At 40.3% G+C, this 107,175-nt stretch overlaps 1 protein-coding gene across 4 annotated transcripts; it reads left to right on the top strand.

The window, feature by feature from the left end:
• The first annotated feature begins 371 nt into the window (after window positions 1-371).
• ATXN10 (ataxin 10) lies at window positions 372-99,323 on the top strand. Of its 4 annotated transcripts, none has more exons than XM_032106480.1 (11): window positions 372-488; window positions 6,667-6,858; window positions 8,326-8,408; window positions 26,067-26,163; window positions 27,053-27,217; window positions 40,357-40,437; window positions 47,167-47,332; window positions 51,036-51,144; window positions 52,897-53,066; window positions 81,636-81,699; window positions 98,523-99,323. In XM_032106480.1, exons 1-11 carry the CDS (start codon window positions 400-402, stop codon window positions 98,708-98,710), a joined length of 1,404 nt encoding a protein of 467 aa, XP_031962371.1. In that variant the 5' UTR covers window positions 372-399; the 3' UTR covers window positions 98,711-99,323. The 4 variants fall into 4 exon arrangements, with proteins under 4 accessions (XP_031962371.1, XP_031962374.1, XP_031962373.1 ...); XM_032106483.1 differs by lacking the exon at window positions 98,523-99,323 and adding an exon at window positions 66,779-66,827 and having other exon boundaries at window positions 81,636-81,685; XM_032106481.1 differs by lacking the exon at window positions 372-488 and adding an exon at window positions 3,333-3,473.
• Window positions 99,324-107,175: the final 7,852 nt, after the last annotated feature.

Genomic DNA, 107,175 nt, shown 5'->3' on the forward strand with positions numbered 1-107,175 from the left:
GGGACCTTAGCAATCATCTAGTTTCACACCCCTGCCACAGGCTAGGAGATCTTTATATATATTAAGCATGAAATAATTATTCCTATAATTTATGTATTTTTATTTTTTTTTGGTATTTGTTTTGTTTAGAGGCGGGAATCTCGAAGAGCACACAGGGCGAGGTGTGGGGTGGGCAGCAGCAGCTGCGTGAGGGCAGCCGGCGCCGCGGTGAGCTTCCAAAGGGGAAAATGGAGGGAAGGGAGAGGCAAGGGACCAGCAAGGAAAAAGCTAGGGAAATCCATCAGATCTCGCAACCGGAGCGGCCATTTTGCCGCCGGCCCGACACAGCCCCTCCCGCTCGGCGGGGCGGCCCCGCCGCCATTTCCGCGCGGCGGGGGCGGAGCGGGGCCGGGGCGGGCGATGGCGGCGCCGGGAGCGGAAGCGCTGCCCGTGGCCCGCCTGGAGAGCGTGCGGGTGCTGTCGGGTCTGTTTCGGGAGGCGCAGCCGAGGTAGTGGGGAGGAGGGAGCGGCGGTGCTGGCGGATGATGGGCAGGGTTCGCTTCGGCTCCCAGCGCGGTCCTGCCCTTCGTGGAGTCGGCTGCGGGCTGGGAAAGGGGCTCTCAGTATCCCGAGAGGGGCGTGGATGAAGTCTTTGCTGGGGAGCTTCTGCACCCCGAGCCTTCTCCTGGGGCTATGCGTGTGTGAGGGGGGATCTGTCCGTTCTCCTGTCCTGCCCCGCCCCAGGGGGTCCATGAGGAGCTGCAGTGTGCTCAGTCCCTGTGCTTGTAGCACGGAGGAAAGATGTTCGTCTCTTAGTCGTGGGTGGCATTAAATAGCCTATAGATACAGAATGGCTTGGGTTGCAGGGACATTAAAGCTCATCCCATCCCACCCTTGCTGTGGGCAAGAGTACGTACCTTCCACTAGACCAGGCTGCCCCAAGCCCCGTCCAGCCTGGCCTTGGACACTTCCAGGCAGCCACAGCTTCTCTGGGCAACCTGTGCCACGGCCTCCCCACCCTCACAGGGAAAAATTTTTTCCTAACATCCAATCGAAACCTACTCTATCAGGTTGAAGCCGTTCCCCCTTGTTTTGTCACTTCAGGCCTGTGTAGATAATCTCCATCTTCCTTGTAGGCTCCCTTCAGGTACTGGAAGGCAGTAGTTAGGTCAGCCTTATTCTCTAGGCTGAGCAATCCCAAGTGTCTCAGCATTTCCCCGTAGCAGAGCTGCTCCATCCGTCTGATCAACTTGGTGCCTCCTCTGAAATCTCTCCAACAGCTCTAGTCCTTCCTGTGCTGGGCTCCCCGGGCTGGAGGCAGCTCTGCAGGTGGGCTCTCAGCAGAGCAGGGCAGAGGGGCAGAACCCCCCTCCCCTGCTGCCCACGCTGGGGGCTCAGCCCAGCACGGGGGGGTTCTGGGTCCCAGCACACACAGCCAGGGCATGTCCAGCTCTCACCACCAGCACCCCCAAGTCCTTCTCCCAGGGCTGCTCCATCTGCTCACCCCCAGCCTGGATTGATCCCAGGGGCTGTCCCAACCCAGGTGGCCTCACGAGCACTTGGTCTTGAACCTCATGGGCTTCCCATGGGCCATTTCTGGGGCTTGTGGTGCCTTTCTGGGCAGACATATTAGGTGGGATGTAGCTGTGGGAGTAGCTGCTCAGGGAGAAAAAGCCATGGAAGCCCTGCAGGGCGTGCAGAAGTGGGTAAGATGTGCCTGTGCGAGGCCCTGCTGGGCAGCAGTCTCATTCCCATGTGAGGCCAAAGCTTTGCGATGAGGGTGGTGGCTGTGGGCCTTGGGGACAGAGGGCATGTACTGTGTGGCAGGATGGGCTGCGCTGGCTTCACTGGGAGGAAAGGTTGGATGCCCCTCAGTAGGTTTAAGATAAGTAAAGACAGAATGGGGCTACTGGAGAAACAGGGGGCTGGTATGGAGCATTGCAGTGCCTGTAAGATCAGGGAGACCTCTGCGATACCACACAGCACTGTTGGCTTTGGCAGAGGCTGGGCTTGCAGAGGTTCAGCTGGGAGACTGGGGTTAGAGGAATGGGTTTTGCCCTTCCTGGAAGGAGGGAGAAGGCACAGCTTGGTGGGAAGCTTGTGCTTACTCCTAACAGTAGTTGTTTGAAGGTCTTGACCTGAGAATGAAGAAATCAGACTTAAGCTTGGTGTAAAATTCTGCTGGTGTTTTGTTTTGATTGTGTAAATTCACAGTGCGGTTTTGTTTTTAAATCCACATTTAAAAGTTGGGGGCGAGGAGGGAAGATGTACCTACAAATATTTTTTTGTGATCTCTGTGGGTGCAGGAGACCCAGGAGACCTTCTGGTGTTCATCTCGGTTCCCTGGAAAGAAGGGAGCACCTGTACAAATTCTGGGCTTACAGGCTGTTGCTTTCTCTGCCTTGCTTTCTCTGCCTTGCTACCTGAAACTTCTGCCACTGTGTTTGAAAGAGGAGTAGATATTCCCCAAAACAGCCAAGTTTTGTGGGTACAGGTGGGCTGAAAGAGAGACACTGTAGTTGTCCTTCCAGAAGCACAAAGCTGTAGCATTACCTTACATCCCATAGGATGTGGCAAAATGGGTCTAGGAGCAGCTCTGGCAAAAAATTGGCTAGCTCCGGCAAATCCTGTCGTTGGTGCTGTTGAATCACAAAAACACAACCCCAATGGATGTTTTGAGTTTGAAGTTGTGATATTTAGTGACAATTCTTTTGTTATTACAGGACTGTTCAGTGTTTGTGGAAACAAAATACATTAAAAATGTGAGTTCTGGTGTTCTGTAACTCAGAAAGAAATAAAGTGAGGCAACAATGCCCCTACTATGAGACCGTGATGTGGAATTTGGGAGACTTGCATGTGTGATATAATTTGAGGCTTCCAGTGCTTTTAATTGATGTCTTTATGCTTCCTTTTCTAAGCTACAAAAAGAAGAAAATTGTTTTATTCTGCTCCTGGGAATGTTGTGAGGATAAGTACTTTAAAGGCTTTTTTAGGAACTCTGCTTACAGGACTGGAGTTGTGCAAGTACCTAAGACTTAGAGTGGAAATACAGAATTGTAAATTTGTGGATTGTTTGCATAGTTGCTGAGCAATTTCATGATTTTTTGGAGCCCTGGTCTTTTGAACAGGAGTTCATTACTATTTTTAACTTTGTGTTCATTACAGTGGTATCTTGTAGAGTTTCTGTTTTTAACAATTAAACAGGTCTTACAAGGAGTGACAGTAATCCTTTTGGCATGGGTACAGGAATTCTGACTGTTTGTTTTGACTTAGTAAGAAATTGTGCATGTCTTTCTTGTCCAAGACCTGGGCTGCTGTACCCTTTGCCTCTGCTTCCTTTTGTGTTCCTGCAGAACTTGATGTGGAAATGAAGGACAGGTAACAATAACAAATTGTGGAGCTGCTGTGTTAGGCAACTAGACACAGGAAACAGGAGTTTGTGGAATATCCACAAAGCAGTTCTGGATGGATTTCAAGGCCTGTTACAATGCAAGGTATTCTTTTAATCTAAAATCGACTTAGCAGGCTCTTACGTAGTTTTGTAAATTAAAAATTTTATGGAAGGAAAATGTTTTCCATTTCAAAAATACATTTTAAATATTTGTAGCTGCTACTTTTGTCTTTATGTGAATCTTTGTTGTACTGCTGGAAAAAGATTATTTTTTAAAAACTGTTTGTAAGCATTGCTGTGGAACAGTTATCTGAAGTCAGTCTTGACTGGTTTCTTAACATCAGCTAAATATTTTCTGCCATTCTTGCTAATTTGAGGATATTTTATTCATAAAGACAGTTTTCAATAAAATTCCATTACAGTACACACTCAAATTGCAGTGCTATTGGAATGCTTAGGTACAAGAGTCACATGTAAGTTTTCTTGGAACAGAATCCTGCTTTATCAAACAATGTTTAAGCCAGTCTTTGTTCATTTGGAATATCTTCTGCTTGCTCACTTAGGCTTTGAGATTCGATTTCTGCCTGGAATGATCTGGCTTGAGCATTCTGGATTTTCTTTCATAGTGTTCAAGAGATAGATTTGGTTTTGGTCTCTCCTGAGTGATGTGAAAAAATCCACATCTCCTTCCACATTTACAGTGAGGACAGACATTTCCTTGTGTACCCCAGACTTGCTCCATTAGAACACAAGGTTTTCATCTTTGTATTTTACTGGAAATGTCTGCACTCTTATTTTTTTCTTACTTTCAATCTAATTTTAAAAGAAAAATTGTCACAGCAGCTCAGCATGCTTCTGATCCAGTGTCTGACTAAAAGTTCTGTTCTGCTGCATAGCTCTGCCAGGAGAGTGAAGCTTTTCCAGCACAAGAATAACTGTAAGGTGTCCTTTTACCTATGGAGTCACAAAAATGTGCACAAAAGTTCTGGCTTCTTTAATTTCTCTTTTACCAATTTAAATAAGGGGATGTTGAGCAGTAGTATGTCTTGCCCTGACCATTGGGTTCTGTATTTTGCAGTTGGGTCAGGAAATGACTGGTTTCATGGGGTAATCTGACAAAAGGCATAGGCTGATACGAAGGAAACTACAGTGGGCTCAGTGGTTGTATTTTAGAGTAACATCAGCGTTTAAGAACTCAGAACAGCTAATGGTTCTGCTCAATGTAGAAAGCACTCCCTGGCTGGGGGTACCTTACCAGACTGTAGCTCTTCTGACATTTAGAAAAACTTGTCTCTGGTGCATTTCCCATGGGGACTGTGGTACGTCAGCCACTGAGTGTTCTTTTGGCACATCATGAAGTGGCAGGAGCTGCACTGCTTCTTATAAGTTGAAGGTTCAAGTTCCATGAATATATTTTCTTCGGTCTTGAAACCAAAACCAAATTCCAAACTTTCTTTCTGGTTATGCAAGCTCCACTGTTTTCTTTATTTTATAACTGAGGGCCAGCTCTGCTTTTGGTCTTTGTTTTTTGTGCCTCTTTGGTATTTTCCCTTCAGTATTGCACCACTGTAAAATGTAGCTTCTTCCCCATAGCTTTCAGTGATGAAGTGGTGGGTTTTTTCATGTTTCAGTGTAGATGGAGAATGTGTAAATATACTGGTTTTGATCAACTGTGAGGTTGCAGAATAAAATACTTCCTAGAGATCTGAAACCTGATGTTGCAGCAATTTAGTGATGTTAGTGTACATTGTTGTAGCACTTACAGCACTCTCCCTTCTTTGTAAGTCTCCTCCACGCCCTAATAGATGTCGATATTGGAGGCACTGTACTGTCAGTAAGATGTAGCCTAGCATAAAAGTGTCACTATTGGAGCAACAAATCTGATAAGGGACTTAGAAAATGTAAACTGTGAGTAAAGACTATGAGAGTTTTGTTTAGTGTAGGAAAGAAAACATGGCAGGAGCAGAAGTGGGAAATAATGTCTCCAGACACATCTAAGGGTGTGCTTAGGGACAGGCTAGATTGGCAGCGTTTGGTTAATGTTGGGCTTGATGATCTTAAGGGTCTTTTCCAACCTCAGTGATTCTGTGGTTTGATTTATGGACATGATCACTTACGAAAGAGAATTTCTAGTTGTGCAAATATGTGGGCATTTGAGTGAGCAGCAGAATGCAGGTAATGCTATCACCCAGTAGTGGTTGATCAAGAGATTTTTTAATTTTCCTTTAGGAGGAGTTTTCTGTGTGAAAATTTTATTTAATGCTACTTTACATTTCCTCTCATCTCACTTTTTCTATTTGATCTTGAGTACATGACAAGTCTTTTTAAGGTTCAAGGAGGCTGCATGTGGATTTCCTTTTCCTGACCCTGGTCAGAAGTACTGGATGAGCAAATTTATTGAACTTCTCTGTAGCAATGCCATAAACACTCTCTGGTGTGGCTTCTCTCCACCAGCATGGGGTATCAGAACTGAGTTAGCAACATTTGTCATGTGTTGCCCTCATCTCTTTTGTGGACATAAAATCAGGGCAGATTGTAGACCAATAGCTGTAGTTTGGAAATGTTGTTTATCTCTGTGAGACAGATCATCTGTAGATGTGTGTGTCAGTCCTGGGGAGGCTGGTGAATCTTCATGGAGCAGCAGCACCAGCTGTCATTCAGTCATACGGATTTCTGCAGATGCTTACGTTTGGTGGTGCTGTTTTCCTTGGTCTGGGTGCTCCAGCAAGTGGCCTGGTACCTTCTCTGTTGGGTAGTTGTCTGCTGAGGTGGGACAGAGTTGGCTTTTTCCCTTGACTTTGATTCACACACTTCAGAGTGGTGCTCGTGCAGCCACCAGCTTTCTCCATGACCTTTGTCCCTCTGAGGAAATCTGCAGCAGGCTGGAGCTTCTGAGTCTTCTGAAACATCTAATGCTGGACATCTAAACCATGTTAATTAACTAAAACTATTCCTCTTAAAGCAGTATGCAGTGTCATGTATAAACCTGCCAGCTAGATGCATTAGGGAAAATTGTTTTCTTCCTTTTCATTAAAATTCTGGAGAGCTGTTGAAAAGTCATGAGGAATATTAAGGCAACATAACTCTCCTACAGCCCCTTTCCTGCAAAGGCTGTGAGGATTGTGTGATGTATTTTGTTCTTCCTACCTGGAAGACTATGAGTAGTTAAATACTTTGAATAGTTAAAGATTGCTGCAGAAACATCTTTGGGTTTACAATAAGAATTGTCAATGTCATAGGCTTTTTGGTAGCAGTGCCTTTTTATTTTTTCTTCACCACAAATTTATGTGTTTCAGAGAAACAGCAAAAGAAAGTGTATTTCGGGATGTCCTGGAAATCCTGACAAGCACCTCAAGTACCATTGAGCAGGCCTGTAAGGGTTCCTGTGGACTAGCAGATCTCGACACCTGCCTGCTGCTCATAGCAGAGTGCTTCAGATGTCTGAGGAATGCCTGTGTTGAGTGTGCCAAGAATCAACATGTCATGAGGTACAGTTATGATCCCTTTTAGCCCATACCAAAATACCACCTTCTGATGTTTGTGTGGTTTTAAAAAAGAGATTCTTATTTTACACTGCTGTGTTAGTAGATTTATTAACTGGCATTTCCTGCTTGATGCAATCACTTCAATTCAAATATGCAAGAAACAAAAACAGCTGACCTATTTGTAGGTCAGTTTGGGACTCTGCTCAGTAATAGAACAAAGTGTTTGGGTCCATAATATGAGTTGATTACACAAATGAAATAAGCCTATTGGAAGCCTGACTGTATAACTATCCTTTTTTTTCCTCTTTCTCTAATTTTTTTATAACATTATGAATAAGTAAATAGTCTTAGTAATCAGTTACAGGATTAGCATGTCTTTTAAGGTTTATTTAGATCTGTCTGGCTTTCCTGGCAGCACACAGCATGTAGAACTGTGCGTGTTAATCCTGATACATATATACAGGCAAGTTGAGCTTAAAGGATATTAAATCAATCTGGCTCCTTAAGTTATTTAGCCTCTCTGTTGTTTGGTTGTATCTGTTGCAACATTGAAGGGATACTTGTGATGCAATCTAGCTGTAGTTAGTGATGACCAGATAGTCTGGTTGATGTTTTTAAAAAACCCAACAAAATAGCAACAAACACTCTCCTTGCCCAGATGCCCCACGAGAACCCCAAACCAACCAACCAACCAACCAACAAAAAAACCCCCCAAAGACTTGTCACGAGGTGGTTACAGCAAAGAATTATTGGGGACTACAGTCTTAAAAATTGTCTTCTTGGGATTTGTCAAATTTGATTTATTAAACTAAATGTAATTTTGACATGGGACCAAGTCTTAGTTTCTGTGCTGGGGCAGAATTCTGTTAATGCCACAGAAATTGCAGTGCAAATCATTCTGAGAGTCTACCTATGATTCGATTCCTCTTCACTGGAGAAAGGATAAATGATTACTTGGCCTTCTCTGCTTCTCTCTGAGAGCTGTGTATGTTTCCCTTTGAGCTGGCCCTATTGTTTTTTTGGTGACTGTCACTAATTGCTTTGTTGGCATTGAAACTACTCCAAGTTTATTATGAAGTAAAATATATGACTCTTGTTCTGGATGCTTGACCTCCAGACAAAGCAAAGTTTTTACACAAATACAGCTGTTTAAATTACAGGAATAGCTTGCTAATATTTAATGTTTGATAGGAAGAATAGCAAAAAGGGAGGAAGGGGTACTTAGCTCTGAAGGTTCTGTGCCCAAAATTGGTAAAATGCAGGATGATGCAATAAACCTCTTTGATTTGCTTCTGATGGTCATAATGTGGCTACTGATAGGCAGGCAGTAACATAGGAGAAACTGATTTTTGTTTCAGAGGTCCTGAAGATGCTAAAGATTTCCTGTTAACTTTGAAAAGCCTTTTAAATTTTTTTGAGTGTATTTCTTATCAAGTGAATTATTATGGTTTTTTCCCAATTTAATAATAGGCACTTGGGTCTCATCTCTACCTCTGTCCATTTGATAAAGTTGCTTCATGGAATACAAATCAAAGAAGAATTGTTGCTGACTGGTAAGGTTGGGGATTTTGTTAAATGTATAGCCTGCACTGTATTTTTTTTACACGGGGGCAGTATGATGTCACTTTACTGATGCATTTGTTTTATAAATAAACTTAATTCTTTCTTGAATTGCAGTTAAGAATTGGCCCTCTCTTAGACTGCTAGGAAAAGGTCTCAGCCTCAAGTCTAGTTCAGCTGTATTTTCACTGAACTCTTCCTTGTCGATTGCTAAAGGAAAGATATGTGGAAACTCTTTAATATGAAGCAGGATATTTGGTTTTATGAAAGGAAAAGTTCCTATAGTACCTCCATTCAAAATACATTCTGCTGTTTACTCTTTTTATTTGATCTGCAAACATAATAAAATGAACCTCTTTTTTATTTTGATGATACTTAAAATAATTTATCTGATTCCAGGAAGAAAATTTTGGCTGTGACTTTTTAAAAATTATTTTTAGTTTTCATTTGTGTACCAGGGTTGCTGGCCAGCCAGGATGGTATCTGCCAAGAATTAAGTACTGATTTGAGTAGTGTTCATGTTTCCTTAACAGATGAGTTTTTCTTTTGATGCAGTGAAGAGAAAATGTGACTGTTACCTGTCCTCCCTAGTGGTAGTTATCGTTACTCATTTCACTGGATATTAAGGCATTTTCAATAATTCTCCTCACAATCTGTGTTTTCCAGTGTGTACGTGTGGGGTTTTACACAGTGGACTTCCAGTTGTGACTGTCTGTGGCTGCAGACAGTAAAGAATGTTTGTTTTCTTGTGCTTCTTTTATTTCTTTTCACTCCTGTTCCTCAGATGAGGTTTTTTACTGGGTTTCTGCAGCTGCTTTTCTGTCATTTTGTGGAAGCAGGTGGAATGACTGTCATACAGTAACTTACCCTCAAACACCTTTATGAAGCTGTGAGGGAGCAATGAAGTTCAGAAGACTGGTTTCCTTTTGCTGCTACATTTGGCTCAAAATGAAGCTCTGCAGGCATGTGAGGGTATTGTGCTTAAGCCAGGTTGACTCCTGGACCTGTTGCTGGAATCCTGCTGCCAGGGAAGGGTTGGTGATGCCAGCACAGCCCTTCAGTGTGGGAGGAGCCAAACTATAAGCTTTGTGGGTGGCAGAAAGAGGGCCTGGTCAGTGGCCGTAAAGAGGAGGAAGTGATGGCACACAGGGGTGACTTTCAAGCCATGTTACAGGAAGCACTGGGAAAGGTCATGGAGGGCAAGAGTGTCCTGCACCACAGTTGTGAACTGCTTTGCAGACCAGCAAGATAAAAGGAAAAGTGATGGGAGCCAAAATGTTGCTTCTCTCCAGCCTGTCACTGTCCCTGCTGGGGCCTTGGACAGCAGTGGGCTCAAAAAGCTGTACTGGGAAAATGGGCTTGCTACCTTCAGCCCACTCAAAGCATCAGGAATTGTGGTTTAAGAGTGCCACCTGCCAGAGGTGCTGCCCCATGCCTGCAGCAGAGGGAGCAGGATGTGCCTGTTGTTGGATACAGGCATGGCCTGTGGTCTCTGCTTTGGCTTCATGGCTGCTGGCCCATCCTTGCTGGGCTGTCACATGTGTGTGCTGTTCTCTGCTCATGGATTTGAAGAAGAAGAGGGAATGCTATTGAGCAAAAAGCAAAGGGGGTAAAACCCAGTAATTTGATTAATCTGCTTCAGGCAATTTTCCCTAGCCAGCGGATGGTGTAAAATCTCTGTTTATCAACATTGAACATAAGGGTGGCATTGACAAGACAGTTTTCAGGATTTCGGTAAAAGTTGTTTTGTGACTGTTACTCTACAAAGCCATTTAGTAAATACATCTGAGTTACAACCAAGATTTGCTGTATTGGCCCAGGATAGGTGGTTCATTTGATGCTGTAAGTAGCGTTGATCTCCTTGGGGAACCTCTGCAATGAGCATGGCTTATGTGTTCCACCTGTGTTAGTACAACAACAAAAAAATTGTAGACAAGCAAGTGTTGCTAATTCCTTGCTGAGTGATCTGATGAACTTTGTTCTAAGTGGAAATTAATGTAGTGCCTGGAGCACCAGTTCCTTCTGCAAGGTTTACCTCAGAAGTTAACAGTTAAATTTTACTGGATTATTGGTTGTACCAAAGCAAATTGCTAAATTGGACTTGGATAGCACTGTTGAAACAAAAAGAGACCCATGAAATTAGTAAATGGTACTGTGTTTATTAACTGTAACTGTTTCATGATTCTCCTCATGTTTCATACAGGAAATCAGGTCACAGGGCTAGAGTAGCATGTGTATTTTGTTCTTGCAGATAATTAGGTGTTAAGTGGAGTATTTCAAGTTGTTCATTTGAGTATGTATCATTTCCTCCCTCAAATGGCTGCTTGGATTGGATGATCCCTCTTGATGCCTGTGTATATTCTTAAGGTTTTTAAAGTACCTTCATGTTGCTTCCATAGCAACAAAGCACAAGGAAGAGGAGGTAATGCTGTACTGCAGACTGAACAGCACTAAATGTTTCAGATCATGTTCCTGTGAAAAATTCCCGAAGCAAATCATTGTAGGCTGAATAAACTTGAAGTTCCAACATTATCATATTTACAAAGACGAGATTGAAAATTCTTTCTGCAGACTGAAAAATTCATTTAACCTGGCTGTGGCATGTTTGCACTCTTATCCATTGGTAGCTGTTAAGGCTAGTAAGTGAGTGCTGTGGTAATTTTTGTAAGAAAGTTCAGTGTAGTACAATTTCAAATGGATAAAACCAGAAATGAAATAAAAGTATATATTTTTTGGCCACTGCTATGACCAGTGTGATGGTTAAGGGAGAGGGCATGATCAAAGCAACAAAAAAGGAGGTATTGTGCAAAGTGGTATGACTGAAAACTGTTGCTAATATTTATTTAAATAAATTCAGCCTCCTTTGTATCCTCTCTGCTAGGAGTAATACTTCAAAATAGTTGTCCAGGGGTTTTATACATGGTTAATTGGGTTCAGTTCAGTATATTTGCTGAAACAACTCTACTGCATGTTTTCACCATATATCACTTCTTTTTGTTAATGCTTTAAAAATGAGATAAATTCCTGTATGCTTGTAATACTTATCCCAGCCAGCTGTGGAAAAAGCTGTTGTTTTGAATATGTGATATGGCATCCAGACAATGGACCAGAATCCTTGAAGGAGAGTTAGAATGTTTGTCCTGAAATAGCTCTTTGAAACTTCAGGTAGGTTGAAAAATAGTTAATTCATACATATGGCATTCAGAGATTGTCCAATCCCACCTACAAGCCAGCTGTCCCTGTAATAATAGTCTCCTTTCTTTTTAATACTTGCATTAAAAAAACACTAACATTTTTAGTCCTTTCTTTTATGGTATTTCTAAAGTTAGCTGTTTGTCCCCACATTTCCTCCCTGCTTACTTCCCCTATTACTTTGAGTTGAATTCCATGGCCTAGTTTCATTTCCCATAATTGCTTACATAGTACATCTGTGGTAATCTAAGACATTCCTAAAACTAATCTTTCTTACAGCTAACCTGTCTTGAGCAATATGTATTTTGTACTGCTTGGAAAAGGGAACCTGCTCTGAGGAGTTGCATGAAGAAGCCAACAGTTGGATGACTGCTGTTGGGGGTTCATAGGATCACAGAGTCACTGAGGTTGGAAAAGACCTCCAAGACCATCAAGTCCAGCCTGTGACTGATCCCCACCTTGTCACCCAGACCAGAGCACTGAGTGCCACATCCAGTCCTTCCTTGGACACCTCCAGGGACAGGAACTTCACCACCTCCCTGGGCCATCCCTGGCATTGTCTGACCACATTTTCCATGAAGAAGTTCCTTCTGATGCCCAACCTGACCCTCCCGTGGCACAGCTTGAGGCCATTTCCTCTTGTCCTGTCCCTTGTTCCCTGTGAGCAGAGCCCTATGCCCCCCTGGCTGCCCCCTCCTGTCAGGGAGTTGTGGAGAGCCAGAAGGTCTCCCCTGAGCCTCCTTTTCTCCAGGCTGAGCCCTCCCAGCTCCCTCAGCTGCTATAGAATTTTTTGGTACAAAATGTTAAGAGCCTCTGTTCATGTCACAGGCACTGCTGGGGATCTCAGCCAAAATCCATGTCCAGGTGTGCTGCCTGTTAAAGCAAGGTTTGGGGTGTTCTCTGCTCATAATTCTACAAAGTCCAGAAACTTTGGATAAATTGTAGTGGATGATAACCTTGAATCCTTGAACAGGAATTTGACCTTGCTTCCAATTTTCTGCAAAATGTCCAGGTGTAGTTAAACAGCTACAGATACTCTCTTCAGAACAGAACTTAAAGCATTCCTTTAAAATCAGTGATGAAAGATGACTCTATGTAAATTTTTAATACTGCGCTTATTATAGTAACTTGAGCATTTTCTGGTAGGATGTTCAGCAACATGAATATCATATGTCTAACACCTGTTCATGCTTCCTTTCATGAGGGAGGATGTGTGGGAAAATGTGTGATGTCTTATTTTAAACGTTTTTCAAGTACTACAAATGCCATGTTCTTACAAGGCAGCCATAAAAAATGTTCCTTGCTTTGAGCTTCTTTTTGTCCCCCCTGCCCCTTTTTTCTCTGTTTCCCTCTCCTCTTCCCTCTTTCCATTTTTCTGTCTTCCTTTTCCCTCTCTCCCTTTTTCTCTTCATTTTTGTCTCTTCTTTTTTCTCTCCCTTTCTTCCTCTGTCCCCTTTTTATTCTGTCTTCTTTCTTTCCTCTCTTCTTTCTTTCCTCTGTCCTCCTTTTTTCTCTGTCCTATTTTTCTCCTCCTTTTTCTCCTCTCTCTTCCTATTTTCCTTTATCCTCCTTTTTTTCTCTCTCCTTTTCTGCCACTTTTATTTTCTCTCTCTTCTGTCCACCAGGATCATTTATCGTACCATGGGTTCAGCCTCAGTCGATGTTGTTGAACTACTCCAGCTGTTTTGGACTTGATCAGTTCTCATGCATATTTTTCTTTTAGCTAATGAAAAGCCAGTTGCTTTTGACCTATTGGTGCTTTATCAGTTGCTCATGGTCTGGGAAGAAAGTGCCTTGTGAAGTGTGTTTTAATTCATCAGTGTGGAAGAGACACACTCTGCAGAAGAGAGAGCAATTAGTACCCTTTGAATTCAGAATGCTGTATAAGTAAAAATATCACTCCTTCATAGACACTAAAAATAGATTTTAAAAATTGGGGTGTGCACATGCTTCGAAAATGAGATGTAAGGGACCTAGGCCTATCTATAGCTTCCAGAGATTGTTTCTTGCAAAAGCCAAATGGGATGGAAGCATTTCATCTTTGATTAAGTAAGAAGACAAAAGCTCCCCTGAGGTCTGAAGAACATCACACAGCTGAGCAAAGAAGGATACTTGATTTCTTTGTAAGCTTTTGAAGGTGAAGACATGCTGGGTTTCAAAAGCCACTGAATATAAGCTGTAGGAGCTCATGTAGTACTAGAAAATCATGTTGACATTTTTTTAGGAGAGATCCCTGAAATTAAATGGCAAGAGGAAATAAATTTCCACCAGCTACCTTGGGTACCTTCTCCCTTCTAAAAAGTCGTTAATTTAAAGTAATTTTCAAAGGTTTACAGAAGGAGATATGTAATCAAATGTTTTTGTTTTTCTGAAGAATAGCATGACTAAAACAGGGTTAAATTGTTGTGTTTGCAAAAGTCTTCCTGACTTTTGCAAAATGGTTAAATACCAGTGAAGTGGTTTCTACTTTTTCAAGAGGGTGTAGGGGAAACAAAACTTTCAGTTCCATCCTTGCTCAGTGAAAAAAACCAGGAGATGTTTCTTTGCTCTGACCTTTTCCATTTCTGCACTCAAAGATTGGCAGTTTGGAATTACAGTGGAAAATCAAGGCTGGCTAATTTTGAAGGTACAGAAGAGCAGGGGAAGGTGACGCTACCTGCTTAGCACACTGAGTTGGTTTTCCTGTATTCCTTCTTAAATGAGCAGCCATGTGTCCTTAACTGTTTACTGTTTCTTGTCAATATTTATTTATCTCCTTATTTCTTCTCTTTCCCTAGAAGGCAGCAGTCCCCTTAAAAAGACTGTTTTGACAGTAGGAAAATGAGCTAGGAGTAAACACTTGGACTTTTTGGAATGCATTGGAGTGGTACCTTTGCAGAACCAGTGAGTAGAAAAATCTGGGCATTTAAGGCTTAGTTTGAAAATCTGAGCATTAGAGGCTTATGTACTGGCATTACAGGTTAACTACTTTTCACCTGTTCTTGAAATTATTTGAAATGCCTGGTCATTCAGCAAGGTCTTTTAAATCAACAGGAAGGAGAAACAGAGTGGTCAGTTATGGAACCTAAATGTTCTTTAATGAATGCCAATATTGACCAAAGGAATCACTCTCATCTTTTGTGCTTCCCTTTTATCTCTTGTCCAGTATTTTTAATTCTTCTGTTTTATTCTTTTAAAAATTGCATTTTGCTTTCACTTTTTTGTAGGCTTTAATAATGTTGCCCTGAATAGTTTCATTTCCAAATTACTGCTAATGTTTTCTATATAAAAAATAAATATTTTAAAGCATGCTTGGGAAATGTGATGGAACACACATAGTAACTTTTTGCTAGACAGACATCATAGCAGAGCTCACCCAGTGCATTTGGGAAACCATTGCCAAGTTTTATTGTATATAAGCAGAGGTCTGTAACTGCCTGAACAAGTGTTTTCTAAGGCTTGTTTATATGGATTTGGAAAAAGGGTAATTTCTAAATTGTGTCCTGGAGACTCTCATACACAATGGCTACTAAATTTAAACGAACAGGATTAAGGAAGAAAAGTTAATCTTTCCTCTCTTCCTACATCAGTGCCCCATATATTTATCTGTGAAGGAGAAGGCATACTGTTTTGCTGGGGATCTTGGGGGTTTTGTGACCAAATACAGTAAATTACTGTGCTGCAGATTTTTTTGTACAAGTCATGTTACTTGCTGATCTATGTGGAATGAGTGAGTGGCTATAAAACATGAATCATTTTACCTGTCATACAGTCATCATGAACTCTTAATAGGTGACATTCTCAATTTAGGTTCACATTAGCTTTTCTTTTGAGGGAGAGGAAGAGGGAGAAAGCAGTTCCCACAGAGAGAGTGGACCTACAGTCCATGGGGTTAATTCCCAAAAAGCAGCATGAAAGGAACATGCCTCAGTTGCTTGGAAAAAAAGAGAATTTAAAAATCTGCACTCCCATTTATTTTTGTATTTGGGGTTTCCTTTTGCTTGCAGCTAGCATAATTAAAGCTACATGTGTATTACAGCTTAAATAAACCAGCTGCTAACTTAAACAGACTTTTTTTAGACATAGGAATAAAGGACAGCCCTGACCTTAAGAGTTGCCAGTTTCCATGTGTGATCTTTGCTTTGTCTGTTAGGATTTCTGTATGGGGGATTGGTGCCAATACTTTGCTGCCACTGTTAAAATAAAAACTATAATTACATTGTCAAAATAATATTTATAGTATTTTCGGGGAATAATTGTGGGAGTGTGACGAATATATTATACTCATCAAACTTTTATGTAAACATAAGCTTGAGTTTTTTATTTGAGTTATTGGTGTTGTTTTTGGCCTTTGTGTTTTTCCAATCTGTAAAAATAATATTGGGATTTTCATGGTCTCTAGCATTTGCAGAGTGTGTGCCCTAACGATCAGTTGATACACTATCTGGTAGGAGTAAACTGCTAGTTGCACTTGTATTGGGATTTTGGTTTCATGTTTCCATAGCTTAAGAAAGTCCTCTGTTTTTTTGAGTTTTGCTATCCCCTAATTATTATAGCTCAGAGCATTTTACAGCTTTACCAAACAGGAAAGTTTTAAGTAATTGGTTTGTTCTTTTGTACCGTTTGGTGGGTGGTTTTTTGTTGTTTTTGGTTTTTTTGTTGTTCTTCCTTTGTGTTTAGCTTTTTTTCTTTTTCTTTTTTTTTTAATGAATCTGAGTTCCTCTTAAAAGTGAGTGCAAGCATCTCCCAGAAATATCTATGGTAAGAAGCAATTGTGAGGTTTTCTAGCAATAGGCAGTTGTCCCTTGGCTAAAGGTTAAAGGTACAGGCAGAACTTGCTGCTGTGCAGTGGGAAGTTACCAGATGCACAGATTCTCCAGTCCTGCCCTATACTGCAGTTTAACAGTAACTGTACAACTGTTCTGTCTCTGCTGTGTTTTGGTGAATATTGCCACAGATTTTTAATGAACTGTCTTCAGAACACCTACAGCAAGGGTTCCAGCTGTGCAACTTCACGTTCCCAAAGGCTGTCAACCTGATGCAACCTGCTGTGGGCAAGAATGTTCTCTTGGTTCTCGTAGGTTGGTCCAAAATTCATTGAAGGCTGTGGAAAGACTCTGATTTGCTTGGGTCTTGGTTCGGGTCATTGTTCCAAGGCTTTGTGATTTGGCCTTTTTGCAGAAACTCCAAAATAGGGAGCCAACCTTTACACTGCTTCCAGCTGTCTACAGAAGGAAAAGAGCCAAATCTGGACCAAGAGCACTCAGACTGATGAGTTGTCCTGAGTTCGCAAATACAGACTTCTCTTTAGCTCTTGTGCATGTAGTACTGGCCCTGCCTGCAGTGATTAGCTCCCCGTTCCCTGGGAGTCCCACACTTTGGATCTTGTGCAGTGCGTACAGCCACAGTTCCCTGTGCCCTGCAGGTGTGGGGTATTTGTGTATATTTGTGTGAAACAGCAGGAACTGAGATTTTGAGTAAATGCCAGTGTTACCAGTGTTTTCAACCTGACGTGTCTGTGTAGTGTTGGCTATGACTTCTGGTATAAATATGGGAACTTGACACAGGCCTTAATTTCTTTTGTCAGTTTATAACACTTGGAGTGGAGTGGGATTTGAGAGAGTTTAAATCCACTGAAGAAGGGCATTGTAGGATCCATTGTAGGACCAGGGATTCTACTTAAATGCAACACTTTCTTATCTTAATGGCAAAAAAAAAATGGAAGAGGGGGTGGGGCTTCCAACTTCCAGCAGGGCTTGGATCTTCAGTATTACAGGCAACTGTAGTTGTAGGCTCTTGTGTCCACATATAGTAAGCTCCAGTTTGCTGTCTTTATCCCTTACTAGTCCCATGGAAGACTCTCCTCTCATTTTAAAATCTTTTCCTGACTCTGGTCTAAATGTTCTACTGTTGGAATGCAGTGATTTGTGGTAGTGGGGGTTTTTTTCCTACTGTGGGCTTGATTCTCTCCTTGAGTCTTGTTGCTTCTGCAGTAAAGGTCTGATTTAGAATCACAGAATGGCCTGGGTTGGAAGGGACATTAAAGATCATCTTGTTCAACCCCTTGCCATGGTTCCACTATACCAGGTTGCTCCAAGCCCCATCCAGCCTGGCCTTGGACACTTCCAGGGCTGAGGCAGCCACAGCTTCTCTGGGCAACCTGTGCAGGGAACAATTTCTCCCTAATATCTCATCTAACCCTGCCTTCTGGCAGTGGGAAGCCATTCCCCCTCATCCTGTCAGGCCAGGCCCTTGTAAATAGTCTCTGTTTAAGCTGTGCTGAATTATTTTATGGCCTGTGCATATATGAGTATAAAAGTGTTTTATTGCAGCAAGTTGTGGAGGTACAATTTGAATTACAGACCAGATCCTGCTGAATGAGGTTTGCCTGTCAGGTACTGATGGCATAGGTGGCATTGGAAGCAGACTTTGAAATAGTGATTAAAAAGCTGGTGCTTTCCAGCAGTTTGATACTTCTTGTATTGATGATCAAAACTGTCCTTCTCATGGCATTCATGGAAAGATGTTTTGATTGCTGTACTGGGAGGCAGAGGCAGTGACTGTTTCAGTGCCAGTTTAAATAATTTTGCTCCTTGTAGGAGAGAGAGTAACCTGAGGAAATGTCCCTAAGTCAGAACAATTAGTAGGTCAGTGGGCTGCCCTGTGGGCTCCCCTGGTCTTGTTGCTGGTACAGCTTCTAGACAGTGTGTAGAGCTGGTTTGTTTTTGTCCTGCTCCTGCAATTGGGAAGCTTTCTAGCATAGCCTGCCAAGATGTTGCTGATTTATGCCGCATGCATAGTGGTTTTATAATGTGGACTGATATCCACTTGGAGCACAAAGGAAATAGGAGTTTGCTGATGTCTATTTAATTAGAATGGTTTCTGGTTACTTTGGTTGAGGCTTGAAATGAACAGTAATGCCTGTATTTCTGTGGATCTCTAAATACAGTGTTCTGTAAGTCCTTTCCTTCCTTGCTTGCTCTTTAGTGTCCCCTACACTACCCCAGTGAATAATGTCAGCAAGATTCATAATGAGGCAGGTTTCCATTCTACACAAATATATGTGAATCAAACCTTGCAGAAACATCTCTAGATTTAAGATGGTTGCCATGTTTTTTGCAGCAGGGACATTAGGATCTCAAGATAAAGGTGGGAAGAATGGGGCAAACAAACCTTTTAACTGCAGAGAGCTTCCTAAAGACAGAGCATCATAAATTTAATGCAGGGAGAAGAAGCTTAACTTTTTTCACATGTGCTGAGAGGAAGAATCCCTTCTAAAGAGCCTCCCACAGAGGCCCAAGGGGTCTACAGTTTTTCCTCCAGGGAAAGTGAAGATGGCAGGGGGATGGAAAGAAGCTAGAGGAAGATCTGGGCAGAGGGAACAATGGGAGGCATCTGTTGCCTATTGGGATAAAAATCCAAGTGGTTATAATTATGTAGGAGTTCATCATGTCATGCTCTCAACCGTTTGATTATCACTGCTGTGGCACAGCTTCCAGACTCTCCTCTGGTGGAAAAGCGGGAGTTGTCTAACCATGGCTTTCCAGACCAAAAGCTACAAGACTTGTATTTCCTATCCTGCAGCATCCTTTTTTGCTAGCAGCTTTGGGCTTGGAGAGAAATGTGTCTCTCCTTTGCTTTTGTTGAGAGTTTTAGGGAATATTGCCAAGTTACGTGGGATTTGTGGAGGTAAGTTTGTGAGAGACATCAAGTTCTTCCCCTTTCTTCCATCCTCTGGGTATATACCACGTGTGGTACAAAAAGACATGGCAATGAGAAGAGGTAAGCTGCCTTTACAGGTATAAAGCTAAATGGTAAAATGGTAATGCCCAAAAAAAGGTTGATGATAAAACTGTTGCTGTACATTAATGTGGATATGCAAGTAAAGTGTAAGTTTCTTGTAATTCTGTGTTCCAAAAGGACTGTGGTCCATTTATTAGCCAGATACAGAATATAAATGGTACAAGGAAGTGGGGGGAAGTCTGGTACTCTTTCCACAGACTTACAGAAAAAGATGATTCAGCTTTTTTGAGGGAAAATATAAGCACTTCAGTGGAAATTTTGGGTTAAATCAAACAGCATGCTATCAAAAGTAATTGGAGAAATTTGTTCATAGTCTTGGTTAGTACTTTGCATGTTAATAATTTTCTTCTTTTTTTTTTTTTTCAGACCTGTACAAGGTATCATGTAGGAGGAGTGTGTCTCGCAGTCAGACACCAGTAATAATGCATAGTGGGTGGTCAAGTCCTCCTTATTTTTCTTGGTTTCCTGGCATGGTTTAAGCCCAGTTTGAGACTCCCCAGTACTTCAAACTTGCTCATTTCACTGCAGCAGGATCTTTAAAGAGACATTGCATTAGATTTAGGCTCAGCTTTTGGGCTGATTCAAGGACAAGATTTTACATCCTAATGTGTGCAGGAAGCTAATAAAGGCAGTTCCCAGGTCTGCAAGCACTTAAAAGTGTTTTACTTCACATAGGAGAGAAATCTCAGGCATGTGTTTTCGCTACTTGTGGGGATGTAACAGGAGGCCTGTTTCACATGCCTTTAGATTTTAATAGATAATTTGTTAAAGAAATGAGCGCAAGCCTCATTTATGTTTACTTTGTAAAAATTAAATGATGCAATTAAAATAACAGGAGATAAAGAAAATGGTTCTAATACTATATTTGATAAGCCTTATTAGCACTGTACGAATCAGAGTTGGCTTGAACCTGATCTCGTCAAAGGTCTGTCAAACGGAGTCTTTTCCTAGTAAATGCACAAGTAAGTTTTTCTTGAATCTCCCATTACGAGACCTCGTTGGAACTTAATTTGCATCAGAGGCTAGTTTGATGTGTGGTCTGATGGTTTCTTCCAGCTCCCTTCTAATTTATTTGTAACTCCACATTTTTAATAGCATGGCAAGAATTTTACTTGCCTTTAAGTCAAATTCTCCTTTTAAGTCAGAACAAAGTGTTGATATTTTGCCTAGACATTTATCTTCCAAGAACACAAGGGTTGTCCAATCAGTGCACGTAATGTTCTGTTAAAATTAGAGTTGGCACTTCTGAAGGGAAAGAAAAAAAAATTAAGAGCACGACTTTGTTTCTGAAGTGGAGGAGATGGAGGGGAGGGGGAGCAGAAACTTACTAAACACAACATTCTTGGTATTCCACAGATGGTAAAAATGGGTTACTAGTCTGCACTGCAGCAAGTGCAGTAAGACCAAGGTGGAAATATAATAGGTAGCTAGACATTAATTTTATTTACAGCAATAAAATACTAAGTACTATTTTAATAACGTTAAATGACAGAACCCATATATGTATTGTACATTCAATTTCAGTAGTCTAGACAGATTGTTTTCCAAGGAAAATACATTTTCATCAGTATTTGTGGTATGATTCATGGTGGTGAAGAGGCAAATAACTCTATGACTGGAAGTTGCTTTAACTTGCAGCCACAAGGAAACAAGTCAATGACCGGATGGTAGTGGTGGAAACTCAGTTTTTATACTAATAGAGGTCTACACCTTATGCTGAGTTGGAGGTTTTATTTTTCCAGGACTGGCAGTCTATCACAAAGCATTCTGCCGTTGTTTACAAACAGCCAGAGCTGCTCTCCCTGATGGCTCACAGCCCACAGTTTGGATTTGCAAAACTTGCAGGCAACTCTAAAAGTGTGCAGGCTCTCAGGAGCCTGGGACGTGGTCCCAGGACTTGTTAGGCTTTGTGTCTGCTCCAGTGCAGAGGGGGCACTCCAGCTCTGTTTTTCCTGCATATTACTGGTTAGACCATTAAGAGAGATACAAGTTTGTAAGCTTTATGTTTGCAGTCTGACAAGAGATGTACAGCTTTGTATGTGCTTTGGTTGGATCTATTTTATATCTCTGTTTGTTTTATAACTCCAATAAAGGCAGAGGCTTGTACTCAAAACTATCACTGTGTTGTCTGACCCAAATAAAAAGAATGGACATCTCTTAGGACTGTTTGAAGCCTCTGCATGTGCTGTCAAGGTTTTTTGAAGAGATTGTTGAGCACGTTTGTGGGCTCCTGTTCTAACCATGCGGAACAGAAGGAAACAAGGTATTGAATTTTAAATCCTAATGCGTAAAGTCTTGTCCTCAGAACTCCAGGGATTTTAATTTTCATCTCATACACAATCTCATTCTGCAAATGGCACTGTGTGACATGAAGTCTTTGTGGGGACTGGAGCATCTCTTACAAGGAAAGGCTGAGGAAGCTGGGCCTGTCCAGCCTCAGGAGGAGACACAGCTGAGAGGGTGTAGCGATTAAGTCACAGACCCAGAGCAGCAGGGAATCTGAATCGTTTATTCAAAGGAATGAGCTGGTTTTATACACTTTTCTAAGGCACAGTGTTTCCTTATATGGCAATCCTCACTACATGACCTATCCCATGTTGCCACATCAGCAACACACTTTCTAAATGTCCTTCCATGGGGTGATCACGCGCTGTTCACCCGTCTGTCAGCTGCCAGCAGGCTCCTCTCCATAGGGGTCTGCCGTGTGCCACCTCCTCCTCCCAGGGTCTGGTGGAGACAAGCTTCTCTGTGCCGCCATGTGCTCCTTTGTACTGCCATGTGCCTCTGCAGGCACATCCCACAGCCCGCAACCAAATTCTATCTTATCTCTCCCCACAAGAGGGGCCCTCATCCCTGTCTGTTCCTGTCTGCAGGGAGGGCTCCGAGCAGGGATCAGGCTCTGCTCCATGGGGCCCAGCCATGGCACAAGAGGAAGGGGCAGGAACTGATGCCCAGGAAGTTCCACCTGGACATGAGGCAGAACTTCTTCCCTGGGCAGTGCCCGAGCCCTGAACAGATTGTCCAGAGAGGGTGTGAAGTCTCCTCACTGGAGATATTCCAGACCCATCTGGATGCAATCTTATGCTGTGTGCTCTGGGATGGCCTTGCTGGAGCAGGGAGGTGGGATCAGATGAGCAGCTGTGGTCCTTTAGCCCATACAATGTAATTGTTAAATGAGATAATGTCAATATAATAATTAAGTGAAAAGCATGCACTAGAGCCTGGCTCAGTCATTCTGTAAAAATAAAGCCCTGAAAGGAACAAAGGGAGCCGTGAGTGAATTTAAAGCATCCACATACAGGGCCATCGAGTATCGTCTGCCTCACCTTTGTCATGGGTGGTCATGAGCGACGAAATGTTCAGTTTACATGTAGACAAACATTTCGGTACCAGAATTCATTAGGTAAAGAGTTGGTGTTTCTGCTTGTACCCTTTGCACTGTTGTATAAAGAAGTTATTTTGTAGAACCTAGAGAAGTCTCCTTAAGACGTTGCAGACTGGTTGTGAAAGCAGCATGTAGTCTGTGTATTTGCTATAGAATACCAGCTTTTTCAGGAACTATTGAAATCTTGGTGAGGGGAAATCTTTTCAGCTCCAGGGTTAATCTGTGTATCAGAAGTTACATCTTAGTACTTGCAATTTCACGGTGGTTGACCATCAGGTTAAAAATAGTCCTCTTGACCACATACTGAGTAACCTTTTTTTGAAGTAGAATTTAGGCATGCTGATAGCTACAGAATTGTTTAAGACAATTATTTTTAGCTTTGTGAAGGTTTGTACATTTACAAAGTGAAATTGTCTTTTGTTTTATTTTCCCCTCTTTTTTGTTTTCCTTTTCCCTGCCCCCTTTTCAGAAAGCACATGGCTTATGATTCAATTGCAAAATGGAAGTCTGTCTTCATCAGCTTCTACATTTTCTTGCTTTAGTTGTAAGGACGTGGAAAGGCCGTGGAGGGAAATTGCCTCAAATTGTGCCGGGGAAATTCAGATTAGATATCAGGGAAAATGTCTTCATGGAAAGGGTGGGCAAACATTGGAACGGGCTGCTCAGGGATGCAGTGGAGTCACCATCCCTGGAAGTGTTCACAAAAGGTGTGGATGTGGTACTTGAGAACATGGTTTAGTGGTAAAGATGATGGTGCTGGGTTGATGGTTGGACTTTATGATCTTACAGATCTTTTCCAAGCTTAGTAATTGTAGGGTTCTGTGATTTTATGATGAAGAAATTCTTAGAGATGAGAAAAGCAGTATCTGTATTGTACAGATTTCCAAGCATACTTCAATCATAAGTGGCATCATTCAAGTCCAATAGAGGTAAAACAAAAAAGAAAAATGTGGAAATTGAATGCTAAGTGAAGACTTCCATAGTTCAAAATGCAATACTTCCCTTTTATTGTAGTGTCTGCATTTTTTAACATACACATACCTCGCTGTGAATTAACGGCTCTAGTTGGATTTTTGGGGAGTTTCTTTTTTAAAGTACAAATACCTTAGTATAGATTTGCAGTGCTTGTATCAAAATTCCCTTGGTAGCTTGGTGCTAGGCTAGTACATTTTACCTAGAGTCATTTTTGGAGAGAAGCACTGCACGAGACATTTGTATATTCCACAGCCACCCCCTGTGGAGTTCTGGGGGAGATGTTTGGGTTTTTTAAACACAACCATACAGGTGCTGCTGTGCTGTCGTTCAGAGAACGTGCTGTGATGAGCTACTCTAGGTGTGGTGTGATGGCTTTTCACACCGTTCGTGCCTCTTCATCTATGCCTTTCTATCGGTGATGGCTGGATATGGTGTGTGACCTGGACACTGGGCTTTGCTCAGCTGCCTCAGGTGCTCAGGAGATGTGATTCTATGAACAGAAATGAATTGCTGAGACTCATCATGTGAGATTACTTGTATGGCAAAATGTTGCATTATCAAGACATCCTCGTTCTCTCCTTAGTTGGGAATAGATGCAATAGCTTTTGTGTTACAGATTATCCACTTGCCCATATATTGATTTGTGTCCTCTAATTGAAAGAAAATGTTAACTCTTACTGGTTAAGAACAAGCACTTAGTGATGAAACCGGTTTTTTTCCATGGGTGCATCCATAGAATTGTCACCTTTTCCTGTATCTTCCTTGCTTGTTCAGGACATCACTATTGGACAAGGGCAGCGTTGGTTGCTCTCACAAATATTGAGTCTACTGTGTGATTAATGGAGAATTCGTAGCTATTTATTACTGTACTGTAAACGTGTTCATGGCATTTCCTCTTTGTTACAGTAAGAATGGTAACTTTACAAGATCTTGAACTTTTTTCCTTGGTCTGTAGAACTTTTTGGACAGGCTAATTTTTAACAACCAAGGTGTAATTGATAGCTGAACAAAGTCAAGCAAATTTCAGGGAAAGATTAGAATATAGTCAACCAACCTGATGTCTCTTTGGGAGACCTTTCTTACTGCTGTACAAGTAAGCAATTCACCAAGGGAAATAATACCTGTTCCTAGCATTTACAGCCTTGTGATTTTTTTCTAGCAGGGAAGTATTTCCATAAAATGTCTGCTGGCATGCCCATGCTTGCTGTCCTTCAGAAACTCCTGAGTCAGCAGAATGGGAACCAGATGGGTGGGAAAAGCGGAAGCACGGTGATGAGCAGAAAATAATAAACCAGTGCAGATGTGCAGGGGGAGAGAACAGAGATCTTAAGAACTAGAGGAGAATATGATTCAAGATGCATTATGGAAAATACATACATATTTTGGGCTTAAATAGATATATAGATATAGAGATATATATGGCAAAAAAAAAGTTACTTTTCCCTAAGCCCAAGTGACCACCTTTTAGACTTGCTTTCTTGTTCCCTAGAAGACATATGCCCATACATTTTCTCTGTAGGAATTCTGGCTGCCAGCTGGCACAGCAGCACAGCACCTTTGCAAGAGACCTAATTTTAGATTTGCAGAACCTGGCAGTACCGGCTGCCTCCATGTGTATTAGGCTGTTGTTTGTACTATCTGTTGCACTAAATTATAACATTCAATTTCAGGTTTCTTTGCCAACTTATTAATAAGGGCCAGGCTATTCAGAGCTGTTGATAAGGACAAAAAAGTGTTTTAATTTTGTGAAGTCTTTGGGTTCATGCTATTGTTTTTTATTAATTTACACCTTTTGGCTGCTCTAGGATATTAACTTGTGTGGTGAAATATCATCTTCTTGTATTTTAAATCTGTGTTGAGAGGAGGCTGAAATAAATCCTTTGGAGTAAGAGCAGAAATCAGCTATATTAAATTGTCAAAAATGGAGGCAGAGCTATTTGGAGAGCTGGCTTTCATTTTTCTGGGATAGAAAGTAGAAGATATTGAGCACATCATAAAATTCTATAATGATTTGTCTAGCTAACTAGAATATAATGTGAGGAGCAAGGACCTGTCAATTAGTTCTTGTAATCACTAGTAGCCAGTGTGTAATACTCAGACAAGTCTTGGGTGTAATTCTAAAAGACTTAGTAAAATTATTTGCATTAGAAGAGAAAATGCAAATATTTGTGTACAGTAGCAGTGAAGTTACATAACCTAAAGCTTCCTGGAGATGGATTCTGCAGTGTGTATCTGGAATATTGAAGTAGGTAGTTTTTGTGAAATTCATTAGTGTTGCTTTGAATTCTTGTTAATATATTTTCTGGATTTCTTTCAGCTCTTCGTTGTAGTCTCCAGTTTCTTGGAAACATTGCAGCAGGAAATGGAGATTCCCAGAATAGCATTTGGAAGTGTGCTTTCCCAGATCTCTTCTTGTAAGCATGGATGCGGGTTTTTTTTCTAGTGTCATTTCCGTGGTTGTATTCAAATCTTTTGTACATACTGGTTGTGCCTTTGCTAGCACCGTGAAGCTCTGAAAAATAACTTTGGTGAGAATGGGCTGGTTGAGACCATATCCTGTACATGTTTTTTGTTAGTCAACCGCAGGAGTCAGAACCTTTAAAAACCTGCTTGTTCTAAACTAACAGTAAATTGATTTAATTTAACAGAAACTGGAAGAAAACTATTTTGAATGATGAGCTTCAAACATAAGCTTTATTTCAGACATGTTTTCAAGTAGTTACACTCATTTCCGAGAACACAGCATTTTCTTTTCTCATGTTGCTGCTGTGCAGATCTGTCAGTACTGGTGGATCAAATGTAACCTACAAAAGTTTCTTAATCTTCATCTCTTTTAATCCTTCTGTCCCCCTCCTAGCCTCACCAGAATATCTTCCTGGGGATTTGATGACATACGTGTAAGGAAGTATTACATAGACTATTTTGTGCAGACACATGACAATATTGTTGATGTGTTCAGCCAGATTCTTCATAGTGAGCTGGTGACAAAGGCGCTTTCATTCAATTTGATAATCATTCTCAGTGGGTTTTTGGAGCCCACTTGTTAGCACCCGATGTAGGAAGACCTTACGATAAGAAAAGCAGTTCCAATTTAGCAATAATTTTGTAAACTTCCTGTGAAGTTTGACCTTCATTTATGAGTTGGATATTTTTCCATGCAGGTGACTTTTATCCATCTTAGGCAGTGAGAAACTCGTGGTTCTCTGAAAGACAGCAAAGGACAACTCAGCAAGCTCAGTGCCACTAGTGTGTTTTTCCACGGCCAGTTTTAACTTGCCCTTAACTCCATATTTTCTCTTGAAGGACGTGCCTGACATACAGCGATGAGAAAATTGTCACCTATTGCTGCATGGTCCTGTTCACCTGCCTGAATTCAGAGCGAGTGAGAGAACTGCTGGATCCTGGGAACTTGGCTGTGACTCTTCACGTCCTGAGAGTCTACAAAGAGCAGTTGGAGTCTGAGTGGTCGTATGTATCTTTAAATTTTCTTTTTCCTCATCTCTTAATTAGGTGTTTTTCTGGTGTAAATCACTGTATTAAAATGTCTAAACTTATGACACTGCAAAGTAGTAAATGAAGATCTAATTAGAAATTAGTAATTTAGTATAGAGATAATTTTCATGATAGTTTCAATGACTCTTGATTGTTGATGAAATAAGACTGCTTTTTTTTGTTGAAGACATAAGAATTTTCAAATCATGGTCTGTTTTTCTTTTTTTAATGAAACAGGGTTCTAGAATGCAGACTAATTTATACTTGTGTGCTGGTTTGTGGAGATTTATTAAAGTTAGCACAGAATAGTCTTACAGACAGGTCATGCTAGGAAGACTTCTATGTCTAATGTTTGTGAGTGCGACATAAAATCTGGGGTTTTTCCTTTTTTGTTTTTTTAACGCATCCATTTTCTACTGCAACATGCAGTTATTTTTATACCGAAACAGGGAAGACTTTGTTTGTGAATCTTCATTTAATACTTTAAGAGCACCTAATCAGTGGCTTTATCCCTCTGAGCTTTTATATTTTTTACTAATGGCTATTCTTCTAAGTATTGTTGTCAGTTATGCCTTTGATGAATGTGCTGCCCTGCGTATCAAGGATGCACATTCAGCTAATTGTTACACTCTCTATTCCAAGGGGAAAAAAATTGTTTGTATGTTTTTGTAGTATTCTTTTAAAGATCATGTTTAAATTCAAAATTTAATTAGGAAGAATTGTTGGGGTTTTAGAAGCTATTTGGAAAGTCTTAACACCCAGACTTAAGATGATTGAATGAGAAGTAAGTGTCACTTTATAGTTTGCTTTTGTAGTGAAAAAAATGATCTGAAATTTATTTGTGGCTGGGCTTTTTTAATGACAAGGGCAATTTGCTTAGGACGTAAGTAGTTTTCAAAAAGCCAACTGTAAGTTTAGGGCCATGCAAAGAGACTTCTGTTTCAGAAATTACAAACTGAGTCTTTAGTTTTGATATCTGTCAATAACAAGTGTAAAATGTTGCTTTTCAGATCATTATCCTAATCATCCTTAATTTTCTTAATGTATTGAAGATATGTTGAAATTTGTTTTGACTGAGATACCAAAGTCGTCATGGTAAATTTATGTTTTGAAGATAAATGCATAATAAATGTAGCATCAAAATACATGCTGAGGGATCCATTTCCCTGATCTCTCTAGTGTGAAGTGGATTCTGTTGATGTTATGATGAAAATGTCTTACCTCCGCCATGGATGTCTGATGTGGGTGGGAAATGGTCTCTTTCCAGGGTAGTCTTGAAATGAAAAAGGGTCAAACTCTAACACTGAAAATTTGCAGCTGTACTTCAGGTCTCACTGAAGTATATCCCAGTAGGATTGCTGAAAGGAATTTACACAGCTGTGGCATTTGTAGAGAGCTAATGTCCTGTTGGAAAGGTTTGGGTCTCTTGTGCCACAGTTGGCAAAAGTCCTCAGCAACCATTTTATGGTATTATATGGCTGGACTGAAATACAGATTATTCTTGGAGGTTATGCTCACTGCTGACTCAAAAGTGACTGGAATTAAGATGTTTTTACCTTAAAGTTAAAAGTACCACTTAATTCCTGTCTACCTTCTTGTCTCTGAGCTGGAGCATCTGCTTTCATGTTACAAGTACGAGGTGGCTGCCACGTGTGTGTTTTTTCTTCCCCTTGGCAGGTCTTTCTTGCTGTCAGTTGCTGCTTTTAGGTATTAAAACTCTTTTCTTTGAATAACTACGTAAGCTCAGCTCATAGGCAGACTTCTATTCATTATTTTATTCCCTTCTGTTGTGCACTGAAATTTATGAAATTAATGTTCCTCTAAGACAGTATCCAATGCATTCTGCAAGTAAACAACTATGGTGCTCAAACTATTTTTGCAGTTGCTGCCATGAATTGTTAGGACAGAGAGAGGACATCCAGAATAAATATTTGGATTTAAGGCCATTGGCTGAAGTGTAGCCGCTCCCATGGAGTCCTCACTACTCCATTTAGCTAGCACATGTTGGGTTCTCTATTCCTCACCCATCACTAGAATACAAGCACACCTTTGAAGTCTTTATTTTGGTGAGTTGACAGCTCTTTCTCTGTTAATAATCCTATATTCATGTTTAGAGTCCAGTTTTCCATCTTCAAGTTGGAAAAGTCCTTAGGAAAATTTCAGGAGGAACCTCTTTCCAGGTGCCTCTTCCAAGTGTGAAGGGACAAGTCTTTTGCCTCTTCACAGCAGTTCTGTTAGACAGTTTCTATCCAAGGAAATCTGAGATTGTTCTGAGCAGTTCCTCAGAGCTTCTTTTTTAGAGGCAGCAGTTGGTAGCAGAACTTTTGCAGTTCTTCTTCTGTCTGCCATAAACTCCTCTCCCAGTTAGAGCAGTGGAAGGGTCTTCAAAGGCAGGATGTAGCTTTCTGGAATTTTCCTGTCATTTTTGCCTACTTCTCAAGTCACAAGACGTTGGGTAGAAGACTAAGATTTTGGGTCAGGAAAGAGGGAATATCTGAGGTGTTGGCTCTGATTCCTGAAAGGGGTGGTGTTGGGGGTCCCTTCCCCCCGCCGTGTAGCCCTGGGAGAGGGGCCCTGAGGGCACAGACACGGGTTTCCCTGCCCCTGCTCAGCCTCGTTCCCATTGGTTGGTTTGTGTTCCCTGCGCGGGCAGAAGGACCCTTGGTCCGGTGACTGGAACAGTTCCTCGGCAGAGCTCCGGCCATGCGGCTGGAGAAATAAACATCTCTCTGAAACAGCTATCAAGAATCTGTCTGTCCACATATATTTCCTTTCCACGGGACTCCTGGTTTGGTATATGTATGTTGCAGTATCCCTACTGCAACATAATGGTGGAGAATTGTGAGCAGAACGATCCCCGATCCCTAAGCAACTGATTTGTGTGAGTAAACCCTGGAAACTTTGGATTCCTCTTCTTGGTTTTGCTTTGCTATTCCATATCTAAACTATGGAGGAACAGTGGGAAGACTCTTGGCTCTCAGAGCCGCATATGGACGTTTATCTTAAACTTAAAATGATTCTTGAACAACAATTTGTAAATTTTAGCTTGATTCAAGCTCAAAAAGAACTGAAACACTTCCTGGCACGGTTGTTTAAGAACTTTTTCTATGTTTCTTGGGATTTAATTCTTACCAAGGGCTTTTGGAAAACCGTTTGGACACAGTTAATATTGGAGTCAAAATATATGCCGATGGAAGAATATTTTCGTGAATATTATTTAATTACTGAGACTGTTGAGCAATGTCAGCTGTGTCTTGGCGAAGGGAAGCCTGGCGCAGGGACCATGCGGCCCAGGCCACGTGCACCGAGTGCTCTGCGAGCAGCAGCAAGGCAGTTCCCGCGTGCGGGCGGAGCCAAGTGAGCCGCAGTGTCGGCAGCGGAGCGAGGCGCGGCGGGACCCGGCGGTGCCTGCCCGGCTCCGCACAGCGTATGGTGGAGCGAGCCCCGTGAATGCCCGACCGAGAGGGGCGGCGCGCGGGCGGCGGCGGCGGTAGAACGGAGCCGCGCCCAGCCGAAACGCGCGCTGGAGCAGGGCGCGGGGGAGTCGTTGCTTGGGGGCCCAGCCGAGACGTGGGTGCAGCGCCTGGCATCGGCAGCGAAGCTGCGACCAGAGGAGGCGACGCACGGAGAACTGAGCGGCGCGGCCCGGCCCGGCCCGCGCAGCCCCGAACGCGACCCCGGGAAGAGCGCGCAGGCACCAGCAGCTCTGACAATTCCAACATGGGAGCGACCGAAAGAGAGAGCAAAGATGCAGCGAGACAGAAAACAGCAGCCACTCGGAAAAAGGAAAAGATCATAGTACCTAAGATCTTAGGGATAGTAATATGGTATAATGTTAAGCAAAATTATGGTTTTATAACAAGGTGTGACAACCAGCAAGACATATTCGTGCATAGAACTGCTATTAAAAAGAATAACCCTGAAAAATGCATCCCAAGCTTGGGAGATGGAGAGGTGGTGGAATTCAAAATTATACGAGGTAGAAAAGGGTTACAAGCATCGCAGATCACTGGGCCTGATGGTGTTCCTGTAAAAGGCAGTATATATGCAAAAAATCGTAGTCATGTTAGACAATATCTCCATTGTAAGCCCCCCCTACAGTCTCCCTTTCCTAATCCCACCTTTCCCTTTTACCCTATGTCCTATTACCCCCAGTGTATTCCCAATCCGTTTTTTCATCCATGGTTTCCCTCACAAAACCATGCTTTTGCCAATTGTTTCCCCAAAAATCCCTTTCCAATGCCGAGTGGGGGATGAAAAGGGAGAGGGAAGAAGTTAAACCCTCTCCTGCCTCAGTTTCCCCACAAAGCATGCTCAGAGTTCTGTCTCCCTTCTGTCAACCCTAAGATGTTCCACAGAATCTGTTTGGACATTTAAAGACTCAGGAGGGTGGCTTGTTTTGTTTTGAAACAGTTCTTGTTATGTTTATCCAGTTGTTTTCATTCTCCTTTTATTAAAATAAAACGGGTGAGGTGTTGGGGTCCCTCCCCCGCCGTGTAGCCCTGGGAGAGGGGCCCTGAGGGCACAGACACGGGGTTTCCCTGTCCCTGCTCAGCCTCGTTCCCGTTGGTTGGTTTGTGTTCCCTGCGCGGGCAGAAGGACCCTTGGTCCCGTGACTGGGACAGTTCCTCGGCAGAGCCCCGGCCTTGCGGCTGGAGAAATAAACATCTCTGAAACAGCTATCAAGAATCTGTCTGTCCATATATATTTCCTTTCCACAGGACTCCTGGTTTGGTATATGCGTGTTGCAGTATCCCCACTGCAACAGGGTGGGTCATGGGAAATAAGTTCAGCAACTTCTGATTCTAATCAGTGATGGAAAGCCAAGTCATTGACTTCCTAAGCAGTTATTGAAACAGAGAAGATCTGTTTCGCACATCAGCATAGTGGAATTTTGAGACTAAGCACTGATGCAGTTTTAAAGTGTGTTTGTAGATTGACAACGTAACAAAAAGTTGCCTTAGAACTTGAAAGAAAGAGAGTGCTGTGATGCACATTTAAGTGTGTTTCATGGGTGATACACATTCTATTAAGTATTTTTGTGGCATGCTTTGAGCTAAGAAATAGTTAATAAAGGAGGAAGTCAATTATATAAGGAATGCCCTGGTCAAATTTTGTGTTCAGTTTTTCTGTGATCATGTTTCTCTGGATCAGATGGTCTGAAGGCTCATTTCATTAAGCTTGTGGTTACTTGTCAGCCTCAGAAATGCTTCTATCTCTGAAATCTGTGAAGCTGGAGAAAGTAATATACACATTCAATAAATATTCTAATGATTTAAGAACTGATGCATCCTTCTCTTTCTCTTTTAGAAGGCTGATCTTCTCAACAGCTCCAGGATTATTTGCATATTGCTATCTTTGCCATTTTTAATGTTAGATGCTGAATGGCATATTGAAATAATATTAATTAACATATATTAGACAATGTATTTTTACATTGCCTCTAAACTTATATTCAGTACTTATATTCAAGCTCCTGAACTTGTTTCAGGCTAGCAGTCCTGTAATCTTGAATACAGGGAGCGAATCTGAGGTTGCTGCTGCTGGTCTGACTCTCAAGAGCAATGACAGGAGGAGGCAGATGGTATATATCTCCAACTGGGGTTCTTAAAAATACTTGTCTGGCTGGCTGGTAGCCCTTTGTAGCTGGGCTTGTGGAGAGTGCCCCGAGCTTGCTGCTTTGCAAAGTTGCAAGGTGTATGATGTTACAAAATGTACTTCAAAGAGTAAGTCTTTGTAAAGACACTAACTCTGCAGAAGCAAGCTTCCTTCCTTTCTTGGATCTATCTGATTTCTGGCATACCCTAATTAACTGATCCTATCTCCTCAACAGTTCTTTGCTGTGCAGTTGTCTTCTAGAAAACATGCTGTTCTTTGCAGAGTGAGCTACTGCCTGAGCTTTTAGCTCAGGAATTAACACCGCCTAACTGTGGTGGAAAATGTGCTACTCTGGCCTGGTTCATCAGGGACCATTCCTGTCCTAGCTTTAGTCCTGAAATTTTGCTCTTTAATGTGGGCTTCCCCTTTCAGGAACAGGTTTCTTCTAATTTGCTCTGCTCATGATCATGGTTGTGGGTTAGCATTGCCTCTAAAATGCTTCTTTGCACATAGAAAGTCTTTAAACCTCTCAGTTCAGTTCAGTTGTTTCCACCTTCTTGTGATCTTTTATTTCCCTTTTCTTTTAGTGTTACTTAGTTCTTTTTGATCTGTTCCTAAACAGCAGCAGGTCTGTCTCCTAAACTGTTACTGGTTTTTCTTCATCTTTTTGGGTCTGCTTCCTCCATCCCTCTCTTCCATCTTATGTTTCTATTCAAAGAGGTGATCATGGTTTTCAAGGCCTTGTGTGACAGTAATTTATTTTCTGTGTATCTTCCATCTTTCCAAAGTATCTCTAATGATACACAAATTTAATTCTGAACTGTTGATGTATTGAGTTGAACATGAATCATAGGATGGTTTGGGTTGGAAGGGGCCTTAAAGCTCATCCAGTTCCAGCTCCCTGGTGATAAGGACAGTAGAACAGAACAGCATTTTACTCACTTGATAAGGATAGCAGAACAGAATAACATTGTACTCTTATCAACTAAAGGGAACATTGTAGCCTTGGAGAAGCAGACAAAACAGAAGTCATACAAAACGCAGGCAGGATGGCATCTCAGCTCTGCAAGGCTGACAAACAGAAGTTATGCAAAACAATGATATTGTGCTTACACAGAAGTGGGGGTTGAGCAGTAGCCACCTGAAAAGGACACTGGATGTTGAAGACAGACCCCAAAGAACCATATAAGGACTTCCAATAAGGGGTGCAACTGTGTAAAATAAAGTCAAGGAAGTCGCTCGTGAATATGTAATCAGTGTGTGTGATAAAAATTCTGTTCACCTGATGCTCGGAGCACTCAGTTGGAGGAAGGATCCCCTTGGGTGCTCGATGCTGCCATAAAGAAAGCCTGCTTTCTAATACTCAAACTGTGTTAGAAAGTTTCCATCTGGCCAATTTCAATATCACTGCCATGAGCAGGAACACCTTCCACTATCCCGGGTTGCTCCAAGCTCTGTCCAGCCTGGCCTTGGACACTTCCAGGGATGGGGCAGCCACAGCTTCTCTGGGAAACCTGTGCCAGGGCCTTACCACCCTCACCAGGAGGAATTTCTTCCCTGTATCTAATCTAAGCCTACTCTCTGTCAGTTTGTATCCATTCCCCCTTGTCTTATCACTACAGTTCCTGATGAAAAGTCCCTTTCCAGCTTCCCTGTAACCCTTTCAGATACTGGAAAGTGCTGCGAGGTTTCCACACAACCTTCTCCAGGCTGAACAGCCCCAACTCTGTCATTCTGTCTCAATAAGGGAAGTGCTCCAGTCCCGTTACTAACTTTGTGGCCTCCTCTGGACTTGCTCCAATACTTTAAATATGTTAATGTTTAAATATCTTAAACACATCAGCAAACTTGTTCCATAAGCTGATTCTTGTTCTGGTGCTGCTTGGTTTCAACAGCCACTTCCTACCAAAGGATGCTGTCAGGAAATTGGACATATCCATCCTTTAGGAAACAAAGCTGAAATATAACTGAGTATAACTGTTCAGTAACTGAAATGTATTTTCTACTTTATTTCTGTGTGATTGCTACCGAGGTCTGAAGAGCCCTCTGTTACAAACTACCACGCCGTTCCAAAGAAACACTCTGTTTTATTTTTTCAGTAATATGAGAGAGCCTTTGGCTCTGGAAAATTGTGGAGCCTTTCAAAAGTTGTATCTCTGTGTTTCCACGTACATCCACATCCACTCCCTCCTGGTTTTGTATTCATCAGTAGCAAAGTATGTCACACAGTGTAGAAGGTACAGTATTTAGAAGAGAAACCAACAGACAATCCTACATGAGATCTATTTTAGAATATTGAACCTGGAAAAATATGTGTTTTGTAAAATAATTAGGAAAAAGTAGTACAAAAAAATTACATTATAATTTATTGTAACCTGTGTTCTAAAAGCTGTTTATTTTAGAAATACTTTGGTGGCTCCGTTAGAGATGAGAGTATAGCTTGTATCATCAGTTTTTCCAAGTGTGTGCATGGGGCAGTTCAGCTCATACGGACAGGAAAAACAGGTTGTATTTCTGATTCCTGAAGAGCAAAGAACAAAAATCCTCCATTTTAAAATAAGAGACATAATATGCCTTTTGGCTTTCAGAAAAATGATATTAGGAGTGTGGTCAGCTGTTTGGCATTGAAGTAAGTTTTGCTGAACATCCACTTTCTTTTTGAAACCACAGCTCAATGATGACTATAAAGATTAGGATGTGGAGCTACCCCTCCCCATTTTTTTGCCTTTGGTTATTTTGTCCTGGCTTGTGGAAAGATGTGTACAGAGAAACTGGTACTTCTGTAGCAAGGAGTCTCGCCTGTGGGCACAGATTTAAAGGCAAGGATAGAACTCTTCAGTACTGCTCCTTTTTGCTTAGTTGGTGTGTGTGTGTGGTAAAGAAACTTTTTTTTTCATTGGGCTGGCAACTGTGTTTTTCTGTCGGACAGTTTAGGATGTCCTCCACCCCCTTCTTCTTCTCTCCGGAAAGTAATTATTTTTTTAATTCCAGGAAAGTTGCAGTTGCATTGCAGGTTCCAAGTTCAGCTGTGGTTTTAAATAGTACCGACACTTGGAAAAGTTTCCTTAATTTTAGAGATCTGAGTAGCTTCTACTTTCTATTTGCAGTAGCAGTGAATTGGCACAGATTTCCTCAATCTTTCAAAGCCCAGCCTCATACGTTTAATTATCTTGTCACCTCTTTCTTCTTGTGTATATTGTGGAGAGGGGGGAGCAGGAAGTGCTGTTAGCCATTGCTAATCATCTTCCATTTTTTTCTTGGTAGCTCTTCAGAAAAAAATTATTTCAATTTTACATATAAGTTAGATTTAATCGCTCTTTAGTGCCTTTCAGATGTAGCTGTCAAATTGAGTGGGAGTATCTTCTGAATCAGAGAAATACTGCACATAATCCGAATCAGAATTTAGTCTTCTAGACCTCAGAGTTTACCTGGTGGGGGCCAGTAGGGAGGATGCTTTCATTATGGGAATGCCTTTGGAAGATGGAAGGACGTTCACTGTTGTGCTTGGTTCAGCACAGGAGAGGAGTATTGTGATGTTTGATACTTAGGACCAAGCCTTAAATATGAAAATGTGTTTCTTTATTCTCCTTCTGAGCGAGAAGTGCTGGTGTGGGAGTGGGGTGAATTATCTCATTTCTAGAGGTTTTATGACAGCACATGTTCCATTTGTTGTTAAATAGCTTTATACTTGTAATTGTTTATTTAAACTGTTTTGGTAGGGTTCTTCTATTCTTGTGCAAGGATGAAATTTACTTCTACTTCTAAAATATATTCTGATTCCAAATAATTCCTCATTAGGCATATTGCTTTTTTAGCATCTAAAGAGGCTGGTGATAAGAGTTCAAAAGTTGGCTCAAAGTAGCTGAATTTTCTTCTTTACTTTTCTTCAAAACGTGGATGATTTATTACATTTGTTTGTTAAATTACAGTAAAAATATAGCTATTTAGTTCTTACTAAATATTTTGGATAGAGCAGCATTATTGTAGGGTGATGAAAAATGCTTTTGGTTTTGAGATTGAAAAAGAAGGTTGCTGATCAAGTAGAGAATTGCCATGTTTTGTTCTTCGTACTTGGAAAGCATGTGTGGGGTTGTCTCCCTCTTTTTCTGAGACTGAGGAAACTGTTCCCTAAATTTGCTAATGGGATAAAATCAACTGTAGCATGTAGCATGACATTTGATGATAAAGTTGATTGCTTACACCCAGCTTTGATTGGAACAAGCTTAGTGGCCATTTGTAATATACTGAGTGCAAATGTATCTCATACCACTTTGTCTTGGCTGCTTCTGAGCATCACTTTGGTACAATGCAGGCCTTGTGCTGTCATAAAGTCTTTGAACATCTCCTGCTGTATTTATCTACTATGGAAGCGCTTGTTTTTTTAGGATTTTAGCCAAAGAATTTTTCAAGAGTCGAGAAAATTGGCATATTTAACACTGTTCATTTGTTACTGTGTTACGCTTGCATAACAGCTTTAATTTTCGCCATTTCCTTCACTAAATTACAGTGGGCTTCAGTTTATTCCAGTGGTTCTGCTGTTGGCCCCCAGAGAGAGCTTACGTCTCCTCCCAAAGCCTTTTGTGTGCATTTGAAATGCCATGTTCAGTCAGTAACCCAAAACTGAATATCTTTTTTGATTTCAGAATTGTGGATGGTCTTACTTTTCCTCTTCTTTTTCCATGCCACAAATGAAAAACAGGAGAGCTGAGAGGACTAAAGATAGTAAATTGAATTTGCTGCATCCTTGCTTAGCTACCTCCAAAATTTCTGGGCATAATGAAGGAGCTGGAAGTGCTTTACTCCACTACCGATTCTTCTGTTGTCTCTTGGTGATGATGCTTGTGCTCTGTTCTGCATGACACGGTGTAGACAGTGGATAAGATAAAAGATACACTTAAATACAGAAGCAGATACTTCATAGAATCACAGACTGGTTTGGGTTGGAAAGGACCTTAAAGCCCATCTCCTTCCACCCCCTGCCATGGGCAGGGACACCTTCCACTAGACCAAGGTTGCTCCTAGCCCCGTCCAGCCTGATCTTGGACACTTCCAGGGATGGGGCAGCCACAGCTTTTTTTTGTTTTTTTTCTGAGGTGTTGCATCACATCATGAAACCAGAAGGTAAGAATCAGAAATTTTAGTCTAAAATACTCCAAGCTCCTCGAGCAGTAGAGGTCTAGTCCACAGAATGTGCAAAATGTGTGTGAGGAAGTACAGGAGCACAGACCCAAGTAACAGCTGAACTACAGGCCTTCTGCTTTGCAGTAGTGATCGGGAACGTGAACCTAGTAGCTGCAGATCTTCTTCTGTGATAATTATTGATCACTTTTAAATTACAAGGCAAATAGTCAAGAAGGTTTCTTCAATGTAGTCTTAAACATAAAAATGAAGCTTTAAATTCATAGCCCAAATTGCAAAATGGAAAAATCAGGCTTCAGGCTGTCTCCTCAAATGCACTTTTTTACTCCACTGCATTGTCAGCTGAAATTTGTACATTCTTAGGCCAAGTTCTGTGTTTTGGGCAGCACTGATCTGTGCTATTTTCTTCTGCAGCTCCACACAAAAGTCTGTGGTTCTACTTAAGTCCGTGAAAAATGAAGTTGATTGTGATGATTCTGAAGGTTTAACTGTGGATGGCTGTGAGTTGTTAGTTCAGGAACTGTGGAAGATTTGCGCTTGCCTGCCCTGCTGATGGCTCGACTTGGGTGTTACGTCTGAGTCTGGGCAGCTCGGTTGGATACATTTGTGTAGCTGACTTTGGGCAAGTCTTTGTGTTTTTTGAAATTTGTTGAAAAACTCTTGGATCAATTCTACACTCCTTAGCATGCCAGTTTTAAGTTGATGGTTCCTTATACCTCTGCAGACTTTTTTTGTGAATGAGTGTACAAATATCAGTAAAAAGAAGTGCAACAGAAAATAGTTTTTCTTCCTCCCCCTCTTAAAAATGTTGAGTTTTCAGTAACTGAGCCAGATGCTGGCTAAGTACACAGTTACCATTAGAAATATAATGGCTATTAATCTTTTGGACCTCTTATTCTCCTGTTTGCCCAATCGGCATTGAGTAGTTGTCCAAAAAACACTTTGTTGCAGCTGGAAGGCTTCATTGTGATCTTCTTATTAGCTATGTAATGGATTACAGCTATGCAAAATAAAGGCTGTCAGCAAAGGGAAAACTAGGGAGGAGGTGGAGGAAATATTGAAATTGCTTGGTTTTAATATTATTTTAGCTGCTCTTCCTCTGTAGCTTCATCAGCTCAGAGGATACTCTGAGACTTGACTTGTAATTATTGTAGCCTAGATAAGCTACTTTCAAAATGCATTGTTTCATTTGTGTGTACCTGTGCAGCATAAATATCACTGCTAGTGCTCCTAGGGATGTGATTTCAAGAGCTAAATACTTTTACCTACTTTGTTTTTTTCCCATAATGCTGGGAGTATGACTTTGGGTTGAAATTAAATGACTGTCACCTGCTGTGGACTGCTGTGGATGGTGCTTGGGAAAGCAAACGGTGTAAATACTAGCATTAGCACAAGACCAGGCTAACCATATTTTCCAGAGAAGTATTAAGAAGAAAGAACGAGCCGTTGCCAGTTTTGGATAGATTGTTTTTGAAAGAGACTCTTTTTTGAGGAAGGTTGGTATCATAGATACCTCACAACACTTTGGTGAAGAGAAAGAGGGAACCAGTGGCCGGTTTGTCGACTTCTGGTCATTTGTTGGTCTTTTTGTATTCCAGACAGAAACTCTGAATATGGTGTGAGAAAGGGAAGGTGGTGAAAGGAAGAAAAAAGCTTGATAATTTATTACAAAATATACTTCACTGTATTTCAACTGGCAAGATCCTTGTGTTAAAGTTGGGGGTATCTTGTGCAGGGCTGGGAGTTGAACTGGATGATCTTTGTGGGTCCCTTCCAGCCCATGAGACACTATGATTCCATATCTACCTGCCTTGTAAAACAAGGACTTAGAACTGGTTCTCAGCTTAGATCTCTTATTACACAAGGAGGGTATGTTTTTGAAGCTGAGAAAAGGACTTTGCTGCCTTGCATCTGACAAAGAACTTCCCATTTGCTTTGATGCTTTGTTAGATTGCCTTTTTTAAAGAAAAATCAATATATTATTTGGGTACTTTTTTGACTGTTTGGGCTTACTAATGGTGTTGTGATGAATAGAATAATAATTTTCAATCTTAAATTTTGGCTTTTTGCTTAGATGCGTAAACAGTGGATGAGCATTTTATTGTTTGAATTGTGGTGTATCTAACTGGCCTAATACTCCAGCCAGCTTTCCTTCAGACATGTGAGTAAAAGTGTGCTGAATTGATGAGTAATGGTCGTCGCTATGTTAGGAAAAAAACTGCAGGACAGTGTGCAATTATTTTGTGACAATTTGTATCTATTAGCAAGTAGGACCAAAACCGCAACACATGTTCATCTACAAGTAGAACTAACTTTGGAGTTAGTTGTGGATACTGCTTTTACAGCACCAGTAAGGCTTTCTTTTTCTTTTCCTTCAGGTTCCTGATTTTTACAGAGCATTTGCTGAAATGTCCAGAGCTGGTAAAAGCCCTCTATGCCAAACTGAGCAATCAAGAAAGGTAACCCCAAAACCAATGCGGCTTTTAGTATTTAGCATTCCATATAGAGTATCCTGTTCACATGATTGAAAAACCGCATGGTTTCATAGTTGGCACAAAATCTCTAAATACATGTTTCTATGTCAGTAATGGTTTTAAATTGGTTGGTTAACATTACAGCTTAGCCACAACTGGCAGTGATTTATGTAGGGTTGCAGAATCCAGGTTGGCGCCATTACTCAGTAAAGAAATACTTCACACAAAAAAAGGACAGGATTTCATGCCTGGGTCTTGATTTCATAAGAGCACCACACCCTGCAGAGTTTTACAGCTCAATTAGAAATATCCTCAGCTCTTCATACTTCTGTTATTTCAAGAAATTAAGGGGAAGCCTTTATGAAAGATGGAAGTGTGTCTCGTACTGGTTAGCAGAACCTACAAACCATAGATGAGCAGATGCCCATGACTACTTAATATTTAATATTTCCACTGTTGAAAAGCTTCAACAAACCTTCACCTTGAAGAAGTATTGATAGTTTTCCTTCAAGTGTTTGAGTAAATGTGTACTGAATTGATGGCAAATGGCCACTGCTTTAATGGAAAAATGCTCATTGCTTTAATAGAGAATTGAAGAAGAATAAAAAAGATATTTTGTTAAGACAATCAAATTTGGGGAAACACTGCTAGAATTCTACAGCTCCTCCAACTGCTTGAAGATTTTATGGTCTCATTTATGTGTTTAACATGCCTACTTTGTTCCGCATCCCCCCAGGGCAGGTGCAAGTTCTTCTGTAGTTTTTGCAGGTGAAAGGCAAAGCACTAAACAAAACAATGCCTTAATGCGTTTTTTTCTGTGTTTTATGTTGTTTCCAGTGTTACCACAGGCGAGGGATCAGACACTGATCAGAGATTATAAAAAAACTAAAGGGATGTCAGACAATGAAAGAATATGCATTGGGTTTGCACCGTAAATAAAATATCATTATTATATAGGAATGAGATGGGATGGGAATGGAATGGTAAGGAGGGAAATACTGTTTTCCTCCATAATTCAGGATGACCAAATGGGAGCAAATCCGAGCTATGTGCTTAATGTACCAGGAGGTAGGTGCTGCATAACGGTTTTAAGTGAATGAGCTAGACTGAATTCTTTTGGGGAATATCATAATGGCAGTTTGCATGTTTTCATAATGCCTTTGAGGATAGCCAGGGCTGGGTTAGGATGTTCAGTTGTACTTAAAGCAGTAGGTGTAATCAGTTTTAGAAAGGTCGCAGCATACTATAGATGGTGATCGGATTCCTCACCTCGAAGGCTTTTGGTGTAGGCATGATATAGATGATTACAGGTGGGATCACTAGTTAGAGCATATCTGCTGAATTTATTATCAATCCCATGAGTTCTGCCAGTCAAGGAAGCTCCATTAAGTTTTTCAGAGACATAATCGCAGTACAGTGTGTTATGAATTTGACACTGCTTAATTTACTGACAAACATATGGAAGTGCTGTAGAAATAATCTTTTTCCATCTGAGCTATGGAAGAAAACCCTGCCTTGGCATCTTCCTAGGCAGTGTTAGTGTATTTAAGAATGCATTCTTATGAGATACATGAAGAGACAAATCCAATTCAGATAAAAACATTTTGACTGTCATGAGCTGGAGAAAAAGGTAGCCATAAACCCCAAAGCACAGGGAATTCATTGTTTCAAAATGAGATGAGGAGTCTTCACTGCAAACATTGCTGTGTTGGGTGTCCAGTGAGGCTGACCAAGTCCTATAAATGAAGAATGGATAGATGTGGTATTGAGGCTTCTGGGGAAGGCAACTGGAGCTCATGAATATTTCGTAGCCCTCAGTTACAGTATTCTCTATCATGCACATTAAATACAGGTAGTTTAAATGTATTTGCTGAAATGAAATGAGCTGTGCTGAGGAGGTTTGCAAATATACCCATTAGTGGTGACTCCCAAAGCTGGCAGTTGCCTGGGATGCCCAGAGTGTACGTGGCTCGGTAACCACAGTTATTCACACTATTCACAGTATTTGCACTATTCAAAGTATTTTCTGTAGTTGAAATCCAGTGCATTTGTGTTACAGTGGCCATGGTGCCTGCCTTGAAGCAGTCCTTGTACAAGTTGATCAGGAATTTGAATTTTCAATTAAAATGAAATTCCTAACTTCTGGACAACTTTCATTTCCAAACAAATATAATGTGTTGTGTGTCTGAGTGTGCAAATGGCCTGAAATAAATCCTGTGTTAATGTGATCAGATTTTTAGTGGTATTCTGGCCTGGAGAAGTGCATGGTGTTGTGACAATGCCTGCTTGCCTGCTGGTTCTCTTGAAGGGATTATTGCAGAAGGATATGACCATTGAGCTAAAAGAGTGTAGGTTCTTGAATTCTTTGCCAGATCTGAGATGTCCCTGCACGTGTGCAGGTATTTGGCAGAAGTAATTAGAAAAAGCCTGGTTTGCGTTCATCCAAGTTCGCCTTGAACATGGACACTGAAAGTTCATGCCTTGATTGTATTTATTACATTATAAAATCTTCAAAAGTGAGTACATCTGTTGTTGTCCCTTCTAAGAAGGGGTTTTGCTTTAATTCACAGCATGAAAAAGTGCAGCTGAAGAGCTTCACGTATTTTTAAGATGCTCAAGTACTTGCATCTCTAGGTTTGATTTTAGTCTTGTCAGGTGGAGTGTCCTTGGTGAAGGATGCAGCCATTGATGGAATTGCCTGCCAGGAAATGGGCACTCAAGTCCTGTAAGCAGCACCACTTCTCGCTAATGCTCAACTACAGGGCTGCCAGTGTCAGCACTTGGGACAGTTTTGTTCCTGGCAGTGCTCACAGACACAGAGTAACTGAAGGTAGCACTGAACTACAGTTGCTCACAAATTTGCCAGTTTTCATTTAATATGATTCTTGCAAGTATTGTTTGAAGATGAAAGAAGTCAAAGTTTTGAGGAAGGGCCTAATTTGTCTCATGGAACCATTGCTGTCAGGGAAGTGTTTCAGGAAGCAGAAGCCTAAGTCACAGAGGAAGAATGTCCCAAGTGTCTGGCACTTGCTAAGAGGTTATAAACAAAGCACACTTGATGAAAACACTTGTTCGATGCTAAGAAAATCAATAGAATTTTACACTACTAGTTTTAGGCTTAGTGAGGCAGCATTTTATTGTGTAATAATGAGCTTTCAGATTTAAATTGCCCTTGAGTTCTGTGGTTTATTTGCAGGCTGTAGGAGACAGAAGTTTGTTTTACTGATGACTGCAAATACCTTATAGTGGTTGTTCTAAGTTTATGCCAATTTAGTCAGCTTCAGGAAGAGCTGGTTTAAATTTGGCTGGGGATAAAAAAACTGGAAGAGATTCACAAAAGGTCTTCCTCAGTGGTGCCTAAAGAAAAGAAAGATGACATGGCATGATTATTTCCAAACAGAAGTGTAATTGTAAATATAATACACATATTTGAGATATTGAACTGAGTGTTACAAAAATTCAACTGGTACTAGCAGTTGTCATATTTGTTGTATTTAGCTGCAGGGCAAACAAGTAGGAAGAAACGCTGTCATTTGAATGGCTGAACAATTGTGAGATCATTTAAAAGAAATGGGCAAATTGCATTGTCTGGGAGAACTAACTTGGAAAAATTAGGGTGAGTTTTGGAAGAAAACTGAGAGAAACAATAGAAGAAAGGAATGTAAGGGAACTTGCACCAGAACAAAGCACATTGCTCTCAGGAAACTATTAGCTGAATGGCAAGACTTGCTTGAAATTCAGGGGAAGATAGGCATGTCCTGAATGACTGTGCCTGGAAGAAAACTCAGGAAGACAATTTGACTTGAATGCCTAAAGAGACCAGAAAACTTCAAAAGAAATTACATTCAGGTGGTGTTTTAATGTCACTCCTGTTTCTCTGGAAGGAATACAGTTGTTGAAAAAGACATTCATTCATATTGCAAGGGGAAGAGTAGTTCCAGAAGATTTCCCCATTGGCAGCCATTTAATCTATTTAATAGGATTTATGGAAGTGTGGTGACTCTCCAGTTTGTTTACAAAAGGATTGCTTGTCAGTTTTAAACATTTATTATTTGGATTTTTGGTGCAAGAAGCGCTGACTAGAATCCTGTCAAGCAGAAGATAGTATTTGTTTTGGGTTTGCATGGCCAGGCTTTGGTAGTGGGGGGGTTACAGGGATGGCTTCTGCGGGAAGCTGCTGGAAGCTTCCTCCATGTCCGGCAGAGCCAATCCCTGGCAGCTCCAAAGATGGACGTGCCACTGGTCAAGGCTGGGCCAATTAGAAATGGTGGTAACGACTCTGTGATAGCATATTTAACAAGAAAGAAAAACTAAAGGTCATTGTGCAGTTGTAATTGTGGCCAGAGAAGAGTGGGGTGAGAATGTGAGAGAAACAACTCTGCAGGCACCAAGGTCAGTGAAGAAGGAGGAGGAGGTGTTCCAGGCACCAAAACTGGGATTCCTCTGCAGCCCATGGTGCAGCCCATGGTGAGGCAGCTGTGCCCCTGCAGCCCATGGAGATCCATGAGAGATGCAGAGATCCACCTGCAGCCCATAGAGGAGACCCATGCCAGAGCAGGGGGATGCCTGAGGAGGCTGTGACCCTATGGGAGGCCTGGGGAGAGAGGGGCCCATGGTGGAGCAGCCTGTCCCTGAAAGACTGTACCCCACAGTAGGGTGAGCCACGCTGCAGCAGTTTGAAGGGGACTTTCATCCACAGGATGAACTCACATTGCAGCAGCTTGCAGAGATCTGTTGCTCGTGAGATGGACTCACGCTGGAGAAGTTCATGGAGAACTGTCTCCTGTGGGAGGGACCCCACAGTGCAGCAGGGGATGACTCCTTTCCCTGAGTAGCAGGAGAAACAGTGGGTGATGAACTGACCTTAACTCCCATTCCCTGTCTCCTTGTGCTGCTGGGGTAGGAGGTAAAGCTGGGAAGGATGGAGGAGTGGGAGGAAGGTGTTTTTAAGGTTTTATTTTACTTCTCATTAGCATGCTCTGATTTTGTTAGTAATAAATTTAAGTTATATATCTAATTTCGAGCCTGTTTTGCCCATGAGAGTATTTGATGAGTGATCTCTCATGGCCTTTATCTAAACCCATGAACCCTTCGTGAAGTTTTCTCTCCCCTGTCCAGCTAATGGGGCAGGGGAGGGATGTGAGAGAGTGGCTTTGGTGGGTGCCTAGCATCTGGCCAGGGTCATCCCATTGCAGTATTGGAATAATTCTGTGTTCATCAAGTCTGTGACCAGCCTGTATTCTTAGCTGAGCATATGCTTGAAAGACTCTAAACTTGGTGAAAACTGACATGTCAAGTCTAGCTCTGTGTTGGGGGTGAATGACAGATCTGTGGGCTTAGGTTTTATGTGGGATGCCAAATGGGAAAGCCTTTGGTCAGTGCAGGTGTTGGGGAGCTGGACTCTGCTCATTTGGAGATGGGCAGGGTGCACCCAGCTGTAACCTGCAGAACAAACAGAATGCGAGCAGAGCCTGAGAGAGGCTGCTCCAGCCTCCTGTCCAGAGTCTGCCCTTAGCTGAATGTGCCGGCAGCATGTGCTGCCATGTTGAAAAAGCTTTTTGTCCTCCTTCAGATAATAGTTTAATGCAGCTGTATTAATGACATTGAGAATTGAGTTTAGCAAGGACTAAGTAGCTGTTTTGTGATTAATAGAGGTGGGTTCTTGGAGGTTAAAAAAGCAGTGACTGAGCTTTTTCCATAGAAAAGGATATTTCGCTTCCTCTTCTGACAAGCTGCTTGGTAAATGTAAAAGAAAAAGCATTTGAACTATTCCACATGTTTAAATGTCCGTCCTTCCATTTGAATTTCAAATATTTCAGTGAAAGAAAAGCCTGAGCCGGCTTTTGAATTCATTCAATAAACAGTGTCCTTTCAAGTTGAGAGAATGACAGTGAGACTTCACCAGTCCCTGTGCGCTGGACTGGAGCAGGGAGCTGTAGGAGGGCCTCTGCCATGTCCAAGTCCTACTTCCACAAAATACTTCCAGTTTGCCCTGACAACATAAAAGGACATTGGAAATAAAATTAAATTAAAGCTGTTAAAAAACCGAACCCAAGTAGATTTCATACAGCAGCTTCATTATGTATCTACTTACTTGCCAGCTTAATACATCCAATATCTCTGACTGGGTACATGAGTGATTAACTTGGATTTGCTTAGTCCGTCTAGTAACAGTTATAAAATGACTGTAAAGAACAGAGTATGCACATCAATGTTTATTTTCCCTCTTTGTGCTCAGAATTGCTTTGGGGTTGTGGGGGAGAGTTAGTGTAAGGGCTGTGAGCAAGTCCAGGGCTGTGAAAACCTGTGTTTTTCAAACAGAAGCTGTCAAATAGTCTGTGCTTATTTTGCTATGCTTAACAACAGCTTTTAAGAGCTGGTTTACTGGAAATTTTAGACATAGGGAATATGCAATCTCAGTAATGTTTTGTTAGGACATAAGAAATTATGAATTGAAATAGACTTGAGAAAAATATTGAGAAAAATGACTGTCTGGCCAGATTGTATTAACTGAATGACGAATTAAATTAATTCTGTACAGAAAAAAACCAGCAGACAGAAACTGATTGCCAGTATTCATGAGACTTGTTAATTTTTAAAAATCCTCTGTTACTAGCATGATAATTTTTTGTATAATTTTAAACTACTGCTTATTCTACTGATAATTCTATGTGGCTCAGGGAATCTGACTAACAAGTTGTTTTCTGTCTCCAGAGTTACTTTGTTGGAGCTGATGATGGTGAAAGTAAGTGACAAGAACTCAGTTATCAGTGAAGAAATGAATGTGTTTGTTAGACATGCTGAATTCCTTGCAGTCTGTTTCCAAGAGAACTGTGGAGCTGTGCTCAAGTTAACTGCTGCAGCAGATGCAGAAGATGAGGTATGACTGATAACCATTTAAGTACTAGAATTTGAAGTGATGAATCCTCACTGCCACTATTGCCCAAGGGGGCATACATAACAGTATCTTTCCAGTTTATGTCGGGAAAGCAGTGGCAGAGCACACTGTAGAGTCTGTAGGGCAGCAGCCAACTTTTGCTTTTAATTTGAGGATGGCAAAGGATATGGTACTTTGAAATAAGTCTGCCGCATTGTTAAATATTTCAAAATTTTAAAAATGTTAAACTCGTCACATATTTGGATATTTTATTATCTTACTGAGGATCACTTCTATAATTTATTTGAATTGTGAACTGTAATTTATTCAAATTTAGAAGGACATGTAGTGACAGGACAAGGTGGCTTCACACTGACAGAGAGTAAAGATAGATTATATGTTAGGAAGAAATTCTTCCCTGTGAGGTGGTGAGGCTCTGGCACAGGTTGTCCAGAGAAGCTGTGGATGCTCCATCCCTGAAAGTGTCCAAGGCCAGACTGGACAGGGCATGGAGCAACCTGTGATAGTGGGAGGTGTCCCTGCCCAAGGCCCTGGATGGGCTTTAAGGTCCCTTCCAACTCAGACCATGACCCTGAGATGAGCTCAGTTGGTCAGAGCATGGTGCTGATAGCACCAAGGTTGTGGGTTTGACCCCCCCATATGGGCCGTTCACTTAAGAGTTGGACTTGGTGAGCTGGATGTGGTGAAAGCCACATCATTGCGGCTACCTTTCAGCTCAGGATATTTTGTGATTCTATGATGATCCTATGATTCAAATATAAATCAAAATAAAAACATTTATTCTGTTCATAGATGGGAAGCAGTAATATGCATGTAGTCAGAATAATTTTATTATTAATACAAAATTAATGTGCAATAGTTTAATTTCTAGAAACTCTAGAGAAGAAGTGTCATAAATAATTTATTATCAAAGTAAAAAACCATGTATCTTAAATGCTTTTATTTGATAGTCTTAAAAAGTGTTGTACTTGCTGTTTTGTTTTTTTTTTTGTTTAAATAGACATGAGAATTTTAAAAGTATGTTGAGTGGTGTTATGAAAAAATACTGTAAATCGCTTTAAGGGGTGGTGGTAGTTGGATGTGTTAATAAAACCAAAACACAAACCAACAAGCACACAATCTCTTCTTACCTGTCCAAGAAACACAGCCTCCCCCCACTGCCCCAACTGTTTAGTCTAAGTTATGTCAGATAACTTAATTGACTCCTTCTGGAAAAGGTACTAACTTGGAAGTGAGAGGACATACATTGAAACAATTCCATCTTTACTTTTTTTCCCCTGACCTCCTTTTTTGTTTTTTTATGCTTTGTGGTTACTTTCCAAACCACTTTCTGTGGTTTCAGTTCATGGAAAAAAACCCCTTTTGTTTGCACCCACCAGAAGGAGATCTCTGTCCAACCAGAAGGTGCTGGGACAGCAGTATTCTGAGTATTACTGCATAACTTGCCCTGCTTGACACTGACTTCTTATTCTTCTCTGACATAAACAAGATGTATGATAAGTTGAGTATCACTGGTGGGAAAATTCATCATTGAATGAACAAAAAATTTAAGTCGTAATAGGTGAATAAATGGAGGGCAATATGTGTACATGCATGTCTGTGTATATGTTTATTCACAACATATGCTTGCCATGGGAAAAGAGAAATGCCAGCCTAAATTCATAAAACTATTTATTTTCTTACAAGTAATTATAAAGAATTGCACCAATTTCTCTGCAATTGTATAAATATTTTAGGTTTTGTGTAGCAGTTTTACTTAGCTGCAAAAAATGCAGTTGTGCATGTGGAATCTGTCATTAAAAATGCTTTAGGCAACATCTGTGATACTCAGCTAGGTTTTGCCTGGCCTTTTCTGTGGCCCACGAGCCAAGTGCCTTGCTCAGGCCATGTCAGTAGTAGTAAGCTGCCTTAGACTCCAGAACTCTGAGGCCACATTTGAAAACTTTTGAGAACAGTCCTTGGACTGGCCTGACTTCCAGGATGTTGTATGGGCGTCCCATCCACTGTTTAATTTGTTATTCGTAGACACTGCTTTGTTTCTGTAAGGAACATCAGGTCTTGTAGCTTACATCTTAAACCCATGAGAAGCTAATCATATGCTTTTGCAGTGCTTAAACCAATGTTTAAAATAGCATTTCCATTCGAAGCCTGACTTGAGCATCACTTTGCTTGCACTAACTTTCAACCATACTTGAAAAATAAAACCATTCCCTGGACTTAGTGCATCTCTTTATAAGGAACATATTTTTTGCATCTCGCTCAAAATATGTTTATTTAAAAAGTCTTCAGTTATTTCCTTATTTACTTTTCTTATATCCATATCAAGTTGTCTTTCAGAGTTCAAACTGTTTTGGGTTTTGAACTTCAAAAGGAAGTATTTTCATTTACTGCCTTTCTTTTGTACAGGTAGAGGGAAAAAAAAAAACCCGAGTTGGAAAGTTAGCAGCAGGGAAGGAGGAATTTTTTGAACTTAGCAAGTTCAAAATACATGAGAATTTGGGAGTTCTTTTATGGTTTTTAAATAATCTGTTCCTCTTAAAAATTGTAAAAAGCTGTTTACTGTCTCTGAAATACAGTTGGGGTATTCTTACTTTATAACAGGATAATGGCCGATGTATTTAGAGTCTGCCTGTGTGCTGATGAAAGCAGCTTATTGAATAATTCTGGGCAAGACTTGCTCTTTCCTACACCTGTATGGGTCAAAAAATGAAAATACAGCTTTAGTACCTGGACCCTGTAGCAATTTGATGTTTTCAAGGAGCAACAAATGAATATAATTGTACTACTTAATTACTGAACACTATAGTTGATGATTTGAATTACATTGTGTTGATTATACGGATCCAAAATATTACACTGTTGGTAAGTAAACCTTTTCTTTTCCTGAACCAGACAGGGCAGGAATAGTTACTGTGACCAAAGTCTGAGCCTTTTCATGGCTACTTGCAGTTTATGTACCACACCGTGAGTGGGATCATCTTGCAGTCACAGCCTGGCTCTTGAGCAATATGTGGTGTTCCAGATTTTGTCATGTGCTCTTAAGGTATTTTCTGTAAGTGCCTGATTGTCATTATAAGCAGGACCAACGTATTCTGTGAGAAAAAAATAGTTCTTTGGCTGAATAAATAGTATGCAAATGAAATTGTGTGCCTTTTGCCTAACCAAAATGCTGCATCTCTGATCGCTGTCCTATTTACCCAAGAATAATGTAAATTCTCATAGCCAGAGTTCGTTTGACCACAGAACTTTACAGAATTCCTGCGGATAACAAATTGGTGTCTTGCAGGCGGTGTTTGTGTCTTTAAAGTGGAACACTCCGACTGAATAAACTCAAAGAAAACATTTATACAGAAATAATTTTCTCAGCTAGTAATTTTCTGTATTTCTGCTTTTGGAAGCTACTGTGTTTTTGTTAAAATTTTATCCCTTATGGCTCTGTTTTGGTTTCCCCATGATTTTTCGGGCAGCTATAACACTAACTGTAGAAAAGAAATTATTGCAATCTAATACATCATTGTTATTTTAGAAAGTTGCCCTAATTTTATATAAATTTATTCTTGGCAGTTTGGAAGACCTGCCCAAAACCTGAGGAGCTGAGAGTTCCTGTTCCCTGTTTACACTTCAGGGTTTATATTTTTTTGATATCCTTCATAAGCCATTTTCAGAAATACAGTTTTCATTCCAGGAAGCACTGGTGACAATTCGTCTTCTCGATGTTCTTTGTGAAATGACCTCAAACAATGGCCAGCTGGAACATCTGCAGGCATTCCCTGGTTTGCTTGAAACAGCTATAGGTGAGTGATCAACCACAAGGCTTAACTGTTGGTGCTCTGTGAATGAAAACATGTTTTTCACAACTGGTGGTAATTATAATTCTGACCTTTGAATAAGATAAATAAATAGGAGATGGAGTTAATTTGCATTTTCAAATATTTGATTTGTTCCTGGAAATTTTCTGCTTCCCCACTTTTTCTGTTGGCCTGTGTTGCCCAACAGAGCCTCGGTTCAAGTACCAGCAATGCTCTTTTCTTACGGAAAGAGTGGTGCAAGGGACAGCTGCTTCCTATGTTCTTCCATTGGCTGAATGCGTGGAAGAATTTCTTCAAGAAGTAGAAAAAGGACTTTTCCTCCATGCCTATTCCCTTCTGTTTCCCAAATTTCTGAAATGTAAATGCAGTTTGAATGTTATTAACCAAATTCAGTGACTTTTAAAGGTCAGCTTTAAAGAAGCTAAGAAACAGCAAGGGAAGGACTGTACACAAAGAAAATTATGCCAAGATGTTCCAGAGATGCTCAGGGAGGAAGGAGGGGGGTACATACCATGACCTGTGCTTTTTTAAATCTTAGAAATTTGAAACTGAGGTACGCCACCATATTGTAAAAAAACTATAAAAGTTTGTGTATTTTTAAGAAAAATAGGTAAAAATTAAAAAATAAAAAGGCTGAAACAGCTGTTCGTGGTGACTCTTTTGAGATGTTTGGAGGGTCTTTCCTGTAAAAAAGCCCAAACAAGCAAATAACCAAATAAAGAAAATACCTCCAGCAACAACAAAAGAATAACTTAAAAGGCAACAAAACCTCTATTTTTGGTGACGGGTTCTTAGATTTATGACTTACAGTAAGATGACTAACAACAGGATTTATTTTGTGCATGTGTGTGTGTTAAGGAAACTTAAATTTGATCAGAGGGATGGAGCAGCTCTGCTGTGAGGAAAGGCTGAGACAATTGGGATTGTTGAGCCAGGAGAAGAGAAGCTTCAGGGAGAACAAATTGTGGCCTTCCAGTACCTGAAGGGAGCCTGTGGGAAAGATGGAGGGAGGCTATTGACAAGGGCCTGCTGTGACAGGACAAGAGGAATGGCTTCAAACTGCTAGAGAGTAGGGTTAGATTGTGAGGGTGGTGAGGCCCTGGCACAGGTTGCCTAGAAAAGCTGTGGCTGCCCCATCCCTGGAAGTGTTCAAGATCAGGTTGGACAGGGCTTGGAGCAACCTGAGACAGTGGAAGGTGTCCCTGCCTGTGGCAGAGGGGTCAAGACGAGATGATCTTTAAAGTCCTTTCTAACCCAAACTATTCTGTAATTCTATGTACTTGAAATTTTTTGTCATGCTACAGTGCCAGGAACAGGCCGAAGAAGACAGGAAAAAGTGATTCTGTGGCTAGTATGCATTGCTGTGACAAATTCAAACTACAGGAAGTTTTCTAAAAATCTTGGTTTTAGTAATATATTTATGGTGCCAGAATTCTCAACAGCCTACAAATTTTGACTCTTTAGGTGGAGATCTATAGCAGCAGCCTTCAGCTTTCATGTGTGAACTATGTAAGGGTGTAAAAAGTACACAAAAATGCCTTCTGACATTGGGCTGGTCTTTTGTGGTTGGTTATATTAGCACAAATCACACAATGGAGTAAACTTTCAAAGTTCTTTGACATGATGCTGAATATCTGAAATCATACTGCTTAGCTTTGAACTCAAAAATTAATAGTAAAGTTCTGTGCCAAGTGGGACTAATTTTCTCACAGTAATACATTGAAATGTTTTCTTTAGATACCCTGAGATTAACTCACCTTGCTGGGAAACAGGCTGTAAATATTTTCACTGCCACACATGCTGTGGCAGGGCAGGAAGAAATTTCACATCCAGCCGTGGGTTTCAAATCTCATCTCATTCGTTTGATTGGAAATCTGTGTTACAAGAATAAGGAAAACCAAGACAAGGTGAGCTTATACATTTTTCTGTCAGAACTCTGATGTGTAAACAGATGCTTGACTGTAAGGTAACTGATGGAATATATTGTTGGTCTAGAAATTGATTTGTAAATTGTAAAATTGATTGTGTAAAGGAAGCAATTTTTTTTGGTGTCTTTGAATTACTATCAGAATTATGCTGACTTTCTAATAACAATGTAATGTTTGCCTACCTTTTGTTTCAGCCCTGTAGAATGCAAGCCAGTGCCTAATTCCTTTGTGGTTTTCACTTTTGCACTTTCTTTGTAAAAGAAAATTCTCAAACTAAATTTCAATTTCACTTTAAAGGGAAATGGATGTGAATTGTTGCATGAACTTAATTTTAAATCTTTGAATTAGTCTCTAATGCTTTTTCTCCCTTTTTCATATAACTTTAAAAATGCAGGTCTGCCTTTATCAAATCATTTGAAACCTCTTGTCTTATAATTCTTATATAGAAAATAAGTTTTGGTTCCACAGTGGGAAAAAAGAGGAAATAACAGCAAGCTTTAAATATTAAAATTTTTTTCTTTGCGTGATAAAAGATGTGGCTTTCCTGCAGGATTTGTTAGACTAACTTAGTTTCAGCAAGAAAAACACTTCCAAAAGTGTCTTTGACAAATTTTAGTAGTATGGGAATGATCTTCCACTTCCCCATTCATATTAAGAGTTTGTAATCGAAGTTTTTAGTATGTCTGAAAAGTATTATGAATACTATTAATCACTCTTGCTTAGCTGTGTCTCTGACCCATTATGATGTAATATATGTTTGTGGAAGTGAAATACATTATTGTGGAATACCTAATGATAGTGGAGGGGAGGGGGTTGCTATCATTTTGAAAGGGTTGATTTAGAGCTTATTGTCTTTCTTGCTGGGATTTTCAAAGACCCCTGGAGCAATTAAGCATGCAGGCTTAATGTTTTAAATGGAACTTGGGTATTAATTTGCTATAAACTGCCCAAAAATATTATTGCCTTATGCGGTCTTGAAAATTATTTAGATTCTTGTGTGTGATGTCATGGAACATTATTTAAGTGCCATTGATACTTCAGAAATGCCAATTGTGTCATATCCTGTTTGCATCTCTAGTTTATTTCATGTATTTAAATTGGTTCAAATACATGCACTTGCCATTTGTAAGGCAGTTTTCATATATAAAAACATTCTTGTGAGGATGGGACTAGCAGCTGCTATGATTGCACAGATAGAAGAGTTTTGAGATAAGAGTTAGTTGTTCAAAGTGGTGCATGGCTCAGATTTAGGACTGGGTTCCCACCTCTCTTCAGACTTGTATCTCACAGTATAGGTCTGATTTTATATCTGTTATTTGGTTTGCACAGAGTTTGCTGTCTGTATTCAATCAAAAGCAATGTAAAAAGGGTAGACTGTGGGGTTTATGTAACAAGCCAAGTGACCAGTGTGTGTGAGAGACCTTGGGCTTTGCCAGTGGCTGCTGCTCTCGTGTGGCTTACAGTGGGAGCTGTAGGCATGGGCTGGGGGAGCGGCTTTCTCTTGGGACAGCCAGAATGGGCTGATGTCCTGGATGGACAGCTCCTGGATGCCTTGCAGGAGAAGGCTGCTCAGCAGGAAAAGCCTAGAAACAGCCTTACCAAGGGCTCTCCAACAGCACTCCTAGAATTCAGGCTCTTGAATGAACAGAGGTTTTCATACTTCTTTTCTCTAATATTTTTCCATAATTTCCAGTCCCAGTAGAGCTCTCCCCAGTAACAATGCTAATGCATTGGTAAATGGAGTAATAGCACACTGCTGATAATAAATAATAGAAAAATATAGCCCCTATTTTTGTAATAGGGACTATATATATAGGGAAGAATATATAATTGGATGAGAAGGTTGTGTGGAGACTTCATAGCAGCCTTCCATCATCTCAAGGAGGCCTACAGGGAAGTCAGGGAGGAACTCTTTATCAGGAACCATGGTGACAGGGACAGGTCAAGGGGGAATGGCTTCAAACTGACAGCGAGTAGGTTTAGGTGAGAAATTAGGAAGAAATTCTTGGCTGTGAGGATAGTGAGGCCCTGGCACATGTTTCCCAGAGAAGTTGTGAATGCTCCATCCCTGGAAGTGGCCAAGGCCAGACTGGACAGGGCTTGGAGCAACCTGGTATAGTGGAAGATGTCCCTGCCCATGGCAGGGGCCTTGGAACATCATCATCATCTCTAAGGTCTATTCCAACCCAGGTAATTCTGTGATTTTATTCTACGAATCTGTAATATAACCTTAGTGCTTGATGTTGGTTTGCCTGACTTGTTCTGGAAACAAAAGCAGTCCCCAAAGACCTGGGGCTTGAATGGTGACTTGGGCCAAGCTCAGCATGGAACAGAGTTGGATGACAGCCTCCAGGAGCTCTTTCCTGAGTCAAGCGACACCCAGGCTACTTGTCCTCTGGGGTGTGGGTCCTGAGCCAGCCTGTGTCTCCTGCAGTGTATGTTTCTCCAAGTTCAGTGGGGCAGGTCAACTGCACGGGGTCTTGGTAACAGAGCTAAAGCCACAGACTGTCTGGAGAAGGATGATAATTGCTCTGCAAAGGCTGCTTTTCCATCTCTGTTCATGGTCTCCACCTGCTAGAGGAACAATAATTGCAGGGGATTAGTGCACTGGTTTGTTGGCAGTGGGGAAAAATCTTGTAATGCTTTGGAACAGAGAGATATCCTACTAGCACTTTATTGCTTCTTCACTTTAAAATCAGTCTTTGCTTTTAGAATGCATTCTTTAGCTTGTACTCTGTTAGCATTAGGAATGCATTCTTTTCATCTTTCCTTCCGCTGTTGTGATAGGTTCTTAAGATTCAAGGGAGTGGGCAGACCTGTAAGCAGTTACTAGCATGGGTCTTGCCGGGCTTGCTCCCCCTTTGCGTGTTTTGCAGGGCTGGATGGGTTGGTATTTTTAAGATAAAACATTCCCTTTGGACTGACCAGCACTGGGTCCCTTCATATCCTGAGTTGCATTCGCTCTTGAAGAGGAGAGAACAAGTAAAAGTGCTGTACTTGGGATGCCAAGGGGTGAGCTCGCTCTGTGTTGGACCTGCCAAGGTGACAGATGTGCAGTTCCTTTCTTTTTTCCTTCTGTGTAGGAGGAAGAGCTGTCAAGAGTTACTGTCATACATGTGGGGCAGTCCTCTGTCTTGTGTTGTGTTATGTCTCCTTCACAAAGATGTATTGTATGTTTTTATTCAATACACTGGAAGGAATGAGGCGGGTTCTCAGGCTGAGCAAGGAGTGGAGGTTTTGGCCGGTAGGTGATGAATGAAGCCAGCAGAAGGAAAAAGTGAAAATTCCTCCATATTCATGTCATCTTGTTAGACTTGCCTTCTAAACACCTCACTTATATCATCCAGATAGTATTGATACTGGTTTCTTGGGAGGAGGCTTTAGATACTTCTTTTCCAGTCTCACTTTCAGAGCTATGAAATGATGGATTCATTTAGCTCATTCTGCTGTTTTAGTATAGTAGAACTGTTTAATAAAGAGTAAAACTTACAAAAGAAACCTAATGAATGAATTATAGAGGATAAAATTCTTTATTGTAGAAATGAAATGAATACAAAATAGGTCACAGCAGTTAATTTGCACTCTTATTTCTGTATTCCTTTACAAGAATCATATACATGGAAGGGGAGATGACTGATCTCTGCCTTATTGTGACACCTAGCGCTGCTCTGCACAACCCTATTTCCTGTCCCTAAAGCTGCCAAGGATATTTTAGGTACTATAGATGCCAATGAACCCAACGTCCTAATCTTGGAATCTGTGTTTCTTTGGTAAAGCTGTTCTGTTGTTCATATAGGGGGAAAAAATTAAATACGTAGTTGCCTTTGGTACTGGCACCTTCTTACCTAGGTAGAGTCACTCTAAAGAGATGAACAATTTATGAGGGATAATTTTTTTCATGTGCCTGTATTTATTTGAGGTGGCAGTAGTGCTTCCTCTAATGCTGTAATACTGGGTCTTATGAATGCAGAGATGAGAAAAGGAAGTCTTCCGGGAGAAAAGGGTAAAGAAAAAAGCTTCTACTGTTAAAATTGATCTTAATAAAAGCAGCAAGTAAAACATCTGGATACTGTTTATTGTGTTTAACTTAGATTTTATATATATCTATATATATTTATATCTAAGCCAAATTATTTTATATGAGACTGGCTTCCTAATTTGAAGACTGTTCTGCCTGAAAATACGAACAAGATTGTTTGGAATTCAGTTTTCCATTCCTTTTTTTCACGGGGCAAGATGTGCAATGAATCCACTTAGCAAAAGGTGCTAACATCCATAGATCAAACTGTGACCACCCAGCTCCTCAACTTAATCATCTTGCTGTGGTGATTTTAAAATAGAAAAACTCAAATTAAAGACACATGCTTTGTTTTTGCAGAATCACAGATTGGTTTGGGGTGGAAGGCACCTCAAAGACCATCTTGTTTCACCCCTGCCATGGGCAGGGACACCTTCCACTGTCCCAGGTTGCTCCAAACCCTGTCCAACCTGGCCTGGAACACTTCCAGGGATGGGCAGCCACAGCTTCTCTGGGCAACCTGTGCCAGGGCTTCACCACCCTCACAGGGAAGAATGCCTTCACAATACCTAATCTAAACTTACCCTCTTTTGGTTTGAAGCCATTCCCCTTAACCTTTCCCTACACTAAATTATTTAGCAAATGGCTCTTCCTCTCCTAAGGTTTTTAGAAAAACTCCAGGAGCTTATCTGTTATTCTTCTTCGGGATTAGTGTAACTTTTTGAAAATAATTACATTCTTCCTGGCATAGGAGGATTTGAAATTACTTGCAATGAAGATCATCCCACATTTAACTGCATATGCTGTTGAGAGGCGGTGGGGGCAGAAGTAAAGCTCTTGGATTTCTTAATTAGAAACCTACGTCATTGTGATTATTATATTTTCCTAATGTTAAAAAGAAGCCTGAAATTGAAGAAGGATTCTTGGTTTACAGTTGAACAAAAGAGGGAGCCTTTTGGACCTGGATGCTCTGAAGTGGAGCTCCTGCACACCTATGCAAAATTCTGCATGGTTCTGCTGGTTGGGTGGAGCAGTTCTCATGTAGCTCTCTGTATGTTTTAATGCTTTGCTAGATAAGGACAAAACATTCAGGGTGTTGCAGGACTGAGCTCTGTAACTGGTGAGTTTTGTCTGGGTATAGCACTTGTGAAAGTCAGCAGGAAAGCTGAAAGTGGACCTTCTGACAGAAGTCCTTTTAAAAGCTGGGGTTTTGCTGTGGAGATGGGGGCTCTACCTAACTAATACAGAAATACACCAAGTAGCAGAGTGTCTGTGGCTCAGGAGTGTTTCAGAGTATCTGTTGGGACATATAAGGGAACTGTCTCAAGTCCTGGTCCCATGTTGTTTTTATGTTAGCCTTCAGCTCTGTTGAAATCATGAATCCTTAATGAAGTGCTAAGATTTCCATCAAAGCATAGAGACTGGTAAACAAAAGAGAATCAGGCACTCTCTAAGGGGCAGGACAATATGAGTAATAAAGGGTTGGTGTGAAGTTTTTGCCTTGAGGTCAGAGATGAATGCATAGTGCAGTATTGTTTGTAAAGCGATGGATTATTTTTGAAACAATGTGACTCATTTGTCCTTAGGAAATAATACAAAACTTTATTCTGTTTTGCTGCCCCTTTAGCAGCAACAAGTTAATGTTCCCTCTTGCCCTGCTCCTATTCCCTCTTCTGCTCCTCCAGCTGTTGACAGCTGATACAGCTGATCCATTGTAACTTGCTTGGTTTGGCCAATTTCACTTGAAACCTTGATCGTACAAAGTATGGAAAGTTTTCTCTTGCAAGGAACTGAGATACGCTTAGGTATGGACAAAGTTTCCTCGTAATTTTAGTAGTGCGTAAACTATTTTTTTGTTTTGTCTAAACAGCTTCCATTTGCTATTTATATGTCACACTACATAGACACACCTTCACGTATCAGCTGTCTGGATATCCTCAGTGATTAGGAGAAGGCTGACATACTTCTCTTTAGTCTATTATTGGCCTGCTTCATGCAGAGGGTTGCCAAAATTACCATCAAACAGGTAAAGGGGCATAAGGATCAATCTGTATGTTAATGTGTTCTCATGAATCACAGGCTGAAACTTTGACCAAACCTTGAATAAACATAAATGTAAACTCTGTTGGCTTCTGACAATGTGAATATGTCTGTAAAGAATGATTTCATTGCAACATACATTTGCCAATAGGAAGAACAGAACTTGGGTATTTTGGTGTTAGAGATTCTGGGGGAAAGGTTATTGTTGTGAAGTTGATAGTATTTTACATTAAGATATTGGATTGCTCTAGAAATGAAATTAATTGCTTTGATTTATAGTGGAGGGGAAGATAGAAAAGAGTAAGATGACTAGCACGTTCCAAATTAAAACAAGCTGGCTCTGTATGCATTTCCAAACAGTCAGTACCAACTTGTAGGCTTCTTGGCTTCCTTTTGACTCTGAGTGTTGGTGGGTTTTTTTGAACCCTCTTTGGTGTTGAATCTTATCGTCATAGTGGTACAGTACACACACTCCGGCTCTTTTTAAAGGAAAATTTGGCACACCAGTGTCAAAAAGCCATTTCCAGACCCTTTTCAGCACTTACCTAAGTGTTGAAACTGCATCTGTAGCATTGCTATTTAATGTGACTATTGAAGATGTAAAATATTCATTTTCCTAGACAAAAATCTAAAAATAAGGTAATTGACCTTTATATGGAAGAGTTCTCAAGAGGTTTCTGCAACTCCTTTCCTGGTCCAGTGGGCTGAGTAGTAGTTACCTTACTTGTGGTAACTACTTCAAACATGAATTAAGCTTGGTATTTATGAAAGGGTTTTATACTGTTGCTCTTTCCTTTCTTCAGCTTGGTTTCAAATGAGTCTGTAGGGCGTGGGTTATTAAAATTCTAGTAGCTTGAGAAATATTCTGAGATATTCGCAGATTTTTTGTTGTTCCCTGTATCATACTCAGTTAAGTGAACAGCTCCGTATCAACTAAAAACATTTCTTGCTAGTTCACTAGGTGGTGAAGAACTGAATTTGTTTGGAGTACACAATGTTAGAAAAACTTACTAAAATAACACCTTCTGATGTGGTTAAGGTAATATTTTTTTGAAAGAGGTTCAGAAGATCTAATGTACCCTGTATTGCAGGAAGGGAGTTATCTGAGGTTCCTGGGGTTTGCCAGTGGTATAGATTGCTGGAAGCAGGATCCCCATGTGTGGAAGAATATCTACCTTTCCGAATATTCTTTCTCTGGCTCAGATCTGAGCTGTTAATCCAAATTCTTCCCACTTTTGCTGGTGTCAGATACAAGTGACATATTTTCCAGTACTACAACAAGAAGTGTCATCAGTTTTCTATGTTGTTTTTCATTGTTCTAACCTCAACATGAACTGAGTTCCCCCATCTTCTCTGAATTGCCATCCTGCATACAATCTCTTCAGGGTGTTTTGTTTATTGGGTTTTGGGGGTTTTTTAAAGCTGCACCAGACTTCACAATGGGCTGATGTTATAATGCTGTGAGTGTTGAATGCAACTCTTTTGATTTACAACTTTCTCCCCTTTCCACTTAAAAGAGGTTGTGTTTGCTGTTAATTACCTTGAGAGGCACAGGAATCATTCATCTTTTCTTCTGTTTCCTGAGAAGTGACTCAGTTTTGGTTACTGTGAGATATTAAAGTTTCTCAGCTTGTATTTTTATGACAATCCTGGAGTTTATAGGAACCAGCAGAAACAAACAAAAAAAAAGATGATTTTCTTTGAAGTGTTGAGATTTGGCCATCACTGCTTCTAATGTTGCTCAGTTCACATTTTGGAATAAAATAGTTTCATGGAGGAAATAATGAAGCAGGACGTGTGAAAGACTACATTTTGTGGTGAATTTACTGCAGTAACTTGGTTTTAGTGGCACACTGTGCTGCATTCAGGTCGAGGAGGACACCAAGGAGACTTTGAGTGAAGGCTTGTGCAAGGGGTGGTGGAAGAGCCCTTCCCAGTGATCAGCAAGCTGGATGCTGAGCACATGCCACTGAATCCTGATACTAACTTTCCCACCAAAATCAGAGAAGCACTGAGCAAGACAGAACCTTACAATATGCTACCAGTTTCAGTTTCACCACAGTGGGGTTCAGTTATTGACTCCCTCCCCTATGACAGCCATTATCAGGTTCAGTAGAGGTGTGATGTTGTGCAGGCTTCAGCCCAGCTTTGCCTTATCAAAAACCAGCTGTCAACCTTCAGTTCTCTCTGCCTGTGTGCCCCTGAACCAGTCTGAATTCTCTTACCACCCCTGAAAATTAGAATCATAGAATAGAATCTCCTGAGGTAGAAGGGACCCACAAGTATCATCCAGACCAACTCCTGGCCCTGCGCAGACACCCCAGCAACCCCACCCTGTGCCTGAGAGCATTGTCCAAAAACTCCTGGAGCTCTGGCAGCCTTGGGGGTGTGAATGCTGCCCTGGGGAGCCTGTTCAGTGCCCCACCACCCTCTGGGGGAAAAATATTTTACTAATATCCGACCTAAACCTCCTCTGACACAGCTCCAGCCATTAATTGTTTTCTAAAACTCCTGTTGAAGGAGGTGAGGCCATATCAGAGCACCTAGTCTTCGGAGAAAGACCAAGCATTTGATTTTATTAGGATTTTTTTCCATTTCTCCTGTTTTCTTTCATGTCTTTGGGAGGAGCCAGAAAGTATAGTGACAGTCATCTGCAGATTTGAATTTCTGCCGTTGGGTGATGCTGTTTGTTCTAAATTGTAGCCCTGCAGGATTCTGCTTCTTGCTCTTCAGCATGGCAGTGCTTGAGCCAAGCTTGGTCATGCCTGTGCCCAAAGGACTGGTCTCATTTTTAAAGAGGCAGGGGATGAGGTTGCACCTGCCCATTCAGCTCTTATTTGCAGAACTCCATTCAGTTATCTTTTCTGCTTGAAATGTGGGCTCTGCAAAGAGCCCCGATGTTATAAGAGGATTGCAATAATATAAAAATAAGTGGTGATCACTTTTGCATGTTTTTATAAACTTATTTAATCTGCCTGCTATCCACAGCCAGTGATTGGAAGAAACCTACTTAGCTTTTTATGTAAGCAGTGGTAGAACAGATGACAAGAGAAGAACTTGTAGTCTTTAAGGAGATTTTAGAAAAATATCTTCAGTTCTTGCATTGTTTAAGGACTTCATAAATATTCAAGATCTTCTGCCTGTGTTGTGAGAGAGACAGACTTAATATTCCTTTTACAGTCTATTGATATCTTTAGTGTGCTAACTCACATTAACTGTGCTCTTTGAAAACCTTCTATTCTTTAACCAAAAAAGCTCAGTATTTCCATCAAGAAGTGACAAAGAATTGCCTCATTCATGAGCATTTAAATGTTTAAAGCTGTGAGTCTCCAAGTTCGCCTCATAATTGCAGTCAATCAGACTTGTTCAGATTGTTACGGCAGAAGTGGTTCGCTGGAAGGATTTCAAAGGGACGTTGACCAAAGATCTCATAAAGACATTGGAAAAACAATTGGGTTTTAGTTCCTTGAATGGAGTATGGCCTATATTTAGATATTGTAGCAGTGGGAGCAAGATCGAAGTATGTCAAGTCATCTCTATGCTGAAAATCAGAGCACCAAGAAGATACTGAATTAATCCTCTGCTGTTTGTGAAATGCAGAATGAGCTAGATCAGCAAAAGCCAAGATGATGGCTTGATTGTATGTATTAAGATTTAGTTAATTAAAGCCTGCTAGCAAGATTCCTTCCATCTTGCCCTGAAGCATTTCCAGTGGATAACACCACAAGACTGATTGCTTCCATCACGTATGCTGACACTAAACTCTTCTCTAAGGAAAGAGAAACCTGTGCCACCAGTGTGATTTTCCTTCTTGCTCATAAGGGTGTCACTCAGTGGGGCAAGGGGACGCACTTAGTGATAACCACTGTATATTCAGGTTCCCACAGGCTTAGCCTGAGGGAGACTAAGGGAGCAGACAACGGCTTGGCACATGTGTTTATCCACCTTTCGGGACTGATAGAGGCTCCCATGGACTTCGCTTGGAAAAAGAAAGTGATAATACATTGTATGCCCAAACAATCCCTGTCTACAAGACTGATTCCCTAAATGTTCACATACATCCTCACAGTCTGGAATTCCAAAATGCCCTTTGTCATTACTGATTGAGGATTGAGTGAAAACAAATGTCTGTGTGTGTATTGGGTCTGACTGAGGAAAATTTCACAGCCCTCACAGTGCTGTGCTTTGCATTAGTAGCTGGATGGGTGTTGATAACAGAGTAGTGTTTTGGCTACTGCCGAGCAGCACTGTCCCTCTGACACTCCTTCCCCCATCAAAGGGATGGGAGTGGGCAAGATCCTGGGAGGGGACACAACAAGGCCAGCTGACCCAAATTAGCCAAAGGGATATCCAATACCATATGAATTCAGCTCAGATATATAAAGCTAAGGGAGAGAGGAGGAAGGGGTGGGAGGGGGGGGGGCATTCATGATTCCTCAGCGTTTGCCTCCTGGAGAAACCATTCCGCGTGCTGAAGCCCTGCTTGCTGCGAAGTGTCCGGACATTGCTGCTAATGGGAAGTAGAGACTGACTTTTTTTTTTCTTTAGCTTATGTGTGCACAGAATAGTGCTTCTTTCTTTCTTTCACTGTAATAACACTGTCTTATCTCACCCTGCTGGTTGTTCTCCATCTTATTCTCTCCCTTGTCCCATTGGGAAAGGGACTGATAGAGTGACTTAGTGGGCACCTGGCACCGAGCCAAGGTCAACCCACTACAGTGTGCTAGTTCCAAATGGGTGTAGAACTCTTGGCAGTTGTGATACATTGATAAGGAATGGTTTTGACCAAAGTCATTCTTCACAAGGTAAAACAGGATTAAATTTCAATGTAATAATTAATGTGGAGTCATTCTGGTTGGTTATCACAAATGTCCTCTGAGGAGGAAAATAGTGATCTGAGGAGGGAGAGAAGAAAGCTCTGTCTGATTTTATTTGCACTTGCTTTTCTGTCAAAATTGTGTTCTTGTCTTACTGTTCTCATTTATGAAATGGAGTATTTCCCGTAACTGAAGAATAGGTAAATTGATAATTAATAGAAGTTAGATATTTTGGGATCTACTTGCTGTATGATTTCATATATATGTATATATAGGCATGTGTGTATAATTTATATGTGTAGATACGTGCATCTGTGTAGATATGTAATATAAAAATATATACATGAATACAAATATATAATATATACTTGAAAGAGAAGTGTAGCCAGCAGGTTAAGAGAGTTGGTTCTTCCCCTCTACTCTGCTCTGGTGAGACCCCCAGCTATAGCATGGCCTTCCAGTACCTGAAGGGAGCTGACAAGAAGAATGGAGGGAGACTATTTACCAGGGCCTGGAGTGACAGGACAAGGGGGAATGGCTTCACACTGACAGAGGGCAGGATTAGATGGGATATTGGGAAGAAGCTTTTCACTGTGAGGGTGGTGAGACCCTGGCACAGGCTGCCCAGAGAAGCTGTGGCTGCCCCTTCCCTGGAAGTGTTCCAGGCCAGGTTGGATGGGGCTTGGAGCAACCTGGTGTAGTGGAAGGTGTCAGGGGATGTGGACAAGATGATCTTTAAAGGTCCCTTCCACACCATACCAATCTGTGATTCAATGTACATACATACGTATGTAAGTGCATACACACACACGAACTTATCGGGTGCCTCAATGTACCCTCCAGGAGGGTTTCTCTGGATAAAATTGAGAACTAATTGTATTATACATCTTTGATTTATGATCTTCCCAGAAGCAGTGTTCAAATTGTATTACGCAAATATACTGTGAAAGAGATTCTCAAATATGAGCCTAATTACTCTTTTGATTAAGAATCATAACTCTTGTTCCATTCCTGGGAGAAAAGTTGCACTACTGAATTAAAAAAAAAATACCATAAATATTTTCTATGTACCTTGTTGGGTCATTTTTTCATTACTGGCTAGATGATGTCTTTTGGCATCTCTTAATGAACTTTGTTTAAAAATGAGTTCTGGCACAGTCTTACTGATGTGAACAGGAGGAAAGGAAAAAACACTGATACTCGAAAGTAGGACAAAATTGTATGAACATACATTGTATGAATTTAGAGGTTGAAAACTCTTCCTTTTCAAGCCAGCAGTACTTTGAAGAGTACAAGTAGAAGAATGTACAAGTCTCAAATGGTGTGTGTACCCCAGGATGTGATTTAGGTAACAATACAAATCCTGGGAATGACAATCCCCTGATGACGGTTTCCTGTGGAACAGCACCTGCAGCCCAGGCGATCTGTGTGCAGTATGAATGGGTATAACCAAGGCTGGTGCAGTATTCTGGTTTCGGTTTCATTATGCATTCTGCTTGTCTAACTTAAAAAATATAATTTTGTTGCTTTTAAGTATAACAAAAAATTTAGATTGTTTACTGCCTCTAAAGTAAAAATAGCCGGTATGCTTCATTTCAGTCAAGTAATTTTTGAGGTTATATGTGCAATATTTCAGGTTGCTTTAATATTTTTACATTATTACAATCTGACTGATATTTGAAGTGAAATATTGAAACTGGCCAGGTTGGACAGGACTTGGAGCAACGTTCATGGCAGGGAGTGGCATGAGATGAGCGTTCAAGTCCCTTCCAACCCAAACCATTCCATGATTCAGTGATGAGGATTAGCTTCATTTTGTAAAGATAAAATTTTTTGTGTTCTTCATAAATGAGAGTAAGTATTGAATGTAAGTGTTTCTTCTCTCTGTTTTTCTGCATGTTTTAGCATTACAGTCAGCTTTGGTTTGACATTAATCTTACCTACGACAAAATAAGAAGGATTTAGGTTTTGGTCTAGCAATTACTGTTCTAAAGCACAATTACAGAGCTCAGAGAATTCATATTGAAGCTGGCAACAAATGCTGAATTTTAATAAGGGCAAATGATAACATTTACCTTCAAATCAATTTTTTCCTGTCTTTTTAGAAAATGAGGGGTGCTACTCATGGAGCTATTCAGGGCTTGAAATTTCTCATAGGAGAGTTTCCAACTTCCCTAAAAATCTCTTCGTCCTTGAGTCCAGCAAATGTGTGATTGTGCATTTGGCTTTGGAAATATTGAAGGGCTTTATTTAGAAATATTGAAGGCCTTTATTTCAGGCAATTTTTCAGTATTGTAGCTAAAAATAATAAAAAAATAATAAAGCAGTGTTTTGCCTGCAAACAAAAATGCAAACAATTCAGTGTAATTAGTCATAAATTGGTAAGTTCCCTTTAATTTGCGTCTAAGTTTTGTTCCCTGCTACTTGAATGTCACTCTCTCAGTATTTTCCAGCCAGGTCTGTTCAGTTGTCTCTGCTCTGCCTGTTCCCCACAGCTCCAGGCATAAGAAACAGAGGCAATTTGAGAGGACACTTACGACTGCCAGTTCCTCTGGAGCCTACACTCCAAATGGAGTATTTGGTGGTTGGGACTGTCACCTCTTAGTTCCAGCACTTGAATTGTACAGATTCATGAGCACCTCACCATCCAATGCACTTTTTTAAAGTGCTTTTAGAATTTGTAGCTGGTGAGGAAAAAAAATGCTTGTAGTTCCCCTACAGTAGATCAACCTGGTGGCAGCTGATTGAGGTTCTGATTCAAGGCTTTTTCTCCTCTCACTTTCTGACCCACCATTACTGTCATCCTGTTCCTGCAGGCGTTTCTATAAAAGTGTTGACCTGCTCCTTTGAAAATCAACTTCAAATGTAAGTGTTTATTATTAAACTCCTATAGAAATTTTCTTTTTAAAAAATAGTAAAAAATAGTGACTTACAGAATTCAAAATTTTTCTTAAATGTTTCTAATTTTTATGGTTGCATTAATTATGGTACAAATTTCATCTATGGAAATTACCCTCAAGCTCTGTTCATATCAAATTTTGTTTCTTGTTAATGGACTTGCTAGGAGGAGTTGGCTGTGCTTGGGTAGGTTTCCTTTAAATAATTTTTAATAACATGCTGTATATATATACTTAGTGTAGAGTAATGAAACGGTCTTGAAACAAGAACTCTTTCTATTTTTCAGTTAGAACCTGCACTCTTGACTTTATAGGCTGTAATCAAATTAATGATCTGTTGCAAGAAAAGAAATAATAATATAAATAAAGCAAAACAGAACATTCAAAATTGTATAAACAGTTGGCTTAGTGCTTGAGTATATATATACAAATGCCTTGTTTTGCACAATAATATTTTCATGTAAATTAACCCTATGAAAGGATACATTTATTATGGAGTTTTTAAACAATTTGAACAACACCTTTGCAAATTTAAAAACTTAGAATTTTGTTTGTCATGGGTATAAGAGTTGAGCTAGAAATTGGGAATCTTACTTTCATAGTACCTGCAGTGGTTTTTACCAGACTACAAGACATTTAGACACACAAATACTCAGAAAATCCTCTGGTAGTTGTAATTTAGAGGTAAATTAAGAAACTACTATGCAATCTCCTTGTGTACAGCTTCATGTATTATCTCGCTCAGTAGCCTGAGGCATTAGCAAGCTTTCAGCATGAAATTTAGTGCTAGAGTATGCATTCCTGAGTTATTGTGTATCATGCATACCATATATATGGCTTTTATAGGCATATAAATCACAGCATCAGGAGTCTTGTTTTCTAAATGTAAAGCTGATCTTAATCTCAACAAGGTGGCTAAATTTATCTTAATAAGAGAATCTGATCCTGTGCAAAGGTTAGACTTGGTGAATCATTAAAAGGAAATGGGTATTCTTAGAAATTCAGGTAAATGCAGAGAATAATTGCTCAACTTTCTGTAAGTCTGGACAGTCAGCAAAGAAACACTGTCAATGTCACATAAGGGCTGGGCCAGTCCCTGGTGGGTATAGCAAGTAAATGTGTGAGGGACCATTTCTAGCCTTGAGGGCAAGTTGCAGAGTTTGGCATGGCTCACATACACATCCCAGCATTCTCCTTCTCTTCCTTCCCTAATCTTCCCCCACCAAAGTCAAATCACAGAACTGCCTTACCTTTCCTTGGGAAGAGCCTATGGCCTGCACTGTGTACTCAGCAGTCCCTGAATGTTGCCCAGAGGAGTGGAGGTTGTTAGGAGCCAGCAGCCCCAGGGACCATCTGAAAAATGCAGCAAGGAGCAGCGCCCACAAGGCAGTGCCAAATCCCAGCATCCCAGCTCTGTGTCTGCTCATGCCCTCAGCCTCTGCTGAAATGAGCTGTATCAACCCAAGTTTATTGCAGCCTTCAGAATTCACTAGTGTATTGTTCACTTCAGATGAGATTGATTAATCTTGTCCTTCCTTCCACCCTACGTTCTACATCTTCTGTAATGGTTCTTGTATTTATTTTGATCACACTGAGAGGGATTAGACCTTGGGTCCCGTTGGCTTGGGCCACGGAGGCCTGCACCTCAAAACGTTCTATGTGGGTAAACCTTTGGCAGCTCATTGCTAGTTCATTTGCTCACCTCTTGGATCACCACACATGGTTTTGAAGCTGCAATGTGCCCTGCTACTGTATTAACATCATAACATTCTCTGGTTCCTAACATTTTCAGTAGTTTGTTTTCCTTGAAAATAGTTTTTGAAATACAAACAGCTCCCAACCCACACAAGAGGTTTGTTAAGTACTGCATTTATCTGCTTGTCTGGGGTGCCCGGCATTCCGAATCAGCAGTGGTGTTTTAGAATGCAGTTGGACATTCTGTAAGTCCTATGAGGAGTAGCTGAGGGATATGGGGGGGGGCTCAGCCTGGAGTAAAGGAGGCTCAGGGGGGACCTTCTGGCTATGCACAACTCCCTGACAGGAGGGTGCAGCCAGGTAGGGGTTGGGCTCTGCTCCCAGGGAACAAGGGACAGGATGAGAGAAAATGGCCTCAAGGGGAGGTTCAGGTCGGACATCAGGAGTAATTTCTTTGTGGAAAGGCTGGGCAGGCATTGGAAGGGGCTGCCCAGGGAGATGGTGGAGTCACCACCGCTGGCGGTGTTCAGTGACATGGCAGTGCTCTGGTCTGGGTGACAAAGTGGAGATCAGTCACAGATTGGACTTGGTGATCTTGGAGGTCTTTTTCAATGTTAGTGATTCTGTGGATTTGAGCCGGGTTATGATGCAAGTGGACCATGTCATTTGATAACTGATGTCTTCAGTGGTCATGGGGGTGCAGTGTAAGGTACAAGGATTTATTCTGCTCTTATATATTGCTATGGTTGTAGATAACTGCTGGAAGGGGGCAAATACTAAACTGTTACACCACTGTAATCTAGAGTATCATTTGTTTTCTGAATTCTTTTGTGGTTTGGCAGCTTGGGACTTTACAAAACTATAATGGAAAAGTTAGGAAAACTTTATGCTGCCAGAATCACACTTCATAAAAATTGTCAGTGGGAAAACTCTCTATCAGTTACTTTTAACTGCAGTTACATCAGCAAAAGGGGTTGCAAATATCAAAAATGATGAGCCATCATAAAAAGATCATCATTCAGATTTCTTTTGCAGTTAAAAATGAAATGCTGTTACTGACAAAAATCCTGGAATCATTGAGGAATTAATCCTGAATGTATAAAAGGTGTGAAAAAGACCCCAAACCAAAGTAAACCCCTTTCTGCTCTGCAGTGTGAGAAACATGAAATGTTTGAATAATACGTGTGTACAGGGATTTCCCCCGCTTCTTTAGTTAAGCTGATCAGAGTCATAGAATCCCAAAATGGTTTGGGTTGGAAGGGACCTTAAAGCTTCTCTCATCCCCTCTGTCATGGGCAGGGACACCTTCCACTAGACCAGGTTTCTCCAAGCACTGTCCAACCTGACCTTGTTAAAGAGTAACACTTGAATTCAGCTTACCAGTTTACAAACCTTAGGTTAATATTTTTCTCTTTAAAAAACAGAGAAAACTTCTTTGTAATCCCCATATACCGTGATATTTTTCAGGTTTTATATTTGCATACAGTGCTGCTAGCCACTCCGTAACAGGCTGACAATCCAGAGCACCTTTGTTAGTGTATCTCTACTTCCCATTAAAGAAAGAGTTTATAGAACACACAGCTGATGAGAAATCAAGTAAAAATTTTAAAGAAATCAAATGTGGAAAATCACTTGTGGAAATAGTCACCATTTTTTCCCAGGCCACCATCAAGTGAGAACAGATTCATCATATTAATGAATTTTAACTTGAATAAGGCTTCTCAGTGTATTTAAAACACTTTTTCTATTGAAAAGTATTTCTGTTATGCCACAGCTTCCCTTGTTTAATATTACCAGACTTTTAAATACATCACTGAAAGTCTTCTGTTTTCTTTGTTTGCTTTCAGCATATGAGAAATAATTTAGTCTGTCTGGGATACTCTGATTTCAAGAGTGTATCTTTGTCAGTCAAAGTTCTTAATCATGAGGGCATTTTATTCGTAAAATGTGTAACTGTTGTCCCAGTAAAATTGTTGCTGAAATAGTTTGTGACATTATTTCAATTATGCAGAAATAATTCCATCTGAATTGTAGAAGAATACTGAGTTAGAAGGGAGCCACAAGGATCATCAAGTTCAGCTTCTGGATCTGACTTGTAAACAACGCAAAACTGAACCAAAAATTTACTCTGTTCATTTTATAGTCACTTAATTCACAGTAATTTCTTATTTTTGACAGTGTTTACAATTTGTTTTACTTTGCAGTAGATGCTTTCCACAAAAGCACAATACCAAAAGGAAGTGTAAGAAATCCCAGCACCCTCAGTAGGTCTGTTATTGCTGCCTCTGAAGTTAACGTAGTAGGTTGGAGTCACTCTTCAGGTAATACGGGCAGGAACTGGTAGCTGAGTGTGCAGAGCTTGGGAGGGAGGAATGAAAGGAGCTTGCTGTTGAATCATATTTAAAAGAGGACCTGTTCCTCATTAGGGAGTTAAGCTGAATACTTCAACCTTCTCTTACCATTCCTAAGTGTCCCAGTGAAGTTGTTGGGATTTATTAATGCATTGAACAAATAAAAATTGTATTTAATTTGCTTATACAATGATGTGGAGGAAGAAGTGAAAGGGCTTTACAGGAAGTATTTACACCAGGATTGATGTTTTGTATGGGTTTATAATATAAAAAAGATAGCCAATGAGTTACTTTTGAAAAATGAAAGAAAGTGTAGTTGCTTTGCTTTTGTATTTGAGAGGCCATGCCATCAGTTCTGTTTTGGATGAAGAATACTTTGTGACTTGAAGGTATCATAAAATACTGGGAAAAAGACATGAATTGGTCTCAGCAGAATAGTGTACATGTAAAGCTTCTTCCAGCTCGAGAATCGATTTGCACTTGCATTGGCCTCCTTTGAAACCATCCCCAGTAGTGTCTCCAGTAAAGTGAGACAACATCTTTTCGTCCTGAAAGAAAACAATTATTGAAATTGTGAGATTTGGGGGCATAAGTTTTTTGTTGGGTTTTTTTTTCCTTTCCAAAGGACCATACTTCCATTATTTACATGTTTCTTGGAAAACATCACATTTCATATAAAATAGAGCGTGAGGTTGCTGTTGCTCAGTGTGACATATTATTTACTGCAGTATTCAGCAATGGGGTTCTATGGCTGGCTCAGGCTTCTGAGGGCTTCCTTGACTGGTCTGATTTAAAACACAAGCAGCAAACACCATTAAACTGTCTGCTCGCTGTAGTAGCCAGCTGGGTCCTGCAGTCTCCCATTTACTATTTCTGTAGAGTTCTAGAAAGGCATTTTACAGTCCTTTCCAGAAACACTTTGTTTTACTATGCTTTAGCCTCGTGAAAAATTTAATTATCATCAAGGATAGTTTTGTACTTAATATGTAACAGAGTGCACGTCCTTAACACATGTACTAGAAAATTAATGGTTTCTTCTTTGACCTGTCAGTAAAATCTTGGAAGCTCTGCATACCAGGGAATGTGGAAGCAGAGAATCATCAATGCCTTTAATAAATGTCTCTGTGTGATTTCCAGTCTTCTAACCTACCAACTTCTTTTCTTCTTTCCTCACCGCCCCCCCCCCCCCCCCCCCCCCCCCATGCTGGCTGTGAAGTTTGGGGTGATATACTCAATAACTTATTCTTTACAGCTCCTTAAAAAAATTTAACAGTACTGAAATCACAATTGCAATAGGAAACTCTGAGGAATGATGGGAAACTGCCACCACTTTGCTTTTAGTCTTGAGTCTATCAGTGCACTCTGAAGTGCTGTGATACAGTGTGCTGAATTTAGCTGCAAATTTAACCATGAAACATAGAAATCACTGGCTTCAATCACTGAGTGTTTTTAAATCATCCTACATTTTTCACACACATTATTTTCATCATTTGAGCATTTGCTGCAGATGGAATTACATGCCTGACATTTATTTTTAAATTTTTTAAAAAATCCTTTTTTCAAAGTGAAATGAACTGAGAATGTAAAGTAATGCTGGACACAGCAAAAGTCATCATTAGAGCATGGAACATCCGATTGGCATTTATTTTTGCTTGCTGAATTCAGAAATTTCCAAGTAAGAGTTGTAATTCTGGATGTTGGGAATGGAAGCAATTTCAGAATATAGTTGTGATGTGTGAGAGCAATGACATATGTGGTCTCTGTGAGGGTGTTGCATTCATCAAAACAGGTTATGATTTTGGATTGTTTTTCCTCCTTTCCCATTCCCACTTACTTCTAAGTTGAAAGCAGCCAGCAGTTTTCAAGGATTTCAGCTGGACTGTGTGTCAGGGAGCAGCTGAAATGTTGAGAGAAGGAAACAAGCAGCAAGGCAGGTGTGCCAGCTGTTGGGGAGAAATTAAGTAAGTACCAATGCTGCCCTGAGTAGTAGAGCAAAGTAACAGTCACAAGGCTGTGGTGCCCATTTTTGTCTGGAAGAGTGTCATCACTAGTGTAGAACACCAATGAGGAAATCTTCAATGAGGAGCGTTCAGTGGTAATCTATTTTTCTGTCAATTTCAATGATTTTCAAAATCAGGATATTTTATGGATGGCCTGGAATTCTGTTCCAGAAGAAAAGTTATTCTGATGTAATATAAAATGTGAGACTGGAGAGAACAAAACCTCAAACAAACAAACAAACAAACAAAAACCCAACAAAAATACTCCCCAAAAATAACAAGTCAGTACACACAACCCACAAAGCAACATCCCTCATTTTAATTGAGATATTCATAAAATGCTTTCTAAAGCTTGACATGGAAGACAAAACATACTGTAGCCACCAAAACAGTGGCAGCTTGCCAGAATGACTTGAAACTTCCTATTACAATGGTGATCAAAAAGGCTGAAAGGAATCATGTAGCTTGTTCAACCTCTATCCCTGTATTTTTTCAGAACTTCAAAGTGTGAAGTCTTCAGTTTTCACTTTGCTTTAGAACTAAATAAAATTTTGAAGTTTTGACCATCTTGTTGACAACTTGTACGAGTTGTCTCTAGTCACACATTCTTACACTTAATTTCCTTTAAGTTTCCTTTTGTTCTGATGAAAGAAGACAATTAAGAGAACCTCTTTTATAGCAGTTATTGGAAATCAGCAAACTAGGATCATCTGATTACTGGGTTTCATGGACTGAGAATAGGAGCGTGTGACTAGAAGTACATAAATGTATACTGTGGTGTTGATGCAAATTTGTACAAATTCAACTGATTTGAAGGGCAGTGTTGAATACTGGATGATGTTTAGCACCACTGTTCTCTCTTACTGCTGCTGCCAGGATAGGCGAAGGCTACACTAGCAAGTATTGCGTGTTTCAAGCAAAATGAGTCTTGTGTTGGACCTCACTTTATCCATGTCAAGTCACAGACCTAAACCTAACCAGAGCAAACAGTCTGCTTCTCATGGCAGCATCTGTTTGTTGTGATTTGTGGTCCAGGAACTCTATGTAAGAGAATGAGGAAAGCTGCATTGTTTAAAAAGCAAATGTTCCAGTTGTGTTCTTGTGGGAACCTGTTCTGAATTATCAAATGTTTGTGTTATTATCTCAGTGGCTAGAAACTCCTGTGTTTTGCTCTTGGAAAGACTAGTTGAAAAAAAGATTGAGCAGCTGAGTTAGCCTGTTACCCTCTCCTCATAGCTGGACACTCTGCATCTGCTTATTTTGGCTCAGGCCTGATGGTGTGTTTGGTACCTTCATCTTCCCTTCCTCTTCCATAAGGCCAAAACCCTCATTTTCTAAACTAGTTCTTTGAGGAGAGGTTTAGGACATCACAAAGTTACCTCAGATTTAGATTCTAAGATATTTTTTTATTATAATCTTTTTAACCTCCAAGAAAGAGGAAAAGATCTCCACTTTTGGGAGAATTGAAATAAACCTCATGTCTCGCTGGGAAATAATGCTGAAAGAGGGAGAATATCTTTGAAATTAACATAGCAGGAGCAACAGATTTTGTTGCCAAGATTTATGAATTTCAGACATTGAAATGTTAAATACATGCTTACTTAGTAAGGTGGTGTAGAGGTGGAAGAGTGTTCTGGGGACATTGCCTTGGTTGAAGTGGACATAAGCAAGTCATTCATGCTGGTGCTCGGGGCTCTCAGACCAGCTAAGGAAGGCTGCTGTGATGTCCTGGAGAAGGGAGCCTCTGTCCACAAGTATTTCAGTAGATCTGTAGAATGTGGTGAACTCCTGTAGTAGACTTGATGGCCACAAGCCACAGCTGCCTGTATGCTAAGCCAAAGTGCCTGTAGTCTGCAGTAGGCCTTGGAATCCAGTAGCACTGAAAGCCTAAAGTATTCTTTTGTCTTTTGAAGTAGAATCTCCTGTTCACCTCCTGTCACTTCTGCTGCTTGGAAAAACAAATGGAAAAGCCCAAAACCAGAAATGAAAAAAAATTAAGTAACATTTTTCAGTATCATCGTAGGTGCAGAGGAGCCTGTTTGGGAACCTAACATTTGCTATGTTCCTACTCTTTTTAAGCTCTTCTGTTACCCACATTGTATGCTGGATTCTGCCCAGATGCCTAATCACTAATAAGCTACTTGCTGAGGACGTCTTGGAGGAAAATTGACTCTGTTAGTCAGCCTGATTGGTATCAGGGTCTGAAGGACATATTTCTCACTACATTATGTAGTCATTTCTCAGTCATTATGTAGTCCTCATGTGGTACATTCAGAAGGACTAAAGCTTAAAAATATCTTTGATGGTGACCAAAGACTGGCAACAAATCCCCAATGTAGGTATCGTTGGATTCATTTTCTTTGCCATAATTTAGTATTCTAGTGTGATTTTCTATCAAAGGAAGTCATGCAGACTTAGAAGGGATTGAGAGGGTTGGAACCATTCACCTGTCCAGAACAGGACTGGGTAGGGTGTTCATGGCTAAGGTTGTTTAGGTCATTTGCAGAGACTTGCAATACTGGAGTCTGCTCCAGGAGTCTGAAGCTTGTGTGTCAGTGTATTGCAGTGCTTCATTAACCATTACTATTAAAAATATTTAATGGATGTGTAATGTGAATGATCTGTGTTTTAGGCTCACTCCTTCTTGTCCTCCTAGATGTGGATAATAGAATGTACTGTTTTCCTAATGAAAGGTTGCTGTGTTCACCAACAAGCTTCTGCTGTAGCTTAACCATGTTGCTTATGCTCTTTTTTGAAATTTTCGTCAGTTGTGGGGTTTAGGTCTTACTTGTATTCCTTTTTTATTTTGTTCACAGCCAGTTCAGATATTTCTTTAGTATATTGAATTGTACAAAATTCTTACTTTCTACTCTAGAAAACATGAAGTTGTTTCCATTTGTACAGTTGGGGAATCCTTTTTATTTGCTCTAAGGCATTTATTCAAAGTTATATGAGTTTATAAGAATAAATTCATATGAATGGTCTTGCATCCAAAATACAAATTATTTTAAGATTTCTCTGTCATGTGAAGTCAGTGAATATGCAGGATTATTCCACTAATGGTTAAGTATCATGTTTTTTCTAGAACTGCTTCTGAATTTTACATAGGTAAATTTCTGTCAACTATTTCCAGCTTTATAACCAAGAAAAGGTCATATTAGAGTAGAAGGAATCTGATCTTCAACTAAATGTGAGGAAAATAATTGACTTGTGCTTCTTTCCATGGTTTTGCTGGAGTGAGATGAAAATGTCTTACACACACACAGCCATTCAGAAAGGGATCTCCTGCTTAAAGTTGAATTCAAAGTAGGTTACTCAGGGATTTTCTAGACAAGTCTTGAAGTCCTCCAAGATGGAGAGTCCACAGTGGCTGCTCCATATCCTCATAGAAAAAAATTTTTCCTTGTATCCAGCCAGAACCTTCTCAGTTGCACTTTTATGTCCATATTTTCTCTATTTAAACTGTTTTGAACCTGAGTCAGGAGAGCAGCTCTGTCTTGCAGACAGGTTTAAAGGGGTAAGGGAAGGCTGCCAGCAGGTTCTCCTGAAGCCTCCTCCTCTCCAGGCTCAAACCCCCAGTTCCCTCAGCCTCTCTGCAAGGCATAGCTTCAGCCTCTCAAGTAGGCTGTCTCACGAGTGTCAGGAGTGGAATTGCTTCCCTGGATCTATTGGCTTCAGTCCCACAGATGTGTCTTAGGATGCTGTTGATGCATGTGAGATGGATGTTAATATCTTGATGATTCAGCACTTGAGAAGAATGTTGCAATTTAGTCATTTCAGCAATCTAGGGCACTAAGAGAAGTCATAAAATACAGTCAACAAGTGTGTTCTGCTACCTTAATACATTCGTTAGGTTTCCTGTGGTGATGCCAGCCTGTGTTAATCTTCCTTTTCTCTCTGACTTCACCTCCTCCAGGTTTTAATTCCATTAGCCAGTCTAATTTGTCAGAGAAATATGGGAATCACATTTACTGTTATGCTCCTACTTTTAACCATGTGAGAATCAGCAGATAGGGTGGATGAGAAACCCAAAGAAGTGCTCTAGAGAGGGGAAGTTGGGTAGTGGCAGCTGAAGCCCTGATGGTGGTGCAGACCAGGGCTGGTGTTTGGCAGCCAACCAGCACAGCCTTACCTAGGCACCAGGCACTGCTACTTGAGTGGGTTTGGGTGCTTAGAGCTGTGTGACAGAACTGGAAGCATTACAAAGAGTCAAGGGAAGGAGCCAAGTTCATAAAAATGTGAAGTTTGCCAGTTTGATTGCTCCCAGAAACCTTTTAAGTTCCATAAGGGGAGTTAAAATTTAATACTCTGGAGCTAAACATGAATGGAGACAGACTTTTTGTCCGGTAGGAAACTGGTGATCTGTAATGAATGTTGTCTCTAGAGGTTTTCCCTATAAGTGGTTCCTGCTTGTTCCTGTTTTTTGACTCATTTCTAGAATATGTTTCCCACTCCCAACCACTTTTTAACCTAGAAATTCGTCTTTCTGTTTTTCAGTGTGCTTATCAATAACATGTAAAAAGAAGAGTAAGTGTCAGCATGGATTACTCGTACTGTTACTAGTCCACTTCTGTTTGAGAGAAAATATTCTTTTTGCTCACCTGTAGTTTGGCCAAACACAACTTCTAAGAAATATAAGTTTTTCTGTGACAGAAAGAAACACCTTTCTCATTTTGCATTGATTGAAGGCTGAAAATTGGTCACATTCTGGTGGAAGAGTAGTTTATGTTCACTTGTTGTTATCTAAAGGTATGAATGTTCTTTTCTGCATAATGGTACTCTTACTTGATTAGGTGATGTTTCTAATGCCCAAAATGTTTATGATTCTTTGAAGAGATTATTTTTGCTGGAGTATTTTTTATTTTTTCTATTTTTGTCTGTACAGTTGCTGGACCTGGAGATTGTAGTTGCATTTTTCTAGATGCAAGCAGATTCAACAACAAGCACTGTCATGCTCAGAGAATTTGCTTTCTTACCCCTGAGCTTGGCTCCATTGCTGCTAGAAGGAAAGATTCAATAAGTAGTCTCAATTAATTTATACTTTTCCTGGGCTCTGCTGTGAGTGATTATGTTAATGGTAATTACTTCTGTGTACTTCATAAGAAAGTACTGGGAGATTGTCGGGAGCAGTTCTGTTCAGGCACGTATCCTTCACTATGCTACTGACCTTGTTTATATCCTGGTCAATAAATGTGATTTCTGTAAGATAACAGAAAGATGTCAACTTCTGTTCATATTTTTTCATTGGTTATGAAGAGAAAAAATACAGCTTTTTCCTCAGGGCTGACATGTCCCAAATCATCTGAATTAAAGACTTGGCCATGGAAGCACTAGGAATATACAGTCTGGGCTAGTTCTTCCCATAAACTTTGTTTTATATTTGTACAGCACCAAAAGAAGCACATGAGCTTCTTTTTAGAGCCTGATTTAAATAATTAAGATAGATTTTTAAATTTCAGGTACAGAGAAAGAGAAAATACTAGCAGTCACTGTCACTGGGAAAGGTATTTTCTCTTCAGTGTAATACATTTAAATTTCTCTCACTGGCATGATTCACATCTTCATTATGTTTCAAAAGCAAGTGCAGTAAACAAATGGGACAGCAATATAAAGCTGTGTTGTGAAAGTAAGCTTTTTAACTGGCAGGGATGGATACCTGCCTTGGAATGCTGGATATTCTATGTTTCTGCTTTTTTAGAAAGCTATTTCAGAAACTGACATCATAACATTAGGGCAAGATACTCATTACTGATAGGACTGAAGCACTAGAGATCATTAGCACAGAGATGGACTGTTACATTCTAAAATTGTCTTAAGTAACCGGGCAGCTTCATTTTCTGTTCCAGTGTAGTTCAGAATACAGTATTATTCTGAACAGCACTGTTCTTGATAATGAAATAACCTTGTGGCTTTGTTACAGTCCGGTGCAGTTCCCTGGTTTTGGCCAACTATGTTGTCAGTAATGTAAATGGAGAATAGATTTAGTGATCTTTTGTAACAGGCCAATGTGAGCAGTTCTGTTCACCAGACAGACACCACAACTGTCCTATTCTTTAGTTTCTGTCTATAATTTCTTCCAAAATCTAGACGGATTACAGCCAGTTTCATACCAGCCACAAATGTTCTCTTCACAAGGTACTTTCACACCATATTTAAAGTAAGATTTGGGTTTTGTGCAATACTGACTCCTTCCCCAAGCCCTGCAGAAGATTGCTGCAAAAGCTCTATTCCCTTGCTCTACACTGGGCATTTCACAGACTGTTTTCTTCAAAGCAAAAACTCTTGAGACCAATAATTAGTTGGAAAAGTTCCCAAAGCACTTTCTGTTGGGCAGTGTAGTTCCAATGGATCTGTGTAAGAGGTTGAGATGTAGGATGATTTCTCAATGTTTGCAAAATGTGCTGGTTTGGGAGGTTACAGGGAGACGGAGACGAGAGCAACAGGATTTGAGAGACTCTCAGCAATGCAAGCAGGACACTGGGTGGGACAGTGATTCTTCCCTCTGACTGCCTGTGGCGCTCTTGTTGCAGAGGTGGCTCTGCTATGTGCAGAGCAGTTGCTGAACTTGCTCACATTACAGAGCACAAATAGTAGGTTGCCATAAAATGCTTTTTCAGTGGACCAGTGGTGGTTCAGGAACAGCTGGCATGGACTGGAGCTTTTCTAATAGTGGTTGCTCAGGATTCGACCTCTTCATCTCACAAGTCACTTGGAGTATATAGATTTGTCTTGGGTAGGTACATTAAGGTTCTTCTTCTTGCTCCATTTCTTTGTGTAGTAGGTCACAGGTGACATTCTAAAGCTGGCATTGTGGTGACAAAAGCTGTGCCCAACTCATGCAAATTGTATGTGCAGTTCAATTGTACAATGTTCGAGAACCTCCAAGGGGGGAGGTGCAAGGCAATGGTAGTTAGCAACTTGACTTTTCATGAAGGTATCGCTAAGGCTGTGTTTGCTGCTGCTGTTCCCACATAACTTTGAAAGAATCTCATCATATTCTCACAGTAACTCTTTGAAGCGTCAGTGGATCTTAATTAAACTTGAACTTTCCCAAAATGCTTATTTTGTTAACCAGACATCTTGCTTGAATCGAACTGGAGCAGATTATTGCATGGTTTGTTTCTGTTGACAGCAGAAATTAATCCCGATTAATTTCTACTGTTCAGCATTTCACTGGTGGGAAATAAGAGGTAGCACTGTAGGCACATCAGAGTTTGGCTACAGCCTGAACATCAAAGGACCAGCATTTCCCAAGCATATGCAAGTGCTATGTTACCTGAAGGTCACTGCTTGTTCAAGCTTTGAAGTATGATACTATACATGGTGCATGGCCTTGGAGAAAATACGAACATTTCGTGGAAAGAATGGGTATTTTTAAACTTGTATTACTAACTGGTACTTCATGTAGGTAAAGTTAGGTGTGTTAGCACAGATGCAGAAAGTGGGTTTTAAGACCTAGCAGTGCTCTTTGCTTCTCCTACATGTAAGCATTGCCTGCCTGTGTGTCTGTCACCGCTGCTTTCTCATGTTCTATCTTGAGACTCTGCAATAAGATTATCTGAAAAGGAGCTTGTAAGAGGCATGTGCTCATCTTTGTCTCTTGAATTCAGTTTTATTGATCCATAATTTGTTTGGGATTTCACATCTAAATCTCCTACTCGACATGCCTCTCTTATAACAAAACTTGTGTTTCAGAAAACTGATGATCCTGCAGTGTAAACTTTGGGATTTATTGTTTTCCTCGATAAATTAAAAATGCATCTTGTTTGGGGCAAAAAAGATGGAAGAGAGAACGCCATCATCAAGCCACAGCCTAAATTGGCACTAGGTTAAATTCCTTTGACTGGCAGTTCTTGGTTTGAAATTAAATTCTAAGAAATTAAAGAACTTAAGATGTGGAAAAGTATAGCTTGGCTATCACTGAATGGTTGAGGTTGGAAGAGACATGTAAAGCTATAAATATGCATGTGTGAAGTTACAGTGTACCTTAGGAGTCTACATAAATTTCTTATGGAACATACTTTCCATAAGATAATCATGCTCCATGTTTATTGTTAAGATCAGTTTGTCCCAAGTACTTGGTAAAGTGTATGTGTATGAGTCTGTTAGGATTATGTGTTGTTATCTCATACACACACACAAATGTAGTAGTGCAATTTGTGAACTCCCATGTATATGTATGCACAAGGAACTAAAGTCGCCAGATCTCACCTCTGCTCATTTGCTAAGTAACACAAGGAACATTTTCTCAAAGGAAAAACATCAATGGCTTTTACTTGATATAAAGAATTTGTGCTGGGCACATACAAGTGACACATTGCTACTGAAGGTACAGGAGATGTGGCCTCATGCAAACTTGTGTGTGTGTGTAGGTGTATTTTTCAACTTTTTTTTCCCTATTTTTTGCTCCAGTTTTCCATGGTTCTTCCTTCTGGAAGCAAGCATGAGTTGTCAGTGAGCATAGCTTATCTGGCTCGGTGTCAGAAGCAGAAAATACCTCAGTCAAACACTTGCTAAACGAAGGGAGGATGTGAAATTAGTGCCTGCTTGTGTTACTGTTTTCTGATACTCATGCTGAAAACATGAGTACCAGGTTTACTCTGCAGTTCATGTTAGCATGTTTAATATTTTTGATGAAACAAACATCCTTGTTACATTTTTACGTATTTCTTGCATGAAACGTTAGTATTGTTGAGACATCTGTTAAATTAAACTTTTGTTTTTATTTAGGTGTATGACTTGGATGGCATCTCCTTGATTCTGGACAGTTGCAGCATTGATGACAACAATCCTTGTATCCTTTACAAAAGAATTCTGTTTATTGAATATGACTCATGAGAAAAGGTGTGGGGGTTTCACAGATTTATGTCAGCATTGCATTCACTGGGTATCTAAATGTAACTGGCCTCATGAGCTTCCTGGTTATATTTAAATAGTTCAGAAGTGAGTGAGGGCAGAAATAGGCTTCCATGAACTGGATTCTAAGTAAGTTAACTGTGGTTATATTCTGTTTCCTAAAATAATAACTATTTCTGGTTTGCAAGTGCCTATTCAAAGAGCTGTGACTGAAATCTGAATTCAGACTCTGGTCATTGTATCAGATTGTAGAGCTTTTGCTTCCACTGAAATCTGTTCAGGAAACTGAAATAGGTACCCCATAGATTCTCTACGCTTATTAAATCAGATTGGGGAACTTGTTCTAAGCAGAGACAAGGCTAGCAACCTGTTATGAAAATATGTATAATTGAGAGAATCAGTGATGGAAATTACTGAAATGTTGGGGAGATTTTAATATTATTAAATATATGTTAAATGAAGCATTGTGCTTCATATTAATTTCTTTTTCTGGAATTTAAGAGCAGAAACTTCCAAAAATAAATTGCTATTAGAGGGAAATAATCTGATATTGAAGATAAGCAGTTCTTAAGCAGAGTTATCCAACTCTGCAAGTAATACAAGTGTGTTCCGTGAGCTGTGATTTTCTGTAATGTAATCATTAGCTCTTTGTAAGTTTCTGGTAAGTGCATCTGGAAATCAAATATCTTTCCTATAGAGAGTCATGTCAGGTTTTTTATACTGAACACATGAAACAGGTTTTCAAATTATTATGTAAGAAAAAGCATACTTTTTTAAACAAGTATCAACAAACAAACAAAAGAGTAGTGAAAATGTTTCATATTCTCTCAGTTGTGTCCTGCAGAACATCATCTACATATAAATATATCTTAAAATGATGAAATAATGTAGATGATAGCACAATGTTAACAAGCTGGGTGGAGGAGCAAGAGGTGGTAAGTATCCTCTGAGTTATTCAGTTTGATGGTTTATATCCGTGAGTTTTACATCCTCAGTATTCCTGTAGTTTGAGACCTGGCAGTGCCTCTTGACAGTGCACTGAGTGGCAGAATTGTATTTCCATGGTCTACATCTGGTAAAGGGCACTGCTGGATGTGGTGGGATGGCCAGGGAAAGTTACCTTTCCCTAAATGGAAAAGCAGCCCTGAGAAAACCTAGTAAGGAGTTTTGGTCCCAAGTGACTCACCTTTGCTGAAAAGCACAGCTGTGCAACCACTTCTAGGATTAATCCTTCATTTTAGCTGTAGTAAAAGAGGATAACGTTTGAGATGCTCAAAGGGTAGAATTGTAGTTTATGATCCTGAATGAAAGGAAAATAAAATACCATGAGACCCTTTACTGTGCTTTGAGCAAAGTAGAACCTCTTGCACCTTTTGATACAGGCTGACATTTTATGACTGTACCATAACCTTCTTACTAGAGGATAAAACTTTGTTTACTTGGTTTTTAAAGCCATAATAACACCTTTTAATGGAAATTTTCACCAGTGATCCATAGCATACACTATTGGGGGATATGGAAAAGTGAGTAGCACATGGGCACAAGGAGGATTTGCCTGCTGTGGCAAAATTTGCTGCATCAGCTTCTGGAGTGCAGCTCCTGGCTATTGCTGTTTATTGTTTTGACCCCTTGCTATTCCACGTGCTCTTGTGCTACATGAAGTTAATACTCCCCTGCTTCTTTCCTGCCTCTAACATTCCTCATCTGCTGCCTTCCCAGCAGGTTGTACACAGGGAAGCAGAAGAGACATTTGCAGTTTAGATCCGCCTCTACTTTCATCTGCTTTGCAGCATGTTTTGCTACTTCTGGACACCACAAAGCAGGTCCTTAGTAGTATGTAGGAGCCTGAATCCATTGCATAATATTTATTTGAAGAGATTTGACTGTTTCTTTGCTCTCTCTGTGCACCCCAGTCCTTCCTGGCACAAATCCCAGAATCACTGAATGGGTAAGGCTGGAAGGGACCACAGTGGCTCATCTGCAGTTTGCCAAGGTGGGGTGGAAAGCTGCAAGAAAAAGCTCAGCATAGCTCTTCAGACACGGCTCCTTCAGAAGTCATGTCCAGAAAGTTCACTTTACATTTTTATTCCTAGTGCCTGTTTTTGTGGTTTCAGGCTGTGTTACTTGGATTTCTCCTTGGACAAAACTGACCAGAAAAAGTTTCACCCAGAATCCTTTCAAATCCTTCTTAGATTTCTTAGTAAGTCTTGGTAGATGCACATTTTGTTTTGGAGTCACCTGAGCTCTACAGTTAAGACGTCATTGTGTTTTCTCCATTTTACTAGAAAAGTTCTGCCTCCAAATTACACATACAAAATTTCTCACCAAAAAGTGTAACTTTTGTGGTAAAAGCGATGGGATTTTTTTCTGGATGGAAAAAAAATAATTTCCCTGAAGTGTGCAATTTATCAGGAGAAGCTGGACTACCATGTTAGATGTTAAAGGAGCTCTTTATTACCTTTGAGAGGAAAAAATTCTTTGATAAATCTTTTTATTTGTAGCATATGGAAGCATACTGAAAGAGGAAATGGGTCTTCTCTTATCCTAAAATAAATTCCTTTATAAACCTGTCATTACCTTAAAATTGCATCCTTTGAGATCCTGAACAGTTCTGTAATGTGCATAGAACTACCTGCGAGTTTGTGGCTTACGAAATTCAACTGACATGTTTGCATTATTTAATTAATTGTTTAAATTCATCTTTCAGTCCCCAGTTTGGGAGAACTGTTATCTTGTCAAATTGCATCTCAGACTTGTAACTTCTAATTTATACTAGCAAAGAGGTTTTTTTCCCTCAGGATATTTCATGAGTAGAAGCAAACAAACCACCACTCTCGTTAGTTACAGGCATGAAAATGATTATGGTCAGTTAAAAACCAATTTACTGTACATCTCTCATTATTTGAATCGGTATTTTAATTTTCCAGTTACTACAACTTTGCACGTAAATTCAACAGAGAGATGCTGTAGGATGCCAGATTTTCCACTTGTGGCTATTAGGCTTTCAGCACAGGACAAAACGTAAACAGAGTGAGTCTGGGGAGATGCAGATTCATTAAGAGTTAAACTTCAAAGAAGGTTTAATACCACTTTTTCTATACCCGTTAAATCTTCCATGGATTGGCTGTCCATAACTGTCCTTCTTCTTTCAAAGGAAAACAGGATGTTTCAAAATGCAAGCAGAGTTACTTGCCTTTAGATTAAGGAGAGATTCCTGTATGAGCTAATCTTTTCGTTTTGAAAATTCAGTTTCCTGTTCCGCTTCTGAAAAGTGGGAACATTGTGCTTTACCTTTGTAACCTGTGCTTAAAAACAAATGTATTCAATCCACTAAAGGATAGCAGAGTGGGTTGGAGATGCCTATCTGGGTAATACCAGTAAAAAATTTACTCCAAATCCTGCTTTTCAGCTTACTCGTGTTGAAAAGGTGTTCTAAATTCAAATATCTTCTATTTTGCTCTCTTGAGTCATCATCTTCGTCATCTCTGACTGGCTCTGTCATCAGACAAGAGCCCTTCCTTTTGTTCTTGCCTTTTACCTCATCCTAAGCTCTTCCTGCTCCTTCCAGCTTCATTTCTGCCCTTTCACAGATTCCATTTCCTTAAGGTAAACATGAGGAGGGAGGTCAGCCCATTCCGATCAAAATACTTTTGACCCCAATCACTCAAAAAAGGTGCTTACGAGAGGCTTTAAATAAACGGACCTGTTTATTATTGAAGACTTTTCAGTTTACGTTAACTAAACTCTTTGGTTTTTCACTGCTTCCTGATATTTGTGCTCATGAGTAGTGCACACAGATGTGTCTTTTTTTGCTTTCCAGTGGCTGTCCATAGAAATATTTATTACTATTTTGGGGAAAAAAAGATATTATCTAGAGTACTGCAATGTAATAGCTGTTAGTGGTAAAACTTGAAAGTCAGAAGTGAACTGCAGTTTCGAAGATGGAATATTCGTGTTTTTTCAGGCTGCTTGCCCATCTTACCCTTTTGAGATTCTTACAGAAGGTGTCTCAATAAATTGATTTTGTCAATGTCTGGATTTAATCAGAATGACCTTATCTAATTATCTATTTTATATTAAACTGTTAATTAACACACTTTTGTGTTAGCCAAGAAAGCAGTCGAACATGAAGAAAAGATACCCTGCTGTGAGGATATATGTTTATATATACATGTGCATAGATACATGCATATGTGAGTAAACACCTAGCAAGCTATGTTTTAGGAGTAAGAATTTTCAGCATTTGTGAAAGGAAAACTGTGGTTGATATGAATATCCATACACAGATCCTTTAGTTTGAATAATGGATGAAAATGTAGAAAGAGTAAGTTAATTTTCAGATACTCTATCCAAAGCTGCTTCTGTTATGTTCAGTCATCTGAGAGGTAGACTGAAAATACTTTTTACTTCATGGCAGCAGCAAGTATAATTGTGGTTCATGAAACTGGCTAAAGCTGGAGGAAATCAAGTTGCTATGGTCTACAACAATGGCAGTTTGTTTTTGCAAGATGCCAGTAAGGACTTCTGGGGGAGCTGACAGACATTTTTATCTAAGTTACAGAGTGCAACCTAAAACAGGCCACATGCTGTAAAATAGCTTCACCACTGAATGGGAGCCAGTAGAAAGCAAAACCAGAGTGAGTTGACTTTTTAGAGTGAGCCATCACAGAGCTGAGCATTTTCATATACACGTGGCTATCCCATGTGTGTTGCCAAGAAAATACAGCACAATATCAGTTCAGCAATGGTTGCTTTTTTTTTTGGAAAACTCATTTCAGGCACTGACAGTGCATTAAGTAGTTCGATGTGACCTATTTGATTCTGTGTTTTCATAAGCATACATAAAATCACATTATTATATGGTCACTGGGAAAGACCTACACTACTGATGAGAACTGTAATGATCTCCTCATGCCCAGTCAAGTTCTACCCACTTGGACAGAACTTGGCCCTCCCAACCCAGGCCACGCTGTGATTCTGTGGAATTACCCTTTTCCTCCTCACACTGACACTTGCTTTGCTGCACAAGTAAGCTTGAAGGCTGGGTGAATGCACTCCCCTGGGCTAAGGGGGAGTGTATTCTTTGGTAGAGGGTCTCAATTTTGTATTATTGCTGGTCGCTCTGTGTCATTCCTGGATGTCATGTTACTTTCTATCAACCAGTACTGAATGTGTCACTGTGACTTTAACAAGCAGTGGTTGAGGTCAGCAGTGGAAGAATGGGACTTGTCAGCACAGGTTAAGAACATAAATCGCTTGGTCTGAACCCCTCATTCATAGAGCCAAAGGCAAAATAAAATCACAGCTAAGTGGAAGCCAGCTCTACCTGTTCTCACTGGCACAGGTTGCCCAGAGAAACCGTGGCTGCCCCATCCCTGGAAGTGTTCAAGGCCAGGTTGTACGAGGCTTGGAGCAGCCTGGTCTAGTGGACGGTATCCCTGCCCATGGAACTAGATGAGTTTGGAACTAGAGTGGGAACTAGTTTGGAATTAGATGAGCTTTAAGGTCCCTTCCAACCCAAACCAGTCTGTGATTCTATTCTATGATTCCACCATAGATGGAACTAGGAAAGCGAGAAGTCGCTGTATTGCCATGCTCCAGTTAAATTCCTACATGCTGAGAATTGCCTTTAAAGAGAGTGGAGAGAGTGGAGGATTCCTGCTTTGTGACATATGCACAAACCTGAACTCTGTCTGAGTGTAATTGTAAGGTACAGAGAAGAACTGGTCAGACGAGAAGCTGGAACAGGTACAGTTGCGGTTATTCATTGAGCAAGAACAGTCTGAGAGGGGCTTATTTCTTTCACCTGATTCAGCAGACAAAATCCTGCCCTGTTCTGCAAGTTGCTGTGAATTGTTTTTACCTGTACTTTGTTAGCGACTAAGGGATACCAGGGGCCTGTATGGCTTTAGAGGGGAATCCCTCAATGTTGTATCAGGGTGGGGCTTTAGTAGGCTAGTTTCTGAAGTGATTCACTAGAGGCTTCAGCCAAACAGCTATTTCCAAACACCACTTTTGGTTGTAGTTGGGAAGGTCACCTGCCTACCAGTGCCTACTGCTGTCACTATCTATCAGGGGTGTTTTTTACACTCTTTAAAGAAGCATTGCCAAGTTATCCAGTCGTTTCTTACATCAGTGTTAATGGACCAAAGAGATCTCGATTCCACTCCAAGTAGATTTTTCAGTGTTTTGCCTAAAGTGTTCTGAATGGGATTATTATAAAGCTCCAAAGGGGGAGGAGCCAAATGCTTCTCCCTGTTGGGAAGGTCACAGGAGGTGCTCATGTAACCTAATCTTGCTTTAAATCTCACTTAACATTGCATATCCGAAGAGTTCGGATAACACAACTTCAATGTGTTAACTCATTGTTTATCTTTTCTGGATGCTGCAAACTCTTCAGGGCAAAACTCAGTTAAAGGTGGAGAACCAAGGAAAAAACGTTCCACATTAAGCATATTTGGTAGGTCTAAATTCTGACACAAAGACTGCACTTCTTAAGTATTTATTGCCAGAAAATGTTTGAATGAAAAACAGAATGAAAAAAAAATAAGAAGTTTTCTTGTGAGATGTTCTACATCTACTAATTCTGTCTTCCACACTGTTCCCCAGGAAAACTTTTCTCCTGTCAAATGCAACGTTCTCCTTATATGAAAAATACTTGAGACCACAGAAAGAATGCAGTGTGCAGTACAGAAATAGATACTCTGAGAAATTAAAGCGCTTAACCTTTTTTTGTCTTCCAGAAATGACCACAGATCACACTTTGTGTTTTATCATTTAACAAAGTTAAAATTTCTAATGATGTATTTCAGGTTGTAGATTGTATCATTCCTAGAATTCTTTTGTTTAGAGCACCTGCAGGATGATTAAAATACTTAAAATAGTTTAAAAATATTGAAATTTAGAGTTTGGGAGGGAGTGGTGGTGGTGTTAGTAATTTCCTTGAGAGTTTATAAAATACTAACGCAGATTTGCAGAGATGTGAATATGAATCTATTCTTCAGTATCTCATTTCTACCCATCTATCACCATTAAGAAATATGTGATGTACAGAGTCCCTCTTAAAGCTGGAGGAAATGTAACAGAGCTATACAGAATGCGAGAAGGTTCTTTCAAATGTTACATTCTAATATTTCTAATCCTTTTTGAGAAGTAATCTCTGTAGGCACCAACTCATGCATGTAAAAATGAGGAATTAAAGTTAATAACTCTATTCCTAAACCAAATATTGTCATATTTGTCCTCTTCTCTAATCCTCTTGGTGGATTTAAATCCATGACAGGCTTGAATTCTTGAAAGAAGGCTGATCTTTAGTTATCAGGAGCACCCTCTTAAAAAAAAAAAAAAAAAAAAAAAATATATATATATATATATAATATTTCACTGCTTTTATAGCTCTGTGCTGGTTTGGGCAAATTTGGAAATATATCCTCTGAGAGAAGGCAGGTTACAACCACCCCTCCCCCACCAGGTTCGGGAAAAAAAAAATTTTCCTCGAAGGAAGGTGAAAGACATAAAAACTATTTATTTAACAAACACACAGGAAAAGGATAATGATGTTAAATGATAAAACGTCTCGCTCTGCTGAGAGAAACCTGGGAAAATTTCAGAGTCCTTCCATAGGAAACCTCTTTCCTCCTCCTCGGAGCTGGGACGGGGTGGGGCCCCCTCCTCCAGGGCCTCCACCTCGGTGGAAAAAGTCCCGATGTGTTCTGATGTTGAAACAGTCCAAAAAAGAAGAAGGGAAAAAAAACGAAGTCCCAGGAAAACAAAAGTTCAACTCTCCATCTCCCTCCAGAGAAAAAGAAAGCTGAAAGCTGGCTGGAAAGCAAGCAAGCAGGGTGCTTCCCTCTGCTCTTGCTCTGCTCGCCGCAGCAGAATGCAGAGAGAGTTTTATCTGTGTCCTTGAAAACAAACTGTAAACTGCTTTGAAGAGTTTGCTCAGTTTTTTTCTCTCCCCCCTCTCAGGCTCAGTTTAAAGGCACAGAAAGACACAGAATTAATTTCTGGGCATGGGGCAGTGATATGGGATGCACATCATAAAGTCACCCCAAGACAAGCTCAAACAGCTTCCTTGATTTCTCTGTAGACTTACTTTTGAAAAATTCCCCTCTGGGCTGAGACAGAGCACTAGAAATGTGAGAGCCAAAGATTTTTGGTTTTTTTAAGTAAAGCTAGGAGTGGTTCAGAAATATTGTTGAGAATGGAATGCCTACTATAACCACCTTATCATATTTCAGTCTGTCTTCTTGACATTTTTATTCGTGCATGCCTCCAAAGAATATTTGGATGTCATCTGACCAATGCTTTGAATAATATCTTTATTCTGACATTTTTCTGTTGTCCCATTTTTGATCACTGTAATTAAAACAGTTTTATCTTCAGCTGGCAAACGTGTTCTCCTGTGTAGCTCCTTCCTGAGCCTTAAATTGTTTGCCCTCACTTCTTCAGATCTTTTTTCTTTCAATTTGAAAATGTTTTTCAAAACCTAACCTTTCCTTCCTCAATCGGAATATATTTGCAGTCCTTTCCACTGGCCTTGTGGATTTGTTCCTTTCTTCTGGAGTGTGGAGATTTCCTCAAGGAGATGCAGCCACTCCCTAAAATTGTCGACAGAATTGTGGCTAATGGCTATTTTGCTAAACAAATAGTTGGTTATAAAAAGTTGCATCTTTCAAAACACCCTTTTATTGGATGGCTGTTATTTTTGGATGCACACTGGGCATCATTTGGTGTCTGTGACCATGGAACTGGAGTTTCATTTACCTTCATTGTTTTGATTATTTGTCATAAAGTGACATTAGAAATTACCATAAGCAGCAGGGGGGAAGTTATGCCATATAAGTTACTCAGAGACCCTGGATCAATAAAATACACATGTACTGTGCTGAAAGATAAGGTGACATGCAAATCCTTGTTGGACCTGTATAAATGGATGAATCGCTCACATTTCTAAACAGAGAAAGAGCTTCAGTCCAAATTGTGTCAGCTCAACTCATCATCTGCCTTAGAGTGGTGAATTATAACTAGCTTGACCACATCTCAGGCATGAATTAGATTGGGTTTTGAAGTGTAGTGCCAAATTTCTGAAAGTTTTGACTCCTGTAATCGCCATTTTAAAGCTTTTTAGAAAAGCTGTTTATTTCTATATGTATGCATATAAATGCACATGAGTAAATGTCTGTGCAAAGGTGGAGCCTTTTTATTTCTGTGTCCCAGGAAATTTAAAAGGACTACAGCCTCCCTGATGTATAATCAGTTTGTAAACACGGTTACCATCCTCCTGTGCTTCATTGCTTCACATCTCAATGTTTGTGGTAGGTTTGAATAGTAATTTGATACATGAGTTTCAACTTAATGGAATTTTGCAATTTTTTTTTTACTTGGGAAGAGAATTTTTTAACAGTAAGGTAACAGCAGTTGAACCTTTTTAATTTTAACATACCAGCCTGCTGACTCTGGTACCTCTTACAGATAGCTAACAGATTTAGTTGTTATGAACTTTTAATATGGAATTATTGTGAAAGAAGGGACTGAAAGAACTGAATATTCTAACTGAAGTACTAGCTTAAGATCGATCAAGAGTGTGATTCTTTCTGTTTTAAAATCAGATGATTGTAGTTGCTCATAAATTATGGGTTTCTATTAAAAATGTAAGTCATAATTTACAAAAAATGGGCAGCCTAACAGCAAAAAACGAATGTGTCATATACTTGGTTGTAAGCTGGTATTACAAGTCTGAGCACAGGGAAAAGGAAAACAAGCTGGAGGTTATGGCTTAACTTTTTTTGAAAGTTCTGTAAGCTTTGGCATAGGAGACATTATAATAAAGATAGCCTGACAGAGCTAAACATGTCCTATGGCTTTTGTAGCTCTGGAGTGCTAGACCCAAATTTTGTGTTTAAGTTCATAGTATGCTAAGATGTTCTGGCACTGGGCTTTAAGTCCCGCAGAACATGAAAGGCAGCACACAGAATATAGATTAAATGTTTAGTTGGCAGGCATTAAAGGCTAATAGCAATCTGGGTGCATAATACTGCTCAGAACTGTTAACCCAGAAATACCAGTGATCTAGGGAGAAAAATTCCCATATGACTCTAGGTAAGAAATGTCCCAGTAAATGACTAATTTCTGAAGTAGTAAACCCCATTTAATGAACATAGGGTGCCATTTAGCTGCACATCACTGATGTGAGGATGTAGTTAAAAACAGTCAAGCCTTGGAACTCGAATGAGCCTCATGATCTGCCCTGGCTGTCAGCATTGGACTGTACTGAAAAGGTGTGAGAATGTGAAAGGCTGGAAAGCTTGGACTCTGCTTGTAGGAGCATAGTAGATATTACATATACATACATATTCATAATTATGTATTAGATATACAGCAACTGGATATTGTGAGCTGTTGTTTTTCACTCTTTCTGAACTACTCACAACCAAAGGGCCAGTAAACTGTGCTGTACCTGTAATCGGCCAGATAGCAAATTTTGGCTGATTTTGTTACCTAGTTCTGGTGCCTGTCCTTCAAAAAGGATGCTGAAAAACAGAAATTGGGGAAAGAGACACAAAAATTATGCAAACCTTGGAATATCTCCCTTGGTTTCTTTCTTTAGTTCATGCAAAAAATGCTTTACCATATGCTGGTTGTGATCTGGGAATTATTTTCTTTTTTTAATCTATGCTGAAAAGCTGAGTTTGGAAACAATTCTAAACAAATCTAAGCCAGAAATAAATCACAGGCTGTAATGAGCGAGATATTTACCACTAGGACAGTTTATCCGGGGACACAGTGAAATCTTCCAGTTCAGCACTGAAAGTCTTTCAGAGAAAAGGCATTAAAGCATCTTGTGCATGAAACAGAATTGACAGGCTTAATTTCAGGAGGAGCTGACCTTTGGTCATCTGTGTTTGTGCAGAACTGTTGGGCAAAAGAGGTTTAATAGTCCCATTCTGGTCTTCAAAGTGTATTTGTTGGCCATAGATACTTAAATGGATGAATTGTCACTGAAAGTCATATATGAGGTTTACCATGCCTGTGTGCTGGTTATACAGAAGGTTTAAGTCCCATTTTAAGGAAGCCTGTGTCACACAAGGCACACTTTAAGAAATGGATTCATCATTGCAGATCATGGGTAGACGGCTCAGAGAGTGAGATAAGTGAAAGTAGCCAGAAAGGTGGTGTTTGTCTGCAAGAGGAACACTACTGGCGTGGGAGGTTAGTGAGGGCTTCGGAACTGGAAAAGGTGTTTAATGTAGAGTTATTTTGTGCTATGGATGTTTCCTGTTTTCTGTAGGCTGTGAATTAACAGAGAATGTTGCCCTAGTATTGAAACTGTTTTGGTGACTTTAAACCAAATGGTTTTGTCCATTTGTCTGTTCTGAGATGGTGTAATTCAAAATCTCTGTCAAAGCTACGTTCTGCAGGGTGGGATTTGAGCTGCAAACCCCAGTTCAGGTTTTTGGGGATAGGCTTTCTGTCTTCACTGGAATATTTTGTTGAAGCAGCTTCCTTTGGGGAGGGCTGCCGGTGAGGAGTGGGAAGGGCTGGCTGCAAGCTCCTCATGCCAGGCGTGCTGTCCAGTGAAGCTTTGCTGCCACGCTGTGGTGGAGATGGAACCTTGTTTTGTACTGGCTGGTCCATCCCTCTGACCGATCTCTTTGACCAGGTGAGAGTTGCCTGTAGCAGGAACATCTGCTTTCACTTCCCCAGTGTTACAAATCTTATCCCTAAAAAGTGTCATCAAGGATAAATGCCTCTGCCACCATCCAGTGGTGTCTCTGTATTTTGGAGGCTTCTAGACTAGATGGGTTGTGCTATGTCAGCTCTGCAAGAGCAAAGTCAAGCAGGGAGGGAAGAAGGGACATTCCCAGTTTATAGAGTACTTCCCATTTCTAGCTTTTAAACCCAGAATGTGGTGACTGCAATCACAGGTGACAAGAACAGCTGTGCAATAAATGAAAATACACGCAACTGGAGTATTCTAGACTTTTTTTCCTACCTTCTAGGCAAAATATTTTAATTTGTGTAGGATGAATTCCTGATGTTTTCTGATGCTGGTAATTCAATGCCAAGTATAAATATAGTCCAAAGCATTAATTCTAAAAATATAAATTAGCTTTTTGAAAATAAGTAAATAAATTAACATAAAACCTTTAATGCCTTACATTTTCTGTTAATTACTTTTTTGGTAATGTCTTAATCACAAGTAGAAGTCACATAAAGATGTAGAGGAGTTGTAAGGAATTGCTTTGATCTTATACAGCTTCTAGAACTTAATTAAACTACTAAAACCCCAGACAGAAAGAAACTTGTAGAGCTTTGTAAGCAATTTGGCTGATGGTGAGGGGCCAAAATCCTTACTGTCTTGCTACGTGTGCTCCATCACAGCTCTGAGCTGTGATGAACAGCTGTGGTAGTGGTCTAGAGACCTCTTTTAGTGGTGAGAGGAATTATCTTCAAGGTGCTGTGAAACAAAAGTGCTTGAAAGGACTGAAAGACTGGTTTATATCTTTTCTGTGTGGTCCTGTCAGGTCTGCAAGTGGAAGTGACTCTAAGTGATGCTTCAGTATTTCATTCCAGTCTGCAGAAGTTTTAACGATAATTGGATTACTTCTTGAAGGCCAAAAAGAAATATAATTATTGTACAATACAAAAATTGTATTTTCATTACCTCTGTTTTTTAGTCCTACAGACCTGTTCCAGAATAGCTCTTAGAAAAGTTGGGTGGCTTTAAGCAATAGATTACATAGACAGCCCATTTGACGAGGGTTCCAACCTGTGAGTGCTGGCTTTCTTAGTAAGGTTTTGTATCTCTTCTTGTATTTGATTAAAATGTGTTGCTATTTAAATAATAAAAAATTTGATTTAAATGAGGTAATTGGATTGGGCAAAGAAGACCCTCTTTTTCGCATGAGACCTAATTACTCATAAGGAAGAAAGTCCCTAAGTAATAATTTAGCTATGGAAAACTGACTGTAGTGCAGGAAACATATTAATTTAAAAAAAAAAAGTCCCTACACTATGTAATAAATCAAACTCTCCACCAAGAATGTTATATTTAGAGATCCTTCAGTATTAATAACTATGAAGCGGACTTAGGAAAACAGATGTACGTATTTCATTCTCCTTGTCATCCCTTCAGTATTGTATATTAGTTAATAATAATAATTAACTTCTAAAACTTGCCTTTCTCAAGCAACATACAGCAGACTTCCAAGATTACTTGTGCATTGCCTTTTATCTACCTCATCAGGTACCAACCTTGTTAATAATTTTTTCTGTTTCCATCATCCATAGAATCCAAATTGCTTTATAGAACAATTCATAGGGGTCCTCGTGGCCGCAGTGGGCTTGTCAATAATGTTTAGATCCAATTGAACTAAGAATGAGAAGGTGGAATGCTCTCCCTGAGAAATGGTCTGTATTGGTCCTCTCCAGCAGTATTGGTTAGCGGTTCCTGGCAGGACACTGTTGTATTTTCACACCCCATTAAACTTACAAACCAGTCACTGTCCTCTTGCATTGACTCCAGCAACCTCTTGTAGCAGAATCCAAGTGAAAAGAACCGGGAGAATTGTGAAAAGTTCCCTTTGCAGTCAGTGGCAAAACTTATGCAGGATTTAGTGGCACTGATTTTCATGGCTTCCAGATTGTAACATTTTTCATCCTGAAGGGACAGTTTTCTCCACCTTTCTTCCTTTCTCTTTGTGTTCCCCTCTCACTGAGCATTGAAGTTATGACCCAAAGGATGATTTTAAATTTTAAATTCTGGAATGAATATGTTACTTAAGCATGGAAGACAGGGCAAGTTGATTCAGTTTTGTTATTTGTATATGTCAAAATAGCATAGAAATGCTAATACACAGTACTGAAGGATTTTGGAAAAGCGTTGCTATAAATGCACAGAAATGTTTGTTTTCAGTCCCTAAACACAGATAGTCTAGTGATGAGGCTTCTGCAAAATAAAATGAATTGTTTTCTTCCTTTTGTATGCCCTCTTCCCTGTGACAGAATATCATAATCTTCACTTGGCTATAATATTAACTTACCTGAGAGTGTAATACACCCATTTGGGAAAATCTTGACAAGTCTGTGCAGTCAAATCTACTGTGGTTGCTGTGTTGCTTCTCTTTGGTGCAGCTTCACAACAAACAGGCTCACGCTCGTATTTGTAGTAACTATGGCAACCTCAGAAGCTCTCTTTCTAAAGCTGTGCATACAATAAAGTGCTTAAAGTGTAGGTAGGATTAGAGATTCTCGAATATGTTTAATTTTCTCTCTGTGTCTCTGTCTTTGGAGAGGTGCAAGAGGGTAATGTGAGTATTAGCTGGGGACTGGCTTTAATCTCCATAGACACTCAAGTCTGCCAGGGTCTGCTCCAAGCTATCCAAAGGCCTCATCCTCCCCCAGCATGCGAACAAGGGGATCATGAATATTCATGGTTGTGGTCACAATGGAAAACCTACACACAGAAAGGGGTTTCTGAAGGAGTGAAAATGTTATTGAAACCATTTTGCAGCTTCAGCTACAGTAGTCAGTAATGATAAATGCCATAATGGTGATAGAGTTCATAAGATAATGGAGATGTCTTAGATATTATGTAAGCATGAATGGATCTGGCAATAGGAAAAGAGCATTTTCCATAGAGCTTAGCAGTGGGTTTGTATTGAAGGACATAAAGACGATAGTAGCAGGATCATTCCCAAGGCTAATACACACAAAAGTTTTGCGAGTACTTTTTTTGTCTGTGTGGCACTTTGTGAGATTGAGAAGTGTCACTCTCTGAAAATTGCTGTTACCATTATAGTAAATATGTGTTGACGTAAGTGCTGTATTTTATGCAGAAGCCGTATTTTAGGAACACAAGAAAAATCTGCTCCTCATCCTGGGAGCCAAGCCAGGGAGGGTGGTAGCATGTTTCTCTCCACTGGGAGAACTTCATGTTACTTTTTGGCACTCGTTACATGCCCTAAATCAGACCTGGAAAAGACCTGCTGCGTGTTAGCCTTGGTTTATCTGCATTCATCAACTTGCATGCTTGCTGCTCTGAAATCTATTCTCACCATTGGTGCTAATGACTGAGAGTCTGCACATACATGATTTTATTTCTTTGGCATCTTACTGTTGTTTTATATACTCAAATGTAATCTTCAGTGCAAATACCAAGTTTATGTAATTTAAATATAGCTTGGTACTTGTCTTTTCACTTAATTCTAGTAGTGATGCACTGATAGAAGAGAATATATTGATATTCTCTGTTGTGTTCACCTGTTAAGGCTTTGATGTGATGCATAATTCATTTTGGTCTTAACATCTCTCCTTTATCATTACTTCACACTGGAAGTTTTTTGAATGAAGAAGATGTGCAGCATGCTTCCTGACAAAGTCTAAAGAGGTCTATCAGGAAAAAAATAGCTCCATAGTAGTTAATGCTTTATTATTTTTTATTTTCAATTCTGGACTTCTCAAATGTGAAAGTAATTATAAACTGCTACTAAAAGGCTGTTTCACTGACACATGCCAATGCGGGACTGTTCCCTTCCATTTGTGTCCAAGCTACTCTTCATCTAAACCCTTCCCTGTCTGTTAAGGGTGTGTAAGATTGTTCAAGTCCAGTACCTCTCTTCTGTTGTTTTGTCTGAAGTTCCCATTTTCCCCAGCTGAGTTTTCCCCTCCTGTCACCCCCTGGCAAATGCCCATAAGAACATTTATCTCTGTGCTTAGATGCTCCCCAACCCAAAAGACGTCAAGGAGATGAGTAAATTATGCATCTTCTTCTACTGGATGTGAAGCTACATGTAGTAAATAATTGGTGCCCTGCAGGCAAACCACTCGTGATTCAGAAAGGCTTGGCTCCCATATGGGTAACTTGGGAAAGATTATATCATAACAACTTTTCAGCTGCAGAATTGGGACCAGCATCTCTGACACTTCATAAAATGAACACTGTAGTTCGCTGGAAGATGCCTGGCTGATAATCCTGGGAATTTAAATCCTCTGTCTACAGCCCTGACATGTGCCTCAATCCTGGCCTCGAGGGACCACCTTGGAAGGTGAATGAGTTGCAGCTTGTGCCTGTTTAAACATCAGCGGGAGCTCCCTGCCAGTGATGGTAGTGTCTGGTCTCCTGGCAAGTGTGTAGAAGCACCCAGGCATGAAGGACTGAGTTTAGGTTATATTAGAAGTCAAAGAATTTTAAGTGTCTCTGACATTATTTGTGCTATTTTCAGATGTTAACCTGGATAAGTTGTCTTTTTCTACATCTCTTCAACTTTTGCAGTGAAAATAATAGTCATCTTTCCTGTACATGATGTACAACTTATTTTGTTTGCCAGTGCTTGGAAGTGTAGTGTTGAAGTGTTCAGATCATAAACAACTGATTTATTTTTTATTTAAACTTACCGGGAAGATCACTGGAACATTTCAATTGACTGTAATTTTGGCTTAAAACAGTATGTCTTTTTAATTCCTGCAGTTCATTTGGTTGGAGTTTTTTGTTTGCTTGGGGTTTTTTTAACTCAATATAAACCCTAGTAAATTAGCCTGAAGTTTAAGGACATACCTCTTTTAAAATTAAATTGCTTCATATGCAAGTATTTGTAGGTTCAGTGTCAGCACTTGTAAATTTTTCAAACCCTTGATTTCTGCTAGTTTTCTGGGTTTAAGGGATTGGGGGAGGGCTGGGGGAGGTGAATGCAGTAATAAATCAAAATAAACAATGCTTCATCTTTAAATAAATAAATGATCCTTAACTCTGCCCAACAGTTGTGAGCCAGTGGGCAGTTTATGCAATCCGGAATCTCACTGAACAGAACGAACAGAACCAGGCGCTGATTGCGCATATGGAGCAGAAGGGGCTGGCAGACAGCTCTGCCCTCGAGAGGATGGGCTTGGAGATACAGCAACGAGATGACAAGTTAATCCTGCGGTCAGTCAGGAAAAAGCCCTCCTGAGCAAAATTATTAACAATAGTCAAATCAATAAAAGGGTATTTCTCTTATAAAATATTTTCCCTTGCTCAGCAATCAATTCTTTCAGTTTTAGTGCCAGTCTGTTGGAAATGTGTTCGTTTCAGAAAAACTGCCGGATGATGCTTCTGCCTTCCTTTGCTGTAAACAAAAGGACACCTGTGTGTTTTCTGTATACCTGGGTAAATCAGCTTGTGAAAAAAGGTCCTTCTTGTCAGTTGGTTGGAATTTCATTACTTCTTTTTTCATCAGTAGAAGAATGTCATACATGCAGTATCGACTTGTTATAATTTCCTTTGCTGAACCTGGAGATAACTATCGTTAAAAAACTCTACAAAGAAAGAGCTCCTTTGCAGGCTGCCTTCTCCATATAAAAGATCTGTGCAGAGTCAGGGCTAAACAAGCAAAGTTACTCATTTTCAATCATGGGACCTAAATACCTCTATTTGTATAAGGATCAAGGGAATGTTGGATGTACTTAAATATTTAGTGAATTAAACACAACGTGTCTTTTGTCTATTTAAATTATTAGTAAACTGTCTTTTCTACCTTGATACCTTTCAGTCTTCATGACAAGTATATTAAAACCAAAGCTGAAGCTGTTGTGGCAACAGATGCTGCATTCCTTTGCACTGGGGCATGTCTCTGTTTTGGAGACTTGGGTGTTTGTTTGAATTTTATTTGTTCCTTTGGAGGGTAAGTCAGCCCACTTTCCTTTTATTTTGCACTTCTCAGGGGTTTTCTGAACTTTGGCAGACTGCTGAAGAGGTAGTTTCTCACTGTGATTAATTCTAGCAGTTTCTTTTCACCCCTCTGCCTTTCCAAAACATTGACAAAACTCATTTCCAGTTAATTAATTCAAGAGAGGCAGAATAATGGAAGGCCCTGCCTCTTCATTTTGGGTACCCTCCTATATTGTTGTTGGACCCTGCCACTGTGGAATGTGGCATGAATGAGATGGGGGAGAAGGGGGGTGAAGCTGGGGGGCAGGGGGAGGAGGGCACAGTTAACTCTGTGTGTGCCATAGCTTTGCCCTGGAAGCCAAAAAATGTAATCCTCCCTGCACAAGCAAAACAGGAATTACAGTTTAATATTGCTGGCACTTGTGTATGGTTACTGTTGTCAGATTATCTTCAGTCATGTCTAACTCAGAGGTCTCAGAAAAATTACCGTGTTCATGTTCTTGTTGACATTTAATCCTGTTCTTAAATAGAAAGGCAAGTTTATGTCCTTAAACTCCACATTACGTGTAACAGACCTTCATCCATGTGCATAAGGTTTTGCTCCTTCAATTGAGCTTTTGATTTAAAAATGGGAAAAAGTACACATTGCTTTGAACTCTGAGAAACACATAGTACTGCTTAAAACTGCTGGTGAGTAGAGCTGGACTGCTAAGTTAATTTCAAGTTAACAGAAAGATCTTGATGTCTGCCATGCCAGCCTGGTGGGACTATGGAATTGACCTGGTGGGATTTTAGACACCTATCGCTTTTAAAGGCAAGGACAAAAAACTGCTGTCTTCAGCTGTTTATTATGTAAATGATGTCTAAAAGGGATAATAGGAACAAAGACTCTAGCTCTTGTTACTTTTAGTAACTTTTTACTTGAAAAATAGGGGAGAAAAGTGTTCTTTGCTTTAGCAAAGAGTAATTGTGAATATAAGCAAATTGTTTTGTTTGCTTTTTAAAAAATAACATGACAGGAAGATTTTGTTGGGTATTAAAAATGGTGTTGAAGTGCTGTCATATACAGGTAGGTGCCTTTTGCTGGCTGAATGGAAATGTGATTGTGGTTCTTGAGCACATGGTTTCTCAATGATTTCCTTAAGCCTTAATTATTGTGTTTAGGCCAGAATTCATTTAGTGTTTTCATTACTGTCACATGAGATTTACAGCTGGGTTTGTAGGGGGTTTTGATCTTTATCTCCATAACACAATGGAAGATTCATACTTCTAGCACCTAAATGGAAAAAAAGAAAGAATTCTACTCTTACAAAAAAGAAAAACAAAAAGGGTTATTTGGAAGGCTGCACCATTCAACTTTAAAAGGAAAGAATTAAACTTTTGCTAACAAAGGATCATCAAGTATAACACCATCTGAAATAAAGTGAAGTTGTTCTTAATTTGGTAATTAGAAAAATTCAAACATTTTTATTTTAGTGCCACTACTTAGGAAACTCATGTCAGATAATTAACAAAGTGAGAAAAAAATTATTCTGAACAAAAAATGAACTTTCTGTGCTTTCTGTGTAAGGCAAAAAAATGCAAAGAATTTCCTTTTATTTAGGGTAATAAAGAGTTAAAATCCTGTTCACAAAGCAAATCCAGAGAGAACTTTGGTTGTGGAAAAAGCAGTGGGAGTCCCTTTTTCTTTTTAAGCAATGGGGAATAGACAGGGTGGGGTTTTTTTAACTTGATGGTTGTATACCCACCAATGGAATATGCACATACCCATAAATACAAGCCAAATAATAACAAACACAAAAAAATTAAAAGAGTTTTGTGTGTTTCAGTACATAATGGAGTAATAGCTGTGTTTTCTAAAAGGGAAACGTAGGGCTTTCATAGTGGAGAACATGCTGATTACTGTATTGTGAGTGGCTGGCTTTTGATTTTCCAGGATGGATTAATTCTCAGAAGACAACAGCTTCCCTGTCCTCCCCCAGTGGAGTCCCAGTCTCCAATAGACTCGTTTTATATGCTTGGGGATTAATACAGCACAGCAATCAGTCATAAAAAGCAAGCTTTAGTGAGTTTGTAAAGGGGTAGAACAGGCAGATCAAGTCTTGTGACCATCTTATTGCTTTCGAGTGCTTTCAAACAATAGTGATCAGATCTTTTTATTTCTTTTTTTTAAGGTCCATTTGTTATTAAAAGAGATTAGGGAGCTGGTTTTTCATCGTAACTGGAGAGATTCTGGGAGAGCTTTATGGCAAATTGTGAGAAATAACCTGAAATGTTTGCAAAGCTCTGAATATGCTTCTAATAATTTAAGTTATTTTTGCCCAAAAGTGCTTGTAAAATATGTTTTTAAATACAACCAAAAAAAACCCCAAACCAACCAAAAAAACCCCAGGCAGTTTATGCCATTGTCACAACCTTTATTTAACAGTCAATTTTATATTTTGAGGTTGGTGCGAGTGTTTGTGTAGCGAGACCCAAAGAAAAGTCCACTTCATTTGCAAATGAGAAAGTACTAAAAATGTGAGGCTCTACCCAAAATTACCCTCAGTTTTTGTACCAAGCCTGAGCAGTGCTGTTGGGTTGTATTGACTTAGAAATCCCTGTCTTCTTAGCGTAGACTTCTTTGTATTAAATGGGGGGAATTTATGAAGCAATGCAGAAGAATGCATTTTAGGAAGAAATTTTCCCTGTGAGGGTGGTGAGGCCCTGGCACAGGGTGCCCAGAGAAGCTGTGGCTGCCCCATCCCTGGAAGTGTCCAAGGCCAGGTTGGACAGGGCTCTGAGCAACCTGGGATAGTGGAAGGTGTCCCTGCCTGTGGCAGAGGGGGCTTGGAACTGGGTGATCTTTAAGGTCCTTTCCAACGCAAACCATTATGTGATTCTATGATTCCCTGGACTTTCTACTTCCTTCTTAAAATCCTGTCCTGGCAGTGTGCACCGCCGGCTCCCTGTGGTGCTGTCCAGGGTCCTGACGAGCTGCCCCCGCTCTGCCAACAAGCCTTTCCATGTCGAGAGCCAGTTCCAGTCTCTTGCAGCTTGGCCAAGGCATAACCATTCCGGGGGGGGGGGGGTGGGTGATTTCGTGCTGCTTTAGGCTTAATTACTTTCTCTAAGGGAACTTTCTCTTCCAGTAGTTTCTGATAACATCCAGAAATGTATGAGGATGAGAAGCTGATAGGTTTTTGTATAGGTCTTTAGTATCCCTAAAATAACTTTTGAGGCTTTAGCTATTCCCGATATAAATGAGTGTGGTGAATTTTCTCCAGCATAATCCAGCCTGAACTTGGCCACGTTGTAAGCTCTGAAAAACTTTATACACTGGAACATGGGAGCTGAGCTACTAAATTTACTGAATTGGTGTTCCAGTCATGGATGCAGTGTCTATACTGGACGTTTCCCACAGCTGTTACCCCTCACCAGGGTGGTGCTGGCAAAAGAAGGCAAGAACTGAGAGACTTTCTGCGCTTCTGCCAGACCTGCCTGGTTGTGTCCATCTAACATGGAATTAGGAACTGCCTAGACTGGAGAAGGCAGAAACAAAGAAAAGTGGATCGTGGGGTGAAAGAGGGAGCAGTTCAGGTCCCAGAGAAAACTCCTGGGAGATAGAAAACATGTTGTCAATCAAATGAGAGAGTATCGTTAGTTTGCATCTTCCCTCCTGCTGTCTGGACATTCGCAGAAGTTTGCTGTACAAAAAGTATCTTTTTAGGAAGAGCCTCCCCTCTCCAGACTAAGATTAAAAAGTTGTTTACTTTCACCCCAAATTTCATTGGGACAGGCTTGGCACTGTATTGCTTTTAATTACCTTATAGAATCATGAAATCATTAAAGTTGGAAAAGAGCTGCAAGATTATCAAGTCTATGCTGGAATCAAGGATACTCTGCAGTTTTGCTCAGCATTTTCTGCAACCTTACAGTTTACTCTAAAAGTACTATATACTTCAGAGAATACCTAAATAGCTTAAATATTTAAATAGCAAAGAGAAAATATTCAAACAAATCAGAGAATTCTAGTTTTACATGGATTTTCACAGGAAAAGAAAACACAGCTGGAGGTAAAGACCAAGGCAAGCCAGAGCATTTAAAATTAACCTGGTTTTTGCTGCATGGCATCTCATCTCAGTTCAAAAGTGCAGCTGATGCTGCTCCAGGGATGACGTGGAGATGTCACAGAAGTTCTTGAGCAAGGCACACTATAAGCTGCACTTGGTCTTGTTTAAATTTAAGATGGCTTCCATAACACATTTGTGCTAAACTTTAAATTTTCCTTTCATTTTTGAGTACCAGTAAGTATTAATGCAGAAACATAATTGTGCAAAAGGGATTTGTGTTTGATTTTTTCATTTTGTCATTCAGGAAGTATTTCAACCTGTTTGTCCACTTGCAGAATTGTTACGCAGTGCCTTTAGTTCTGTAATAATTTGAGAGTTCTGAAAATGTTCATGCTTTAACATAGGATCATAGTCAATATTTGTTATAAGACAAACAGTCCAGTCTGTAATGTGGTTTTTTTTGTGGGGTTGTTCTTAAAACATTTTCTTCTCCTGGCGTTTTGAAAATGTGATCAAAGTAAGCAGAGAAGCTGTGTTGCCTAAGGGAAATAGTCTCAATAAAGCTCTGAAATGGTAGTGCATTAGTTATTGAGAGGTACCTCTCCCTAGTAGTGTTAACTCTAAGACATAAGCAGAACAAATGATCACTCTTCTGCAGAACTCGTTTTCAGAAATACATGTTTATGTAGTATTCATAGCACAGTAATAAGGAGAAAATATTTAAGATAAATTAGATAATCCATACCAAGTCTTCAATCTGGGTGGAGAGGAGATTTTCAGCTATTGTGCTGGCCAGTTTTGATTTTGAAATTGTATTTACTGGAAGTTATTATAATCATAGAATGGTTTGGATTGGAAAAGATCTCTTATGGAAAAGATCTCTTAAGACCACTGAGTCCAACCATTCACCCAGCACTGCCAAGGCCACCAGTAACCCGTCTGCAAGTGCCGTATCCACATGGTTGTTAAATCCCCGCCGGGGTGGTGTAGTGAACAAGAAAAAAGTAAGGAATGTTTCTCCATTGCCTCTCTGAATATTAAAGTTTGAAAGTTAGTTTTGAACTGCCTCTAACAAAAATTTTAGAAACTGCTTTATTTTAGAAAATAAGGCGCCCTGTTGTAAGGCTGTTAAAAGAGCAGGGAACAGCAATGAAAGTTTGATAGATGGGAAAAGCAAGCAATAAGTTTTTTGATACATCTTTGTATCAAAAAAGGGAACTTTGTGTGGATACCAATGAGCAGCCGATCAACTTTAAGGAGCAAAGACAGAGTTCTCCACAGACATGCTGATGCTCTGAAGTAGACGTGGCATTGCCATTCTATAAGCAAGTGCCCCACCTGCCGCAGGGGCTGCAAAATCTGCAAAGTGTCAGAGTCTTTGCTGTCTGTGCTGTTCTTCACTCTCCTGGATGCTCCTATGAGGCTTCTTGTGTCCCACCCTGCTGGTCCTGCTGCTATGGCTCTGCTCTGCTGCTGGCTCTCTGGCAGCTCTTGGAGGGACATCACTGGGAATGATCTTCCCCACTGCACTCTGTGAGCCAGTGCTGGACCTATAGAGGTGATAAACCCTTTCCTATGCTTCTCATAATTGTTCTTGGTGTTTTCCTGCTTTGCTATTTTATCTCTTTCTTTCCTTCTTTATGAAAAAAATTAAGCTGAATGATCGCTTTGGATTCCAACATTTAAGCTCATTTGGGTTTTAATCTTGTTTTCCAGTATGCTGAGAACCTAATTCCTTTCTGCAATTTTAGATGGGGCAAAACTCACCTCTCCTCACCTTAAGCGGATCAGAACAGATGGGGATTCCACCACTGCCCTGCGCAGCCTGTGCCAGGGCTGGATGGCCCTTTCCTGGAGGAATTTTCCTAAATAGCCGCCCTAAACCTCCCCTGGCACAGCTTGAGGCCATTTCCCCATGTCCTGTCTCTTGTTATTTGGGAGAACAGACCAATCCCAATCTGGCTGCACCCTCCCGACAGCGAGTTGTAGAGAGTGAGAAGGTCCCCCCTGCACCTCCTTTTCTCCAGGCTGAGCCTCCCCAGCTCCCTCAGCTGCTCCTGATGCTCCAGCCCCTTCCCCAGCTCCCTTCCCTTCTTGGGACATGCTCCAGCCCCTCAATGTCTTTCTTGCAGTGAGGGGCCCGGAACAGACTCCCAGATTCACAGTGCCTCAGCAGTGCCAGCACAGTGAGCTGTTTAATGACTGCTTATAAAAGCATTTGGCTTTCATGAGAAATCCTATGTATATTGCTTAATTGTATTTAAACAATTTTGACTAGGAATCAGTTTAACACTGAGCATTTGCATGTTCCGCGTTGACACTTTTCTCACAGAGCAGATCATGGAAATAGTGTACTTGGGCTTTTTTGAGGGGGGAAGTTGGGGAAGAAGAATCAGTTTGCTGCTTCAGATTACTTCTGTATTAACTGTGGAGGAGGTTATCTACATTTTCTACAGAACTGTTAATGTTAAATGTGAGAATTAAAGTGCAGGAAGGGAAGAGCATGCTGGAAGAATATGTAAAATAGCTGAGTAAAAAAGATAATCCCTAGAAAAAGGGATCTAAACAGTTATAGAATCACAGAATGGTTTGGGTTGGAAGGGACGTTAAAGCTCATCTCATTCCACCTCCATGCCATGGGCAGGGACACCTTCCACTAGACCGGATTGCTCCGAGCTCCGTCCAGCTTGGCCTTGGACACTTCCAGGGATGGGGCAGCCACAGTTTCTCTGGGCAGCCTGTGCCAGGGCCTCCACAGGGATGAATTTCCTCCTAATATCTAATCTAGGCCTACTCTCTTTCAGGTTTATGCCATTCCCCCCGTCATGTCGCACCATGTTTTTGTAAATAGTCTCTCTCCATCCAAATCCAAGGTGTCAGTGTCTTCACAAAAAAAGTTGAAGCAAGCCTTACTAATCAAGGCACTGTGGCAGGGGAGAAGTAGATTATTACTTCAGCCATGATTTCAAAAGAGAAAAAAGCAAATTCTGAAATTGTTGATGAACCACTTACAAAACCACATTTTCCCAGACATGAGATGTAGAGTGGGTGGTATTTCTGTTCCTTACCCTCTTTATTCTTCACCATGCATTTCTTTTCTTATGCGCATCACAGGCTGTGCCTACTTTTGATTAGAAGTGAGGCTGATTTAGATAAACAAGGGCGGGGGGGAAAGGAATGTTACGTGTGCAATAAATGGGAAAACATTGATAAGGAAATAATGGATGTAAATGCCCAGCTATTTCCTGAGAGTAAAAAGCATCCTTAGTGACCGATACCTATGAGGAGCCTCCTCCTTCATGTCAAGTCTTTTAACTGGGCTGACAGGCTTGAGCACACCATTTCTCCCCTTCACCAAGGGTAAAGTGAGTACATAACACTGCAACAAATCACCAGGGGATCTTGCTAATAGTGTCATTAAAACTATAGCACATCTCTTGTCACTGTAAACGTTTGTGTCATTCAAGTGTTGGCTTCACTCTCTTCTCCTTGCCTTGTAAACTCATCCTTAGTCGAGTTTTTTATTACTACGTTTAGACGGACGTTGGCACCTCCAACTGCTCTCTAGGCCAACATTAAATTTTGTTTAAGAAGCAGGTTTTTTAGCCACGTATTTTATAAACTGGTGCAATACCAGTTGTTGCCACAAGCCCGTGTCTGTTTGATGATACCAAGATGTGTCTGGAAGAGTTTCCTCCTCAGTTCTGTGTTTTTC

The sequence above is a fragment of the Corvus moneduloides genome, chromosome 4 (assembly GCF_009650955.1).
Source record: "Corvus moneduloides isolate bCorMon1 chromosome 4, bCorMon1.pri, whole genome shotgun sequence".
NCBI lineage: Eukaryota > Metazoa > Chordata > Aves > Passeriformes > Corvidae > Corvus > Corvus moneduloides.

Coding starts and splice junctions, on each gene's coding strand:
- ATXN10 (XM_032106480.1), top strand. CDS start 400: ATGGCGGCGCCGGGAGCGGAAGCGCTGCCCGTGGCCCGCCTGGAGAGC. Junction 6,859..8,325: donor AAGAATCAACATGTCATGAG/GTACAGTTATGA, acceptor ATTTAATAATAG/GCACTTGGGTCTCATCTCTA. Junction 26,164..27,052: donor GCTTTCCCAGATCTCTTCTT/GTAAGCATGGAT, acceptor TTTCTCTTGAAG/GACGTGCCTGACATACAGCG.